Genomic DNA, 144,179 nt, shown 5'->3' on the forward strand with positions numbered 1-144,179 from the left:
AATTCTGACATTTTATTATTTGTTTTCTTTTTGTTTCTTCTGATTCTTTTCCCTTCCTTTCTTTTTTCTTGCCTTCCTTCAATTCCTTTTTCTTGCATTCAAGTCAATTGAGCATTTTTTAGGATTCCACCTTCATTCATTCAGAGACTGTTTGAGTGTATCTCTATAATAGTGAGGGTTCTCCAGAGAAACAGAATCAATGGGAGGTGCATACATATAGAAAGAGGTTTATTTTTAAGGACTTGGCTAATATGGTTATGGAGGCGGGCATGTCCAAAATCTTCAGGATGGGTGGTCAGGCTAGAGACTTAGGCAGTTCAAGTCTGAAGGTCATCTGCCAGCATAATCTCCTTTCACTTGGGGAAGGTTAGTTTCTTGTTCTATTTTGGCCATCAACTGATTGGATGTGGCTCATCCACATTATAGAGGACAGTCTGGGTTAGTCAAAGTCCACTGCCTTAAATGTTAATCTCATCCATAACTCATAAAACTCACTCATAAAAACATCCAGAAACACTCAGAATATAGCAGTCTACTGGTATCAGCACTTCAGTATTTCAAATGCAATGTGGAAACCTGAATTCCACTTGGATCCCTTACCTTTCCCACTTTTAAACATCATTGTCTTGAATATATAATGGTATTCTAATTCTTGTTTTAATCATCAAATATTATTTTAAAAACTCGCAAGCAAAAGGTTAGGTCCTATAAGTACCCATATTTCTACTCTTTCTATCGTCTTTTCTTCTTTCTGGATACTCTGAGATTCTTTCTTATATCATTTCTTTTCTGTTAGAAGAAATTCCTTTGGTCAAATTTTAAAGAGTATGTGTTCTAGCAACGTAGTCTTTTAGTTTTCCATTTACTGAAAAGGTATTTATTCCCTTTAGTTCCTGAAGGATTATATCCTGAAGGATAATATCACCAGATGTAGAGTCTGAAATTCACAGTATTTGTTATTGTTGTTGTTGTTGTTGTTTACTTGCAGCACCTAAAGAATATTATGCTACTTCCTCTGGCATCTTTGGTTTCAGATGAGGAATTCACTATCATTTAAATTGGTGTTCCTTCATGTGTGATTTGTCATTTGTCTCTCGCTGCTGTTAAGATTTTCCCTATGCCTTTAGTTTTCAAATTATAACTTGGTGTCATAATTGGCATTAAGTTAACCCCTGGTGAGGGAAATAAGCATGTATAAGATATGGGCCCTACCATTTAGGAGCTCATAATCTGATAGAAATGGAGGGAGGTAGACAGAGAACGAATAATGTATACACCAGGTGATCTAGCAGATATGAGCCAAGAGCTGTGGGATCATCAGGAAAGAAGCAAGGATCTGTTTCTTAAAAGAGAATTTGAGGTCTTTGAAAAAAATGAAGGCTGGATTTTGGATGAAAGGCAGAAAAAGGGAATCCAGACAGAGAAACCATCCATCCACCCATCCAACTACCCATCCATTCATCCATCCATCCACCCATCCAACTGAACTTTGAGGAATTCTGTGCAGGCAGTGTGTTAGGTACTGCAGATCCAGTGGTAAATAAAATATAGTCTCACCACAATCTCAAAGTTTTTGCTTGGAATATGGCGAGGGATGATGGCCAAGGATAGCCAAATTTGGAAAGTTGGCAGAATGTACCCATTATTTACCTATCCTTGTGAGAAAGAATAAAAAGTCCCAATCTTTCTGTAGGGACAGTGTTACATGGTTTCAAGAACCATCAACTTTTAAATAAAATTTGAATTTTTTCTGAAATTTTGGCCATGATAATAATATCCTTCCAGGAATATGGGTGAATTGCCTTTAAATGGGGTAGGTGGGTCCCTACTTTCCAATGTCAGTTGGCTGCCTGAATGTTTCCAGTGATGTGCTGCTCACCTATCACAACCTGACGTTGAAGTCTTCTGATGCTTGACTGGGTATTTGATCTAAGCACATCCTCATTTTACACACATACACCATCTTTGATCTCTTTTTGATTTTTGCCTTAATTTTCTCTCATTTCCTGCAGGATTCAGTTCCAAGACTTGCCCCACCTAGCTGCATTTCTATCTAGCCTCCAGATCCTGGCTTATGTTGTTTTGTTTTATCCAATAGAGACTTAGAGTTATTAGCCTTATTCTGACCAAAAGGGCCATAGTCCCATTGACCTTGAGCAGCATTTTGACCTAACGGGACATAATCACACCAATTGGTCTTGAGCATTATTCTGATCTAAACAGCATAGTCTTCTGTCCTAGCTAACTTTTATTAAGTTCCTACTTCAGTCTCCTAACTATATTCTGTTTAATTCTCATCACCTCTGTATCAGGTATATGTTATTTTCTGTTACAGATTTAAAAGCTGATGTTCAGAGACCTAGATCACTTGTCAGTGCTGAATAGCTACTAACAAGCAAAGGAGTGATTTGAACCCAGTCTTTTCCTCTCCAGAGTCAGTGTTCTTCCCTCTACCTTACTCTTTAATGGGTGTGACACTTCCCCCAGCTGCATTGGTGGTCTTTCCATGCTTCATGCTCTTCTATTCTCCTGCATCAATGAAACAGATAAATTTGCCCCATCACTTGTTCCCTCCTGAAAATCAAGCTGATTTTATTCTTTTTGAGTAACATGCTCTCAAAGCTGGACATCTGGCTACTGTATAAAATGGTGATCACCACTCAGCAGAACAGCAAGGGAACCATGTGGCTTTTATTCGGTCACTAACCCAAAGCTTCGCTTGAATATTAATTCTATCATGGCTTCTCTGATGCTCAATTAAGTAAGTGTACTCAAGATGAAAAACATGCTGAAAATATGCTGACTAATGCAGCTCTAAGTCATTAAGGGAACCCGAGTCCTCTCTGGTCACTGGTTACCTCTCATAGCACGTGAGAATGAACAGCCCTGCAGAGAACGAATTCATCCGCATTTCTATGCTTGCTTCCTTCAAGCTAAGCTATTATGAGTTCCCCAAATCTGAGACTTGCCCGAATTCTGAGAAACCTCCACCAGAGAGGCAGCACAATAAAGGAACTGAGCCTAATCCCCACGGCGTCCCCAAAGCCTGTCAAATGTTACTACAAGTGTTCATATAAGACTGCCCTGTTGGAGGAAACCAGCGAGGGAATTGATGTCAGCTACCAGATGGTAATAGTGGCAGACACGACACATTGTTTATGGGGGATTCTAAACACAGAGGGAGCAAGCACATATATTTTCCCAAAGGGCACATAGAATTTTAAGGTATGTGCAATGTAGTTTAAAGCTTCTGCGGCTCAGGGAGAAGTAGTTAAATGTAGGGTTATCATGTTTGAATTGTGCTACAAAAATATTAATAAGTAAGTTCATTAACTCTAGGAGCATGAGGAAAAGTGTTGAGTGAGGCTTTTACGATGTAGGAAAACAATTTTTTTTTTAAGTTTTAGGACTTTGCCTCTTTAGTTTCAACTGCATGAAAAATGGCGCACAATTTAGGAAAATGTGAAAGCAAATTTTAAACCCAGCATGTATTTAAAATAACAGCTATAACTTCTGCACTTAATTTCAAGGAAATTACATGCCTCATATTACTATCCACATAAAACCCAGCAGGAAACTCTCCAGCCTTTTGCCAATGAGAAGGTCAGCGGCCTGGCTTCTGGCAAGGGCTCTGGCCCCTCCTCCTGTCTGTCCTATCTATCTGTCTTGGCAGCTAGAATGCGTATAAAGGGGCGGCTCCAGGGGTGCACTCTGGTGGGAGGGAAGGTTGGAGGCTTTGCTGCTTCTAAGCCGCGTTTGCAAACAAACATGTGGTTATTACTAGATTTTGTGTTCATTTGGGTTTGGATTGGTGGTGCGCACAAGATGGAGACTCAGTCAGCCAGCTCTTGTCTCTGCCCATCTTTCCAGAAAAAACTTTTCTGACATTCCCACCACAACCCAGGAGATTGAAATGATACCAATTGCCTTTGAGGTCAACTTCAAACATCTTCAACTAGGATCAAGGTTCACTGATCTGATTCTATCTTGCTTCTCCAACCTGGTTAACCCCTACTGCCAACGTGATTTCCTTGTCATTCCCCACCCTCCGCCCCCTACATTCTTGTCTCAAGCATATAATATACTGAGAAAAAAAGCACAAGCTGTGAAATCTAGAAAACTGGGCTTAGATTCTATGCTGTCTAGTCACACTTGGGTGAACACTGGTAGTTTAGTTTCTGAGATCTCAGTCTCCCACCTGTAAAATGGAGACAGTAACACCTGTCTGAAAGGGTTGTGATCAGTATTACGAAAAGAGAGCACCATAAACATATCTGATACAGTGCTTGGCTTACAGAAGACACCTAATAAATACTCATCCTCTTCTCTTTTCATTGCTTCAATTTTTATTCTCACATAGCCATTAATAATAAAATCCATTTCAACTTGTCAAATAGGAATCTCCTGGATCAATTTACCCAAAAGCTATATTTGGAGGTTTGGTAGAACTTTGAAAATCATATGTGAAAACAGCTTATAAGAGGTTATATCTCCATGACTATTCAAAGTCCATTCCTTAAAATGAAAGGTGGGGAGATACTTTTGCTGTCATTTAGGATATAGGAAATGGTAAGGTCTTAATAATGAGAACAAACAAGATAAACCACAAATATTATAGTTTTTTAAAAAACCCATCAGATTGTCAAGAATGCAAAGAAAGCTAAATGAGCTAAAAATTAGAGAAAGTGATGATCTTTCCTAGGAGAAAATGGAGGAATGGTTGCCTTTATCACTGGGGAAGGAAGAGGCGAAAGAATTCATTGTGGATGAAAAGAAATCTTAATGGCTGAGTATGAGCTGGAGGGCTAATTAGAATCTTGAAAAGCCCTCGCCAGAGAGAACTATATTTACTTGCTATCACTGTCTTGAGTTCAAGGGAGTAGGTAGTGTGCTTAGGGCTGGGGCAAGGCAGGAGGGCCAGAGGAAAGAAAAGATATTCTCTTTGAGACTCACAGCACCTTCTACGAGTTAAATGTAGTGGTCCACTCCACTGAAAGCTGCGTGCAGGGCAGGAGAGAAAGAAATTTTCCTTGAGGCACACAGGCCATCACCTAGTGCAAGGCAGGAACCCATAGAATGCAGGAAGCAGAGCAGGAAAACCAAGGGAAATCACTCCAGTGCACTTCAGGCCGTCATCAAGTACACTTCAGAGACTGTGAACGGGTTGAATCGGGGCAGCAGGATGGAGAGAGATCTTACAGAAATCCACAAAACAAGAAGGACTGAAGGGCAAAGAGAAGCCCCCAGGGACTCAAAAAGCTGAGAGCTGACTGTAGAACAGAGAGAGCTATCCTATGGCGCTGAAGGGAACCAGCTGGAAAGTGAATCTTAAAGAAATCTTGAAATCATTAGTGCATTGAGCCCAAGTCCCGATGAAGAGAAGGTTCTTATACCATCCTGAAAATACCTGGAGTCAGTGGTGAACTGAAGCTTATGAAAGCTATAACAAAGCTCCAACCCAGCTTAATCTCAGATTAGATTTATTCAGGCCCCCATGCTAGTGTATGACAGAAGAATGAGTGTGCCCTTTCCTCAGGGCAAATATTATTTATCTCAGTCTCTACTGTTCTTTTGCCCATGATATCTGGCATACAATCAAAAGTTTGAGACATGCAGAGAAGCAAGAAAATACAACCTATGGAAATAGTAAACATGTGAATAAACATAAAATACCTTTATTTTTTTCATTTCTTAATTTTTAAAGTGATAATTGGATCCTGAAAGCATGAAGAATAGCAATTTCTTGTTGAAATTATATCATGTAGAAGTAAAATGTATAATTATATGACAACAAAGGTTGGAAAGGAGGTAAAGGGAAGAATACTCTTGTAAGGTTTTTACATTATATGTAAAATGACATAATATCACTTGAAGGTAGATTGTAATACATTAAAATCATATATTATAAACCATGGAGCAACAGCTTAAAAAACAAATTGGTGTATCTAATAAATCAGGAGCACTGATAAAATGGAATCTCAAGAAATAATTAATTTAAAAGAAGGCAGGAAATGAGGGAAAGTGGGACAAAGAACAGAGTAGTTACTAGCAAATATAAAGATCGTAGACTTAAAATGGACAGTTTTTGTAATTCATTTTGTGAATGAAATGAAGACTCAATTTAAAAGGCAGGGATTGTCCAACTGCATAAAAAAGAAAGGCCAACCTACTTATGGTGTATAAGACTCAGACTTTAAATATAAAGACACAAATATAATAAAATAAAAAACATGGGGAAAATATGTCAAAGAGCAAGCTTAAGAAAGCACAAGGTAGAATATTAATATCAGACAAAGTGGACTTGAGGACAAGAAGCATTATCAGAGATAATGACAAAAGGTCAATTAATCAAGAATATATATAAATGATACATGTGTAAGTATCTAGTAACAGGGTTTAATGAAACAATAACTGTCAGAAGTAAAAGAAGAAATAGAGAAATCCACAATTATAGTTAGGGATTTTAACAATATAATTAGAGATTTAAATCTCTCTACATGTACTAGTTGATAGTACATGTAGAAAAAACAATCAATAGCAATATAAAAGATTTAAATAACAGTATCAACCAAATTAAGTTCTTTGACATTTTAAAACATTCGACTCAACAACACATTCTTTTTAAGGACATATGGAACATTACCAATATAGACTATATGCTGGGCCACAAACACACACAGACACACACACAGACACACACACACACACACACACACACACATCTTTGGTTTCTAAGGATTGAAATAATACAGAGCATATTTTCTGGCCACAGTGGAATGAAATTCGAAATAAAGAACCCAGTGTTCAGAAAATCCTCAAATATTTGATGATTAAGACACAAACTTCAAAACTATCCATTAGTCAAGAAATAAAAATGAAACACAACTATTTTAAATTGAATGATGAAAATATAACATATCAAAATTTGTAGAGTGTCATTAAAGCAATGCTGAGAGAACACAAATTACCAAAGTGGATGCAAGAAAAAAAAAAGAAAATGTGACTAGCCCTTTCATATATAAGGAAATTTATTTTAAAAACTTTTTTAATGTTTTTTTAAAATTTATTTCTGAGAGAGAGACACACAGTGTGAGCAGGGGAGTGTCAGAGAGAGAGGGAGATACAGAATCTGAAGCCGGCTCCAGGGTCTGAGTTAGCTGTCAGCACAGAGCCCGACGTGGGGCTCGAACCCACAAACTGTGAGATCAAGACCTGAGCCAAAGTCGGACACTTAACCAACTGAGCCACCCAGGTGCCCCAAGGAAATTTAATTCATAATTAAAATCTTGCACAAAGAAAACTTCCAGTCCAGATGGCTTCACTGCTAAATTTACCAACATTTAAGATGGAAATAATACTGAGTTTGCATAAAATCTTTCAGAAAATAGAAAGAAACATTCCATAGGGCCAGCATAATTTTCATACAAAAACCGGGCAAGCACATGATAAGGGGAAAAAAAAAAAAAAAGAACAAACCTATCAACCAATATTGCAGCCAAGAGCACGTTCATGGATTGGATGACTTAGTATCATTAAGAAGCCCGTTTTCCCTTGTTTATCTGAAGATTCAATGCATTTCCCATTCAAAATTCTAAAGTTTGAATAACCAAAACAATCTTGAAATAGGACAAAGTTAGAGGACTTACACTACTTGATTTTAAGACTTACTGTAAAGTTATGATAATCAAGACAGTATTATATTGGTATAGACTGGTGTTTCTCAACCTTGGCACTATCAACATTTTGGGTTAGATAACTTTTAGTTGTGGGTGTGTCCTATGCATTGTAGGCTGTTAAGCAGCATCTCCGGCCACTGTTCGCTAGATGCCAGTAGCAGCCCGCTCTCTGAATTATTACAACTAAATTTATCCACACATTGTCAAATGACTCCCTCCCTCTGTCCTTCCAGGAGTGGGGCAAAGTCACCCTGATTGAGAACCACTGGCATAGAGATAGTAGAATGAGATAAATTGATCAATGAAACCCACCAGAGAGACCTACATTTGTATCACCAGTTGATTTTTGACAAGGCTGCCAAAGCAGTTCAATAAGAAAAGTCTTTTCAACAAATTTGCAATGACATGATTCATAAAGAACCCAAAGTAGAAACAACCCAGAGGACGGGCACCTGGGAGTGTTCGTTGGTTAAGTGTCTGACTCTTCTATCAGCTCAGGTCTTGAGTTCTTAAGGTCATGATCTTAAGGTCATGAGTTCTTAAGGTCAGATCTTAAGGTCATGAGTTCAAGCCCCACAATGGGTTCTGCACTGGGCGTGAAGCCTACTTAAACAAATAAACAAAACCCAAATTCTACCAACAGAAAAATGGATACATAAATTATGGCATCTTTATACAGTAGAATGCTATGTTACAGTGAAAAGGAGTAAACAACTATACTAAAAATTATAAATGAATCTCAAAACATTTTGTTGAACAGAGAATCCAGATACATAGTGTATAATTATATTTTACATGAAATTCAAGAACAGGCAAATCTAATTTATGCTGAAAAAAATCAGGAAGTTGCTTATGGCAGGAAGGCTGGTAACTGAACACAAGAAACATTCTGGAAGTGATGTAAATATTCTATATCTTATTTTTAAAAAGATTCATAGAAGTGACATGATTGGATCAAAGGGAAATATATATGACACTGTGTTCTATATTACACTTTTCCCCCTATGTTTTTATTTAAATTTCTGTTAGTTAACATACAGTGTAATATTGGTTCTAGGTGGAGAATTTAAGGATTTATCACTTATATACAACGTCCAGTGCTCATTACAAAAAGTGCCCCCTCCTTAATACCCATCACCTATTTCACCCAACTCCCTGCCCACCTCTCCTCCAGTAACCATAAGTTTGTTCTCTATAGTTAAGAATCTGTTTCTTGGTTTGCTTCTTTTCCCCCACTCTGGTCATTTGTTTTGTTTTGTTTCAATTTTTTTTAAGTTTATTTATTTATGAGAGATAGAGATAGCATGAGTGGGGAAGGGACAGAGAGAGAGGGAGACACAGAATCTGAAGCAGGTTCCAGGCTCTGAGCTGTCAACGCAGCTGAAGTCTGAGCTGACATCTGAGCTGAAGTCTTAACCGACTAAGCCACCCAGGCGCCCCTTGTTTTGTTTCTTAAATTCCACATTATGAGAGAAATCATATGGTATTTGTCTTTCTTTGACTTATTTCACAAAATATTTTTTCTGAGTCTATGAAGATAAACAAAATTTTTCTCCTTAATTTTATTGGTATGCTGAATTATTTTAAAAGGCTTTCTAATATTTAACAAGCTTTACATTTGTGGGAGGGGAGACCCCTTACGATATATAGTTTCTTTTTATTGTGCCATCGTATTCTACTGGCTAATATGGTTAATAGTTTAAGATGTTTTCATTGATATTCATAAGTTGGTATTGATTATTGGCACAATTTTTTTCAACTTTTGGTGTCAATATGCTTTCTTCACAACTGAGTTTAGAAGTTTTTCTTCTTCTACTGTGTTCTGAAATAGTTTAAGTCACATTACTATTATTTGACCTTTAAAAAGTTTGGTAAAATTTCCTTGTGAAACTTTCTGGTCCTGGTGCTTATTTGGGGTGAATCCATATAACCATTTTCTCTTTGTCTTCCGTGGTAATTATCCTATTTATACTTTCTGTCTCTGCTGTTCACGTTGCTGCTACATCTTTTACAAAATTATTCATTTCCCTTTGGGTTCCCAAGTTTTTTGTTTTTTTTTTTAATATTTTTTTATTTATTTCTAGGGGAGAGATCGAGAGACAGCGTGAGCAGGGGAAGGTCAGAGAGAGAGGGAGTCACAGACTGAAACAGGCTCCAGGCTCTGAGCCTGGCACAGAGCTTGACGCGCGGCTTGAACCCACGAACCGCGAGATCATGACCTGAGCGAAAGTCGGACGCTTAACCGACTGAGCCACCCAGGCGGCCCTGGGTTCCCAAGTTTATAGAGAGAGTTATGCACAATGGAGGTGACCATAAAAATCCTTTTCCAACTGAGATCTAAAGTGTGTAATCCCTGGAAGCAATGCTAGGCCAGCAGACATGAGCTGCCCTAGGGAAGGTGGGACTGAGGGTCATCCTCTGCAGTCATTTCTTATAATTCATTAAAAAAATCCCTGATTGATGTTATGTCTTTGTCACTTCCCCACTTTGCCTTTTTTTCTTTAATTAGTTGACTAGTGGTTTGTCTATTTCATTTATTTTATTCAAGGAAAGCTTTGTGTTTATCAATAATTCTAGTAGTTTCCTGTTTTTTAACTCATGAAGTTCCATTTTTGTCTTATTTGTTCCTTCCTGTGGCTTTATTTTGGTTTACTATTTTTTTCTTCTAATTTTGGAATTGGTAGTTAATTCATATATCTTATACTTATGTATGTATTGTACATATATATGTATGTACTTACATAAGTAAGTGTATGTATGTATACTTGCATATGTATACTTATTTATTTATATACAATATGTGTATGTAATTTTCCCTCTCATTAGTGCTTTAACTATACATCATAACTTCTGATGTGTAATGTTTTCATTTTTGTTATTTTTTTGATAAATTTTTTAATTTATTTTTTTAATTTTAATTTTAATTTTTTTTTACAAATAGCTTATTGTCAAGTTAGTTTCCACATAACACCCAGTGCTGTCATTTTTGTTATTTTTAAAGAACTTCTGCAATTTTCTCTTGTATCTCCCCCTTGACTTAGAAGTCAATAGTGGTGTACACATCTGTGTGTTTTTATATCTCTTAAAATTATTATTATTTGTAGTTAATTCCTAGTTTTATTTCATTGGAGTCAAAGAATGTTCTTTGTACCATATCCATCCTTGGGAGTTTATTTAAGTTTTCTTTGTGACCTAAACTCTGATCAATGTTCCTGAGTGTTACATATGCGCTTGAAGAGCAAATGCATTCTTTTACCGTCAGGTTTCAGAGTTTGCATCGGATGTGTCTTTGACTCCAGCCCGCCCACCATTTTGCTCTGACCCTTGTTAACAGCCCCCTGCTCAGCTGCACTGGTGTGTCTCTTGCTTTTTGCCCTGGGCTTTTCTGCCACTGGCACGTGGAGGATCTGCAGGGGACTGCTCAGCCATTCTGGATCCTGTGCAAGCCTGAAAGCATTGTGGTTTTAACAATGCGTTAATATCTCCTGGGGCAACGCTGGAAGATGGGAGACAGTGGTGAAATATTCTCTTCCTTGTCTCAGGTGGTAGATTCTGAGATCCATTCATTATATGTGTGGTTCCTCAGATAGATACCTGGTCACTTGCTCTCTTGTAGATGTTGTCAGCGGATTTTGGCGTTGTTATTCTGCTGCCTTGTCTTGTATTTTTTTAAAGTTTATTTATTTGTCTTTGAGAGAGGGAGAGAGAGAGAGAGAGTGCACAAGCAGGGGAGGGGAGAGAGAGGGAGGCACAGAACCTGAAGCAGGCTCCAGGCTCTGAGCTGTCGGCACAGAGCCCAATGTGGGACTTCAACTCACAAACTGTGAGATCATGACCTGAGCCAAAGTCAGACGCTTAGCCGACTGAGCCACCCAGGTACCCCTTGTCCTATCTTATTTTAATGGGTAATTTACAAGATTCAGAAACAACACTTCCCCTCCTAAAATTTCCCCATAGTTTTTCTTTATAAATTTAGCATATGTTTATATCCCTAACCAATATATTACTTTTGTATACTTATGAAACCTACGTAATTATAATGATATTGTTGGTATTCTGCTGCAATTTGCTTTCCCCCGCCCTTTTTTTTAAAAAGCAAGCTTTTTCAGATCTACTTGTGATGTATATAATTGTGTGTATCAGTTAAGAATCAGAAAAACAAATGCCACTTTAGGTATGAAACAAAAGAAATGCGATAGGGGCATTGTTTCCATGCAGGTTCAAAGATCTGAGAAGTAGAGAATGGTGAAGCAAGCCAGCTGTTAGCATCAGCACAAAGACCCTGCTACCACTGGGGCTAGAAGAACTTAAGTGGTCCTGAGCTTAGCACCAGGCCATCTGATGAGACCTAGAACCATGGCAAGAGCTGGATTCATAGAGAAAAGAATTGTCTGGTGGGAAATGGCAGAGCTGTGGCCTATGATGGAGGAACTCCATTAAAACAGAGAAAAAAGAGGGAGAGATACCCTAGATTTCTGCTCCCTCCAACTCCCCAGCCTCCATCTTGTACATCTGATTGGACAGGATGCACACCTAACCAGAAGTCATTTGGCAAAGGACCCCAGACAATGTAGTTTGCAGTAGGATGAGGAATAGATCAAAAGTAAACAGGCAACAAGTAGCTATAATTTACTTGTTTTTCACTGTTGTATAGTATTCCACTGAATGAATATTCTATGGTTCATTCATCTATACTACTACTGATGAACGTTTGGTTTATTTCAGATTTTTTTCTATAGAAGCAAAGCTCCCATAAGCATTCTTACTCATACCTCTTGATTCATATGTGCAAGAGTTTCTCAAAAATATACTCCTGGCAATGAAATATCTGTGTGGGAGGACTCTTGTTGGACTCTTCCAGGTAATTATAGACTCTTTTTCAAAGTGGCTACAGCAGAACACATTCTTATTAGTGGTGTTTTAGAATTATGGTTTTTCCATATCCAAATATCACTGTATGATATTTGTTTACCAATGTGATGAGTTCAAATTTTGTCTTATGGATTTATTTTGCATTTTGTTGCTTCCCAGTACAACTAAGTATAATTTCACATGCTGATAAAATATTTGCACTTTCTCTTGTTGATGTATTTTGCCAATTTTTAAACTTTCTCTCTCTTTTTATTATTGATTCATATTAGTTTTTTTTTATAAATTTAGTTTGGATTCTAATCTATACCAAGGATATGTGTAGCAAATATCATCAACCATTTTGTGATGTTTTCTCTATTGATATTGTCTTTTTTTGAACAGAAGTCAAATGTGAACTACTTTGATTTGTAACTTGATTGATATGTGTCCTGTTTAAGAAATACTTTCCTAAAGGCTGTAAGGGTATTTTCGAATATTGTATGCTTTGCCAGTCAGGGTTGAATGCAGGAAGTATAATCAAGGTATTTTAACCCAAGTGGTTTAAAAGAGAGAATTAATGCTGATGAAATCTGGATTTCTCATCAAAATAAAATCTATGACCCAGAATCAAAAATCCATAATCACAAATCTGTCACAACCACTGAGTCAGCCACGTCTCCTGACAGCTCTGAAGCTGGTAACTGAAGCCTGGAACAGAATACAGCCACTGCTACCATCACAACGGTCCCTCCACAGGCGAGGCTGCCTGCTGGACTCTCCTTGGACTTGCCTGAAAGCCAAAAGCAACCTAACGCAGCAGGTAGGTGGCCTTGGCCTCATTGCCATTTCTAAATCTCATGGAAGTGCCTAATTGACTAGAACTAATTGTATCCTGTTCCTAAGTTACTGAGAGTTGGAGAGTCTTTTTAAAATAAGATTTCTGCAGTGCAAGGATACACATCAGAGGAAAGTGGAAATGTATTCTTGAGCATCAGTAAACCACATTTTCAAAAACATACACAATTTTGCCTTCCCATTTAACTCCATTTAATTCATCTGGTATTACGCTGTCAGGAATGAGCCTTATTTTGTTTTTCCATGTGGATAATCAATTGTGCAAGTACTATTTCTTGAAAAAGTTATTCTTCCTCTATAGATCTCCAGTGCTATTTCCATCATAAATGAAGTTTCCGCATACATGTGATATGGTTCTAATTTCTCTATTCTATTCCACTGGTCAGTTTTTCTATCTCTGTACCAACACCACACTGTATTGATTAATATCTTCATATATATTTTTGATAGGTGCAATATTTACCTAATTTTGGTCTTTTGCAGAAGTGTTTTAGGTTTTCTTTGGTCTTTTTTCTTTTCTTTCTTCTTTTCTGACATCTTATTATGTGCATTTCCAAACAAAACAAAGTTGGAAACATTTTATAGGGAATATACATATACTTACTTTCCAGATTTTATCATTAACATTTTATTATACTTGCTTTATCATATAGCTATCCATCGATTTATTCCTCTATCCTTTGATCAACACATGCTATTTTTTAAAATGTTTTATTTATTTTTTAGAGAGAGAGTGAGAGCAGGACAGTGTCTGAAGTGAATTCCACACTGACAGGAGTGAACTCACTGCAGGGCTCGAACTCATGAACCATGGATCATGACCTGAGCTGAAGTTATACACTCAATTGACTGAGCCACCCAGGTGCCCCAACACATATTATTTGTGGTGCATTTCAGAGTATATTGTAGTCAATAACAGGCAAAACTAAAGTATGATGGGGGAAAAGATAAGAAAAATGAGTGTCCCCATAGGAGGCGGAAGGGCTCACTGGGAAAGAATAGGAGGAAACTTCTCAGATTATTATGTATGATGTTCGTTATCTTGATGATAGTTTGAGTTTCACTTTTTGTCAAAAGTCATTGAAAGTTGTATGTAAGATTTGTGCATTTCAGATATGTTTAAGGGACACAAACTGTAAACACATGATAAACTCTTATTGATGGGATGCACACTCCTACCTCAGCAATTAGTTCTAGGTTTTCTTTTAAGTTTACTCCTTGCCCCACATTAGACTCTTAAAAGCTCTGTGAGATGCTTCATAAGCTTAGACTTTAGTTACAAATTCACATGCAGATATTATAATCTCGTCAAACCAAAACTATTGGGGGAATCCATCGATGGTCAATGGATGGATTTGTTAATAAATGTTGTTGAGGCAATTGCCTATCAGTTTGGATAAAAGGAAAACTAGTCTTTACCACCCATCTTACACTAACATGAATTCTAAATATATTTAAAAAATAGTATAAGTATTAAAGAAAATACAGGTAAATAGTTTATAGTATTTGAATGTGAAAATTTTTTCCAAGCTAACTAAAGCAGAGGCTAGGAAAATTAATTCTTTATATAATATTTTAAAACTGATATAAACACTCTCCAACAAATTCAGAATTCAGAATCAATTTGCAACACATATGTCAAGGAATGAGTCTCCTTATCTATAAAGAGTTCTTACATGTCAAAGAGAAAAAGAGTTATTACATGTTCCCCTCTTGAAATTCTGACCAAACAAATGGACAATGGCTAGACCACATATGAAAAAAGAACTCTGACCCATAATCTTTGTAGCAATCAGCCCCAAATGGCCGTGATTTGGTAACTACTGTCACTTGCCCTAATTTTTGTCCAGCTCCAACTTAAGGCCAACTAGAGAAGGTCAAGTATGTTCCTCAAACCAATCATATGAATGGCTCACTTGTACTTAATTCATTTCCAGCTTCACCATGCCAACAACTCCCACCCAAAGCATACTTGAAGACTTCCCTTTATTTCACAATAAAGCTTTCCCACTTCGCCCTGCTGCCCTTGAATCACTGCCAAACACAAGTGATGGTGGCTTACTCCCTTGTTATAGGAGGCTCTGAAATGAAGAGTCTTTGCTTGCTCTCATTTGAATGCTCTTCATTTATTTCCATACTCCCAAACATGTACAGGGAACATGAACAGGCTATTAAAAACAGAGAAAAAGAAGAAAAGAAAAAAAAGTCAAAAGTATATGTGAATCTGTTTGATTTCCATAATATTCAGATAAATGCAAATGGAACTCACATATCAGATTGACAGAGTTAAATAAATAATAGTGACTTATCATGGAAAGAGTATGGAGGAAGAGTAATTTTTTGTGAGTCTATGTGGAGAAGGGATACTTTGGCTATATGTATCTAAAGTTTTAAAAATGTTCATATTTTGGTCATGAAATTCCACTCTTATTAATTTAACCTACCCAAATTGTCTGTTCTATGTAAAAAGATATATATTTCATTGTTAATAAGAAGGATATATGAGAAGCTAACTATGTATCAATGGAAGGCATTAGCAGTGTCACAAGCACGTTAAAAAGGCACACGTGTGAGTTGTGTCTTTCTACAATGTCAGCTTTATTCAGCCATAAAGCAAGGTTAACATAATTATAAAGCAGGTTCAGGATCCCAAACTCAATGACATTTCACCATGTGATTAACTTGGCCTCTTACACAGCACACAAAGCAGAACACAAGACAAGTCACCTAACAAACAAGATTAACACAGAAGGTAGGAAGTTAAAAAACCAAACACAAAGTCAGCCTGTGGGGATGCAGTTGAGATAAAGCCTCAGTCTGGTCGAGGTCAGCTCTCGGCACATACTGTTTATTATGTACAAGCAGGGAAAGACCTCAGTTCATTCAGAGATCCATTGGTCAGAGCCTTCGGTGGTAGCTGCCTTTTTGAAGTGGTCAGACGTAGAGGGGACTATGTCTGAAGAGTCTGACAGCTTGCTGGAAAAACCCTCCCTTTTTAAAAAGGGATTTAGCTCTTTGGGCCTCTGCTTCTGCTTGTTATCAGTTCTGGGGTGTTGTCAACTAGTGCAGGTCTCGGTGATATCTGGTAGCCACAGTACCTTTAACTGCTTGCATCATTGCTTGACACTGGTCCCTGCTTGACATGAGTGACTCCATCTTGCTCTCTATAAGCAGTATTGGAAAATGATTTGTAATGCAATGTTCATGTTTGCAATTGTGTGATTTTTTGAAAGATCACACAATGTACTTTCTCATCTTGTTAAAGTATATCTCCCTCCTCCTTACCACCGAGGTTTTTGTTGTTGTTGTTGTTGTTGTTTGTTTTTTGTTTTTTGTTTTTATTTTTTTTTTTTACATTAATCCTTGGCCAATGGTCAGAATTTTTGCCCCAGGAAAGGAGACTGATACTGCCTAGAACAAAAAGTCACAGCTCAGCTGTTGTTGTTGTTGTTGTTGTTTGTTTTTTGTTTTTTGTTTTTATTTTTTTTTTTTACATTAATCCTTGGCCAATGGTCAGAATTTTTGCCCCAGGAAAGGAGACTGATACTGCCTAGAACAAAAAGTCACAGCTCAGCTGTGAACATTTTAAAGTCCCCATCAAGATAAAAATCATAAAAACAGGGCATTAGGAAAGAAGAGAAAAATATTAATTTTCTGGAAAATTCCCAAACTAGATATTCACAAATCGAGAATCAATCCTTGGAGCATGAAAGAGTGGGGTTTATGATACAAAGAACATTCCTATCACACCCGTGCAAAATCTCTTGTGGGGTTAGGGGTGGAAGAAGCTAGGAGAGAAATAAGAGGGAAAAATAATTTAGTTTTCATGTGGTTTTGTGCCGCACTTCTGATTGGATCCCTGTTAGATCTCTGAGATTCCCTGACAGAGTCTGGAAATCTCTGAGTTCAGGGGACTTATAGCTTGCTTCCCCTTTGAGCTTCTGGTTGACCCACAGCTATATGGAGTGGGAACCACAGAAATGCCAGCACGGTAGACTTAGATGGACAGAGGGTCTGAGACAGGGTCGTGTGATTTCCCTCAGCCCAGGCATGATGTTGAAGACAGCCAGACATCCCCATGTGCCCCAGTTTGGTGATGGGGTGGTGGTGGTGAAGAGTAGGGAAGTGGGATAGAGCAGGTTCAGAGCAGTGGACCTGGGAGGCTCTCATCATGGCACAAGGCAACGAGTGACCAGTGCAATACAACAGGGTGGGTGCTAGGAGAGTCTCCTAGCAGCTCATACACAGGGCCTGGGCCCGAAGTTCTACAGTTTCTCACGAGTCTACTTTAATTAAGCTCTGCTGGGCTGTCAGCACAGAGCCTGATGCAGGGCTCGAACTCACAAACTGTGAGGTCATGACCTGAGCCAAAGTCAGATGCTTAACTGACTGAACCACCCAGGCGCTCACGAGTCTACTTTATTTATTTATTTATTTTTTTTTTACAAGTAGTTTATTGTCAAATTAGTTTCTACATAACACTCAGTGCTCATCCCCAAAGTGCCCTCCTCCATGCCCATCCCCCCTCCCCCCCACATCCATCAGTCCTCAGTTTTTGTCAGCATTCAAGAGTCTCTCATGGTTTGCCTCTCTCCCTTTCCCCCACCATTTCCGCCCTTCTTCTCCCCCTTGTTCCTCCGTCAAGTTCCTCCTAATCCTCCTATACGTGCAAACATATGATATTTGTCCTTCTCTGCCTGACTTATTTCGCTCAGCATAACACCCTCAATGTCCATCCATGTTGCTACACATGGCCAGATTTCATTGTTTCTCATTGCCATGGAGTATTCCATGGTATAGATAAACCACATCTTCTTGATCCATTCATCTGTTGATGGACACTTAGGCTCTTTCCATGTTTTAGCTATTGTGGAGAGTGCTGCTATGAACATTGGGGTCCATGTGCTCCTATGCCTCAGCATTTCTGTATCCCTTGGGTAAATTCCTAGCAGTGCCATTGCTGGGTCATAAGGGAGTTCTATTGTTAGTTTCCTGAGGAACCTCCACACTGTTTTCCAGAGGGGCTGTACCAGTTTACATTCCCACCAACAGTGTAGGAGGGTGCCTCACGAGTCTACTTTAAAGCATTGCTTGATCTCTCTAGAATCCAAGTAGTAAGTAATAAGACAAAAGTTATCCAGAGATTAGGGTAAAACAAAGTTCACAGGGAGATGTGCAGGATGATAAGGGAGAGAAAACTGCAGGAAAATTGCCCTGGAACAGAGGCAGGTTTAGAACTCGTAAACAGGCTCTAAAATGGTTATAATCACCAGCGCGTGGGTGTAGCTTGATTTTATGGAGAAATGGACATGTGGCGTACGGATGTGCGGAGCTGCCTGAAACACAAGGTGTCAAATCACTCCTAATTTCAAGGTTGATTGGCTCTTGACATAGAAATATCTGGGTCAACTGGAGAGATACCTTGGGACCTGTCACGGGATGGGAGGAGGGCTGGAGGAGTCCCAGGTGAGAGACAGACATTCCAAGGTTGAGCATAGTATTCTGCCGAGCAAACCTCCTTTGTGAGATAAATGGAAGAACTCGAAAGGTGGGGGTGGGGCTGCAGAAAAGAAGGGGTATTTTGTGTTCTTTTATTTTTAAATTATATTTGATAATCAAAATGTCTGTAGGCAGCAATTTAGTGATGGGGAGAGTGCCCACTGAAAATTGTGGTGAATAGCAGATCTCAAACCTCATTACATGAGTAATGGTCTAACAAAGTCTGCCTATTCTTTGCCACCCACTTGAGCTTCTACACTGCAAATAACCCCTTAGGCAAGAAGAGGAATCTAATGCGAGTGTTGTTTTCTACAGATGCCTTATTGTTGCTTTTCCAAATATAACCCTGAAAACTGGAGTTTGTTTGTGATGTAGGGAAATCGTTTGGCTGCTGTAAGGTAGGAAATCAGTGTGGAAAGAGTTGTCATAGCCACACGAAGTGGCCTATGTTTTACTGTGACGGTGCTGTTTGGAGTGAAAAGCAGGTTTTGATACTAAATTGGAATACTAGTTTTTTTTTTAATAAGGACTAATTATATAAAAGTAGTCTAAATTTTTTCATTATTAATAGCTTTTCTCTTGTGACCAGTGACGTACAACTTGTTTGAGGAACTAAAGGTTAACAGAGGGTCAAATATTTTGGCTAGTGTCTTTTTCCGGGATCGCTCATGAGGACTGGCCTGTTAAATATAAAGTGACCTTGTTTTTTTGTTTATGATGAAAAGAAGAGAAGTGTCGGAAAGAAAAGACAAGGAAAAGAAAGGAAAAAGAAATCTATTACATTTCTGAGTGTTACCCAAACTACCATAACAGGTCTGGGCTGACCTTCCTGCTCTCCTTTATATTCCTTGAGTCAGTTACCCCCAAAGTAGCCAGACTAATAATATGCATCCCCTCCTGTCCCTATCCTACTTCAAACCCTCTGATGGCTTCTTATCACACTCAAAATAAAATCCAAGCCTCCCACTATGGCTTCATAGACTCTATCTGACCTGGTCTCTATTTGCTTCTCGTTCCCCAACTTGCTCCAGCCTCACTTTCTCTCCCTTCCTTAAATAGGCCAAATTTATCCCCAGCTCACCGTGGCCGTGTTTGCAGCTCCCTCCCCGGAAACGCTCTGCCTCAGGTGTTTGCATAATTGCCTTATTATTTATTTAGCACTTCGTTGAGATATAGTTCACGTGCAAGTGAACAGTATAATGGCTTTTATTACAGTTACAGAATTGTGCAGCCATCACCCATGATCTAACTTCAGAATACTCCCGTTGCGTCCAAAAGAAATCTTGTTCCCCTTGGCAGTCACTTCCATCACCTGCCTTGTCCTCCAGCCCTAGACAACCAATAATCTAAGTTGTGCCTCTGCAGGTTTGATTCTTCTGGACATTTTACATAAATGGATTCATAAAGTATATGGTCTCTTGTGGCTGGCTTCTCTCACTTAGTATGTTTCTGAGGCTTTTCCATGTTGCAGCATGCATTATTATTATTTTCTTAAGTGTTTTGATTTATTTGTGTGTGTGAGGGAGAGAAAGACAACGTGAGCAGGGGAGGGGCAGAGAGAGAGGGAGATACAGAATCTGAAGCTAGCTGTCAGCACAGAGCCCGACACAGGGCTCAAACCCACGAACCGTGAGATCATGACCTGAGCCAAAGTCGGACGCTTAACCAACCGAGCCACCCACGCGCCCTGCATTATTAATACTTCATTCTTTTTTGTTGCTGAGGAGCATCCCCTTGTATAGATATACCACATTTTGTCTATCTGTTCATCAGTTGATAGAAGTTTGTGCTGTTTTTACTTTTTGGCCCTTATGAGCAGGGCTTCTCTGAACATTTGTACACAAGCCTTTGGGTGGACAGGGTTTCATTTCCTTGTGTACACAGAAGTTGAATCGCTGGGTCATATGGTAATTTTATGTTTAGCATTTTGAACAATTGTTCTTCATGGTGGCTGCGCTATTTTACATTTTCACCAGCAATGTAAGAGGGTTCTAGTTTCTTTACAACCTTGCCAACATTTGTTATCTGATTTGTTTTATTCCATTATTCTGGTCTGCACCCCAATGACAGAGCCGGTCCCTCTTGGTGACCAGTACTATACAACCCCTATGGCCACCATCATGCTGTTGTATTTATTGATTACATAAAAGCACATTATTATGTGAAATTTTATTATTTTTGTTGACTTGTTTATTGTCTATTTATCCCTGCTCTTACCCATTAGAATGTAAACCACATAAAAGAAAAGATACTGTCTGTCTTGTTTGAGATGTTTGAGATTCTACAGTGGTGCCTGGTGTATAATATAAATTGAATAGCTATTTATTGAATAAACCAGCTGTCTAAATTAGTAAAGCAACCTATAATTATCAAAGCAAGTTTGGAAGAATTTCCTTGAAATATACATTGACACAGGACAGAGTCTGCCTTTTATATAATCTGTGGAATTTCACAAGTGTTGTTTCATAAATGTGTGTTTAATGTTATAAAAAACTACTACACTGTTTTCAAAGCAGATGGAGCAGTTTACATTCCCACCAGGAATGTAGGAGACTTCCAGTTGCTCCACATCCTTGCTGGGACTGGGTCTTGGCAATTATCAGTATCATTTTATGTATATTAGCAAGATTCTTTTTTTTTAAGCTTATTTATTTATTTTGAGACAGAGTGTGTGTGCCTGTAAGCCGGGGAGGGGCAGAGAGAGAGAGAGAGAAGGAAAGAGGGAATCCCAAGCAGGCTCCATGCTGTTCCCACAGAGCCCCACATGGTGTTCAATCCCATGAACTCTGAGGTCACGACTTGAGCCAGAATCAAGAGTTGGACACTGGGGCTTCTGGATGGTTCAGTCAGGTTAAGCTTCTGACCCTTGATTTTGGCTCAGGTCATGATGTTGCAGTTCATGGGATGAAGTCCTGCCTTGCTTGAGATTCTCTCTTTCCCTCTCTCTCTGCTCCTCCCCTGCTCACTCGATCTCTCCCTCTCACAAAGTAAATAAAATAAACTTCAAAAAAAAAAGAGTCAGTGACTTAACCGACTGAGCTACCCAGGCGCCCCTAATATCATTCTAATAAATGCGTTCTGATTTGTCATTGTGGGTTTTTTAAATTGTGGTTTTAATTTGCCTTTTAAAATGATGCTTATTTTTATGTGCTTATTTGCCGTCCATGTGCTATTTACTTGAAGTATTCATTTGAATCTTATGTGTTTTTCCTCCCCATTTGGGTTCTTTTCTTATTATTGAATCCTGACAGTGCTTTACATATTCTGAATGCCAGTTCTTTATTTGATATGTATTTTCTAAGTATTTTCTCCCCATCTACAGCTTGTCTTTTCATTTTCTTTCTTCTTTTTAAAAATTTATCTATATTTTTTTCAATTTCGTTTTAGTTGGACATTGGTATTATTCTCTCCCTTTTTAAAAATCAACTTTAATTTTTAGGAACATTTGAATTTACAGAAAAATTGTGAAGATGGTATAGAAAGTTCCTTCCTATATGTTTGAACCCAGTTTCCTCTATTATCAACAGCTTACATTAGCACAATACATTTCTTACAATGAAAAACCAATGTTGATACATTATTACTAACTGAAGTCTATATTTTATTCAGAGGTCTGTATTTTAGGGGACTCTGAGTGGCTCAGTCAGTTAAGCTTGTGACTTCGGCTCAGGTCATGATTTTGTAGTTTGTGAGCTCAAGCCCCATTTCGAGCTCTGTGATGACAGCTCAGATTCTGGGTCTCTCTCTCTCTGCCTCTCCCCTGCTTGTGCTCTCTCTCTCTGGATTAAATAAACATTAAACAAAAAAAGAAGTCTGTATTGTATTTGCTTAGTGTTTACCTGATGTTCTTTGTCCTTTCCAGCATCCCATTCAGTATGCCACATTATAGGTGATAGTCATCTTTCCATAGGCTCCTCTTGGCTCTGACAGTTGCTCAGACTTCCTTTGTTTTGATGTCCTTGACAGTTTTGGAAAACACTGATCAGATATTTTGTAGAATTTCTCTCAACGCATTTTTCCAATATCTTCCTCGTGATCGGGCTGGGGTTATGTGTTCTTAGAAGGAAGACCGTAGAAGTTAAGTGTCACTTTCGTGACATCATTTAAGGATAGATAATAAATACCAACATGCATTATCACCGTTGAGGTTGCCCTTGATCTCCTGGCGGAGGCAGTATGTGTCAGGTTTTCCGAGTAAATTTACTTTTTCCCCTCTTTTCTGTACTGTGCTATTTTGAAGGGTGTTACCGTACACAGCCCACATTTGCACGTGGGGAAGCAATAGTCTGCCTCAAGGATGAAGTGTCTACGTAAATTATTAAAATTCTTCAGCACTGGAGAATTGTCTCCTCTTCCCACTTACTTACTCATTCTATTCATTTACTTATACTGACGTGAAACTGTGGGTATTTTAATTTGAGTTATAATCCAAGATGACTTTTTTTTTTGGCTCAAATTATTTTACCTTTTGCCTCTGAGAGCTGTTTCAACTGGCCCTGTGTCCCTTTGACGTACTTCCATGCAATTGGATTGACACCTGCTTACATTCTGGTATAATAAGATGCTCCAGGCTAATCTTGTCCATTTCCTGCCCCAGTCCCAGAATCAGCCATTTCTCCAAGCAGTCCTATTTTCTTTCACTGGAGAATGATTTTAGGAGCTAATGTCTACAGACTTGTGTGATTGTTGCTATTTGGAGCTATTTAGAGGGCCTAGAGCTGAGGAGAAAGCTCTGAGATAGAGTCTATAAATGCAGTTAGGTTTGTTACATTGTGGCCAAGAGGAAAGTTCTCTAATTTAAAAGGAGATGTAGCCCTGAAGCAAAAGTGAGAACACTGTCACTTGGGTTGCATTCACTTATTAAAGACTTAACATGTGTCCTAATATATTTTTCTAAATGTCTCCACTGTCTGGTGAAAATCATGAGCCCAGGCTCAGAAACCTCGCTGTTGATGGGGAATTTTTGAAAGGTAGAAACAAAGAAGTAACATGGATGGATCATTAGCTGTTTGTGTTTTCTTCCCCAAACTAAAAATTCCTTGATGGATTAGACTGTGCCTTATTTATGTATATCCAATATTTATTAGTTAATTAATCTTCTGGTCCATTTACTCATCAAATTCTTTTCCAACTTATCATGTGTCAGGCAGTGTTTCAGACATGTGGATAAAATTTGGATAGGCTAAACAGACAAGTCTCTTCCCCAGGAAGCTTATATTCTAGTAAGGGAGACAACTACTGAGCAAATAAATGAAGCAACAAAAATCCAGATAGTAAATGTATGAAGAAAACAAAGTAGGCTAACTGTATAGAGAATATACAGAGATGTGTGCAGGAAGAAGCCTTACTTTGGATAGTGCTATTAAGGGAAGCCTTTGTGAAAAAGTGGTATTTGAACAGAGATCCGAATGAGAAAGTACCATCTATATGAATGTCTGGGGAAAGTGAAACAGCAAATGCAAAGAGGAAACAGCAAAGAAAATCCCTCTCAAGTGAGAATGGCTTCACTGACAAGAAGGCCCATGAAGTTGGATCATAGTGAGAAAGGGAGAGAATGGCATGGAATGAAGTCATAGAAGTATTCAGGACTGGGTCATGTAGAGCCTTGTAGATCTTGGTGAGGAGTTGGGATTTCATTATAAATGTACTGAAAAGCCACTGGGGAATCTTGTGTGGAGGAGCAATGTACCTGATTTGTTTTTAAAAGACTCTTCTGGCTGTTGGTTGGCAAGTGGGTCACTTAAAGAAAGAATTACATATTATGACACTCTACTGTGAGCATAAATGTCGTGCTTAGGTGAGGTAGATTGAGTGTTCCAAGAACACAGAATGGAAAAATATTCCATTCAGTCATATCTCTGGGTTACCATCATGATCTGAAAGGACTCAATTAATCTCTTTGCATGGAAAGGTCCCTTTGAGACGCAATTCCTGTTGGATAATGTCCCATGCTGTTGGCAAGAGTCTATAAAACACCTTTCCTTCAAACCATCTCAGACATGGTAATCCAGGAGGACTCAGGTACTGCATCTTAATTGCTGTCATCACAAACAGTTGCATCTGGTTGCTGGAGTGCCAGACACAAGAGTCCATGTTCCATACCTGTGGTAACTGGAACATCATTTTCTATTATGTTCTATTTTGTTCTGACAGACAAATGATTAATTAGCACAATCAGCATCTCTCCTTGAAAATGGCCATGGATCAGTGTGTTCCTCTCCATCATGTAATTGAATCAGAGCCCACACACCTGTTTCCACTTCTTTTAAACAAACACCTGCCCAATAACCAACACAAAGCAATATTAAATCTCAACCTGCCTTGTGCATAAGTACATCTTTCAGCTTGACCTAATCAATGCTGAAAGCTATGAAAACACGGGTCCCAGGGAAGACTGCTGCCTGATCCTCACATGTAATCACTGTGTCTGCAGCTCTGGCCCCATTCGGGCTGCGTGACCGGGCTGCCCATGGCTACACGGCAGAGTGATTCAGAGTTTGGCTCTGGGGTCAGACCAGCTTAGGATTGTACTTGGTTTTCCGGTTGTGTGACATTGAGCAATTCACTTAACCCCATAAGTCTCTGTTTTGTCATCTATAAACTTGGGATAATGATGCTTACAACAAATGTTTGTTGTTTCTCTACACGTAAGAGATTTAAGACAGTATTTAGCACATAGTAAGCAAGTGTTAGCATTATTTACTGTAACAAGAGAATATTAAAAACAATTAGATTGGCAAATTTCAGCTCTGGTTAAGATGAAGGAAGTGCATGCCATCCTCTCTTTTCCACTATTGCAACCAAAAGTCCTCAACAGAATACATGAAAGAAGTATTTGAAGACTCTGAAAAATATATAGTAGCAAGTCAACTGGGAGGGAGAATAAATAACTCAAATAACACACCTTTGGAGCAGAGTCTCTGCTTCTTCTTTCCTCCCATATTTCCTGGCGTAGATTCCATGGCAAGCCTGAATCTTGAAGCTGTGCAGTAGGTGCTAATAGAAAATGCTGCAAGAAAGTTCTCACTCTTGGGCCAGAAGACTGAGAAAGGAGTCCTTGGGAAAGAGAGATGTTTGCCTCTTCAAGCCCTACCTCCCGTGTGCCTGAGTAATGTAGTGGCATCCCCATGGCAGTGGCAGTAGCAGCAGCAGTGGAGATTGGCATAGGAATAGCGGCTACAGCAACAGGTGGTTTGAAGGTTCTTTACTCTTGCTACTTTGCTCTGAGGTAGACCTAGTTTCAGGAAGTTCATTATGGTGCGTGGATGCTAAAACCATGGTTTTACATGAAAAGGGGCTCCTAGGAGTCAGCAAATGTGAGGGATTCACAGAAAGGAAGTAGCTGGAGTAAAGGGTTATTTAAATCTGTGACGTATTGGGCTCATCATGAGCCATTCATGCATAGAACTTGACCATAAGCAACATAACAAACATGCTGAGAACTGAACTATGGTGTAGACCACCATCCAGGTTTCAGACTGAGCCCCAGATGATTCATGCACAGGGGAGGCGAGATAATACAGAAAATTTGTAAATACTAAATTGATACTGGGAGCACAGCATGCAGGTGAGTCAGGGCTGTGGTCTGAATTAACTAGGCTGATTGCCTATTAAGCAAACAAACAAACAAAAAGCCCACAACATTCCCCTGAAAATTTTTAACCCAAAGTTGAGCCAAGAGCCTCGAGTTTCATAGACATAATATGAAAATGCCTGGGTTACATTCCAGAATTACTCAACATACTAAGAATCAGGGAAATGTTAGCAACCTTCAAGAGAAAATGTGATCAACAAACACAAAGTCCAGGATGACCCTGATATAGTAATAATCGGACACAGATCTTAAGAGCCTCTTATGATGATGTGCATGAAGCAAGGGTGAACATTTTTGGAAAGACAGAAATTCTTAGCCCAAACACAGAAGGTGTATGAAGAACCAAATGGAAATTTTGAACTGATAGATACTGTAGCGGAAACAGAAAGTCCACTGGAGGACCACAAAAGCAAGATGGAGATGAGTAAGAAAAGAATCGATAATGGGACACCCAGGTGGCTCAGTTGGTTAAGAATCTGACTCTTGATTTCAGCTCAGGTCATGATCTCATGGTTCATAAGTTTGAGCCCTGCATTGGGCTCTGCTCTGACAGTGCAGAGCCTGCTTGCGATTCTCTCTCTCCTTCTCTTTCTGCTCCTTTCCTGCTCTCTCTGTTTCTCTCTCAAAATAAATAAATAAACTTAAAAAAACATACTCATAAACTTTATGGTAGATCGATAAAAAATAACTAATCTGGAAAACACAGAAGGAAAAAAAAGTTTGATAAAATATGCACAGAGCCTCAAAGAACTGTGGGACAGTATCAAGCTTTTTATTTTGGTGTGGTTGTAATCCTGGAAGGTGAGGAGAAGGAAATGGTGCAGAAATGTGTTTGATGACATAATGGCTGAAAAACTTCCAGATTTGATAAAGGACATGTATTTGCAGATGAAAGAAGTTCAGCAAACTTCAAATAGGATAAACCTGAAGAAAGCCATCATCTGACTCATCATAATCAAAGAACAGAAAAAAACAAAGCCAAAAATCTTGAAAAGGCCATATAAAGACAATGCATTACACATAAAGAATCAGAATTTCAAAGGCGGGGAACTTTCTCATCAGAAACCATGGGGCAAAAGCAAAAACAAAAAAGGAAAACTGTGGAATAACATTTTAAAGTGTCATAAGAAAAATACTGTGAAATGTGGATTTCTAAGACCTCTGGAAATATCACTCAGGAATTTTGTTCTGAAATCAGTCTGGTAGTTTAAAGTGTATATATATATATACACTTTATATATATATATATAAGAGTTTGCTATGTTTTTAACTTTTTATAAATATTTATTGCAATGATCTCTGGGTTTTTTTTGTTTTTTTGTTTTTTTTTTTAATATGTGGTCTGGGTTTTCCTGAATATAGTCAACTTGAATATAGTTAACATTCAAAGAAAAGAGAATATAGTATCTCGGGCCTTGATGATAGAACAAAAAGACTCCCCAGAAAATCATTCAGCGACTATAAAGGACCTCTTGCCCTTATTCCTGGCAAGGATACAGTGGCAGTAAGCTAAGGGTTTTTAGGATGGTAGCTTCTTGAGGGTTCCTGTGTGGTGGAAGTCATTTCTTTGTATGAAACCAACTCAGAACTCTATCTGACCGTATGAGTCATGTGTGATTAGTGTAGTATAGTGCTTTTCAAACTTTTCTATCATAATTCGATTTTTTAAAAAAGGAAAATCTCTGCTAAAGCTCAATATATTATGTAGTCAAAAGCTGGGCTGTTCTAGCTGATTTGAACTTTGCAGTGGGCTCCACTTAAGCCCCAAGGCTTGATAGCACCACAACCGGGAGCCACCCGCAAAGCAGGGAATCGGAGAGGCAACACAATCTCTTACCAGTTGTCGGAACTTAAACAATTTACAATGCTCTTGAGTATGTGTGTGTGTGTATATATGTGTGTGTGTGTGTGTGTGTGTGTGTGAACATGTGTTCATTCTTGTCTTTCAGGACTGTTGTAAAGATGAGTGATAATGCACTCATTATCTAGCCTAGTACCTTGCATGGAGTAGGTATTAAAAAGTTGCCACTATTCTTGTTACTCTCAACACCATCGTAATCAGACTGAGCCAGATTCAGTATGGAATCATACTGAACCACGTTCCAGGCTTGTTCTAAAGGGCTATGTATGCATTAATTCTGATAATTTACAGATGGTGACACTGAGGCTTAGAGGATTCAAGTAATTTACCTAACACAGAGGTAAGTAGTGGAGTCAGAGTTAAGCTTCAATCCCTGGATGTAATTCCAGAGCTTGAGTCCTTAACTCCAGCATGCAGCTGCCTGTTAATGATAATAAGCGCAGTGTGTACTTGTGGACGGTGATCTCTCCATATCTTAGCTCCCTCACTGTTCAAATGGGAAATACACCCCGCAGCCTCGTGAGAATCAAATGAGATAAAGTTTGTCACGTGCAAAAGACTCCTAGTTTTGCATAAACAAATGACGTCCTGTATGGTCAATCCATTTTATCCAGCTTGATCATATCAACTAATAACCACCAAATCTTAATTTCTGTCTGTTTTCTGTGGAAGCAACTTAAGCCAAAAGCATGTCTGGAATTTGTCAAAATACATCTGGACTCCAAAGGGGAGTCTTATTTAGCTTTGAGCTAGGTTCTGAGAAAAAAAATATTTTCTAAGTCCAATGAGCAGTTTCACTGTGAACCCGCTTTTGAGAACAAGAGATTGTAATGGAAGTGCTTGGCACGGGACATTGTGTCTCACACTGAAATAAAGAGAAAAGCCAGCAAAGTATGCCCGAAGATTCGAGGTAGAAGGCATTTTCTTTGCTAGGTAACTCCAGAAAACACTTTGACATCCTGTCCATTAATGTTTCACATATTTTAAGTTGAATAAAATGATACCAGAGTGAAACACTGTAGCTGCTATAAATACTATGATATACACATGAATTTTTGAGGTCTATTTATGGAAGAGGTAGAAGAATGGAAGACAGGTGGCATCATAACATCAGAGTATTTGAGTCACCTGAGCATTTGTTGTAGATTCTAACCTTGAGACACTTGCTTCATATCTTTGTGTGCTGTAAATAATATTCAAAACACCCAGTCTTACATTTAATTTTAATGTTTACACTGTAAAGGAAAATTGCCTAATTGTTCACCTTCCTAGAATGTTTGTGTTGTATCCTCTGGGAGAAACAACTATATACATTGAAAAAGAAATTTCCATAATTTTTGTAATTGGCTACTTTATACACACGTTTCTTACAAGAGAATTGAGGAAACAAATGATCCTTACCCTGACCTACCTAATCAGATATGTATATTTAATCTGTTTCATCACATTTGGAATAGGACTTTTGGGAAAGGAAGGAAAACAGAACAAAGTCATCAGTTTACTCAATCTATAAATAAAGATGAAATCTAGGAGCTGATGAGCAAGGTAGAGGGCAATGCTGTAAAGAATAGAAATAGAGCCCACAGGCCATTTTTTCTTTCTCTTCTCCAAATTTTGTTATTTAGCGACTGTCACTACCAAATGAATTGTGAAAGGCTTCTTTAGCTGAGAGGGGTGGTATAGAAAGGAAAAAGGGAAATAAAAGAGAGTCCTTAGAAAACAACAGGAAAGACTGAATTGCAAGGTAGCCTCTTCATCTGGAACAAGAATCCTCAGTTTTAACTGCATCTCAGAATCATCTGGGGACCTTTAAAAATTTGTAGATACCTGGATCTCACCCCTGGGGATTCTTATTTAATTGATCTGGAGTGGGGCTTCGATGTCAGTATTTTTTAAAGCTCCCCAGTGAGTTTAAAGGGTATTCCGGATAGAGAACCACTGTGGACACCGGCGGTAATCCACAGATCCACAGGTGGGCTGGGTTTCTACAGGTCTCATGTCTCTGAGAGGAAGAGCATGAACTACAGAAGATGGTATTTGGAAATAGTGTTGGCAATCAGATCATCACGGGCTGAAGACTGTCATGGTTCTGGGAGAGATGGACAGCCTCTCTACATCCTGGTTCCCCTTTTGTGCTCTTTGCTGGAAAGTGAGGAGAATAAATGAGGAAATGCATGAGATGTTGAGCAATCCTTGGGAACTCCATATTCTACCCTTCATCTGAAGGCAACAGGTCTCCACCTCCCCCATCACGTCTGAAGTCATCTGCCTGATTATCAAGGCAGAAACCACAGCAAACTTTTCGAAGTCTACACTGGAGAAATAAAGGTAAACCAGGGAGCCTGGCGTCTGACTCAGATAAAGAGGAAAAAGCTTAAACATTTTAGAAAAGGAAGCGATTTGGGGGGATATATATGCAATAGAACAGGAGCCAAGTTGGGGCTGGAAGCTGAACCATCATGTAGAAGCCAAACTACGGATGGAGTAAAGGGAAATGAGGCAAGAGGAGATAAGGAGAGGGACATAATAATTGCAGGGCACAGAGGTTGTTTGGTGTAAGACCGCTCTGGAAAGTATAATCTAATTCTCTAGGATACCCTAAAGGTTCTCCCTGGGCCAGAGTAATCTGATCCAAGTGATGCATGAGGGGGACCAATTTGGTAGAGACCAATATAGTTCGAGGGAAGGAAGCTAGAGGCAGTTAGGAGGCCCCTCTGTTGGGTCTTCACCAAGTAACAAGTTCTGATGGGGCTTCTAGGAATGACATCATGGCAGTAAACTCCGCAGTGATGTGATCATTGATTCTGAGGGAAGAGAGTGAAGAAGGATGAGGAGACAATGTGAATGTGTGGCTCTGAGTCTGCATGTCAAGGTGAACGGTAATGCCATCAACAGAGGGCATCAGGAAGATGAACCGGTCCAGAGAAATGGCAGAACAAGTGTTAGATGCTGAGTGAGACGTCCAGGTAGGTCTTCCGGGTGAAACTATCTTACAGAGAGTAGAAAATGCTGGATAGGAATTCTGGAGAGGCGGGAACTGGAGATAAAGATGCTGGTAGACTGAGTGCATATAGTGGGGAAGTTGGTGTGGAGACAGAAAACAAAGAGAATTAAGGTTAGAAGGGGATTGCTCTCTGAGAAAGTACAGTCAACAGAGGAGACTGTGGGATGGTTCAAAGGGTAGGAGAGGCCTGCTGAAGCCAAAGAATTTCTGAAAAGCAAAGAGGGTGAAGCATGAGAGGCGCCAGGAGATCCATTCCGGTAGTGGGTAGTCTCAAAAGAATGAGCCTCCTAGTCTCCTTACTAGGAAGTGACCTCCACTAGCCCATCATATACAAATTCTAACTTCACACAAGGGGTTACTTTTTCCATGAAGTTTTTATGAGTATTCCATTCCTCACTTATTCCCTATTCCTTAGAATTCCTCTGGTTCTTCACGCCTGCCATGCATCCTGCATTTCGCTGGGGTGGTGGCCTCACACACCTCTGCAGCTGCGTGAAAGCAACGTGACACTTTGCTTCTCACCTCAGGGATGACACCAGTGGTGTCATGACTAGAAGCGCTGCCTAGCTGCAAGTCACTGGCGGCGTGTTCTCCACAGCCAGGCAGCGTGATTGTTAAATGTGAACCAGACTATATGCCGATTCTGTTTAAAACCGGATGGAAGAAGGATCCCGGCTCTCAGGCTCCGGCGGACAATGAGACCTGTGGACTTCGTCTGCCTCTGCGCTCTCATCACTCATGTGCTCAGCAGCTCCGGCTGTTTCTGTCTCAGGGCCTTTAAACTTTCCATTCCTTAAGCTTTAAAGGTTCTTTCCCCAGAATTCCACATGGCTTCCTCTCCCTCATCGTTGAGTCTTAGCCTCCTGTTAGCAAGGTCTTCCCCCTCACCCTGAGGAATGTCATACGCTTTTCTTCCACACCACCCTCTGCAGTGTTCCCACACTGTCCTCTCCATGGCATTTGTCAATATTGAAATTATCTTACTTTGTTGTTGTTGTTTTCTCTGTCCAACTCTTTATGAGTAGGACATCTGGCTTGTTCACGGCTGTCTCCAGCACTAGAAGATTCCCTGGCCCATGGTAGGAGCTTCATCGGTGCCTCCAGGGCTCGACTGACTTGGGCCATTGGACAGTCTGTCCCTCTGAGGTCTGAATTTTCTTTCCTTCTTCTGTTGTCACATCCTCAACCAGGCCCTCCTGACACCTTGATCTCAGTCAGACTCCTTGCTACGTTCTCCCTCATAGGAAATGTTCTTTCCTTCAAAACATTTTCAGAGTTTTCAAACCCATATATCTTTATGTGTCCACATTCTATATCCCGTCTTAGACCCTAAGTTTCAGCAGGGCAAAGACTGCATACCATTTGTACCTAAAGGTTTATATACAGATAGATATAGATATAGATATATAGATATATCTTGGCTACTATGTATTCCCTGTTCCAGGAACTTGGTAGGTGCTCATTTATTCTGTATTGAATGAATATTGAAATATTGAGCTTCTCTTTGGTTTAACAACAGTATATATACATTTTTTAAAGTAGGCTTCACGCTCAGTGTGAAGCCCAACATAGGGCTTGAACTCATGACCCTGAGATCAAGATCTGAGCTGAGATCGAGAGTCAGATACTTAACTGACTGAGCTACCTAGTCACCCCAGAGTAGAACATGTAAACATTTTTTAATGTTTATTCATTTTTGAGAGAAAGAGAGAGAGACAGAATGTGAATGGGAGAGGGGCAGAGAGAGAAGGAGTCATAGAACTTGTAGCAGGGCCCACGCTCTGAACTGTTAGCACGGAGCTGGATGCGGGCCTCAAACTCAAGAACCGCGAGACCATAACCTGAGCCCAAGTCAGATTCTTAACCGACTGAGCCACCCAGGTGACTCCCTGAGTAGAATATTTTTTAAAATAGCTGAAGAAGAATTGATAGACACATTTTTGGGGAATTTTAGATTTCCTTGTCTGGCTAGAATGTGCTCTTATATTTTGCAGGAAGATCATCAAAACCACTCTGATCTAGAGGAAGTCATTTGTATCCTTTTCTCCAATAGGACAATTTGACAAAGGGACTGGACCCAACTCGGCCTGAGCTGGAGGAGACATCCTGGTGTTGCTGTCCCAGGTGGGTGGAGAACAGGCAGCCATGTGTGTCACACTTGAGCTGGGAACCTGCTGGTTACCGTCCAGAGGAAAGGCAATGCGGCAGTCCATGGCTGAGTGGAGTTTAGCACATGAAGTCTGGCCACTCTTTTCTTCTGTCCAGTTACAGTGATGCAGATTTGTGTAATGTTTATGTTGTTCCTCTGTGAGAAGCCCAAGCTGTTAAAAGGAAAATAAAAACAAAAAGAGTGGACGACTTACCATATTTGTCCCAGATAACTAAGTCAGACTTGTGGGAAAGGTACTCAAGGGTGAGGAATTCTGTAGAATAGGCCCTGTGAGCTAGCAGCAGCCTCTGGCAGTGACTAAGCCATACTAGCTCAAAAGTTGTGTTTTTTACTCTCTTTGGGAAAATGACTAATAATATTTACCTCTTATTTACAGCGCAGGAGGAAAGATTGGCATAGGAATGAGATGACCTGATTTCTAATCCTACATTGCCATCAGCTAGCCACATGTCTTTGAACCAAGCAACGTACTTCTCTGGGCTTCCGTTTCTTTATTTTTAAAATGGAGGCATTGGCATAAGACTTAGCATCTGAAATGAATGTGCAATCTGGTTTCTGATTTAATGCATCCCCTCTACGGTGGGCAGGATGTGGTCAGACTTCACACCCTACTGCCCCATACCAATAGAATCTCGTCTTTGATTTGCTGAGCCCGGTCTCCTAACTGAAACTCCAGCTCTTCCACCTGCTGCCGCAGGGCCTGGCGTAGAGTCTGCAGTTGCTCCGCCTCTTCCCTGCACGTAAAGAATAGAATAGAAAATGACCAAATTTCATTTCACGTCCAAGCACAGTCTTCCATGGTCCCTCTCAAAATGGATGTCACTCTTCTGAGACTTCTTTTTTTTTTTTTTAAGTTTATTTATTTGAGAGAGAGTGCAAATTGGGGAGGGGCAGAGAGAGAAGGAGAGGAAGATGGAGAGGGAGGGAGAGAGAGAGAGAGAGAGAGAGAGAGAGAGAGAGAGAGAATCCCAAGCAGGCTCCGCAAGGCCAGTGTGGAGCCCAATGCAGGGCTCGAACCCATGAACCATGAGATCATGACCTGAGCTGAAACCAAGAATTAGATGCTTAACCAATTAGCCACCCAGGTGCCTCACTCCTCTGACATTTCTTAAGAGGAGATGTCACCTTCTTTATTTGTATCAGTTGCAGACTTAGGTATATTACTAGGGCAGATTTTCTTACTTTAAAAAAAATTTTTTTAATATCTTATTTATTTCTGAGAGAGAGAGAGAGAGAGACAGCGTGAGCAGGGCAGGGTCAGAGAGAGAAGGAGGCACAGAATCTGAAGCAGGCTCTAGGCTCTGAACTAGCTGTCAGCACAGAGCCCGACGCGGGGCTTGAACCCATGAACCGTGAGATCATGACCTGAGCTGAAGTCAGACACTTAACCGACTGAGCCACCCAGGCACCCTTACTTTTTTTTTTTTAAACAACTCTCTTGCAGAATAATTTGCAACCCACAAAGTTTACCTATTTTAACAGTACAATGCAATGATTTTTAGCAAATTTGCCAAGTTGTGTCTCTCACCACCAGGCAGTTTAGGAACACTTCCATTTGTTGGGGCACCTGGGTGGCTTAGTTGGTTAAGCGTCCGACTTTCGCTTAGGTGATGATCTCGAGTTCGTGGGTTCGAGCCCCGCGTTGGGCTCTGTGCTGACTGCCAGCTCAGAGCCTGGAGCCTATTTCAGAGTCTGTATCTCCCTCTCTCTCTGACCCTCCCCTGCTCACGCTGTCTCTCTCTCTCTCTCTCCTAGAAATAAAAAAAAAATTAAAAAAAAGGAACACTTCCATTTGCCACATAAAAACTCCTGTGCCCCTTAATAGTTGATCCCTACGCTCACCCTTCAGGACCAGGCAATGACTAATCTACGTTTGGGACATATGTTTTAATCTACGTGAAAATAATGCAGATTTTCAAAACTCTAATAATGCAGATTTTCAACATTTACATTTTGCGTAAACCCCATTGACATCAGTTGAAGGTATCCTGCTGGTCACTCCCCCCACTCTTCCCAGCTGACTGTCCCTCTTCTGACCTCAAATAGCCTTGGCCTTAAAGAGTACGTGGGGCTATCTAGCAAATAGCTCTCACTGACTCCCACTGAGGAAGCAAGAACAAGAAGAGGAAAGCAAAGGAACAGGACTCTTTTCTCATTAATCCTGCTCCCGGGCGCTCATCTGTCCTGCCCTGATTACCTTTTCTTGCTCCAGGTGTGTGGGCTGCTGCTTACTTTTATGACTCTCTTCAATAATTACCTTTCCTCCTCTGTCATGTCCCTGTAAAACAGTGCCTGCTGTCCTGTAAGGTGCCGTTCAATTTCCTCCAAATGCTCCCGGAAACGCTGGCACACCATCTTCATGGCTTCCATCCCCTGGACTGTGCACTGAGAACAATCAGAAAGAGCTGAGAAGGGGGTCCTTCCTGATTCACTGCAAGAGCTCGCCGTGGCGGAGCCTGCCTTCCCCCTTGGGCTCCCTTCTCTGCAACAAACCCTAATTCTAATGTGTGGGGAAGAAAAGAGGGAAAGGCCAGCTTCTGGCTTCTCCAGGCTAGTGGAGGCAGTACTGGTCTGAGACAGGAGAGCCGATATTAGAGGACGGCCCTTGGACACATCATGTCCCAGAGACAGAAAGGCTGTCTGGAGGACTAGGTGATGCGAGGGTGTGATGATGCAGATGAAGGAGAGCAGTAAGGAAAGGGCCAGAGTGAGGGCTTGTGCTCAGAAAAGTTGAGTCTTGTTAAATCTTGTTTAATTTGGGTGCTGAATACTGCCTCATTTTGAATCTCAATAACATTGAACACATCTGTCCGGATGGTATGTGTTTGATGAGAGAAAGTCTGCTTAGAATATTTTTTTATTAGTCTTAGCCTTGCTTAACCACAATCCCTGGTGGCGAAATCTGCAGGATCAGCTCCATGTAGCTAACAAGCTCATCCAGAGTAAGGCAGACACAGATGAGGCATCCCACTCTCTTCATGAATTGGATCTAGAATTGAACTCTGTATATTCTCCCTATCCTGCTCCTCACTGCTCCTGATGTGAACCATTCTTTAAATCACACTTTCTCTGCATGACTGTGCTTCTGCCTTGGTTTCCTAATTTTTGTATCTTCCTGCAGCTCCTAAACCCAGTCCATTTGTCAGGAACCTCGTGATTCCCTGAGTGCTTACTAGTAACTCACCTTGTTTTCCAGCCCAGGTTGGATCCTGCTTTGAATAGATGCATGACCCAGAACCCCAGCGTCTCCATCCATCTGACTTTAAGTGACATTAATGCTTTTTAGACCCCAATGCTCTCTCTCCCAGACCTGGTAGAGCTTCTGGAAAGCTATGAGCTGTGAGCACAGAGCCTGATGCGAGGCTTGAACTCACGAATTGTGAGTTCATGACCTGAGCCAAAGTCAGATGCTTAACCGACTGAGCCACCCAGGTTCCCTGGAAAGCTCTATAAAGGAAACTGATTTTCACGGTAGCCCTGTTTCAACCTCCTCGTCTTCTTCCTTCCACGGAGACTGGTCTTACAGCTGTGTTAATTCCTCCTAGCCCTGTTTTAGGAAGTCCTAGATTTCTTACTCTTCTTCTTAAAACCCCATGGTCAAGATCCTGGCAGCCTCATGGCTATTTTTACTGAAATGGTCATCATGAAAATACTTTCCTTCAAGTGATGTTTTTCTACTGAAATCTCCTCAGCATTTTTATTTGAGAATTTGGTTTTGATTCTGTCCCCTAATTTTTATATATGAAAAGCATATTTTATATGGCAAAACACTCAAATTACTTTTGCTTCAGTGTGAGTACATTTGAACCAGGTAGAGGAGTATTTGAAGTGTTATTGACATTGGCAAAGACGCTTGAAAGGCGACTACCAATATGGCTCTTGAAATCAGAGAAGATCTTAGAGACCATGAAGGGCTCTTTTTACAGAGAAGTGTTCTGACACGGAAGGGCAAACCGACTTGTCCAAGGTCAAAAAGGGTAGATTTCAAGCCCAAGTGTCCTGATTCATCTCTTCTCTTCTCTTCTCAAGATCTGAGTTACAGCAGGGGCTATTAATTCCAGTGGAGCTGGACACAGGGAGAAGTCATTTGTTTCTTACGAATGAGCTGGTTGAATGGTCCTAGTTGACAAATTCTAAGATGGTGAGGCCAGGGGCATGGAAATATGGTGGTCAAGTAGGCTGAGCATTAGAAACATTAAATATTATGCTTCATCTAGTTATTTTCGGGTAACACTTTATGATTGGAAAGCATGTGGGGATGGCCATTTGGTCCCTGAGAAGGGAGTGATGTGGAAGATTCTGAAATACTGCCATCTTCTGGTCATTTGAAAATACTAAAGCTACATTTCAGCTCTAGACCAGGTATAGAAGTCATTTCAGAATAAAGGAAAAACTTAGGCAAGGAAAACAAAAAAGAAGTTGTCTTGAGCTCTTCCTTCCAATATAAGTGCACGGTTATAACCCAAAGTCCATTCCAGGTCTACTCGACTGACCCAAGCCCATCAAAACAAACTTTAACTTCAACAGTAAGAGCAACACCACCAGAAAACATTAAACTTCTTTTGAATTGACTCATATTATTTTTTTAGCTCTGTGTATGTTTTCTTTTTATTTAAATCTAGATGATAAACATTATAGAAGTATTTTCTAATATCTAAGAATCTTATTTCAGATAGTATCATTTTCTTTTCTGGAGAGTTTTTTTTTAAATCAATAAATTATTATGAAGAATTCACACACACACACACACACACACAAGAATTAATCATACCAATAAACCATTATTTTAGATGACCCACATGACCACAAAAATGGTATTTGCCAATTAGTCAAGTGAGTCTCTGCACAGTTACATATTTCTCTGTAAGGGGATGAGACAGGGATGTTTTTCTGAGTCTTTTATCTAAAGTTGCTCTTACTTTCAATGCTCACTTGGAACTTCCATTGACAGGTAACAGATAGTACCTATCCCTGCCTATAATCTTCACTTGGCTCAAGATCCATTTTCCAGACAAATTTATTTTATAAATAATTTTTGTAGTCCTAGCTAGCACTTAGCATCAGAATTAGAGATATTTTTCTCCAGAATATTTTTCAGGCCTTACAAACCCAGACTCACTCACTATAGATGCTTTTTCTCTTCATTCTTGAGTTTGTTCTTCAGTTTAAGTAGCTCCTCTCATGGGTGAATCCAATCCCCCATTTTTACTTGCTTTTCTGCAAGTGTGTGTGCGTGTTGTGCGCATGTGCGTATATCTGGACACAAGTATAATAATGCACATGTATGTGTGTGTATGTTATTTTCTTTGAATGTATGTTTGCAGTTCCTTGAATCTAAATGAGGAGAAATGCATTGTCATCTAATAAAACCTGACATGGTATGCATTTCAGAATGTATACTGTTAGATCAAATTGATGTAAAAATATCATTAAAAATTTTTTTAATGTTTACTTTTGAAGGAGAGAGAGACAGAGTGTGAATGGGAGAGGGTTAGAGAGAGAGGGAGACACAGAATCCGAAGCAGGCTCTGAGCTGTCAGCACAAAACCTGCTGTGGAGCTCCAACCCATGAACTGTGATTTCATGACCTGAGCTGAAGTTGGACTCTTAATTGACTGAGGCACCCAGGCGCCCCTCATTTTTTTAAATATAATTGTGAATTCTAGGAGGAGAGCAGGTTAAAGTAATGTGAGACAAGGTTTTAGAAGACACAAGAGGGTTGCAAGGATGCTCTCATTTAAATGCCTACTCATTTAAAAGCCACACACAAGTCTGAAGATGGCCATTGTGCATAATGGGATGCAAAACCCCTGTATTTTCTGCAGAAGTGCTCATGTTTCATAGTGTCAAGTGAAGAAAGGTCTATTTCCGGTTGCCAGATCCCTCCACACAGCCAAGGCTACGTGGGCCCAAGGTCATCTGTTAACACCAGCTAGAGAAATCAGAAGGGCGCTGTCTGCATGGAAGGTCACTCACCCCTGGAGCTGGCGCAGGCTTAACCTTTGGTCTTTGTTCTAATCAGTGTCCTTCTGCCTGACCCCCAGAACCAATCCTTATCCTGTACCTGGCTCTGAGCTTCCCCAGTGCTGTGTCTCAGAAGTGCCCACAGAATTAGCATTCTCTAGGGCTTTCTGTATGCTGGGCACTGTGCTGAGCATCTGAACATGCTGAGTGCTTTACAAGCATTCTCTCACTTAACCTAAAACAATCCTGTGTCAGGGGCATGAATAGTCTCCCTATTTTACAAAACAGGCTCAGAGAGAGTTCATAGCTTGTGCAAGATTATTCAGCTAGGTGAGTTTAGGACAGAGAATTGTTCAGTTAGACTGAATTGGAGATGAGGTCCAGATGTGTTCCTGTTTATAACCTTATACATGACTTTATTGTTCTAGATCCCTCTGTAAAATGGGGGTCCCTCTGTAAAATGAAATTTGCCTTCTTACTTCAGAAGGTGATTGGAAGCATCAGATAAGAAGAAATTTGAGAGAATATATGGCAAGCTTTAAAGCACTTTACAAATACTACTCATGATCTGAGATGGAAAGGTGTGCCCTGAGCACCCGCATTCAGGAGGCCTGATCATTATTCCCGAGGTGGTATCCCTCCATCTGCTCTCCCATCTTTGCAGTGAATACTTACTGAGCACAACTCCCTCACTGTAGTGTCCTGAAGGACATTCAAAGTCTTCATGAACTGGGCTTCCAGGTGATTATGCGAGCATGGGCAGTGTCTACAGGCTGAGTGGCAGTGGGGACAATGATGACAGCAGACACAGCAGTGGGCAGGTACAGAGTGGCAGGTGCCTGCTGGGTAGATATGACGGAAGCCTGTGTCTAGAGAGACGGATTTGGTGAGGCGCTGGGCCTCGTTACGTGGGGCTGTACAGCAATGTCGGGGCCGAGGCTCACATATGTAGGTCTGAATGGAAACATCACTGCACTGTCTTGATTCTGTCCCCAGTCCTGGTTCTGTTGTGGGCACAGGGTCACACATAGTGCATTCTAAAGTTGTTCCTTTAGAATCAGTCCCCAAAGGCACAGCGTTCTGAGCAGCCGATGCCAGATTGGAGGACATCTGGATTGTCACAGCCTTGGAGCTAATGGTGTTTGAGTCAGCATTTGGAGGAAGGTTTTCCACCTCAGATTCTGTCATAAATGGTATTTGACCCAAAGCACTAAATGTTGGCTTTGCTTGGGGAGTATCTCCAGCCAGTTTGTCTTGGTGGGAAATGGACTTTTCGGATATTTGACTGAGGTCAACTGTGTAGGGCGTGATGTTACTGGGCTTGGGGACATGCTGTGGTGGACTTTCTCCTACCAGTGAGACATTGTTGGTGTCAGAATAAGTTTTACTGCTTTCTGCTCCTGTTGGGGCCTCGGAGGCAACATGAAGGAACTTGTCGGCAGCAGGTGATCTTTGGGACTCGCGGTGGTGGCTTTGCACATATGGTTCCCCAGCCCCCTCAGGCTTCAGCAACCCATCCTTCATTTTTGTGATATGGGTCACCACAAACCCCAGAGGACAGTCACATCTGGAGGTAACTGTGCCCACCACAGTCTCACGTTCAGTTTGGGGCATGGGCGGGGGCTGCCTCACATGGCTCTTTTCCCCTGGGCGTTCTCCTCCTCTAGGGCTCTTGTAAAGGGCCATATCTGGGGTCAATGGCTCTGGTGGCTCCTCCGTACCCTCAAACTGAGACTCCTTCTCCACCACATATGCTGAGGCCTTTTCTTCCAAGATACTCCAGCCTTGGTATGGAAAGGATGTGCTCAACACGCCGCTGTAATCAGACTCCTCTGACTCTTGTTGGCAGCCCTGGGCCGAGACTGCATGCTGGCTCTGATCCCTTGGCTGTCCACATCCATCCTCAGCAGGACTCTGGCTGCTTGGCAAGGAAGGCAGCTGTGTGAGAAACCAGGATAAAGGCAAATGGGTCAGGAGGGTGGTGGAGGCACTAAGGTTTAAGAAATGGGTGTGTCGGGGACACCTGGGTGGCTCAGTTCGTCAAGTATCTGACTCTTCATTTCGGCTCAGGTCATGATCTCACGGTTCTTGGGTTTGAGCCTTGAATTGGGCTCTGCGCTGTGGAGCCTGCTTTGGATTTTCTCTCACTCTTTCTCTCTGTCTTTCCTCAGCTCACACATGCTTTCTCTCTCTCTCTCTCTCTCTCTCAAAAAAGAGCTGTGTATCGTTTCCTTATCATTACCATTGACTTAGGAGTCAGGAGATCAGGGTTACAGACTCAGGTTTACATTTAACTGGGGCCTTCTGTCTAGAAGGCTCAGCTTCCTTATTTATCAAAGTCAAAAGAAAGTAAAAAGAAAAGGAATACTAAGCTTTATGGCACCTTGTTTTTTTTAATTTTTAATGATTTTTATTTTTGAGAGACAGAGAGTAAGTGGGGGAGGGGCAGAGAGAGGGAAACACAGAATCTGAAGCAGGCTCCAAGCTCTGAGCTGTCAGCACAGAACCCAGAGTGGGGCTTGAACTCACAGACTGCGAGATCATGACCTGAGCCGAAGTCAGATGCTCAACCGACTGAGCCAGCCAGGCGCCCTTATGGCACCTTGTTTATCCTAACCCCATCATCCCCTGTCCCCTGGGTGCCTGGGGTGCGTGTCTTCTAAGGGCTGGTTGTCCTTTTCCAAATGTGGCAGCGCACTTTCTACTTATCCTTCCTTTTATTATTCCTCTTCCAACCCTCCAGGGCCCATCTACCTGCAGGGGTGGTGCTTCTGCTGGTTCATCCAGGAACCCGCTGCTGTCAGACTGGCAGCTGTTTTCTCTGTTCACGGTGGCACCTGTGGAAAGAAAGAAAGAAGCGTGGAGTAAGTGAAGGGAAATAGACTGTCAGCAGGACTGAGATCAAGCCCTCTCTGCGCCTGGCATGCCGTAGATCCTCAACAAATGCCCACTGCGTGGAAACATAGATGAAGGAGGGAATTCCAAGGGTCTATTTGCTCGGTTGTCAGAGGGTCCATGTAAAACTGTGTCACTGGCTTCCTGATACAAAGACAAAAAATGTGAAATAAGTTAGAATGAACTATCATCTCTTCAAACTAAATAACAAATGATTGTGATGCATCTTTACTAAGGGGAAGAAAATCTAGCAGGAAATGCATGTATCTTAAGTGCCACGCAGACAACACAATAACAAACAATATGTGTATATATCTTGTGATGAACTGAATATCATGTCCCCCCCAAATCCTATTGTTGGAATTGTAACCCCCACAGTGATGGTATTAGGAGGTGAGCCCTTCTGGACGTGAAGTAATGAGAGCTCTGCTCTCATTAATGGGGTTAGTACCTTTTAAAAAAGACCCCAGAGAGGAGGGACCCCTTGTCCCTTCTACTATGCAGGAACGCAATGAGAAGGTGACCATCTGTGGACCAGGAAGTAGCTCCCCACCAGACACTGAAACAGCCAGCACCTTGATTTGAACTTCTAGCCTCCAGAACTGGGAGAAATACGTTTCTGTAGTTTATAAGCCACTCAATGTGTGGTATTCTGTTATAGCAGCCCAAACTGACTAAGACATATGTATCTTTTTTTAAAAACTAAATTTGGATAAGAACCTAGCTAGCTTCATCTGGACTTTATATGACTACAAGTCCATGCTTATGTTTTAGACTGCCTCTCTTGTCATTGCAGTAGGCTGAAAGGGGCAGAGAGAGAACAGTGTTAAGTGAAGGCAGATAACAACTTTGTAAACGTGAACATCTGGAAATTCTAAATCTATCTGAACTTTTTACATAGAAAGGTTACATTAGCGGGCATGGGGGCTATTGGTGGCTACTAAAGGATCAACTTGCTAAAGATTAAATTGTAGGATTTTTTGCAGCTCTTTAATGAGAAATGCTTTAATGGGGCTAGAAGAGGAAGTCACCTGGGCAGAGGGCATTTGGAGTGTAGCCCTTCTTCTACAAGAAGCAGAAAGAGGAGTCTCATTTGTCCTAGGAGGAAGGTTGGGTGTGGGTCTGGAGTGGGTCTGAAAGGGAAAAATGATTGTTGATGGATGTCATGCTTGGCTATTTGGTATCTAAGTGAGAAATAGGGAATTTGCCCTTGCTTGAAGAACTAGCTGCTGCAGAGGAATTCAAAGGGAAAAGCAAACAAGCAGTCCAACCTCTGCTTCAGTGTTCTGGATCCAGGCTTTAAGGGCAGCCCCACTGATAAGGGTAGCAGCACGTCATCTCCTTGAAGAGGTAGCAGATGTAAGTGCCCATGTGTCTGAGCAAAGATGGCTAGTGGAGACGTAGCTCCAGAGGTGCCCCCCCCCCCACCAGCCCAAATTCCAACTACCTCACCCTGGGGTCAGAGCAAAGAGAAAGAAGCTTAGCTTTGTAGAATCCAAATTTATAAACTCCATATTCATTAATTCAGCCTCAATGAAAACAGAAGTCTAAAAATCAGAGACTCTTAAGTTTTTATTAGCTGAATCCTAGAGAGATGGGAGGAAATTTGAGAAAACAATGTCTTTGACCTTGCTGTCACCTCTTATTCTATAGTTAAGGGTAAAATATGGAAAATGGTGACTGGTCATAGACCTAAAGAAGACTTCTGCTTCTGGGAAGCTGGAGTAATAAGAATTAGATTTTCCTTTCACCTGAAACAACTAAATACCGGACAAGGTATGTGAAAAAATGGTTTCAAGAATAGGAGCATCATTAAAAATGTCTGTTGCTGTCCCTGAGAAGCAGGAACAAATAATGTGGGCCCTACGATCACCCAGCTTCCTGCCTTGAGATGGTTTACAGGCTGCGGTGTAGGGAAGGAGGGCAGACCCAGGCAGAACCTGGCAGACTCCCTAAGTTGAAGAGACAAAACTAAGAGTCTGGAATGACTGAGCTAGCTAGAGTTTGCAGGGAAGAATGGAAGCGAGGAGCGATCTTCACAACGAGAGAACTCACAGTAAACCCCCCTGAGTATTTAGCTGAGAGCTGATCAGTTCATGAAGAAACACTGGAGACTGGGGAAAGTATCACTGGAAAGGATTAGAAGACACAGTGCCTAGCACTCACCCAGGCCTGATGCATGTTTCCATCAGCCAGATTCCCAAACCTCACAATCTGCAGAGCACTGGTGGGGTAGAAGGTCTTGCATCAGGAGTGAAGACTAATTAGGCCTAGCTGAACATTTTTCTTACATCACAAATCTTAAAAGTGAGAGTTGAAAGGATCAAACTGTTTCCAAGTAACTCAACTATGTTCCAGACCTAAGGTCAAGCATATTTATGGGAATAGAGTAACATCTAGCACCCACAGGGTATAATCTACAATATCTGACATCTAACAAAAAACATAAGGCATGTAAAAAAGCAGAAAAATATGACCCATAGTGAGGAAAACAACCCAATCAACTGAAACTGACCTAAAACTGACACAGATGTTAGAATTACCTACCAGGATGTTAAAACACATACTGTCACTATGGTCCATATATTTAAGCTGGAAGAAAGATGATATATGATAAGGAGGAGACTGCTAGATATTAAAAAAAACACCCAAATAGAAATTCCAAAAAATGAAAACTACAATGTCTCAGCAAAATATATACTGGATGGGATTTAAAGCATTTTAGAAATTGCGGAAGGAAATATTCATGAAATCAAAGACATACCAGTAGAAAGTATCCCTAATACAAAACAGAGATTATTGCCTCTCGGCCTTTTGGCTAAGATCGGGTGTAAAAAACAGAGATTAAAGAAAAAAGTTTTTAAGTCAAAAGAGCATCTGTGAGTTGTGGGATATGCCACGTAACTGAACATATATGTCATTGGAATATCCCAAAGAGGAGGAGGAGAACTGGAAAAAATGTTTCCAAAAAAAGTTTATTTCAAGATGTCCAACAAACCCCAAGCACAAGAAATGAGAAAAAAAACTATACCAAGATACATCAGAATAAATCTTCTGACCCCAATGATGAAGAGAAGAATCTTAAAATCTGCCAGAGACAAAAAGACACATTTACAGAAAGGAAACAAAGTTAAGGCAGGCAGAGAGTTTCTCACTGGAAATGATTCAAGTGAGAACACAGTGGAGTGACATCATTAAAGTACTGCAAGAAAAAAAGGTGCAGGTAAATTTTAAGGATTTTTTTAAAATTCTCTAATTCTATTAAAATAACAACTGACTCTTTAAACAAAAAATAGTAACAATGTGGTGTGAAGTTTAGAATAAAGACCCAGAAGAGTAAAACAAACCAACAAAAAATCACCTGTTATTAAATTGAGTAGTTTGTATGGAAGGAACTCCCTGTGAGGTTTCCCTTTAACTATGATGTTCAATCTTTACAGAGACCTTAGCCTGGTTAACGGAATACTTGTTTACTTATTGGCAAAGGAAATAGTGTATACCCGTTGTATATTTACTATAGGAAATTTACTTGTGCAATATTTACAGAATATGGTATCATATTTAAGACTTCACTGCTCTTGTTATAATGAACTCAACCAATATTAAAACTCTTCTAGAGTTTTAGGGTTTTTTTTAGTTTTTTAGTCTTCTAGACTCTTAGTTTTGTCTTTCAAATCACCTATTTTTCTTCTTATATCAACTATGGGTATGAAATAAATGATGTTTAGGGCAGAAACCTTTCAAATGCTCAATGCAGAATGTCAGATACTTTGTTGGTACCATACGAGGGCCCTGATCACTTTGGCTGGAGCCCCTCCACTGACTAGCCCTCCAGAGTGGGCATCAATCCTCAAGAGTTTTCTACATAAGCCTCCTGTTCCAAGTTTACATGCTTTGGGACCCACGTTCTACTAAGCCCCCAGAGCCACTCTGCAGTAGATAGAGCATGGGACAGGAAAAAAGCAAGATGGGACTGCTCTTTACCACTCACTCTCCATCCCTGTAACATGTAAATGTTAAAGGACCTAGAGATATTCTACAGCAGGATTGAACCTTGCTGAAGGACAGACAAAAGAGCTCTGGAAACTGTTCCTCTTTCTATATGTTTTCGTGCAAGATTTGCACCACAAGCTGCGAAGGACTTCGGATACATCATTAGTCATTGAACTTGCTAGAAAATCCCTAATCAATTACTATTATTGAGTATAAGATTCATCTAAAAAGGTTGCTATTCCCCTGCTTACAAATGTAAGATGAAATTATACATTAGAGTATGAGAAAAAAATTCTATGTTGGAGTTCATTCCTCCATATGCCACTTGGCCCATATCAATCTGGTCCAAACGAAAATAAACAGTGCCTAACATAAAGGGTCTCTAAAAGGTAAAAAGAGTTATTTCCTCTAAGACGGATATATTAAAGTTATAACTGTTACCTTCAGTTAATTGCGCTAGTGTAAAGCACAACAAACAAAAACAACAAAACTAACCTCTGAAACTCATTTAAGTGTATTTGTGAAACAACCAGATTTTGAGAGTTTTTCTTTGATGGTGAGATCAAATGGTGGAATTGGGCATCGTTCTCTCAGGAATAGAGGCTTGTTTATCTTGTATTTTAGAAGTCAAATACATGCATCTGAATCATTTAGAACAAGTCGCCAAGCAAAATGTGGGCCAATTTACAGATGGTTTAGTTTCTTCAGAAAACTAAAAATCTTTCCTGCCTCTAAACCACTTTTTCAGCAACTAGATGATCAACACCTTGAAACCGGGTTTGCAAGTTCTAAATATTCCCTTAAAGTTGTAGCAATTACACGATACAAAGGATGAGAAACTTCATCACCCAGAGTGGTTAAAACAGATGATGAAACAAACAGACAAATACAAATGTCCATTGTTTGTTACCCCCGTGTCCCCACACCTAATATACAGAGAGATACAGAGAGCATGACTTACGGGAAGACAGTGTGGCCTCTGGTGGGAGTGATGAAGTGGTACCAGCACCCCCAGGCCAACCCAGCCCACTTCCTGAATCTATCAAGGCCAAACTTTAGGAGAGAGAACTTTAGAAGCCTCATCACCTGCAATGTGATTTTCCACAGGCCCTTAATATGCCCAAGGAACCACAGCTCTTCCTTAATTCACTAGGCTGGGGCCCTGACTTCCCATCTTACCTCTACCTACCAGTCCTTTCCTCCTAGCTAGATCTTATTATTCAAACCCTCCACTAGCCCCCTTACGGGTTTGTCATGCCCCATTAGACTGCTGGGTCCCCCACTCTGCCAATCCCATGGCTCAAGGGGATTAACTTCTCTGCAGCGTATGCTACTGAAATCCATGCAGGCCCCGTAACTGAGTCATTTAGAAAATCCGGAACCAGATCTACTAGATTCAGATTCTGAGTCTTCTGTTTATTAGCTGTGTGATCTAGGGCATGCCACTTATGTTCTCTGAGTGTCTCATCATGGGGAAAAGAATGTGGTAATGATAGGTTACCTGTGAGGTTGTGATGAGGGTAGTAGCTAATAATATATCTTGGATACATGAAGACTCTCTGCACATGTAAAAGGTTATATATATATGTAAGTTTTGTGATAGAGTAACATTACCAGTTAGAACTCTAGGGGCGCCTGGGTGGCTTAGTCGGTTAAACGTCCGACTTTCGCTTAGGTCATGATCTCGCGGTTCGTGGGTTCGAGCCCCGCGCCGGGCTCTGTGCTGACTGCCAGCTCAGAGCCTGGAGCCTGTTTCAGTCTGTGACTCCCTCTCTCTCTGACCCTCCCCTGCTCACGCTGTCTCTCTCTCTCTCCTAGAAATAAATAAAACATTAAAAAAAAAAAAGAACTCTATCATTATTAAATATCATTAATGTGTACCATTATTAATATTAATATTTGTTAGCAATTACTTTTTTCAGCACAGGACTGTCTTCACAGAGTTGGATTTGACCCTCCCAGGTCGGGGACTCTGCCTGGCTAAGACCGCTTCACTGCCTAGTAAGTTTGAAACATGTCTGCCTGCCAGGAGACAGATGCCTCAGGCACTTTGCCTGAATAATCAGCAGGTGGCAGCATTACACCAACCACAGAACAGAGGAGCCAGGGCCCTGCCCAGGGTCTGGAATGGCTAAACGCAGTCAGAAAAGTCAACCCAAAGGGCTGCTTTTGTGAGCTGAACTGACAATAAAGCCTTCTGAATCCTAAGTAGAGACTTTTACTCTTAATGTCACCTGAGGCTCAGGAAAAAGGAAGGCTGTGGGATTGAAACATAAATGAGGGAGGGAGGAAAAGAAAAGGAGTCTTTAGGGGGTGTACCAGCGCTGGCGTTGTACAGAGTGAAATAGCCTTAGACTGTCTACATCGATCTATTCTACTTCACCGATTTCTTTGCCACATTCCCCTCCCTTCTTCGGTCTCCTAGTGGGAGAAAATTCTGTGACAGCTCTGCAGTGAAGTTGAGTCACAGAGGCCAATTACCTTGGAACTGGTCTGGACATTATAAACTATGCAAACTTCAGTGCCTCAGGAGTTGGACATGGCATAAGCTTGTGAGGCAGCTAAGATGCAAAACAATAGGGATAGTGTGAAGTGTCCAGACTCCAGAGGCTGTGTTCTCTGAAAGGCATTTCAAAAACGAAGTTGAAATGTTTTATAGAACAAACAAAAGTCAGTTCTCTAGGTTGGAAGATAAAATGGTGCCACCTATCACGCAATGCAGGAATCCCTTCCAGAACATTCCTTACAGATGGCCATCTAGCTAATGCTTCCACATGTGCGGTGGCAGGGACCTACTTCTATTGAGTCAGAGTATATTTTAACTTTTGTAAAATGCTTCTTATATTGAGCTGAACCTACTTTAGCATTTTCCATTTCTTGGTAATAGTTTGTTCTAGAGAGTAACACCGAATATGTTTAACCCCTTTGCCTCAAGGCAGCTCTCTTGGTATTCTCCAGGCCTTTCCTCCTCAGCTTAAATATCCCCAGATCCTTTAAATCAGCCCTCACAAAGCAGAGTTTTCAAGCCATTGTGTCTTGTACTTTTGAATAAGTGCTTACCCAGTAATGTTTGCTATAAAATCCAGCCACTCAGAGCTAGATTCAGTAGGTGTGATGTGGTCTGACCAACATGGAGTAGAGGAGGATTCCCCTTTGCCTACAGTTCTGAATATTTCACTCCTTTCCATACAGCCCAAGGGTTAGTCTAGTCAGATGTTCCATTCCCAGTTGAGTGATACGGAGATCAGTCTCTATTTTGTTTTCTTGTGAAATTTGATCTGGCTAATTTGGGATATTTCTATCCTGTCAAGATGATTTTGATCTTCATTCTAAAATCTGTTGGTGTTATCTTTGGCTTTGACACCCATTCTTGCTGTGGGCCATGCCGCTACTAATGTTCTGAAGAGAATAGGCCACAACACAGAGCCGAGGGATGCCCTACGGCAAACTCCCATTCTTTCATTTCACAAGTGTTCCCTGAGCCCCTGCGGGGCCCTGCACTGTTGGGGTCTTGCACTGTTCTAGAAACTCTTGCACAGTGTCAACAAAGGTAGCCTCCTTCCTCACAGAGCTTATATTTATCTTGACTCTGATCCTAGAACTGAAGAATGGCTGAGAACATTCATGATCATGGCAAATATTCCTGAAGCAATTTGATTCTTCCTTCCATGCAGCAAGCTTGGGCGGAGGAGTTTCTATCCTATCAAGATTTCTACATAAGGCTTTTGTAACTTCCATGAGTGCCTTCTTGACATTTTTGTTTCAACCTCTTATTATCTGGGAATTCTTCCTTCCTTTCTTTTTCTTTTTCTTTTTTACTCTATTTTGCTTTCCCTTTCTTTCTTCTTTCTCTCTCTCTGTTTATTGCTCTAGGCTTAGCAGTCTCTCCTCTCTTTTTTAGTGAAAATGAACTTCCTTCATCATTAGCAAAGAGAGAGAGAGAGAATGAGAGAGAGAGAGAAGCTTCTTCTCTAAGCTGCTTCTTTTGACTTAATACTATTGGTTGTTTTTTTAGCATCATAGGAGTAGTACATGGTGGTGAAGAAAATTATGAAAATGGAAACATGTCAGTAAGAAAATAAAAATCACTTATAATCTATAACCATGCAGGAAAATTACTATAATATGTCTATAGGTCTTTCGATCCAGCACAGTTTCTTTGTGTACCTGTCTTTGTATGTATTTTGTGAAATAAAAATCATAACAGACACAATTTGTAATCTACTTCTTGCATAACATACATGCGTTTTTCTGTTTCAAAAATTCCTTTTAATGTGTGTGTGCACATGTGTGCTTGTGAGCATGTTTCTTTTTCAGACTGTGGTATCATGATTGTGCCCACTTGTGTCAAAAATAACTGGGTAGGTTTCTGTCTGTTTCTATGACTTCAAGCAGCTTGGAGAGCTGATGTAGTATTGTTTCCTTAAACTTTTAAAAGAGCTCAGCCATAAAACCAATGACTGTGGCACATTTTAAAAGATGACATTTTTTGACAATTTTTAATTTTGGCAATAGTTATTAATACTTCAGGATTTCTACTTCTTGGATTGATAGTAATTCTTACTTTTTCTTATTTAGTTTCTGTTGTCATCTGTCAGATGATGTATTTTCACTCTAGAGTCTCTAAAGAGAGAAAAGACTATGTCTAAGCCTCTTAAGATAGCTTTGGACCTATTTCATAAGTTTTTATATGCCCCCCCTCTTTTTTTAATTCCATAGCATCTAATAGTAATGCTGTCATTCCTGTTTTCTCTTTTTTGCACTGGCATACTTTGTGGTATATTTTTGCCCATTCATTTTTCCTTTAGCTTTTCTGTGATTCCCTATTTTAAATGTGGATAACATTTTTAAAATGACTTTTGAATCTTTTCCTTTGTTAGGTGCATTTATTCCATCTATAACTACTTTCATAAGATAGGCATTTGGTCTTAGTGGTTGCAGTTTTATGTTTTCTATTTTTATCACTGGGATCAGTGCAGCAAATATGTGGTATACTTGATGCAAATCTGAAAATAGGAGTCACTCATCATCCATGAGAGCCTCTTCTGCTGAGCTGGAATTCAGCCTCAGAATATTTAACAGTTCGGCGTTACCAATGGCTAATACAAATCAGTGAAAATTGGGATACAAGTTATAATTGGATTGTATATAATGGATTTGCTACCCTACTGTTACATTAATAACCCCCAAACATCACATTTAAGTAGACCTGATTTTGAACTGCACCATAAATAGCTATCTCAGAGACTTCAGTGAGGATTAAAGGCGATAATATAAAACATTTAGCCTGATTCCTGGTCTTACTATTTGGTAGTATTATTAATACAATTAAATATTAATGTTTATTCTTTTGCCAAGTATACTATCTTTTCATGATTGCTTTTTTCCCTCTGGTAATTCACAAAGCATGTAGAGTGTTTTTAAATTAAATTGGTGATAACCTAAAATATGCAAACATTTCAAACTACAATTATCAACATCAAGAATTAAGTGGCATCTATGGACTCCCCAATTAATGAGTATTCGCTGACAGTTTTATTTTCTTCTACGATATGATTTGGGTTTTAGATGCAGGATATTGTTGTTGAATTATTTTTTCATGTTCCTTCTAAGAATTTTCATGGCATTTGCGTTACACCTATATAATTTATAATACCTGAGGCTTTGTTTTTCTAAAATGATGCTTTACTAAATATATGACAGTTTGAAAGGGTATAGAATTCTTCAGCTACAGGTTCCAATTTAAAATGTGCCCCCACTATCTTCTGGCATCTATTAAGAAGATGTTTGTTGAGAGGTGAAGTGAACATGAAAACCCCTCTCTATTGGCCCCATGGTCTGACCGTTCATTGTATTTTTAAATGCATAATTCACACTGCTTCCTCTGGGGTCTTTTCAATACCATTTTCTTACAAATCATATCAACAAATTACCTTAACGATTGTTGAAAAGGACACTTTGGAGGAATACATTCACAGGGAGTGACTTGTGATGTTTCTCTCTGCTCCCTCCCCCCTCACAAGCTATGTTTCTACCCACAGGAGGAAAGAAGCCAGTGTGCCTGGAGCGAAGTGGCATAAAGTAATTAGGGGTTTGGTCATGCAGAATTTTGGAATGAAACAAGTTAGAATTCAAATTCAATTACATATTTCTAAAACAGAACATTTATAAGAATCTATAAAGATTGTATTGTTTCAATCTACATATCCTCTTTGTCTACATAGATCCTTATTTATTAGATATTCCTGAGACACAAAAGAAGGGGCATAGATCCAATTTTAATCACAAATCTGCATTCATTGTCCTGGAGGAATGTAATGACACATTTAAATTTAGATCCGGTGCTTATCCTATATTTGAAAATAGAAAAGTTAGAAGTTCCCAGGGTAAAATGAGCAATGTCTCCATCACCATCTTAGGCAACGGGTGGATTGCAAATTTTCTAATGCTGCTTTTTTGGTAGCTTTTAATTTCTATACTGATTCGACTGCCACGGTTCTGGAGACAACAAGTCCAAATGTTTTTTTGTTTTTTGTTTGCTCCAGTCTGGGACTAAACATTATTCCTTGAGTTAACCAGCTGATTGATAGATGAGGATGCCAAATCCTCAGACAGGAGGAAGTAGCCCTTTCATGTGGCAGTGTACTTCATCAAAAGTAATAACCCAGGGAAAAAAAAGGAAAAAAAAAGTATTTAAATTCAGCAAGCTGGAGAACTAAGATATTCTTCAAGAAGCGGGCCTATGAGTTTCATCTAGCCACATTCTAGGGGACAGATGTGAGACTCATGGCTGCATCAGAGACAAAGTGAACTCTCAGGGAAGCCAGCTGTGTGCTGGTTGCCCTCCAGTCACCCTTCTTTGCCTTCACTGCCTTGCTCTGGGCATTCTATGCCCTGTCTGTGCTCCAAGCTTGCGCTTGTGTTCCACTGATGGAAGGTGCCAGTAGAAGTAGGAGGTTGAAGGGCAGGAGAAAGCACATGGTGTATTTATTCACGTCCTTCAGGGTGCTTTTTGAAAATAGCTGCATTCCTTTTTCAGGAAGAGTGTTGGTGAGGTTTTCTCTTCCTAAGTCTTCCACTTTGACCTGGCTCCGGTCGCATGATTCTGTTCCTCTGTCTTTTCAGACATGGTCTTGTACTGTTGCTAGCCTTGGGGATACTTCCCGATCTCTTATTTGTTCCTTCAATCCAGGACACTCTAGTAAATAATTTTTTTTTCAAACTCTTTTCAGTCAAACCCTTTGAATATACTTTCTCTTTCCTGTTTGAGTAATATGCCCAGTACAATCAACCAGACAACTAAAAATGCCTTGCCATGATTAATTTTCTCATAGCATTGTATCCTTTCATGTTAATTCTGATTAATCTGCTTTTTAACAAAAAAAAAGAGCTTTGGGTTTTTAGGGACCTCAACTCACTCAAGCTTGGAGAAAAGATGAACAGAGGATTGAGCATTGTTCTCCATATCTGTCATATTTACTCACTTTCTTCTCTTTGTTCTGTTTATGCTGATGATTCTATAAAGAATATCTTCCATGTCAGCTTTTTCTTTTCTTTTCCTTTTTGCACTACCAATGTTCTTTTTTACTGCTACCAAGTCATTTTAAATTCTGATAAAATTATTTTATATATATTCCCATTCATTTAACAACAACCATTTACTGATTGGCTACTCTGTGCCAGGCACTGGATGGACAATGAAGAGAATGGAAAGATGCAGGCCAGCCTTTGACGAGCTTGTCTACTAGACAAGCCACAGATTAAGGATAGAATAGATGCTATAGAAAAATACTAAGAATGCTCTTCTATTTAATTTGATAGCAATGAAAAATATCTCGGGACATCTTTCCGAGACGTGTTTTCTTTGAAACACACAATTCACAAGGTATGCCTCCTAAGCAATAAAATAATCTTAAAACTAATGATTAGCTACCTTCTAGAAGAAGTTTGCTATATGTATTCATTCATTCCACAAATATTTATCTATTGAGTGCTTACTGTGTGTTAAACAATGTGCTAAGATTCGGCAGGTACATGGTGAATAGGATCATCCCTCTCCTCTCCAGAAGTTCACAATCTAGTGTTCTGAGAATGAACTTTGGGGATGTTGGTGGCCCTTACAAAGAATAAGCAGACTTATAACAAGAGTTTTGAGACACACTGGGGCCTTTACCTAAGGTCCCAACAGCACTGGCTTCTCCAGTAGAGCATGGTTTCATGAACATGTGAAAACTGTTGGATTTAAATGCTAGAAACTATTCAGAAGAGAAATCCTGAATAATGACAACAAGGGGGAACTCAAATTAAGCTGTCATATCCACCTTTGGGATATTCATGATAGCAAAAGGAAACATGATAACAAAGGAAAAGGACAACCACAGATCTATAAGTAGTAAAATACAAACAAAAACATATTAGAAAAGCTTATTTCTACCTACTAGCATCAGATTAGGTGCCATTTGAGCAATTAGGCTAATTAGGGCAACTTAAAATGTTATTCGTGGCAGGGATGCCTGAGTGGTTCAGTTGAGTAAGCATCCAACTCTTGGTTTTGGCTCAGGTCATGATCTCACGGTTCATGGGTTCGAGCCCTACATGGGGCTCTGTGCTGACAGTGGGGAACCTTCTTGGGATTCTCTCTTTCCCTCTGGGCCCCTCCCTGGCTCATGCTATCTCTGTCTCTCTCAAAATAAATAAATAAACATGAAATAAAATAACAAAATAAATACTATTCATGGAAGTTCTGGGAACATAAGGTTATACACCCAAACTTAAAGTGATAAGGTGGCCATTTGCAAACTGACTTTTTGAAAGGAGTTATATAGTTGGTCTAATTTGAAACAAGTGATTTTTATATCTTTAGTCACACAAAATATACTCCATTGCTTTATGTGAAGCTATGACTCTCTTTCCTGGACTTTGCTCATAGAAAAGGAAAAGCAGAAGATGCATGCACAGTAACAGATTTGGAGACTGAATTCTTTTTTTTTTTTTTCTTGGTAGAACATGTTTTGCCAAGATTACAACCCACTTGAACTTCTGTCTGTTCTTTGATTTTAGAATCAACTTGAGTTCCTTTTAACACTGGAAAAATCACAGATTGAGCCATGCATAGATAAAGAAGTCTTAGCAAAGTTTGCTGAAGGTTTTTTTTTTATCATCATTAAATACCTGTAAATAAAGAACCTCTTATTAACATTTAACATGGCTGAATCTGAAGTAGTGTTTTAATTTGGGATGAGATCATTTTATTTTGATGAAGCGTTTATAATATAATTTTATAAAGAAAAAGATTTAAAAAAGATATCATATGATTTCACTTTTATGGGGAATTTGAGAAACTCAGCCCACGAACATAGGGGCAGGGAAGGAAAAATAAGATTAAAACAGAGAGGGAGGCAAACCATAAGGGACTCTTAAATACCAAGAACAAACTGAGGGTTGCTGAAGGGGGGTGGGTGGGTGGGGGATGGGTTAAATGGGCAATGGGCATGAAGGAGGGCACTTTTCAGGAGGAGCACCAGGGGTCATATGTAACATATGAATCATTGTTCTACTCCTGAAGCCAAGACCATATTGTATGTTAACTAGCTTGAATTTCAATGAAAAATAATAATAAATAAAAAAATAAAAATTAATAAACGATGCTGGTTTTTCCTAAAGAAAAAAAAAGCATCTTAAGAAAAGCTTACCCTGATTTTTAAAATGTTTTTAAGAACATGCTTTATTTAAAAACTTATTTGGTCATCTGTTTCTTCAACATACATATTTTTGAGTGTTTGCCAGTCACTAAAGGACATTTTAGGGACTGAAGAGAAATCAGACATTATTCCTGACATCAGAATGCTGTGGTATAGTGGATTTACCTGCTTAAACTTAGCTTTACACATATGGTGTAAACAAAGAATAAATTAGGAACATGTTACACAGAGAATTCGTTAATCAAAAAATAATCAGAATTGAAGATTCAAAACTGAATCTTAGGTCTGGATTTGGCACTAATGATCACTGGCTCTTGGAGCAAATTACTAACCTCAGGGGCCTTTCTTTCCTCATATATAAAGTATGAGGGTTGGCCTAGAGATGTAGTCATTAAGCCTTTATTTTATAATGACAAAAATGTGATTGCCTGAAAATAACCATAACCCCAATCCCACCCCTAAATATCTAACATGAGTATACATATTGACTCAACATGGTTCACTAAAGCCTCTGGAGATGGAGAAAGAATACCTGGCATGTATTTACAGACAAAGAAAAGGAGAGGGGACTAGATCTATTTTTAAAAATGAATAGAATATTATGGTTACTATATATAAATTAAAGACAGCATGAGTATACTTTAGAAATTGGAAGAAGACAAAGGTAAAGACGGAGACAAGGAGGGGGAGGGATTTCCTCTCTCAGACATACTATATATAAGGCGATGGGCCGGCAGGTTGTACCGAGTGAATCCTGAAATGCTTCGTGTCGCCCACCCCCTGTGATATGTGGGACAAACCATCTTATCCATCTGGCTTCTGATAGAAAGACGTCTGCATCAGCAAAGCACATTTTATAATAAAGTTATTTAGAGCACGGAATCTGGGCAGAGCATGCCATTTGGAGTCAGAGAGTTCTGGGCTTTGTCCTGGTGCCAAAACTTGCCAGCTGGGTGAACTTGAGCAAGTTGCTTAACTTTTACGAGTAGTGATTTCCTCATTCACAAAATAAAAATAATTGTAGGTGAGTCCTAATCCTCACCTGTACTTATGGTGTTCTACATTGTAACCCAACGAAGGAAGGCAAGTTTCCAAAAACCTACTTCTGGCCTTCTTTGGCTCCCTTTGGCTATCTTTTTTTTTTTTTTTTTTAATGTTTATGTATTTTGAGAGAGAGAGAGAGATAGAGCATGAGTGGGAGAGGGGCAGAGGGAGAAAGACACACAGAATCCGGCTCCAGACTATGAGCTGTCAGCACAGAACCCGACACAGGGCTCAAACCCATGAACCTCGAGATCATGACCTGAGCTGAAGTCAGACACTCAACCAACTGAGCCACCCAGGCATCCCTTGGTTGTTATTTTAATGCCCCTCTTGCTTAACTTAGAAATGCCTAATACCGCAAGGAGGTAAACCTGAGGGTAACCTAAACATAAGGCTACTTTTATTCTAGGTTATCGATGAATACTTCATATTGAGAAACCCCTTTACATGAATTACCCTCTCAGTAAAGGTCTATCACTTTTTAATTGTTGGTGTTCTCTCCATCCTAAGGAAAGCAATGCTTCAAATCTGGGGAGGGTTTAGAAATAATCATAAGATCTTCTCTTCTTTAGGCTTTTCTTCCTGAAAAATGCCAGAAGCTTTGAAGATTGAACAAGTGGCGGGATGAATTGTACCAGGACGGCACACCTACCACTGATGTGCAACCGTCTCTGCGGCAATCACCTCCAGCTGTTTAGCACCTCACAGTGGTGCCCAGAGCAGTGGGTTAAAAAGGAAAGAAGAATGCCACTCAGAATATCAGCAACAGGAGGCTTGAGGAGGAGAAGATATAATTATCTAGATTGGAATATGACCAGGACAGCCACACCATATATGCAAACCACCATGATTAAAATCACTCCATTTATTAATGGAGTGCTCAGGTTTGGAAAGGCCAAAGGAAGGCAGGAGAGGTTTGGGAGTCTGATAATTGATCGAAAGCCCAGTTAACAGTTTCATGCTGCCAGCATATGCATTTCAGAAACCGTTTTGGTCTTGTGTGTTTTGTATCATTTACTTGCGCATAATCCCCATGCTGTTTCTTGCTTTGGGCACAGAGGAAATCAGAAAAAAGCCATTGAAAACTATTCTTCCAGTTATCTGGGGAATGTACTTTGTGATTTAAGGTACTAGCTCTTTTCAAAGCTAAAATAACAGATAGTGCCCGTGGAATCAATGAGATGAAAAAATTAGAACTTTGTTGCCATGTGGAAGGGTGTGTTAAAAAGTATATTACCTTCTTCTCCTCATAGTCCTGCTCCTCAGTCCACCTGTGTTTGTTTGTTTGTTTGTTTGTCTTTCTGGGAATACTTCCTAATTAATCACTCTAACACAAACCTTTCCCCAAGGCCAGTGTCTAAGACAATTGTAGTGATGATTCATAACTGAACTCTAGAACCTACATGTTAAAAAAATCTAACTATTGAAAGCAAAAAGCCCAGATATGTAAATAATCATCTCTAGGCCCTGAAGGGCTAACCATAAATATGATAAATAAACAAATATAAATGAACAATGATTTACATTTTAAAAAAATCAAGAAAAGCCACAATAGAAAGCCATGATCAATGAAAGACGATGTCATTAATGTATTGATAACAAACCACAATTCTTGAAAATGGCAAGAATTCCAACAATTTACATGTTTGTATGGATAGTAGGTATCTTGTCATGCTTTCAAAGCATTGTCTAGCAGCCAGGCACCTTAACAGAAGAATCAGAATTATCAGTAACCTCTAGCACACTACTTGTGTTAGTCCTTCGTTCGATACCTAGTATGTTACTAGTAATGGTCTTGATCATACGTGAAAATTAAAGTGTATGTAATTACACATACTTTACTCCTATGAATCAGAGAAGGATTTCCATTTTTTAAAAGTTAAGGCTTCGTTTTGCTTAAAAGAGTACTAAGGACAGTACTTTGATAATCACTGATCATGTTTTTATATCTTTGTCCATAGAAATGAAATTAGAGGATTTGCAAACAATCTGTGAGGTGAATCCTTCGTGATAACAATAGTACTGATGGTTATTACTGCTTGCCATTATTGCTTGTGAAGTTCTGTACATGTTGTCCCTCATCCTTACAACCCCAAGTTGGGTAAATTTTATCATGCCTATCATGAAAATGGAAACATTGAGGTTTATGGGCATCAACTAACTTAACTATAGTTCACACAAATAATACATGTGATCAGACCTTTTCCCATTAACCTACACATATCAAATCTTTGGCTTTTTTCCGGTTCATCCTGTATCCATGCCTGAAGAAGAAATGAGAATATATTGGCAGTATGTGTATAATGAGCCTTTATCATTTTGTTTTCTAAGGATGAATTCTGGATTATGGTAACTTCTACCATTTGGCTAATCAATATATATGTCCCAGAAGCCATCTTTTCCTCCTTTAAAAAATTAGTGTAAAGTTAATCTGAACTAAGTTACATTCTCACGCCTACAGCTGGTAGCTAAAAGGAAATATCCACTGAGTCCCTTGGCTGATGGAAAATATTAGCAATGGACCCCAGCGTGGTCTGGCATCCACCCTTCCCATTCTGCTCCAGGGAACAAGAAAGGCCGTTTCAGGAGTCCTTGTGATCTGAAAGCATACACATAGCTGCTAAGTCAGGAGTTTTCTCAGTGGTTCCTTCTGAAGTAGGTTTCAGAATATAAGCCATGGCTTGCTCTCAAGTCAGATGACAAGAATGTCTGATACTCTCTCCTCAGAAAACCTTCCTTAATTATCCAGTATTATAGCTCCCTGTGGCCAGACACTCTATACTATGTTATCCCATTTTATCTTTTATAACCTTTAAAATATCTGAACTTATTTTGTGAGTTAATTAATTCGATAAATATTTATTGAACACCAATTATGTACCAGGGTCTGCATATGTTCTAAGGATCTGGGCATACAGTATTGAACAAAACAGAGAAAATCACTATAGTCATGAGGTACATATACCTATTACTTTGTATGTCACCTCTTATTTTTGTAGAGGCGTTGTCAGTATTATTTATACCTCTGGACACAAAATGGATGCTTAGTAAATATTTGTTAAGTTACTAGAAAAAGCACAAATCTGCAGACCTGAATGCAGAATTATTTTTCAGATAAGCTGAGGAGCTCAAGTTAAGTCTCATAGTCTCGTCTACACCCTCCTCCCCTCCAAAAGCAAAGGTATTTAGTTCCAGTCTTCCCTTGTAAAGCATAATTTATTGGAAACATTCATGGACTCACCTCCTCAGCCCCCTTATTTTAGATGCTTAAGAAAATCTTGGACGTTGTAAAGGTACTTTAAGCATCAGATGGTTTGTACTAAACAACAATCAAAAACCTCATGGAACCTGGGATCCAGGACACTGGATGGTATAGTGAAGAGACCTCTAAACTTTAATATTGGTGACCTGGATTCAACTCCTAACCTTGGTACATATTAACTGGTTGTTCGCTGGCAAGGTAACTCCTCTAAGCCAATGTCCAGGATCTAAAAAAGTTAATAAGCCTGATGGCTTGAGCTATTGCACAGGTGACTGCGAGGAAAAAGAAACATACGAGCTAGAAAATGTTGAAATTCTTATTAATGACAAGAACGACACAAACGTAACTTAATGTCCTTATGCTGTACAAAGAACAATAAAGAGTTCAAGATGATATGTGCATTTCTGAGGAGGCTTTTCTCAGATTCAGGAATGTTCAGAGTGTTACTGGGTATACAACATAAATATAAACATAACCACTGGATCTGGCTTCAGACCGAAACAAAACAGACTGTTGATCATATGGGAATTTAAAAGAAAGGTGGCCTTAACCAAGAATATCTTTCCTTCTGGTGTCTTACTACCTGATAATTCGACTAGCAGAAATTTTAAAATCCATTGTTCCTGAATAATAACACAACTGTAGGGTCTGGACCAAAATGTTAGAATGAACACATAACTTTTTCTTGCAGATATCCTACTAAAGCTATAGTAAAGAAATGTGTTTTATTACAAAGGCATAAAAGGAGAGAGGTACTTCTATAATAGTGGAAAAACACCCTACTACTCCATAAAAACAACAAGAACACTGGCAAGTGTTGTCAAAATGATCTCTTTCAGAACTCCAGAACTAACCAAAGTTCTACAACCATCTAAGGAACATATATTTAAGAGAAAAGTAGCTGGGGCACCCGGGTGGCTCAGTAGGTTGAGTGTCCAACTTCAGCTCAGGTCATGATCTTGCAGTTTGTGGGTTCAAGCTCCACGTCGGACTCTGTGCTGACAGCTCAGAGCTGGAGCCTAGATTTAGATTCTGTGTCTCCCTCTCTCTCTGCCCTCCCCTGCTCACACTCTGTCTCTCTGTCTCTCAAAAATAAATTAACATTAAAAAATTAAAAGGAAAACAGTAGCTGGATATAAATAAGAACAGTGAACTTTGTGGCATTTTACCTTTCTTGAATCTCATACCCTCAGCCCAGCACCTTGGAACAATGATAGCTGTGAAAGCCAACAGTTCTAGCAGTTATTGGAGGAAGCAGAAAGATGTGAAAGTCCCAGAAAAGTCCCATTCCTGGAGAATTGTCACTATGTGACCTGTGTGGCAGCTCTCTGGTAGGAATGTAAAATGGCATAGCTGCTTTGGAAAACAAGTCAACAATTGTTTAAAATTTTAAACAGAGAGCTACCATATGACCCGGCCATCTCATTCCTAAATATACACCCAAGAAGAATAAAACATGTATGTCTACACAAAAATGTATACGTAAATATTCAAGGAAGCATTATTTGTAATGGTCAAAATGTGGAAATTACCCATACGTCTATCAACTGATGAATGGATAAATGAAATGTGGCATATCCATAAAATAGAATATTTTCCATCAATAGAAAAAGGAATAAAGAATGGATACATGCTACAATATAGGTGACTCTCAAAAATATCATGCTAAGTGAAAGAAACAGTCACAAGAGGCCACAAATTGTACAATTTCATTGACATGAAATAGACAGAATAGACACTGAAACAAAAAGTAGATTAGCAATTGTCATGGGGAGACAGAAAGTACTGGAAATGTAAAAGTGAGTGATCATGGACATGGGGCTTATTTTTAGGGTGATGAAAGTCTTCTAAAATTAGCGATGATAGTTACACAAGTGTGAATACACTAAAAATCTCTAAACTGGCACACATTATAAGAGTGAATTTTATGGTATATAAATTGTACATATAAATTTATATACCAATTTGTATAAATTGTATCTCAATATAGTTATTATAAAAAAGGAAACGGAAGAGTAGATAAAAATGCATGAGAGCAGAACCAGAAGGAGATGAAAACACCTAGTTTTAAGAACATTGTACTTCTTGGGAAGCTACTAGAGATATTCCTCCATCAAAGTGAAGGCATCCATCAAGACAGAGAAGTACCAAACAAAAACAAAAACCTGGACATCCAATAAAGATAAAATCTGAAGGAATTTTCAAGCTGGTGTTACCAAAATATCCTAGAATGACAGCTGTACATCGGGCATTAAAAGACTGCCATCTAACTAATAAGGCATGCTGAGGGCAGAGCTTTGTTCTCTAATTCTGCATACTTTTAAAAAAATTTTTTACATTTATTTACTTTTGAGAGACAAAGAGAGACAGAGCACAAATGCGGGAAGGGCAGAGAGAGAAGGAGACACAGACTCCGAAGCAGGCTCCAGGCTCTGAGCTGTCAGCACAGAGTTATGCTATGGGGTTGAACCCACAAACTGTGAGATCATGACCTGAGCTGAAGCCCGACGCTTAACTGACTGAGCCACACAGGAGACCTAATACTGCGTACTTTTTATCTAATGAAATCACTGAAAGATGTTTTATGATCAAAACAAAACAAAAAAAAAAAAAAGGAGAATTCAAAGAGCGAAGACATGAGCTCTTCTAACCCAAGAAAAAGGCAAAGGGAAAAAATCCCAAGGTTGACTCTTTCATAGTAGGCCTAGGAATCATACTATCCAGAGAAAGAAAAGAATGAAAATTACCATAAGGGTAGATCCAAGAGTAAACTGAAATTGTTAGATTTGCTAGCTTATGTGATATAAAACTGTACTTTATTTAAAAAATGTATATATGTATACGTATACTAAAAAAGTTTTGGAAAACGTGAAAAGAGCTGGCAATATGCACAAAGGAAAATAAACAAAAAGAAAAAAATTGCTTTTCCAGAAATACCTTGGTCCATATCTTTTATTCAGTATCTCCAGGTAGACCTTCAGCTTCTTCAATTTCTCTGACAAATGCCTCAGTCAATACAATATTTGATATAAATATTTGAAAATGCTTGTCTCATGGACACACAAAAAAATCTCTTTTTCCCCTCTGAATTCAAAGCTCTGTCTCCAAATCAAGTTGGTTCAATAGAAATCTAAGATACTGGATTACATTACCTTTGCAAAGTTTTATCTGTGTGACCTTGATTTCACTTAAAGCCTCAGGGGATTGGCCATCATGACTTTCTGTCTGTCTTGTAGACATTTAGGGAGGAGCTTGATCCTCTGTTTGTCATAGGCAGAAGCGCAGCTCCTGAGAAATCTTTGCTGATCTCATTCACCTATTGAACAGTTTTGAGTTTCGAATAGATGTCAGGTCTGACACTAGGTTACCAGGGTTTGTATGCCAGGGGCTTTAGACTGCAAGGGAGTAATAATTTGTTCACTTTCCAGTTAACAAAGAGCAAATACTGGTTTCTGAAATAGTCTTATTTCTCAGAATTTATACTATCAATATTATTAATATAAAGGGAATAATAATGATGAAAAACGGACTTTGAAAGTCTCCATGGACCAACTCCACCCATTTTTTTTTTAATTTTTTTTTTAATGTTTTATTTATTTCTAGGAGAGAGAGAGAGAGAGAGACAGCATGAGCAGGGGAGGGTCAGAGAGAGAGGGAGTCACAGACTGAAGCAGGCTCCAGGCTCTGAGCTGGCAGTCAGCACAGAGCCCGACGCGGGGCTCGAACCCACGAACTGCGAGATCATGACCTAAGCGAAAGTCGGACGCTTAACCGACTAAGCCACCCAGGCGCCCCCAACTCCACCCATTTTTAAAAGAAAGTCATTTAATGAAAATAGAGTATCTACAAGTTTGTACCATGTTGTGTCTTATAAAATACATTTTGGGGCGCCTGGGTGGCTTAGTCGGTTAAGCGTCCGACTTTCGCTTAGGTCTTGATCTCGCGGTTCGTGGGTTCGAGCCCCGTGTCGGGCTCTGTGCTGACTGCCAGCTCAGAGCCTGGAGCCTGTTTCAGTCTGTGACTCCCTCTCTCTCTGACCCTCCCCTGCTCAAGCTGTCTCTCTCTCTCTCCTAGAAATAAATAAAACGTTAAAAAAAATTTTTTTAAAAATACATTTTAAAGCCTATTGGTTGATGCGTCAGACCCTGATCAAGGTTAAACCTGTGTGATTGCCATGCAGGTGGGCAAATTGCACATGCTGCAGGAAATAGACCATGTCAGATATGATCGTTGACGTCTGTGTGGGCACCAGGAGCCGATGAGAGCTGGCAGTGGGAGAAACCAATCAAAATCTCAGCTGCTCTGGCTCTGCGCCTCTCTCTACCCTCTCTTCCCAGGAAGAAGAATGAACCTTACCTCTGGCTTCAACTTGCACAGGGAAGGCTGAGGCTGGGAGGGGGAAATGCCAACTCTCTTCCCAAGGTGACGAGAACATCCAGAATAAGATCCAGTTGTGGAAGGAAAATCCCTAATACTCAAAGCCTCTTCTAGCGCCCGTTTTCCCTCCATTGGGATACTTGACTAGAGCCTCGTCCTTCTCATACAGGATGATGTTTGCTCCATCAGACAAGAACTGGGAACTTCCTTCTGACAGATACTGGAAAAGGAGCTGGGAAGCACAGATTTCCCCCTTTGTGCTTTCCCAAGCCACTGATCTTCATTCTACTTCACATTACCTGGGACTTTTGGCAAAAAACCTTTTTAATTAATGGCCTAGTTTCTTGATTAATGGCCTTGTTAATTAATGGCCTCGTTTCACCTTGAAAGGTTTTATACCAGCATTTGGCCAGTTATCAAAGGGATATAGAAACAAGTGGGGTGCGGGGAGTGAGAGGGCTGAGCGGGGCCAAGAATAGGGGATAAAACACAAGATAAAGAGCATCTGAACTGTGTTGACTTCACTGCCCTTCCTTCATCTTTGGTGGCTTCCATCAATGACCTTGGCACATCCTCCCTTCCTTTCATACTCTCCAATCCAGGATTGGAAAGATCAGTGAGAGATTGACTTTCTAGTTTCCTACCCAAACAATCTCTCAGGCTAAAATGAATAAAGGATTCTTTGTTTCATATCTGACATAAACTATCTTCTGAAAAAACTCTGCAACATATCTCTTATTAAACAAAAAAACTTTTATAAGGGCATGGCACAGCATAAATTTTATGAAATTTGCTTTCATATCTAGCATAGTTCTGTGGAGATTTGAATAATAATATTATAATATTAATATAATAATTATTATTATGTATTAAATCTGAATTTAAATAAATTCAACCCCTGGTTAAGTCATAAACTTCAGACTGCTCCCTTATTTTGGTGTGGATGAGTTCAACTATATTAATATACTTTGATTTTATATTTCCTTAGAAATACAGCAGCGTTTTCTCTGTTGAATAATGAATCTAGTTTTACTTACATTTTTATATTATGGTGGTATCTTGGCTATTCTAAGATAGCCATAACAACATTCAAACTTTACTAGGAAAATGGAGGGGGTGTTTCAGCAAGAATAAAAGCTTAGGGTCAGACAGCTGCGAATTCTATCTCAGCCACTCACTAGCTGAGTTAGTCTGATCCAAATTATTTATCCTCTCTGAGCCTCAGTTTTCTCAGTTATAAAATGGGAGTAAAATCCACTGCTGGATTGTTTGGATAGTTGTTTTGAGAAGAAATGAAGAATGTAAAGTGCTTTGTATAGTCCCTGGCACACAGAACGCTCAATGGAAGATTTATTCTCATTCCTGAAACCCAGTCCCGACGTTAACCTCTCTGTAGATGTGATGCCAACCCTTAGCTATGATGATGCATGGAACAAATCCTTAAAAGAAGTAACAATCTAGTTAGGGACATATGTCTTACACCAGCTGATTATAATTCAAGGCAAACTGTGTTCAGGCCTGTAGTAAAGGCATATGTCAAAATTTATGGGAGCGCTGAAGGTGTATCCCCAGGGAACAGGGTTCGTGGAGAAGTGATAGAAGAGTAATAACTGAACCAAAGCACTGAAGGGTGGGTGACATTTGGCGTGTGGAAAAGGAGATTGGAAGCAGATTCCATGAAAAAGCAGCAATGTATTACAGAGACATAAAAGAGGGAATGATGGAGGACACTGAGCACCCCAATGTATGCGGGGCAGGCTATGGGAGAGGAAGCAAGACTGCCAGCATAAACTGGGGCCAGCATCGGACAGTCCTTGAATTCAGTCCAAGGGAGATTCGCATTCACATGTATAGACGGTGAAGAGAAATAATTTTTAAAAATTATGAGTAAACACTACAGCATCCTTAAGGAGGTAAAAGCTACCAGACACGTGTAGGGAGTTGTATCCATAGAACTTAGCATCAAGCAACTGCCCCTTTCATTCCATAGTGGATAATACCAGGCTTCACGCGACTGGAACATACTCAGTCAATTAAGAAAAGTACTGATTGCCGGCTGCAAAATATCCCCATGGTGCCAAAATGTCTGTGGAGTGGGTGGGGAGGGGGAGGGAAGGTGTGATAATTAAAAGAATTGTTACTTGCGATGTCACAGGAGCCAATGTGTTAACTCCGCGTGCTGGGAAGCTAGAGTGCTCCCAGCTGCCATGGGGAGGGAGGCTGTGGTTTGATCCCTGGCACCGCTCCTTGGGACAAGATGAATCACAAATGTGTTAATAGTGAGGTTCCATGTCATAATGTGCCAGATGGAGGTGGTTACATCTCTGATTGATTGCCTCCTGGCCAAGACAGGGGTTTTCCAGAAGGCAAAATTGGCATTGGAGCTCTAGGGATCAGCAGGTCTTTATTTTGGTCAACGTGGACCTGACATTCTCGGCTTTATGAAGTGTGGCTACCCCCAAGACACGGGCAGCCAGAACAGTACGTGGATGAGAAAAGATGTGACGAGGGGCTGATATATGGAAGAAACAGTTTTGCACCGGACAGAGCTCCTCGGGCTAAATGTAGCTGTTAAGGAATCCATGGATGCCCTGGAAATAAGGGGGGTGGCGTGGGGGGCGGGGAGTGGCAGTAGACACCCTGCCTGTGAACGAATTAAATAACTGGAAAGAGAAAAAGAGCGTAAAGGAAGAGAATGAGCAAGAAGGAAATGCTTCCCAGCCTCAGACACCGAATCCCCACAGCAGCAGAGTCCGGATGCCAGGCTGAGGCCACCGGGCAGAAACGCAGAGCAGAGCACTGCGGGGTGACCTTCCTGCCCGGTCCCTCCCACTCACCCCCACCGTAACCACCCAGCTCTTTGTTGTGGTGGTTTTCTCCCCCAGCGCAAGCTTCCAACTATAAACAGCCAACTACAAGGGCAATAACTGTGGCGTCCTACTGGGAACTAACGCAGTCTCTCTTGCAGGCGCCGGGTCCTAATACAGGACAGTGAATAAAGCTTCATTACAGAACAATGGAGTTAGCTGCCAGAGCCTACAGATTTGAATAAACAACAAATAAGCAACATCTGCTCCAGCATATGTGTATGGTAAAAAAAAAAAGTCACAAAATAAAAGAATTTGTAAATGCCAAAAGCAACACTAAACTGCCAGAGCTACTGTAGAGTGAATTTTTAATTGCACATGCAAAGAGGCAGGCTGTGGGTATTAGTCTCACATATGTCTTCTTGCTGCCAACCTGGGAGTATAGATGAATTTAATTAAATAAGGATTATCCCTTCTCCCCAGTACAATTACTTATTTATAACAATGATAAAATTGCCTAATAAAAAAATTGTAATATTTCAAAAACAAGCCTAGAAAACACCCTGCTTTCTGTGTAAGTCGTTCAGGGCTGTTTGAGTTTGAGTGTGTCTTTTAAAATTAAGTCTTTGCCTACTGCCAAGGAAGAAAAAACAAACAACAACTCTTATCATAAAGCCGGCTGCCGTTAAACAGCCAGAGACGGCATTACAGAGAAGTATAAAGAAGACACAGAGCAGCATGGGAATTGCCTTTCGTGGGGTGTGTAGAAAATTAAGCAATTGGACTCAAATTGAGGCCAGGTGACTGAGCCAAGGGACAGGGCCATTGAGGCTTGGGCTCCGCCAGTGTCCTGCTCCTAGTCTGTTTTGCGAACAGGCCGTTGTCACCGGTGATCAGTTCCCTTCATTTTGGCTATCTCTCTTCTCTGTGTGCTAATTCCCTGCAAACAAATAACACTACCCAAACCAAACCAATGGCAAAAGAGATGCGCGCTCTAGCCCCTCTTCTCAGTGCCAGCGGGATTCGTTTTTTACCTCCGAGTTAGCAAGCCTCATCATCAGGGAGGCCAGTGGTGATAATCCAAGTATGAAACTCTAGATGGCAAAGTAGATTTATGTGTAAATAACCACAGAAATCAGTATCTTCTGGGTCTCGTGATCTAAGTTTATCTTTGAGCAATTTTGTTGTTTTAATAGCTGTTCCACACAAGAAGTTAAGACAAGTGTTAAGAGCTTGTGACCAGGCGCATGCTCTCAACAAATCAGTTCAGAAGCCCAGGAGAAACAAAAGGCAGTCAGGGGCTCCGAGGTGTGTGGCTGTAGGCAGTTACACAATTTCTCTACCTCAGTTTCCTCATCTGTGCAATGGGAATAGTAATGGTAGAATCCACCTCTGAGGAAGGATTCAATGAATTAATACATGTAAAGTGCCTGGAACTGCACCTGGCATGGAGTTAGCACTTAATAAATGTTGCCAAGAATTTCAAGGGATGCTTTAGAAAGGTACTCAAGTATGTACTTGGCTCATTCCTAAATGTTGGTACCTTTCAATTTATCTTTTGCTTTTCCTTCACGACACTAATCACAAGAGCAATTCAATAATTAAGTGGTTTCTCTGGTTATTCATGAGCTCTACGAGACTAAGTTCTGTTTTGCTTTCATTTGTATCCCCAGCACCTAGACCAGGTTCTTATTTGTATAAGCACTCATTAAATATTCACCGAGTGAATGAATTCAGTATGGGAGGAGGACTAGATTTAAATTCAAAAGATGCTGACTTGAATTTTGGTCCTTCCTTTGCCAGCTAGGTAAACTCAGGCAAGTTGCTTAATTTGTTGATGTATTATCTCTAAAGAGGAAAGAGTGGTATGAGGATTACATTAAATAATGTAATTGAAACTGCTCAGGACACTGCAAGTCTGGGTACCAAATGTTACCTCTTAATTTAACAATGAATTGGGTCCTGTGGCACCTGGGTGGCTCAGGTGGTTAAGCATCTGACTCTTGATTTCAGCTCAGGTCATGATCTCATAGTTCCTGAGTTGGAGCTCTTCATTGGGCTCTGTGCTGACAGCATGGAGACTGCTTGGGATTCTCTCTCCTCTCTCTCTCTCTCTCTCTCTCTCTCTCTCTCTATTTCCCTCTCTCTCTGCCCTCCCCTGCTCTCTCTCTCTCTTTCTCTTTCTCTCTCTCAAAATAAGTAAATAAACTTTAAAGACAGCCAATAACCCCCCCAACCCAATGAATTGCTTCCTAATAATAATTATAATTGACTGGAATATATAGTGAAGCAACAGATTCCATGTATATTCAGGTAAAACAACTATCTGAGAGATGTTGCTGGAGTGTGTGCAAAACCAAAGTAAATTAAATCTACTTTAGGACTAAATGCAACATGTAAAAAGAAAGCACCAATTCATTGATCTGAAAGGAATACACATATTGGATACAGTCCTAATTTACAAATACTGAAATCCATGCCAAGAAAATCATTAAAAATACCATGTGTTATAGTTTGAGATAGTCATTACACTCTGCCCACGGAACACTGTTGCAACATTAAATCACCACTGGCGAATGAGAATGGAAACTCTTCTGGTTAAGGTAAGAGAACCTTCGATGGTGCCATGTATGGGGTTCCTTGATGGGTCAGTCACTGTGGTAGGCCTGGGGTAAATTAGACAAGATTCCTAGTCTCAAGCAGAACATAATTTAGTGTAAGGGAGAGAGATATAAGCAAATGGTTAGTGTTTTTCCAGATGAGTCCAGTAGAGGTGTCATTGATCAAGATTAGCAATAGCAGAAAGGGAGACTTTACAGAAGAGAACAGAAAGGAGGAAGAGTAGCAGGGACTGTGGAATTTATCTGCTTAAGAAAAGAGAATGGGGTGGGGGGATGGGCTAAATGGGTGATGGACACTTGTTGGGATGAGCACTGGGTGTTCTATGTAAGTGATGAATCACTGGGTTCTACTCCTGAAAACAATACTACACTGTATGTTAACTAACTTGAATTTAAATAGATAAAATTTTAAGAGACAGAATGGGCTGTTTTTGGTATTGTCAATCAGTACACCAGCCCCTGTGAAATAAGAGAGAGATGAGAAGAGACAGAGATTGAGAAACTGAAAGAGACTAAACAGAATCTAGTTTCATGGTAACTGATAAGGAGGAAGTCCAAAAGGCCAACCAGGAGACAGGATATAAAAGGTGTCTCTTCAGAGTTACCTTTTCCAAATCTGTTTTGGAGCAAAAATCCTATTAGTAAAACCTTAATAATTTAGTTCTCACTAAATCCCCAAATGTACTCACTTTGTAAGAATGAACATTTAGCATTATCTTGGATGAATGATTATCTATTCTGTTGTGGACAAATGAGCAAATAGAGAGAAGCACAAGAAGGAAAACCCATTGTTTACACCATATATACTTGCCCTCTCTCTGCTTTTTTTTTTTTGCAAGAGGGTGAGGGTTAGAAACTTGTATTAAAAATTTTAATTTGTACCATATAAAATATAAAGAAATAAAAAACATTACCTGAAGCCCATCACCATGAGATGGTCACCAAACTATTCACTGTAGTGTAACTCAATTCTTAAGTGTATTATTTGGATTATATATGTAATTTTATATAAGTGAATTGAGAAACACATTTTATTTTATGACTTGCTTTTACCTCTTAATTATAAGACTTTAACCACTGTGGCACGAAATACCAGTTGTCATTTTTGATGACCAAATGATATTCCATTTAAGATATCATTATTTATTTAAACAATTCTCTCTATTGGACATTTAAGCTAGTTTTTCACATCTCTTTTATAATTGCCTCAGGATAACTTCCTAGGAGTTATATCCACGTAGGAAGGTTGCAAAGTTGCAAAGTTTCTGATACATATTGTTATATACTGCCTTCCAGAAAACAATGTGTATCCTTGCCAACGTTAGATTATATGATTTCTTAAACCTCCATCAATTTAATAACTCACTTGCCTGTTTTAGTATAATTTAATTTATATTTCCTAGATTATGACTGAGGTTGAAAATCGCTTCGTTTGCATTAACTTTCCATAGTTACTTCAGATTTTTTTTTATAAAAGGAAACTTTACAGACACAGTAGTCTTACTCACCTGGGTTTATCCCTTCCTGAACCCATTTGCTCCCTCTTTACCTCCCCAGAGTTAACCAGAATCCTGAATTTGGTGTTTATATTTCCCTTGTATATTGTTTTGTGCTTTTACTTTGTATATGCATTATTAGTACACACCAAGTGTTGCTAAGGTAAATACATTTTATATATTGTATGCACCTAACTGATTTACTTACTCCCACCTTATACTCATGGTATTTTTCCATGTGGATTAATTAGCTTGTTTGTTTATTATCCTAGTGGTATATTATTCTACTCTGTGACTCTGTAATGATATCATTAACCTTATTCTTATTGATTTGATTGCCCTTAGGTTGTTTTAAGTTTTTCACTATTTCAGTGTTGCAAAAAAATGTTTTTATATGTTCATTCATCTGCATATATGTAAAGGATTTCTCTAGGCCATATACTATGAATGAAATGGCTGAGTCAAAGGGTCTGTGCATCTTAAACTTTACAGGATTTTGCCAAACTGCTTTGCAAAATGGTTGTACCAATTTATAATCTCACCATCTGTGTTAGATTTCTCCTCGCTCATCAGTACTTGGTAGAATTAAATGTAAACATTTTTTTCAGTTTAAAATGGTATCTAATAATTTAAATTTATCTGTTCCTGATTAAAATAGGGTAAAGAATATTTTCTTCTTTTTTAGAAAAATTTTTAATGTTTATTTATTTTTGAGAGAGAGAGAGTGTGTGGGGAAGGGGCGGAGAGAGAGGGAGACACAGAATTGGAAGCAGGCTCCAGACTCTGTTAACCGACTGAGCCACCCAGGCGTCCCTCTTCTTTACTGGTTAATTTTTCTGTGAATTATATACTTATTTACTGTGCATTTTTGGTTTAGTCATTTGCCCTTTTTTAACTCACTTTTAGAAATTATCTATTAATTCTGGAAACAAATATTTTGCTGTATATATGTTGTAGATAGCTTCTACTTTGTGATTTTGTCTGCTTTTTCCTTTTATGTTTTTTTAATGTTTATTTATTTTTGAGAGACAGAGAGACAGAACGTGAGCAGGGGAGGGGCAGAGAGAGAGGGAGACACAGAATCTGAAGCAGGCTCCAGGCTCTGAGCTGTCAGCACAGAGCCTGAAGCGAGGCTCCAACATCATGGACCACGAGATCATGACCTGAGCCGAAGTTGGACGCTTAACCAACTGAGCCACCAAGGCGCCCGTGTTTGTCTGTTTTTCAATTGTAGTATAGTTGACCTGTGACTGTTCTTTGAACTTTGTTTATGCTGTCTTTGTTGAGCCAATATTAACAATTATGATGAAGTCATATTATCAATATTTCTCTTTACAGTGTGTGCTTTTGGGTGTCCCGTTTAAGAAATTGTGTCTTACTCTCAGGTCATAAGTATACCCTTCTTTATTTTTTTTTTTCTTTAAGTAGCAATGGTTTGCTTTTCACATTTAGACCTTTGCTATACTTGGATTTATCTTTGTTAATGGGTTAAGCTGAGGGTGTAATATTCTATCTTTTTCATATGGATAACCAATTCATTGTATCTATCATGTTAATCCTTTCTCCACTGGTTTTGAAATACTTTCTCTGACTTACTATTCCATACATGTCGGGGTCTGTTTCTGAACTCTATTTCACTGGTCCATCATCTTTTTAAAGAAAAAAACATTTTAACAGTGGTATAACACCTTCATTACAATTGTGATAGAAGTGTTGATTTCTAGGAGCATAAATTTCTCCTCCTTGATCTTCATTATTATCTTAGTTTTTCTTGGTCCTTTACAAGGACATGGGAGTTTCAGGACCATCTTGCAAGTTCCACACAAAAACAGAACAAAACAAAGCAAAAACCAACCCTGTCATGATTTTATTGAAATTGTTCTGTCCATTTTATTATTGGTGGAGGTTTGGTGTCTTTATAATATTGAGCTTTCCCATTCTTACCATGACATAGCTCTGCCTTTATTTAGGTCTCATTATGAGACATGGTAATATTTTATAGTCTTCCCAATAAATATCCTGAGTCTTCATCTAGGTATATTCAAAGGTACTCTTATAGGTTTATTGTTGTTGGAATTGTGAAAGAAATCTTTTTTTTTTTTTTTTGTAATGTCTTCTAATTGGTTGTTGCTGATGCCTGGAGATAATACTGATTTTTGCATTTTGCTATTACATTCAACAGACTTGCTAAACCTTATTATTCTATTAATATGCCTATTGGTTCTCTTGGGATTTCTATGCAGATAGTTATTTGCCTGTGAATGTGAATAGTGCTTAAGTTTATATACATCTTACTTCATGGTGTGGTCATTCTGCTTTGACCTTGAATTCAATGCTGAATAAAAGGAGTGCAGCAAGTTTTGTTCCTGGTTGACTGGGATTTCCTTGAAGGTTTCATTGTTAGGATTGATATTGGCTATTAACATTTGATAGATGCCTCTCAGATTCAGAAAATTTCCTTCTATTTCTACCAGCAAAGAATTTTTCTGTCTGTTTTGATTTTTAATCATGAATCATGTTTACATTTTGCTGTCTTTTTTCTGAATCTTTTGAGATTCCTAAATTTTTTTAAACTGTTGATAGAATATGGTTGAAGTGATTCTACCAATGTTGATTCATCCTCAAATTTATGGAAAACCACCACTGTTATTGTTGTGTCAGAATAAACTAATAAACCATTTTAATCAAGCTTTAAAAATAGTTTTCTATTCCAAAATTATAAAATATCAATTTACATTTATACTTTTAGCCCTTTTATAATTTGGGTGCCATTTTTTTTAGATTTAATTATCCTTCTGAAATTTCAATTCACCTGAAAGTTCTGTTGGTGAAGAGTGAAATATTTTATAAGCATACACATCTTTTTCATAATCCATCAAGTTGATCATATCATTTATTTCCTTTCATAATTTATCAGAGTAGTTGATAAATTATTTTAGTTTTTCAATTGTTGAAACATTGAAATTTTGGGATGAAAGTTGGTTTTCAAGGATTAGAATAGTTCTGATGCTTTACTGCATTTACATCATTACTTTATTGAAAATGTTTAGGGGTGCCTGGGTGGCCCAGTGGGTTAAGTATTCGACTTCAGCTCAGGTCGTGATCTCACAGTTCATGAGCTCGAGCCTCGTGTCAGGCTCTGTGTTGACAGCTCAGAACCTGGACTCTGCTTTGGATTCTTTGTCTCCCTCTTTCTCTGCCCCTCTCCCACTTTCACAATCTCTCTGTCACTCTCAAAAATAAACAAAACATTTAAAAAAAGAAAATGTTTACATTTGTATTCGTAAGTAAAATTTATCAGTTTTGTGAGCCAATTTAGTCAATTTTGAAATCAAGTGTTGCTGTATTTTTTTAACCTAAAAGGAATTGGAAAGATTTACAAATGTTTACATTATCTGAAAGATTTATACAGAAGAGCAACTATCTCCTGAAAAACTGGAAGAGTATACTCATGTAACAATTTTGGATTTTTTTTGCTGTTGGACATTGATGTTCTCAGAGGTAGTTTTTGATAAACTTAAGTTTTGTTTGTTTATCCCTCTCTGGGATTAGTTTACTTACAGTTCTATTATGCTATTTTGTTAATCTTTTTGGTTTAAAGTCAATATGTATATATAAATATTGGTAACATAAATATAAAATTATATAAAATGTGGTATAGAAAATACTGTAAAACCTTGGAATGCAAGAAACATGTTCTGCAAATGTTCCTCAAGACAAGCAAACACTTCAAATAAATTTTACCTTGATAAACAAGTGATGTCTTGCAGTATGAGTAGTATGTGATGCCAATGTCACATGATCACAACTGAGCCAATGGTTCTTGTCATTTGCTTTGAGATATAAGTGCTTTGGATTATAAGCATGTTTCCAGAACAAATTATGCTGGCAAACCAAGGCTTTACTATACATACATTTTCTAAAATATCATCCATATGAATTATCCTTGGTTTTAATCATACCACTTGTATTTGTGTTCCTTTAGAATTTAAGCATCAGTTTTGCCTATGGTATAACTTCCATGTCAGTGGTTCTGTCTTTTCTCTAATTTTATTTTGATTATTTAGTTTTGTTTGTATGGATTTCTCTCTTTCCTTGCTTGACAGCTTTGCCTTTATTCCCCACAAAAAAAGCTAGTACTTTGATTTTTACTTATTGAATTACTATTTTTCTGCTCTCTACATTATTAATTTTTAGTTCAATAATCTCTAACTTCCAAATATGTTTATTTTACTGTGTTTATGATGACTTTTTGAGGCAAATAATTCATTTTAGTTTTTACTTATTTGATAATGAAAGCAATTAATGCTATGAATTTGCCTCAGATTACTGCTTCTGTTCCAATTCTTCAATTTTATATGAAACATCATTATTATTCAAATGATCTGAACTTATAGTTTTACATAAGCATTTTCTGCACTTTTTTAAAGATGGAGAACTCAGTCCCCAAGTCCTGGATTTAGTATTTTGTTTTGTTTGTTGGGAGGAGGAAGTGTTGCTTATATTTTTACTATTGAATTCACATATTACTGCATTTGTCCATGGCAAGGTAGTTCCTATGTAATGTGTGCGTGTGTAAGAAGTCAATGAGATAATCTTTGTATTGACAAATTATTAGCTCCTTTAATAAAATATACCAAGAACACTGACAAAGAATATTTATTTCAGTATTTTTCTATTAGGCTCATGTTATCAATTATGATATTAATGTATTTTCCACCATATTTTATTTTATTTTATTTTTTAATTTTTTAATGTTTTATTTATTTCTAGGAGAGAGAGAGAGAGACAGCGTGAGCAGGGGAGGGTCAGAGAGAGAGGGAGTCACAGACTCTGAAATAGGCTCCAGGCTCTGAGCTGGCAGTCAGCACAGAGCCCGACGCGGGGCTCGAACCCACGAACCGCGAGATCGTGACCTGAGCTTTCGAAAGTCGGACGCTTAACCGACTAAGCCACCCAGGCGCCCCTTTTCCACCATATTTTATTATGTCCTGCTTGATCGGTAAAAGACTGAGAGGAATATTAAAATCTCCCAATTTTGGAGAGATGCTGGTCAAAGGATACAAAGTTATGGTTATGTAAGGAGAAGTCTAGAGATCTAAGGTACATGGTGAATATAGTCAATAATACTACTGAATATTGAAAATTCGCAAAGAGTAGATTTCAGGAGTACTTATCACACAAAACGGAAGCTGTGAAGAGATGATACGCTAAGTAGTTTGACTATTGTAATCATTTCAGTATGTATATGCATGTACATCATGTTTCATACTTCAAATACATAAAATTTTAATTTAAATATAAAAAATACAAATTACAAAGTGTATAAAAGTTTTGGACTAGTTGTCATGTCCAAAATTAACAACAAAATTAATTAACAACAAAATCTCCTGTTTTATTGTGTCAATTTCCTGTAGTATCACCAGAATTTTGTGCTAAGTAGTGTTATGAAAATAACATATGCACATGGTAACAAAAGAAAATTAGAAGATGCCAATTAATTTAAAACATGTTAGTTTCCCTTCTGTTAAGGTACATCCATTAGCAGTTCCTTAAATATTCTTCCAGAAGCATTCTGTGCATACTTTTTCACCTTGGTAGAAATAGATAACTCTTAATAAAAAGAGGTGTCTATATAAAATCTTTTGTACATATTTTTTCTCATTTACCAACTGTATATCTAAGAGACCTTTCCATTTCAACACATAAATATCTGTCTGAATAGATTTTAATGTAAAAATGTACCATAATTATTTAAAGCTAATTTATACTTTGGAGTACTTAGGCTGCCTCCAGCTGTTTATTATTATAAATATATTTTTGCAATCAAAAACCTTGTGTGTACACTGGAGTCTACTGATGGGTCAAAACCTAGAACTGGAATATTTGCATACATTTAAAATTGTGTGACATTGATGGATTATACTTCAAGTAATTATTATGATTTTAACTTACAACCAACAGTGGGTAAGTGTTGGTTTCACATTTTTACTGTCACTTGGTATTACTAAACTTTTACGTATTTGTGACTTAGAACCACAGTTGATTATTATCTATCATGGTTCTGAGGGTTGACTCAGCTCAGCTATGTCATTGTCACTTAGATTCTGTCATATGGTGGCAGTCAGTTGACATCTGGACTGGAGTCATCTGAAAGTTTGAGTGGATTGGACATCTAGGATGCCTTATTCACATGGAGGCTCCTGTCCACCAGAGTGGACAATCCCATGTGGCTTGGGATTTTCACAACACAAGGGCTGTGTTCTCAGGGAATGTTCCAAGAACCAGTATGTCAAGAGCCAGAAAGCAGCCAGGTGAGTTAAGGGCCACACTCTGGAAGAAGCACAGTATAATTTCCGCCATATCTTATTGGTCAAAATGGTCCCTACACCTTCATTTTTTAATGAAGTCATCTTTGTAACTTTGGGTCAAAATTCATTCACTTATATTCATATGTATAGAAATAGAAATTCATTCATATATATAATTCATACATAAATGAATTCAGTCATTCAGTCATTCATGTATAAATAAAAGTAATGCTTTTCCCCTTTCCCTATTAATAGAAATAGAACCAGTTTTGCTTATTTTTTTCTCAGTTCTATTTTTTCTTGGGTTAACAACACTGCTTTTGAAAGTAATAAATCACATTTGCTTTACTTTAATTCAGATTTTCCCCATTAGGCTAACCTTCACCCATCTTACTGTGCTTTCTGAATTTGAAATGAAATGTAGATTAGTGCTTTTGCTTAACTTCCCAAATCATTTTTTGGAACGATTGGGGTGACTTATGTAATATCAGTAGACCTCTTAATTGAATGTCAAGGAAGGCAGTTCCTACTGGCACGGAGACCTCCAGCTTCATTGAGAAGCATTCAATTAGATGAAAAACAGATGCTTATTTTTGTCTTATAAACCTCAATGCAGGTTATGTGGTAATTACTTCGAAGAGCAGGATAACAATTTATGTAATCAGCAGGACCCTATAATTACTAATGCATAATTTCTAAACAGCATTTAGCAAAATGAGGCCCATACATACACTTTGTAATGAAAAAGACGTGTTTGACACCACACTAAATTAAATTAAAAATTTGCATATTTTCTTCCAGGAAATGCACTAGCTTCATCTGCTTTATTTTGCTTCACTAATCCCTGTCTACTTTTAGCTCTGTTATAGGATCATGGAAATGCTGAATCACAATGATGGCTGAATGAGAGCATAAGGATGAGGCATAGAGAGAGCCCTCCTCTGCTGTCTAGGATTATATAACATGATTCTGAGAGATTATTTGGAACACTACATCTAGGCAACTTGTTTCCATGGAGAGTTTAATATGAAGGTCCTACAATCACTTAATTTAGAATGTAAGTGCTGGCAGAAAACTTAAAAATTACCTCTGCTTCTCGGAGGCCCAGTAAAATGATGCAACTTTTGTAACATCAAGCAGTTGTCAGTAGGAGTAAGAAATTATTCATTCAGTTAGTCTCAGTTCTATGTGGAATCCAGTCCACTCTCCTGATTAAATCATATAGAGTTGATGTTGCACAAACCACATGTTGCATTAGCCCCCGGGATGTCAAACAGTTCTGCAATAAGTCTTTTGAAATGTACATGTACATTGACATTGCTAGTAGGCTTTTAATAGTAGTCGATATAAATAGTAGTGGTAGTAAATGGCAGTAGTAGTAGCTATGACATCGGAAGGTAATTTAAGTTCTACATATTAAGAAAGTTGAGCACTTGTTATTTACCATTTCCTTCTGAAAGACCATCAATGAAATTTGCACAGCTTGATAAATTCTTACCTGCAAATCCTGAAGTCATGTCAAGAGGATTACCAGTCTCTTCCTCAAAGCTCTGGACCTGAGACACCAAAATATATCAATCTCATTAGAAATGTTTTCATAATAAATTCACTTCATTTATTTAATCAACATATAATGAGTGCCTACTGGCTACTGCTAAGAGGATTAACTATGATTTCTAAACTCAAAGAGCTTACACTCTCCTCCAAGCAGGATAAAGATTCAAAGAACTAAAGCTGATCAGGAGAGGGAAATGGGGGAATCACTTCTGGGTGGGAAGAATAGAAACCCTGTCTGTAAGACGTGGCATTCGAGAGAAACAGAAATAATAATAATACTATTATACTAGATATTTTTTGTTTGCTCCTAAAGAGCTTTAAATATATTCGGATAATGAAAGTTATTTCCCATGTTTAATTTTATTTCTCTGAGGGATTTATTTATGACTTGGTAAATTTATGGAAAGTGATTCAGAAAATTCACAACTCAGTTGCTATACAGGGCTTACATAGCTCAAAGAAAATTTGTTTTCCAAATTGATAGAGCAGAATTTATTTTTAAAGTTATTTTCAGGAATTGATAAATACACTCTAGTGGGAATAAAATTATGGGTAAAACAAAATAATAGATATTTCTTTTCAGGGCACCTGGGTGGCTCAGTCCATTGAACATCTGACTCTTGGTTTCAGCTCAGGTCATGATCTCAGGGTTTATGAGATCATGCCCTGAATGCCCAGCATGGAGCCTGCTTGAGTTTCTCTCTCTCCCTCTGCCTCTGTTCCTCCCTTGCTCATGTGTGCTTTCTCTCTCTCTCAAAAAAAAATATTTCTTTAAAAGTAATAATATAGAGTACTATAGAAACTTGATTTAAAAAGTTAAAGAAGGTAAGAAAACAGTTACTGTTAATATTTTGGAGTTCGTTTTTGCAGGTTTCGTTTTTAATATGATGTTTTTGGATATCCTTATGTAATCAAAAATTTTCACTCAAAATTTAGAAGGGGAGCTTATTTCCCCACATTGGAAATTCCTTTGAAAACACCAGTTTTGAAGACTTTACAATAGGCCATATTTTGAAGGTACATTAATTTACTTAATGGTTCTCCTAATGTTTGAATGTTTTTTAAATTTTGCAAATAGAAGTAATGGTGAGATGAGTATCCTTGTACATAAATCTTCTTCATGTCATATTATTCAATTGGACTCATATCTGAATAGTGAAAACTGAATCAAAGGACATTTAAACATTATAGTACATGTGCCGAAAGGACCTTTAACTCAGGAATAAACAGAAAACCATGAGGCTACAACTCAGCAAAGTAAGAAGAACTATTTATTCCCTGCTTTTAATCCTTTATCTGTTTTTTTTAAGTTGTTTTATACTTAAGATTAATTAGACATATTTCTTAACATTACTCTAATTGGTTTTGTCACTCAAACCAGCGTGCACCATATACAGGTACCATGGACATTTTCAAGTACAATAAGAAAATTCTTCTGCTGCGATCATCATCAGGGAGAAAAGTTCACTTCGTGCAATGTAAAGCACATGTTCATCTAGCGAAAAACAACCCCCAGACAACAAAATCTCAACAATGTAAAATGCAAACCAGGTGTATTCCTGGGTTAGTCACCCTGAGCCAAACTTATTAATAAATTTTTAAAAATTAAAAATAAAGAACTAGTTATAAACTTTGGAAACATTTTCCACCTAATCAGGATGCCAATTGGCATTGTTTCATAATAGGGACATTGTTGCTCACATTTAGTTCTAGAGAGCAGGATCTCTGAATGGAAGCGAGAGGAAAATTAAATATGTTTTATAGTGGATGTAAAGAAGCATCCTACCTTGACTTTACAATTGCAGATGCTTCATTAGTATTAAATTCTCTTAATATGTTTGGGAATTTAAAAAGAAAGGAACAGACTCAGTTTTACTAAGTAAAATTAAACAAAAAATATGTTGATTTTTGCACTAAAAAATCTATGCGCAATTTTGTTGGAATCATAGTTTTGAAAAGTGAGCCAAATATTGTCAAATTCAGCCTGTAAGTAGGACTTCAGGGAGAGCATCATAGATAGATCTGAAGGCAATTTTGGCCAATCACAGTTGAAATTATGATAGCTAGATATTTAAGTACATTGGCTCATGTTTTAAATGCCATGAAAATCTGCCAATTTCACACATATTTTTCATTTCTTGTAATTGGATTTTTAAATTTGCCATTAAAAAATGACTATTAAATCTGGCCTTAGTTCCTGTTTAAGATGCAAAGTACCAAGCTTCATTTACTCATCCATTGGTGTTGAATGAAACAAATATTTTTTTTCCAGTCTGTGATGAGGACATAATATTTTAGGTATACTTTTTAGAAAAACAAAATTCAAGTAGTAAGTTTCCTTTATATCACTTTTGGGGGCTCTCTGCCTTGGATACATATATAGCCTGTCATACACATGAATCTGGGCAAATGTTATAGAAAGACCATGGACAAAGTTGGTTATGAAGTTCAAATGCATATTCTGTTTTTCTATGGATGCCAGCCAGACTAAATTAAAATCATCAAATATTTTTAATGCTAATTTAATCACTCACAAATGTTTACTGAGTACTTACTCTGTGCCTAAAATTATATGAGCTTGGGGTACCTGGGTAGCTCAGTTGGTTGAATCTTGCTTTCAGCTCAGGTTATGATCTCATGGTTCATGGGATTGGCCTCTCACTCATAGCAATGAGCCTGCTTGGGATTCTCTTACCTCTCTCTCTGCCCATCTCCCACTTAAGCTTGTTCTCTGTCTCTCTCAAAATGAATAAACTTAAAAAATAAAATAAAAATAAATTTCTTTAAAAAAACAAAGAAACAGGGGCACCTGGATGGCTCGGTTGGTTGAGGGAACGACTCCAGCTCAGTCATGATCTCGTGGTTCATGAGTTTGAGCCACACCTCTGGCTCTGTGCTGAAAGCTCAGAGCCGGGAGCCTGCTTTGGATCTTTTGTCTCTGTATCTCTCTGTCCCTCCCCTATTCATGCCTGTCTCTTTCTCTCACAAAAATAAATGAACATTAAAAAAAAAAACAAAGAAAGAAACAAACAAAAAGCATATGGACTTATATTCTTTTATTTTGGTGTCTGAGTGTCTTCTCACCTCCATACATACTACCAGAGAGCTTTTCCTTAAATAATTGTTATTTAAGAATATTTGAAAGTATACCATGCAAGATCTGACATTCTTTTCTAGATCCTTTTTTTTTAATTTTTAAAAAAATGGTTTATTTATTTCTGAGAGAGAGAGAGAGAGAGAGAGAGAGAGAGGCAGCGTGAGCAGAGGAGGGTCAGAGAGAGAGAGAGGGAGATACAGAATCCGAAGCAGGCTCCAGGCTCTAAGCTGGCTGTCAGCACAGAGCCCAACGCGGGACTTGAACCCATGAACCGTGAGATCATGACCTGAGCCGAAGTCGGACGCTTAACCGACCGAGCCACCCAGGCGTCCCTCTAGATCCTTTTTATTCTGAATGTAATGTTTATCTCTCCCTGTCCTCTCACATATAGACGGCATCCAATGGACGTTATTTTCCACTGGATGAAATTTCTTGTTTGGATCCTAAGTAATATAGCAGACTGACAAATGGATTGCAGATTTTCTTAATATTTATGTCACTGTAAGTAGTAGCTTGATAATTAAATAATCTTTGCAAGATTGAATTAAAAGAAAATTTTTCGTAGCGCTACCTCAGTTTATCTTCAAATCAGGGTACTAGATTAAAGATCTGCTTTTTTATCCATTTACAGTTTTTATTTATTTGCAGGCTATTGGTTTACATTCAGATAAATATTTTAAGGCTCATATTTTTTAATATTTTAAGGTTCTCAAAATAATTTTTTGACATAAGACATGTATACACATAAACATATATACATAGATATTAGGATCATTAACAGCTACATATTTTGGAGCAATTTTTATATACTTTTGGCATAGGTAAGTCTTCCAATAGGCATATGCACCTAATTCCTCTTCTTCTTTTAAGGTCATGGGTAAGCCTTACTTCCTGCAAGTTCGTTGATCCTCTCAGCCCCTTGGCTGGTTAACAACCTATCTTCCTGGCGTGACTGGGTGGCTCAGTCAATTAAGCATCTGACTTCAGCTCAGATCATGGATTCATAGTTCATGAATTTGGGCCCCGCATTGGGCTCTGTGTTGACAGCTCAGAGCCTGGAGCCTGCTTGGGATTTCCTGTCTCCCTCTCTCTCTGCCCCTCCCCTGCTCATGTTCTCTCCCTCCTTCTCTCTCTCTCTCTCTCTCTCTCTCAAAACTAAATTAACATTAAAAAAAAAAGAACCTATCTTTTTGCTCCACCAATGTCCTAAACATGTCTAGAGTGATATGAAAGTTTACCAGTAGAGCTGTCACTCTCCGTGCATATCACTGGTCCCTGTGCCTGTCCCTGCCACCACACCGACATTCCCTTGCTGGCAGGCTTGCACCCCAGAGACTATCAGAGTGTCAGGCTTACAGAGGGCTCATAGGAAAGGTGGCTCCACCTTGGGGTTCGCATATAAATATCCTGCCCCACTTCTGGATAATTACATCAGGGAAAAAATTTTTGCTCTTTTGTATTTCCTCTGTCATAATATTAAAGAATAGAGAAATGTGTGAAAAGATGTATATATTTTTTTAAAAGACTGAGAAGTGCAAGTGGGGGTGTCATCTAAGTGAGGGTGAAAATTAGCATGAGTGAGTGAAGGGGAAGATGAAGGGGCAGATTGTGAAATATGTGAATATAGATATACATAATGTGTGTGCACATAGACACACACACATGTATGTATATAGGACAAAATATCTTTTATTTACTGACATTCCTTAGCCCTTCTCCCAGTCAAGAAAGAGAAGTCTGAGGGGTTACTGGGCTCTGACCCTGGGTAGATGGGAAATAAACAGTGTGGAGAGGAAACAAAGCAGGCAGTGTGAAGAGGCACATGTGAGGAAAGAGTCTGTAAAAAGTTTAATGTTTTCCACATCACATATTTCATGCCTGTGTGTTACGGACAAAATATATCGTGATCAGTCTGCATAAGACATGGTGAAAAGGATGAAAGTAAGCAGGCACTGATGCGTGAACTTCAGTCAAGCCACAGGACCCACACTAAGAGGCTCTGTGCTGCGGTGCAATCCAGGGAGAACCCAACAGTGAGACTACTACCGCTACATCTCAAATGCATTCATACTTTTCCTGAGTTGCCTCTTGGTGGCATAGAATGAGACTGATGACGCCAACAGCGTGGGCATCAGAAAAAGGTGGGGCCAGCCCCAGAAATGTGTAGTGGCATAGGAATGAGGTTGGTGCTAAGAGTTCTTGGTGCAGAGTTGTGAGTTTATATGTGTGAAATGGATGGAGGTCAATTAATGTGAATTTGATAAACTCCAAAGCAAACAAACAAATAAAATATTAGTCCTGTAAAATCAAAACCAAACCCAGGTCCCCCCTTCTTTGTCTAAGGCCCTGCATTGGGCGTCATGGGGGAAATACTTCCACGGCACGTCTCCTTGAGGACGTGGTGGTCAAGGAGCTGACAGACTAGCAAGGGAGATGCCATTGAAACACATGTACAGTCTCTTCCTTACAAGCTCTCCCTGCCAAAGCTGTTGGTATACAGAGTGGATGGGTGGACAGGTTTCACTGAGTGGGAAGTACCTCTACTGTCCCTCAAAGACCACTGGTGAAACAAGGAAAGTTAGAGAGAGGATGGAAGCATGCTAGAATGACCTTAAATGTTTTAGACTAAAAACAGGAATTTGGAACAATAAGATATGAAGCTGAGGGGCTGAAAGGTAAAGGCGTTAACTGAGGGTAGAAGGCAGAAGATGCCTTGGGAATGGTCATTTCTCTTAGAAGTTGAGTGTGGAGGTACAACACTGACCTCTTCCATTTCAAAGGAGTCTGGTACTCGGCCTGCAAGACGAGAGAAGCTCTTGAGCTTGTTAGCTTGAATCAAGTTCACCTTTTGAGTTCTGTCCTTGACTGACCCCTCATACAGATAGGAAGGAGGAGCCCTCTTGGCCAGTGTGGATGAGCGAGGCCATTGCTTGCTCAGAAGAGCTTGGGGAGAGTGACAAGGTACCAAGTCACCGAATGCTTGGAGAGACAAGTGTTCTGATGAAGGACACAAATAACTTTGGTCTTGGTGGTTTGTCACAGTTGGTAATTCTGCTCCACATTTTCCCGATTTTGCAGAGGTGATGGAAAATTTGCCACTCTTCTTCAAGAACTCTGACAGTTCTGAGCTACCATCCTTCCCAATAGTCTGCTTTGAAGCTCTCCTGGAAAGTCCACCCATTCTTCTTCCATGTTCTTTGGCCTCACTCACTGAGGTCCCTTGCACATTTCCCCCTCCATCTTTCTCTTCTGCATTGTTCTGCAGGATGTTAACATCATTCAGCAAAGATGAGAAGGCATTGGCTACATGGTCCAGGATCTCTAGTTGTCGGAAGCGACCTGAACGAAGGAACACACAATTTTTAGACTGGGTCTTTTCAGTGAAACTGCATGAATGTAGTCAAAACTGAAGAGGTTGGTAACACGTGTGATTTTCAAGATGGGAAGGACTTAACCTCTTGAAACTCAAATTTTTCTCAGTACACGCCACTGGTTATTATAGCAGTGATTCCTCAACGTAAGAAGATGCCATTGTGTCTTGGGGATAGCTAATACCTTTTATATTTAGTTAAATATGCCTAGGTATATACATTCATATATGCCTGTAGTTTCTGTGTGTAAATCCATAAAAACTACAGGCAAGGATCAACCTTAATCTAATGTTGTGTATTAAACTAAAGGTTAAAGAGTGAAACTAGCTTTTTCATGTGAGGTGAACTTGAGAATTCTTCCACAGCTTTAGGTGGCAGTTACCATAATCATCACCTCCATTATCTCCACCTATCCTGTCACCTACAGTGTGCAAAGATCATGGAATAAAGAGTCAGAAGGCCTGGATCCATATCCCAGTTCAACCAATCACTGGGAGTGTGATGTCAGAGTAAATTAATTAATAGAAATGTAGTGCTTCATCCTGTGACAAGCACATAGTAAACAGTTTCTTCATCAGGATAATGAGTGTAATAATACCCATCTTATGTACCTCTCACATCTGTTGTGAAAAGCACAATGCTATACAGTAATTAGAGCTATAAATATGCAAGACTCCGGAAGACAATATATTGTTCTCAGTTGTCCAAGAGAAGATAGCCATTAATGTGAAAATCCATTTGTCTTTTCAAATGAACCAGCTCCTCAACTTGTAAGTCTTCCTGGATGGTGCATGTAGGCAATATGTAATTATTGACTTAATTATCATATGGAAGAGACCTAGTGTGGCCAGGGCAATTTGAGGACACATTGCCACTTTAAAAGAAAATGGTGAAGAATAGTCTTGGTTGTCTCTAGATAATAAAACCAAAAAGATGGAAAAGGAAGATTTTGTTTATATTACACAACCTTTTCTCAACCTCAGGGTTGATAGTATGCAGGGTTGCACAGCTCAGCAATGCTCAAAGGCCTTGTTGGTGAGTAACAATCCTTTGTTCAGTTGCTTACACCCTCAGGGCTACTGACTCTCCCGGGAGCACATCCTTGCATCTACCTGCTCCCCTAACCTGAAAGGGAAAGATATTGACTATTGATCCTTCCACTTTAAAAAATGTGATGGGCTTTTCACAGAGGATTATGATATTCTTTCAAGACCTAAAGGAACTCTTGGGTTCTGGATATTTTCAGAAGCATTCCAATTATATTTTTCCTCTAAATTCAGCTTTAATTGAAACTAAATCTTTCTTTGTGAGCCCAAGGGTATGACTGAATCATAATTCTATTTTTATGATTGTCATCCATCCATCCTACAGCAGATTTTTATACTTGGACTAGGAATCTATCCATTTAACTGGGTAAGTCAATTCAGAGAACAGAGTCTTGTAGTGCTGGATGAATGGGTGTTTTGTGTTTTGTTTGTTTGCTTTGCCTTTGGTAGATTGAACAATGAATCAGTTGATTCTCATCCCTTCAAGTTTGAGCCTTTTTTTAATTGACGTTGAATAAGATACTTTTCCCTTCTGTTTTTAGAGCAACCAACTAATTTTATTTTTGTTTCTTTTACATTCATCCTTCTCTGCTTTCTTGAATCAAAAGTGTACTGGTAAGTGTTGAGTGAAAATGGTTAGGGTGTGTAACTAGCACAGTGTTGAGTGGTGGAAATTAGAGTGGACATAATCACAGAAGACCAGCTCCCGGGTCTTCCATAATCTATGTGTCAATTTCATCTATAAAATGTTTACCGCTCAAGTCAAACACCCCTCAAATATTGATAAGAGTTATTGTCTCCAAATTGATCAAAGAACTTGCATCTCCCTATGGCTTGGAGGAGGAGACAACAAAGAACGATACTAATTTCTTCCAAAAGGTAAAGAAACATCGCATAGCAACATCTTTAGGGACACCTCCTCTTTTTAAAAAAATTGCATTGCTGAAATTTTGAGACGCATTTCACCCACATGAAATTGGGTGAAACAGACACTAAAATGAAAAATCTAAGATATTTGTTTGAGAAAAACACTTTATCTCACTTGACTTTCATGGATTTATTTAAAGAACTTATTTCAGAAATGGCATTTTGGCATTTTCTCCAGTCCAGGATTCTACAAACTCTATCCCATGGAGGAGATGTTCTTTAACACTCCTCCAAGAGGGGTTTTATATTTAAATGATTTTGAAAAGTCTGCACTGCATCCTCACTGGGAGACTGAGAGTGTACTTGAGCTTATTAAACAAATTCTGGAGTAAATAAACCTGTTTAACTGCAAGGCATCTTTCCCCAAAATTATTTGAGCACAGAACACACACTCCAACAGCATCCTAGTAATATCCCAGAGAAAATTCCATTGACCACCAGTTGGGGAAAAATAGCAGCATGCATGATAACAAAGCGGTTTAGGTATAGTTAATCCACAGATCTGGAGGTCTGATAGCTTATAGCCTATCACTAATGGCTCATGGTAGAAGAAGCACCATTCTAAACCTCATAGATGAGGAAATTAAGGTTTTACCTTAAGCTTCATCAGATCCTGGTTTCTCTGCCTCCCGAGTATGTGGCTATGGTATATATTAGTGCTTTTCACTGCTAGTGCATTTTCTTTCTTCTGGACGTATGTTAGGATTGCACACTCTCAGCCCTTTGGAGTAAAGTGTGGCCATGTGACTGATTTTGGACAATGAAATCAATGGGCAAATTCTGAGCGGAAAGAGGTAAGAGTCAAGTGTGATTCTGCATTTCCACCTTTTCTCTGTCATTGTGACAAGAGACTTTCAGGCGGTGGGGTCAAGTCCACCAATGAAGGCAACATGGAACAGATCTTTCCCCCAAGCATGCACATGAAGCCAATGCAGACACGTAGAGTGATCAACATGTACACATTTCTGCTCTAAGCCACTGCAGTATTGGGGTTATTGTCACTACACATATATTCCAAATCGTCCCTCCTAATACTGTGGCTCACCTGGCCACCACCCCCATTGCCAAGATTCACAAGCCACGCAGTCCCCACTTACCATACAGGTCCGGGTTCTCAAGGTCCATTCGCTGCTTTTGAGCTTCAAGAAAAACCTGGTTGTTGATTCCTCTGGCTGCTGAACCAGAACCCAAGAATCTGGCTGGGATTTGGGTGCAGATGTCTGGCTCCTCTGCACCAAACCCCAGATCCAAGAGAATCTCCACTGGATCTTTTTCCCAAAATTCCAGCCATTCAGGAATGCTGTGGTAAAAAGATGAATATCTTTATCCAGTAACAGTTCATTTAACAAGACCCATTTTTTTTCTAGTCACCTCACCCACCCAATCTTCTAGAAATTGAGTGGAAGAGGAATCTAAATAGGCAAATAGATGGCGCATTTATGAGAGCTCACATGTACTCACTTAAAAGACAGCCCATCAAACCCATTCAGGGACTGCTTGACTGTACTTTCTATGCAAGACCAAGGAGTTTAATTATCTGGCTTTCTATTTCATAGTAAGTGAATGTTAAGTTAGATAGAACAGAAATATGGTGGGACAGAAACCAGAAGTGATGCACTGATAACCACAAAGAAATGGTAGTTCATGGCAATATGAAACAAAAAACAAAAAAAAAAAACAAAACAAAGCTGTGAACAGTAGAACTCAAAAAAGGATGTTTTTAACGAGAATCAGTCTGAGGGTGCCCTCAGGTACACATATCTTTTGAGGATATCATTAAACGTAGTCTCCAAGGACCGATCTTTACAAGTAATGATTTTTAGTCCCTAAGCAGGATTAAAATATGTTCTGTATTTTTTTTTTTTTTTTTTTTGGACTTGGGTGAGAACTAAGAAGTGCTTTCTTCAAATCGTTTTACTCAGCTTTGGCACTTAAAATTATAAACTTCAGTTTTCTGGAAATTATATTTATGTATACCAACTAGTTTCCAATCACTGACCTTCTTCTGGGTAACCGTGCTGTTGACCTTTTGAAAACTCAAGGGTTATATAGGAAGCAGAACTTCTGAGGAGGTTTTCCTAGGTTTGCCTGGTTCTTTTGTTGCAGGTTTCTGTTTGTCTCTACACGCAACACCGAGGAGCTTATTTGAGATAGTTTGGATGATTTACTTTCATGACTTCATCATTTAAATTGGATTAATTACAATTCATGTATTTAGCCATTCACACATTTAACAACAGCCACCTGTAGTCTCACTGGGCAGGCCCACTTACCACACATTACCCAACATCACGTTCACACTTTCTTATGTGACAGAGAGCTGGTGCTTTGCCTCATGATTCGATCAAGGGAAAAAAGATAAGCCAAAACTCTTACTGTGGGGCTTAAATGGCTCAGCTGGGATATCTTAATCACTGGAAAGAACTGAAGAACTGGGGATACCAATCACTTGATACGCCCAAATAGAAAAGATTCAAGGGAGAAAAAAATTCTTGGGAGAAATCTAAATCCAAACCTTATGAAAGATTTAGTCTGTTATCCTACGGTCCCATTGTACAAATTTTTATCCCATTTATACAAATATTAATTGAACATCTGTCATGTTCCAGGCTCTCTGCTAGGCACCCAATGTGCAAAAAGGATCAAAGACATAGTTCTGCCTTCTAAAGGCTCACAATCTCATGTGCAAGAATGCATTTATTGATTTGTCACTAAACATTTTTAATATCATTAAGTCTTCTTATTTACATTTAATTATGTAAGATAATTGTCAAAAAGTATATTACACATAAAGCTTTCTTTCCCCTTGACCATTACCCCCGCCAATCCTGACTCCCTTGCTACTGAATTTATATGTGTCCTTCCAGATATTTTTCTATATTTCATAGATGCCTTATAGTTTCACTTGTTTGATTTATAAATAGCAGCATACTCTATGTATCTTTCTGCATCTTGCTTTTTCCCCCTCAAAAATATGACTTGAAGTTCATTCTAAGTTAGTATATATAGTTCTTTCTGCCTATTCCTTTTATAACTGTATAGAATTCTATAAAATGGGTGGACCATTTATAAAATGTTGGACCATTTCCCCATTGACAGACACTTAGCTCAATCTCCCTGACTCTCCTTGACATCCTTCTTACGAATTGGAGTTTTGACATCCTTCATTCTTTCTCTCATCCATTCATTCAACGAGTTATTTCCCAAATGCCTGTTTGTAATTTCATGAAATCCACTGCAGCACAGAATGATTTCTCTGGATAAAAAGTGCCTGGAAATCACATACCTTTGTGGTATACTTGCTGTAGAATGGCAAGAGTTGAAACTGGTCCCTCTGGAAAGGGTGGGAGTTTCTGAAAACGGATGCAGAGATCTACAGTCGGGAAAATACCAATGATGAGACGTGTTGATTTAGATAGTCCCCTGGGAGATCATTGTGAATCTTTCCCTTCCAGAGCAAACATTTGCATTTCCTCTTCATTTCTAATAATCCCTAATGGCCGCACCTTTGAAGAAGAGAGAGCATGCAGTGGAGAAGATGCTCCTGCTTTCAAGAGGGTTGTGTTACAGAAGGTGTGAGAATTTAAGTGTTAGGTGCCCGCTAGTGCTCATTATAAAGGTGACAGAATGTCTCACTTTTGACAGATGGCGAATCATTGGGGAACCTTTCAGGAACACAGCTAGGCTAGGCACCAACTTTCTAAAGAAGTTAAAATTATGTGATGAAAGAAGTACGGTGAGTGGTTGATGAAGTGACTCCATATTAATTCCCACAATGGTGACAGATTCCATACTGCATGGTTAACGATCTCTAAATGCTGTCTCCTGTGGCCACCCACATGCAACAGAAGTCGGCTCCTCTACTACCACAAAACCCAGTGACACTCTACCCAAATGGGCCTGCACTGCAAGTCATTTGAAAGCACTTCCAAACAGAATGAGACCCTGTTATAATATAGTTCAGTTTTATATTGTTCAGATGTACCATAAGTACATCGAGCCTCAGTCATAACAGCTAATTGGCACAAAATGGGAATTTATCAAAGAATACAATGTAGATGTCAACTTTCCCAAGGAGACCAAGTGATCTTGAATTTTCATTAGTCCTTGCCCAGATTTTTTCCTTTGCCTCTTTGTTCAATTACTTCTCTGTATTACGGCTTAGAATGTGTATGTTTCTGAAAATAAAGACCCTGGCTTTAACAGATGGTTGAACTTGCTGGAAGCCCTGGAGAGAGGCAAAAGATATCCTTTCATGTATTGCCTCGCCTCGGTTTGTATTAAGTCTGCCATATTTCTTTTCCATTTGGGGTTGTAAGCATTACCTTTCTTTGTAATGCTCAGCAGAGCCACCCAGAAACTGCAGTGGCCTTGGATCCAGGAGAATCCATGTATAGTCACAGTTATGACCAAGCCATGAGAGCAGGAGTCACTGACCTTGGCTTTCATTTTCCTCTTCAACAAAATGAGAAAGTTGCCTGAGAGATTTCTGGGGTCCTTTGTGGCTCTAAGATTCTATGAGCAGCAAAAATAATCTGCTAAGAGGAAAAAACTATGACCAAATAGAAAAATTGTGAATTGGTAGGAGTCAAAGGGATACAGTATTGAGTATTTGGTTTTCAACAGTTGGAATCATCTTGAAACATGCAAAGGTGGTTGAGGCATGGAGCAGAGTTCTCAACCTCAAAAAGCTCACTTTCTATGCCAGCGGTTCTACGTGAGGGTACTTCTCAGAATCCTCTGAAGGGCTGGCAAAAACAGATTTCTGTGCTGATGCATAGGAGCACATGTACCCCAATGTTCATAGCAGCACTCTCAGCAATAGCTAAAACATGGAAAGAGCCTAAGTTTCCATCAACAGATGAATGGATCAAGAAGATGTGGTTTATCTATACCATGGAATACTACATGGCAATGAGAAACAATGAAATCTGGCCATGTGTAGCAACATGGATGGACCTTGAGGGTGTTATGCTGAGCGAAATAAGTCAGGCAGAGAAGGACAAATATCATATGTTTGCACATATAGGAGGATTAGGAGGAACTTAACAGAGGAACAAGGGAGAGAAGAAGGAGGGAAATGGTGGGGGAAAGGGAGAGAGGCAAACCGTGAGAGACTCTTGAATGCTGACAAAAACTGAGGACTGATGGATGTGGGGGGGAGGAGGGATGGGCATGGAGGAGGGCACTTGTGGGGATGAGCACTGGGTGTTATGTGGAAACTAATTTGACAATAAACTATTTGTAAAAAAATTTTTTTCTCTAAAAAAAAAAAAAAAAACAGATTTCTGAACCCTACCTCCAGATTTTCTGATTCAGAGTGTCTGGGACAGAGCTTGAAAATGTGCAATTCTATTAAGTTCTGAGGTCATGCTGTTGCCACTGTTGAGCATTCCTTTGAGCCTAGTCTCTATTCTCATATTAAGAGACCCTCACTGCTTTCTACCTAACATTGGAAATTTTATGTGCAGTTAACCCCTGAACAACATGAGGGTTACAGGTGATGTCCTCCACACAGTCAAAAATCCACATATAACTTCTGGTGTTTTTCAATGTTGATTTCTTTTTGTTTTTGTTTGTTGTTTTTTGTTCTGAGAGAGAAAGAGAACAAGCATGGAGAAGGGGCAGAGGGAGAGGGACAAAAAGAATCCAAAACAGGCAACATGCTCAGGACACCCAGGCTCTATCTCATGATGGTGAGGTCACGACCTGAGCCGATATCAAGAGTCGGATGCTTAACTGACCCAGCCACTCAGGCGCCTCTCCACATATAACTTTGGACTCCCCTAAAACAGAACTACTAACAGCCTACTGTTCACTGAAAGCCTTACTGATAAGAGTCAATTAGCTCATATTTCATGTTATACATAATATATTGTGTTCTTATAATAAAATAGCCTTGAGAAAAGAAAATGTTATTAAGAAAATCAAAAGGAAGACAAAACACATTTACAGTAATGGATTGTACTTATTAAAAAAAAAAACCTGCATGGTGAAGTAAGCCAGTCAGAGAAAGACAAATACCACATGATTTCATTCATATGTGGAATTTAAGAAACAAAACAAATGAACATACAAAGGAAAACTAGACAGATTGAACAAAACCAGACTCTTAAATGCAGAGAACAAATTGGTGGTTGCTAAAGTGGAGGTGGGTGGGGGGATGGGTGAAATAGAATTAAGAGTACACTTATCGTGACAAGCACTGAGAAATGTATAGAATTGTTGAATCCTGTGTTGAAATGAGCCACTGTATGACAATTATACTTGAATTAAAAAAAAATCCTGCATATAGGTGGACCCACACAGTTCAAAGCCATGTTGTTCAAAGGTCAACTGTATTATTGCCCAGCAAATAGCATGGTGATCACTAACATTGTCGGTGTGAGAATATGGATGCAACTATTTCATGAACAGGTCCTTCTGAAGACTTGTATTACAGTCAAATGCATTCTGTGCATATATTTTAATTAAATCCTCCCCCCAAGCCAACATTTGTTCATTTATTGTGCTCACTGCTTTAGGACATTTAAAGAACCTCTATTTTTCTCAAGACTAGTGAAGGCTTTCCAGGTGCTGTGGCCAAACCAGTGACAAAACTCCAAGATCCATGGCATTGTTAAGAAGACTCCTCACTTCCATTTCTTTTATGAGAGATTCCACTGTCAGATACCAGAGTGGAGCGACACGGATGCTGCCACTTACCTCATGTACTCCGTCACGGTCATGCACACCATCCCCTGTTCACGCACAGAAACTGCAACAAACAAAAGGGGACATGAGCTTAATTTCCTTTTATCCCACAGAAGATTTTCTAGTTCTCAGATGAATTACCATGGGATTGATTTCCATATCTGAGATTGTATGTGCATGGGGTACAAGGCATCTCGGTAGTGAACAAGACAGAATGTAATGAACAGCTAAATTGTGTGACGGCCACTTGAAGAAATTGTACTTGCCTGGTCGAGAGGGAAGTCAGTGGTAAATTGAGTAGTCGACCAAGGTTTCATGGAGAGACTGTCTTGGATTTTTAAGAATGGGTAAAATTTGATGGATGGGAAGACGTGTTGCCATGCACAAAGAGTATCTGTAGCAAGTGCAAAGCACAGTGCTAGGGCTAGTCCGAAGGGATCACAGGGCATTTTGGAACACTCTCTCATGGCCCGCAAGGTTGAGGAGCAAGGGTGGGGATAGGCAAAAGAATACACGAAGGACCCAGCATTTGTTGAGCATCTTCTATGTATTTGTATCTCTTAATCTTCACAACACTCTTAACATTTAGGATCTATCTTTATATTTCAGTTAAAGAAACAGACTCACAAGAGTTGAGTAATGAGCCCATGATCACACATTCAAAAGTAGCAGATCCAGGAATTCATCATCACCTATATTATTGATTATAGCAATAACAGTTACTGTTTATTTAGCATTAAATAATAAATGAATGAAGCTGCGTGCTAGGCATGTTGCATTCTCCACCTCTTTTAATTCTTACAATTCAATGAAATAGATAGTATGAATCCCTCCTTAACAGAGAGGCAAGTTGAGGCTCAGAGAGATTAAATAAATTTTCCACGGCCAGCAGGATGTCACAGCTTATTTTCGTTTGTTGCTGTTGTTTCTTTTCAAAACACCACACTGCCAACAGAATGTCCCGTAACTTATTTGGAAGCCAGAAAGAGGAGTTTACAATGGAAAGCAAGGAAAGGTTTTTGAACAAACAAATTAATGTGAGAGAGAGGATGTGGAAGGTCCATTTGCCTGGTTAGTGGTGCTGAGGGCAGGATAGAAGAGCTGAATATTGGGAGGAGGAGGCCCATTCAGAAGGCCTTGTGGTTACGGTACGCAGGATTGGTGATGTAATACTGAGGCTGCTGGCTCCCTGGGAAATATTCAGAACGTGGCTGGTGCCTACGGAAATTTACCAGCCTTCTCACTTCCTCTCACGGTGGTTTTCCCTAGAGTGAAAGTGTGACATGTATCACACTGGAAATGTTGCCAACCATCACTTCCATGAGAAAGTGAAGTTTTTCACCATAAGAAATATAATGCATGTGGGAGAAATTAAAAAAAAGACAACAACAACCTAAACAACCTATATTATTGAAACATATGAAAAAAGAGCCTGAAAATGATAAAAGGCTCTTCAGTCTGGAGCCAGAGTTCTTGTCTGGGGAGGAGACTAGGAACAGTTCTCAAGTTATCTGTGAACTTGCCTCTGAATGCCAAGATAATCAAGGTGGAGATAACATCTGTAGTTTTCATCTGTTGTTACAAAGGCTCAGTGACCTCGCTGGATGGAAAAGGAACATATAGTCTAGGAAGATAAGAACTCAAGACATATCGCTGAGGTGTGAGTACACACTGAGTTTTTAACTAAGCCCCGAATACACAATTTTAAAAGTTCGTGACATCACAGCTGCAATGAATGTCTGCCCTGCAAAACAAATACAATTCAGCCACACAAGTCATATGGGGTGAACAATATAAATCTACACCGTACCGCTCCAGCATTTGGACCCAGGCAGTTGAGAGACTCATAAGGCAGTATGAAACTATTATTCCTTGCCTGTTGGAGGGTCTTTTTGGTTTTAGTTCAAGTTTAGTTGTTGCTGTTGTTTTCCGCTTTGCTCATTTGCAAGGTAAACCTCCTGGGCTTGTCAGGGTTCTTGTTCCCTTTGTCTATTTTCAATAAGGAACCTGAACCGAGAGGCACAGGTTGGTAGCTCAGTTCTCATCAGCACTGAGATTCCCAATCACTTCTCAGCCTTTTGGCTAAGATCAAGTGTAGCACTGGGATTCCTAGAACTTTCTTAAAACTCAGAAGATACGGCAGCATCAAGCCAAGATCTCTTCAGGGAGTGATCTGTTGGAGCCCACGTATTTTGCGATTCTCTGCAGTCTCTGTCCCGCTTGCTTGGTTCATTAGCAGTTACCTGCCCGGCTCCCGGAAGCATTAGAGTTGGCTGCCTCGGACAACAGCAAGACTTTGACACATAAGGAATGCCATAATGGGACAAACAAACTGCTCCTGTTACCCTCCGTTTCCTCAAGCTCCTGTAAGCACCACACTGGAGGCCACCCCAGCAGAAGGTGGAACACTTATAGATGTGTCTGTATTCACCACATAAATTCCTACTGACTACGGTCTCCTTTAGTCCTTCTCTCTTCTCCAGTTGCTTGGTCTTGATATTTTCTCCATTTTTTTTCCTTCTAGGGTACCCTTATTAGGTTTTTTAAAATGAGACTCTACTCTTTCAAAGCAATGGTGGATGAAGAAAGCATGAAAAAATAAGGTCCTACTCTCCCTTTTGTAAGGGTTGATTTGGAAAAGAATTAAAGCAAGAAAAAAAGTTCTCTGCTCTACTCAATACATCCCATTGCATGGGTTAAATGCCAGTTCTGATTCCCTTTTAGATACTTGAGTCTCCAGCCACCCTCCCTACTGTTAGGTGGACTTCTGCCATCTGAAGCAGCAGACACGCACTTAACCCTGCAAAATGTATTACTGGAGAAGATGTAGTGAGATATGCAGAAGGCACTAATTAGCACCTTTATTGGCTTAGAAAGCATTTTTTATTTTGGTTTTCCTAAGCATTTCTGACTGATTCATGGAAGACATTTGGTTCTTTGGAATATCGTCCAATAGACTAATCAAATTACATTTTCACAAGGCTCTAAAATAATAGCATTCTGCGGCTTTCTGTATATTTAACTCCTGCATGACCAAGGCACTCGGTAGAGGCAGTCAGTGGGGTTAATTTCTCAGTTTGCAAATAATCACAATCTATACGCTTACAAAATAAAATGTTCTTCTTTCGCCCAGACACTCATGCTCAAAACCTTAAAGCCAGTTGTAATGCTTTGCTCTTCCTCACCCACATATCTGCTTCTTCTCCAGATGCAGTTGACTCCACCTCTCCACTCTGCTGCTGACACATAGCCCACACCCTCGTGACCCCACCTGGAGTTCATGAGTTCACAACAGTGTCTTCCCAAGACAGGTACCATCTTCCCATGGCCAGGATGAACACTGGAATTTGTCTTTTCTCTTCTCAGAAATCATGCATAACTCACCAGAGTAGAGATAGCACGAGTGTAACGCACAGGCTTCAATTCCCAGCACTGCACCTATGGTAGCCATCACTAATTATTCACGACCTTCTGTTCAGGTGAACAAAGATAGGTCCCCAAATCCTACTCAATATAGACCCCAGTTACAATGATCTCTCCTTTGACTGGACCCTGAGATGATCTTAACACATCAAGTGTGATTCTCTCTTTCTGCATTTTAAGGAATTTATAGACTGATAATACCCCTTTTGCTAGAAAAAAGTTCCACCCTTGTTCCCCAGCATGGAACCATTTCTCTAGTTTGACCGCCTTCCATATGCTTTCCTGCACACATTTGGTGTTCTTTTCATTCTGTGCCTTTGTTCAAGCTCCTTGAAACAAGTGGCATTGTTTCACTTTGCCTCCTTGTTTTTTCCCAAAACCATATCCCTCTTTGACTAGCTAAGGTCTCTTTTCTTTGAAGATTTCCCAATCTGACTTATAGCAGCTTCATTATGGACCAGTTTTACTAAGATATTTTGTTGACTAGCTTTGAGGAAATCAGATGTGTTAGCGATAATTCCTACCTTGGTGGGATTTACAATTTTTCCAGTAAGGCTGATCCTATCCCTAATAATTTGAGGCAGCACGGACCAATTGCTCTATGAGCAGAACCCTTAATAGATGTGACTGGTGTTCAGAAAAAAAATAGAAACTTTTAGTGCCTTATAGAGAATATGGGACCTGAATTGGACCTCAAACAAAGGGCAAGAGGAGAACAAAACAGAAAAGGCTTTAAGACAGGAGGAATTAGATGAAGAAAGATCAAGAATTAGGATGGCAACAAGAGGGTGTAAGAGAAGAAGATCTTGTGAAAAGCTGACACAGGTTGTATTCAGATGGCAACGGTCCTGGGAAGTCCGAGTGATATAAATAAGATCAGGGGCCATGCATTCTACATCTTTGTATTCTCTGCTAGCTCAGTTCTTTGCTCTAAGTGCTTTTGCTCGATAAGCATTAAGGGAGAGTCTATTATGTTTAATGGGATTTACATCAACTTCGTCTTATAGACCACAGGTTTTAGAATTTGATTTTGTAAGTTCTTATTTAATGATTTCCTTCTGGAAAGGCATAAGTTTATGCTTCAAAGACTTCTCTGAGGAGAAGAATTATCTAAATATTAAAAGAACAAATGAAATAGCCACCCATTAGGTAATGGATGGCTCCAAGCAGATCTTTGACAAAAACTGTTTCTTTGCTGTAAGGAATGGTTCTGGTTTGTTCCCTCGCAGTTATGCTTGGCTGCATTAGTAAACAAGTGTACTTTATATAAAGCTACACAGTGGCACATGCATTGGTGTGGGTGTCTGTCCCCGCAGGATAATTCCAACGCACTCTCACAGGGCAACGGTGCTGTGTCTAATTTGTTCTTCAGTGGTGGGAATGGGTTTGCTGAAAACCAGTTCCTCTCCCCAGGCTTTCTTATACACAGTTTCAATATGGAACCTGAGATTAAGAATGAGTGAGAAGCCTGAGAAGAGAGACCTTAACAATCATAACCATGTTCCCTTTAGCACCCCAACTGACCCCAGAGAGGTTCTGAATGTCCTATTGTGTTTGTGATTATAAGAAGGAAGGTCCATGGATCCTCACTGGGCAAATTGAGAATCAGACTTGTGTTTGCATGTGCAGTTAGTGGCCACTAAGGGGGGGAGTTGATCTGCACCGGTGGTGATGGTTCTCAGAAAGAGAAAAGACAAAAAAAATTTAAGGATGCCCACAAGGGTCTTCCCTGTAAGTCATCCATGTGCCTTGAGCAGACAATGCTCTGGAGATACTTAAAAAGACTTCCAGACCACTTAGCTAAAATGTCTAAATATTTGTCAGAAGACAGGACAGACAGTGAGAGATCATCCTTTGTGAAGTACTTCAGTTAGACTTAGGATGCAAACAGCCAGCTGATCTTCATGTGGCTTTCCAGAGGAATTATTTGATGTACCTTTTTTTCGTTTAAGGTCCAGATATGGTTATTTTACATTTCTGTAGATACCCGGTTGGCTTAAAAAATTAGTTCTACTCTAAGAATTTTAAATTCTGGAGGACTGTGTTGTGGCTCTGAGGGCTGGTGCACAAGAGCCAGAAGACCCGGAGAAAGAAATAAATGCCAGGGAAGTCAGCCATGGGCTCACATTTCGAGTTTTCTGGCAAGGACATTGATGCAGGGCTTTCATCCCAGGGGTTTCCATGCATAGCGCATATAGTGATAGTAAATTAAACCTGTCCTCTGGAGGGGCAACATGGCTGCAGATCCAACAAATCCAAATTCCAGTCTTGACCCCCTTACCTACTGACTGGGCTACTTTGGAGGAAATTATTTAGCCTTTCTGAGTTTCATTTTCTTCCTTGCAAAAGTTAGTAGTGGTAATATTTCCCTCAGAAGATGGTTGGGGTAAATGAGATAACTTATGTAAAGTACCTAGCTCATTTCTTTCCCCCTCCCAGTTTTACTGATAAAGAAGCTGAAGTGCCAATAGCTAATGGCTTTGCATGGCATAATGGTGCTCAACATGGTGGGAAATGGGCCAGTCAGATTCTAGTTTAATAAAAATGAGACTTTGGATAGACACAGAGTAGCACGAAAGCCAAAGAGTCACCATAAGAGGGCAACCCCCCACGTTGGTCATCTCAAAATTCAGAAGGACTTCAGTAATAGGACCACTGAAGCTTTATGCCACCCCCTCATCCCATTTTATGTGGGGCCCAGTCTGAGACCTGGAGGCCCACCTGACTTTTATGGGAGTCACTGGGTCACCTATAAGCTGAGCAGACACTTGAATCTTATTCCTGCTTCAAAGTATAAAGGCCACATGGGTGACCAGTGAAGGAAACAGCCTTAGATTAAATTCTACTTACAGTGAGTTGAATTTTATTTCTGCACCTGAAATCTCATTTTAGAATGCATTCTTTATTTGGAAATATGGTTTTTGTAGATACCTTTACAATTAGTAGAGATGAGGTCATACTGGATTAGGGTAGCTCCTAAGTGCAATGACTAATTTCCTTAAAAAAGGAGAAAAGAAGACCCACGGGGAAAAGTGGCCGTGTGCATATGGAGGCAGAGAATGGAATGGATGTCACCATAAGCCAACAAATGTCAAGGATTTCTGGGAGCCACATGAAGCTAGGAAGGGGAAAGGGAGGATTCCTCTCTAGAACTTTTAGAGAGAGAATGACCTTGGCTGACACACCTTGATTTCAGACTTCCAGCCTTTAGAATTCTGAGACAATAAATTTCTGTTTGAGGCAATCAGGTTTGTGGTAATTTGTATAGCTGCCCTAGGAACTAATGCACCACTCTGCATCATACTAGGATTGCATGGAGGCTTTTTATCTATCTATCTATCTACCTATCTATACATTTATCATTTATTTATTTATTTTTAATGGTTTATTTATTTTTGATAGAGCACAGGAGAAGAGTAGAGAGAAAGGGAGACATAAGATCCAAAGCAGGCTATGCAGTGACAGCAGAGAGCCCAATGCAGGGCTTGTACTCACAAACGATGAGATCGTGACCTGAGCAGAAGTCGGATGCTTAACCCACCGAGTCACCCAGGTGTTGTAGGATTGCATGAGTTTTTATGGGATTTTCCCTCCAGTAGTGATTACTCTTCTCCTCTTTCAGTTTCTTTTCATCTTGCCACAGATTTTCTCCCTGCCACCCTCACCACGACCATCACGTTACCAGATTCTGGTACTGTTCAAGCTTCCACACTTCTCAGTATGACTCTTGGCTTCCCCAAGCTCCCATGTTTATTGCTCTCATCATGGCTAGGACTAGCCCATGGAGGGCTGACCGGATCTTGGGCCTCAAGCTCCTCTGCCCTCTTCTAACCAGCTGTGACCAAAAATCGTGCCCCTTGATCATCACCTTGTGGCTCACACTCTTCACCCGCAAAGCTCAGATGAACACCAGCCTTGTTTCTGCACAAGCGACTGAGTTTAAAATAAGGTAGATCATTAAGGGCTTTGTAAAAATGAAGGCTCAATTAAACTTGTAAGAAGCTATTCCATTATTATTAAAAACCTCACTGAAGATAAAGGACCTGGCAAACGGGAACCGTGTGTTTCTGACCGCTATGCTTCCTTTTCTCCAGCTCCTTTTCTGCACCTCCCGTCTGTGCCTTTACAGCTCATTGACCTGACTCAGAGGTGGGGAAGGGCCATGGTTGTCTTTCATTTCTGGGAAGTGAAGCTTTTAATAATACTCCAGAATGGATTCTGGGCTTCCCATCATGACTCAGGCAAGATGAAACACCAGAGTAGCTGACATCTCATGTTGGCTATGGTTCTTAAGTTCTTGTCTTTTCTTGATTCTGCACCATTATAAACAGAGATACTGAAATTCAGTTTATTGGTAAATATCCTCAAAGATTTGGGGATCATGGAATTTTATATTAAAAAAAAACTAAGGAAGCTTGGTAAAGAAGGGAATTTCAATGATATACCTAGCTGTTGTTACTGTATTGTTTTGTTTTTTAAGTAAAAAAGTCCCAAATTTAAACTGGTTTGTAATGGTCAATCTTAATTTAGGATGTCAGTCGAGGAAGTGAAATAATGAAAACCAGCCGAGTAAGTAACCATTAGACTAATAGTATTCCCCTCTAATCATTAAAGTCCTAATTTATGTCATTTTTTACATACATTATGGCATTTTGCCAATCTTAAAACATGCTTTTTTTTTTTTTTTCCACATTTTAACATCTATGAAGTCAGAAAGTATCTTGTAGTCAGTGTTGCCTTTCATTTATAATCGCCAGGGCTTGTTTTATATTTCTGTCTGAGCAGTACTTAAAATATGAGTGCATTTTTTAAAAAAGATTTTAAGTAATCTCTACACTCAACAGGGGGCTCGAACTCACAACTCTGAGATCAAGAGTCACACACTCCACAGACTAAGCCAGTCAAACAGTGAGTGCATTTTATGATTGTGTTTCTGTGAAATACATTATTTCATTTAGAGAAGATGGAAACTGTGAGATCTGCAATTGATTTCTTTTTCTCTTTATAACGTTCTTATCACATTTCAACTCAACGTAACAAGTGTGATATATGTTCTGCGTCAGAAATACGTACTTGCACTGTTTGCTGTAGAATTCATTTGTTATTTTTGAGAACAAATGCATCATTAGAAAGAGAAGATATTACTTTCAGACTGAAGAAGAGGAAGAAACTAGACTTAAGCATAAAAGTACAATACAACATGAGAAAAATATTAAGCAATTGCATTTCCATAATTATATGCTTACAAAATATCTTCATAGGACCCAGTGAATATTCTGGTAGAGTCTGAGCTAACGATGTGGCAGAAGTCCTGGTTTGCAGCCCCCAACCTCTGCTGGGCAACCCCCTATCTTTTCTGAGCCTCAGATTTATACATCAAACAAAGCAATGGAGCTGGACAGTTTTTGAGATCTGTTCCGTTTCTAGTAAGCTCCGATAATCTCATTTTAAGAAGATTTATTCACACAGACATTTTAATACATCTACTCAGGTCCACAAAGCTTAACTGCTTCTGGTTCTCTTGTCTTACCAGTATGGTCGATGGCTTGCTGAAAGTTTTCATTTATGGAGCCCCTATAAGGAAACAAAAATATAGCGAGTCAAACAATGTGTACAACTCAATTATGCTAAATTGCAATTTAATTAAACCGATGAGAGTAAATGTGAAGCCAGGCTTTATTATGGGAGAGCTTTTTAAAAGCAATCAACAGCCAGGGACTGGAACAGTATTCTACTGTGTACTTTAAAATTGATATATAACTTTGGTAATAATGGAGTGATCCTTCAGGCACCCAGTTAAAATGAAAATCTCTACCTGTCACACCTTCCCCCAGCAGAGTTACCCACATGGTTTTCAAGGATCTTTGCAAGAGAAATGTGTAGGGCACGAAGAAACACTTACAAGAATCCAGAGTCCAGCCACTGCTGAATACTTGCTTGTTTGGAATCTTCTACAAGAGAGAAAGAAACAGAGCAGTCAGTCAAAGCACCCCAACGAAAATAATGCTACCCTGATATCCAGCCACTACCCATAGCTCTATTTCTTACATATTCAGTCACATGTCTCTATAAACATATTCATTTATTTTCCCAAGACAAAACTCTCTGTTTTCCATAATCAGCCTTTCCTGAGAACAAAGTATAAACTTGCCAATGACTGATTGAAAGAAAGAAAGAAAGAAAGAAAGAAAGAAAGAAAGAAAGAAAGAGGGAGGAAGGAAGGAAGGAAGGAAGGAAGAAGGGAGGGAGGAAGGAAGGAAGGAAGAAAGGGAAGGGAAGGAAAGGAAAGGAAAGGGAAGGAAGGAAAGAAAATGTGAAAAGGAAAATAAAGAAAAACCAAATCACCAAAGTGCAAGAGATGTTAGAATAATTTTTAAATTACCTGGTGTGAACACAAAAGGTGATTAAGCATACCAGACTTTTGTCTTTCTTCTGTCGGATATAGATCACCATGGACCCTCTCCTTATTGAATCATGACATTTACCTAAGGCGGCTAGCCAGTGATGTTTATTTGCAAGGAGTTCTCTGCCAGTTTCTAAACCAAATTTGCATTCATTCCAGGGATAAATTGCACTAGAGTCCCAGGATTGCCAAAGGCACCCATGTTAAAAAGGCACCAGCCTTTTAAGGTGGATCTTTGTCACTGGCTTAACAGTCAATAGGCAAAAAGGAGAGGGTGGAAAAGCAGCATTTCCTGGTAAATATTTTTTTCCTTCTTGGTTGGCTATAGGCTGCTCTGGGCTGATTTTCTTTGACTTTTAACGTTTTTTTAATGTTTTATTTATTAGTGAGAGAGAGAGACAGTGTGAGCAGGGGAGGGTCAGAGAGAGAAGGGGACACAGAATCTGAAACAGGCTCCAGGCTCTGAGCTAGCTGTGAGCACAGAGCCTGAGGCTGGGCTTGAACCCACGAACCGTGAGATCATGACCTGAGCTGAAGTCAGACGCTTAACTGACTGAGCCACCCAGATGCCCCAGATCTTCTTTGACTTTGTCCCTCCAAACTGTGAAGTACCTGACTTACCCACTCACAAGGTGTCTGGTGATCCAAAATGGCCAGGTGGGCATGGAAGATGTTTATTTTTAAATTTAGGGATTCTAAACAGGTAGAATGAATGGGAAGGTGGGCAAGGAAGAAAAACCATCAAACCACGACATCACGGTGGACAGAGAAGTAGTTTTCTACTTATTACTTTTTAAACTACTAAAATTATTATGGATGCTTCATGCAAGACCCGGCATATAAGAGCCTTTCAATAAAATGTTCGGTGTTCTGAAGGAAGCCTCATGTCTCTGGCATGGACTCCAAGTCCATGGGGGACTTGAAATGAGGAGGCCTCAGAGTAGAAAGGGAATAGTCGGTCTATTTCCATCAAGAAGGTGTGTGTTTTGAATGTCTGTGGGAAAGTCAGAAGTGCCCGTTTCATAGATGTTTCTGGCATCCCACCAGGAACACTGGTATCTTCAAAGCCAAGGGTTTGTTCCGAATCATTGCCCCCAGCCAAGTCCCCACGTCCCTTACCACCCACAGCAGGATGTTTTCAGATAGCCCTGAGGGCCTGTTCTCACCCAGCATGGGGATGGGGAGACTCTGGCTTTCCTCCTCAGAGCCGGGCAGCAGTTGCTCATCTAGGCGAGCCCATGCCGTCTTGGTGGACCTCAGGATCTCTCTCCTGCTTTTCTCTTGGCCTCCTTGGGAGTTGCTGGATCCATGTGACCTCTCCGCCATTGTAAGAGAACAATTCGGCAAACTAAAACATGCAGACAAACAAATCACACACAGTGAGTCAGCTCTCGGACTTGGTTCAGTGAGAAGGAGAAGCCAGAGGGGTCACAGGCCACCAAGTGGATCCACATTTACAATCTTCTGGAGCCTGACTTACCCACCGGAGCTGAGTTCCCAGTCTCCATGCAGAGAAGCGGCTGCCTCTCAAGAGGAGAGGCCACTGGAGGCCAGGACTAATGCGGCCTTGCCTGTCACCAGGCCACCTCCATCCCTGGTGGATTCAATCAGATGGACAGCCATGTGGGTGCAAAGAAAACTGTGGACTGGAGGGCACACCAACCAGGAAGGAAGTTTAAAAGTATCGATTACATAATAAGTATCCTTCCAATTTATCCAACAGTTACATCTATAAAAATATTTTTGGAGACCCAAAGTGTAAAAAATAAGGGCTCTGGCAACAGATCCACCTGGAGGAGTCTCATCTCTGCAACTTACTGGGTGGCCTTGGGTAAATTAGGTAATCTTTCTACCTTCTCATATTTTTTAATTAGGTGTAAATTGTACTGAGTTTTAGTAACTGTTGAGGTCAGTGGAATACTTATTATGTGCTAGATTCTATGCTGAATTCTATACATCTATTATTTAATTTAATTGCCAATGAGGGAGGCAATCTAATTGTCACAATTTTATAGTAGATTGAAGAGCAGAGGGGTTGTGTATCTAAAGTCGCATGCCTAAAGCCACTCAATAACCAGCACTCAAGCCCAGGCACCAGACTTCAAGCATATCCCCATGATTATTAAGCCATCCCATCTACCCTCTAGGATGATTCAGACAATTAGAATATTAACAGATATATTATGCATATGGCGCAAGAAATACTGATCATCTTTGTTATCTCACTTAACCTTTATTAATATCGTTATGAGGGTTGCAGAGTAAAAGGTGGAGACAGAGGCTTAGAGCAGCTGAGAAAATCGTTGAAATTCCCCAGATTACCAGCACATTAATAGCAAGGGAGTGCCTGGGTGGCTCAGTCGATTGAGCATCTGACTTTGGCTCAGGTCATGATCTCACGGTCTTTGAGTATGAGCCCCGCATTGGGCTCTGTGCTGACAGCTCAGAGCCTGGAGGCTGCTTTGGATTCTGTGTCTTCTCCCTGACCCTCCCTTGCTCCTTCTCTGTCTCTCAAAAATAAGATAAATGTTTAAAAAAAAAAAAGAACGAGGGTCTCCCTCTTACACATTGATGTTGTCTATAGTATTTGACTGTATTCTCAGCACATAGTAGGTGCTAAATAAATATGTATAAAACTAAAGCAAAGCTAGAATTCCAAAGCACTTTCTGACTAACTTCTTTCCATGACACCTACTTGAATTTGCATAGTTTATTGACCAAGTTTAGAGAAATGACCAAATAGTCAAATTCCTATTTCAACAGCATCCCTTGCATCCTTAAACTCATGCATAATCACCAATCATATGCTATAAACCATTGTTTCTAATCAGTGTTTCATCAAGGCAAAGTCATTCAGATATACTATAAACATTTGAATATTTACATTTAAGCATAGGTGAGCATTCTTGGTGCAGTTGGCAGTGAGAGTTTCCTTGCATGCTTTGCATATTAAAATTCTAGAATCCAATTGAAGTATAAATATCCATTTATTGTTACAATAGTAAATTTCTGCAAAAATCAATGACAATTGTGATGACTGTTAATTTTACGTATAAAAAAGCAATTACTAAGAAATTTCAATTATTTAAAAACTATGACAAGGGGTGGACAGTTAAAATCTATATTTACAGGGAGCTTTTTAGTCAGCCAACCTCAAAAAGTTAACTTTCAGAATATCCTCTGGGAGCAAATAAATGTTAATAAGAATTTTAATGCTAACACAAGTCAAAAATAATACAGATAAGATTATATTTCCTTAAAATTTTTTTAATGTTTTATTTTATTTTTTGAGAGACAGAGAGAGACGGAACAGGGGAAGGGCAGAGAGAGAGAGAGAGAGAGAGAGGGAAACACAGAATCCAAAGCAGGATCCAAGCTCTGAGCTGTCAGTGCAGAGCCTGATGCGGGGCTCGAATCCACAAACCAGGAGATCATGACCTGAACTGAAGTCAGACACTCAACTGACTGAGCCATCAAGGTGCCCCGATTTCTAAACTTTATAGGATTATTTGGTATTCTAGAATTTATAACACGAGACAAAACAAACTGTAGAAATTGAATTTAATTTTTAGTTATTAATTTTACATAAGCTTTGGGATTTTGAGTAAAGAAAGTTCTCTTTGACAATGCTGTGAATCTTGTGCGCGTGAATTATTATCAGAGCATCAACTCCGACAATGCAGAATTTCACAAGAGAATATCTCCCAAATCATGTCCAACGAGATTCGTGAAATGTCAGATTCAGCACATGCTCAGGGTTTGAAGAAAAGAATACTGTATAATGGAAAAATAAGACACCCCAAAATAGTCTTGTCCCTCCACCGACCTCAGCTGAGAGTGAGGCCCTATATAACACAAAGGATTTTGCTCTGTAGTAGGAGCAAGACCTTTCAAGCAGCTCACAGTTCTCAAGTTGCAGCTCGTGTTCTCCAGTGTCAAATTTTAACCTAGCAACCACTTTCCCAAATACAACACTGTAAAAATCATCAACGTTTTCAATAAAAGTGCTGCTTTGTTGGTATGTCCCAGACTTCCGTTCTAAAATGGCACGTCTGACCTCAGCTACCGGGCTTGCACCACCAGTGAGGGTGTGCTGCCTGCCAGCTCAGCTGTAGCTGGCTTGAGAGCAGTAAAAAGCTTGCCAAGGAAAGTGGGAACGCTTGCTAAAGGCTGAGGTCAGGGATCGGTTTGTAAAGAAAAACTCTTGTTCGGTCGGTTTTCCGTGGATGCTTTTCTGATCAGTAAACAAATCTGCTTTGCCTTCTCCGATGTTTGAATGACCCTCCTTTGGCATCCACGGGCTTGACCCCGAGAGCAGTCCTTTGCAAAGGGGACACAGATTAGGTGGCAGCCCTGAATTGCACAGGGGACTGACAGAGCACAGGTTATGGGATGTGGTTTCTGTTGATTCCTCTGGTTATCCGCTTTATCCCAAGGACCATTGGAACCAAATTCTTGCGGATGCTGACTTGGTCCAAAGTGAATCTTCATCCTAGATTATGTTGTTTCCTGTGCCTGAGGGTCCCTTCCCTGTCCTCAGATCCTTTCCATTCTCATTCCTATGCCATGAATCCTTATGTGTATAAAGAACTTCCATCGATGTGGGAAATTTCTTATATTACGTTTAATTTTAAAAAGATGATGCAAAACAATATATACACCGGAAACTCAAGTTTGTAAAAACAACAACAAGGTATATTGAAAAGACAACAAAGATTAATGTACTGAAGTATTATCAAGTTTTCAAAAATTTTAAAGAGACCCAAAAGAAAAAAATTGGTGTTGTTACACTAATTGTACATGACATTTTCTTCCTTGAGCAAATGCAATCATACCTGCTTCTTTTCCCTGGGAGGCCTTCAGCCCACAGTGAAATCATAGAATTTGATACTCTGATACTTAAAGCAGTGACAATGGTCACCTTCTTGCCCTCTGGGGTTATTTAACTTTTTGCATCTCTGTGCAAACAGGTTATCTTGCCAAACAGGTTAGGGACTGTGCTTTATTTGTCTCTGGGTTTCCCCTCAGTCCCAGCACAGAACTCTGCCCAGGGTAAATAATCTGTTAACTGTGAGTTGATTGCTTGGTTATTTGGGAAAGGAGCACCAGCTGGTTTAGCCAGTATTCTTGGTCCTCATGTGGTTAAAAGAGTAAGTGCTTTCAGGTCAGATAGCTCCAGATTTTAATCTCAGCTCTGTTGCTTTTCTGACATCTCCTTGGGGAAATTTTCAAACATCTCTGATAATCTATTTCTTCATCTTTGTAATGAGTATGAAATAACCACTTCATCTGGCTGTTGGAAAAAATTAATAAAAAATGTATATGGAACGATCAATACCCATATTGGTCAGGGTTTTTTTTTTTTTTCTTTTTCCTTCTCTATGTTGCCTCTCTAGGTCATTTTCATGTCAAGAACCGCCCAGTAAAGAAGAATCACCAATCAATGTAACAGTTTGCTTCTTTTTCTGTAGGAGATAAATCTGACACTCATAGTTTGCCTATAACCGGTGTCTTTTTGAGATAACTTAGTTTGAATAATTGAGAAGATATATTTAGAGAGTGGGAGAATAAAATATTTCTGTGACCATGAGCATGCAGATTTATCTGAGACTAGAGACTCATATCAGAGCTTGGAAATTTCTTTTACTCCGGTCTTAATTTCAAGGTTATAATTGTAGACTATAGGTCTAGCCTTAGTTCCACTTCTGAAGGAGCTCGGTGGTCAAGTAGAGAACATCACAACAGGATAAACTTCCGCAGGCATTCTGAGTCTGCAGGAATCTTACCATCTCTATGACTCTGCTATGAGTCCTCGCCATCACAGCCTCTCTGTTCAAGCCTTTTGTGAGATCTCTGTGGTATGCAGGCTTCCCTGGCACCTCCACCTTCCATATACAATGACTTCCCCAGTAGAAAAAATTTAGGAGAAGTCTACATAGAGCCATAATCTCCAGGAAGACCTGCCCCTTTCTCAGCTCTGACTTCATTCACAGAAGTTTAAAACAGAAGTCTTGACAGCCCCTCATGCTCTCAAAAAGATAATTATCATGTGCCTTGATACCACTCACTTCCCTCTACAGACTAAGGGGCCAGTCCTGGAAGGCTGCCACTTTTTTTTTAAATTTTTTTTTAATGTTTTATTTATTTCTGAGAGAGACAGACAGCGGGGGAGGGTCAGAGAGAGAGGGAGATACAGAATCCGAAACAGGCTCCAGACTCTGAGCTAGCTGTCAGCACAGAGCCTGACGTGGGGCTCGAACCCACGAACTGTGAGATCATGACCTGAGCCGAAGTCAGACGCTTAACTGACTGAGCCACCCAGGTGCCCCGGAAGGCTGCCACTTTAAGAGAACTGATTCAGACTTACTCTAGGAGAACCTAGGATTAATTGCCTCATGCCTTAGAGCTACGCTCCTGCAACAGGGGACATTGCCTCATCCGGCCCAATCTCTCACACTTCTCAGGTGCTCCCAACCCCTGTGCCCTCTGGAATTCCCACGCTGTCAGCTACCAGATTCCTTTTATCCTGAGTTCTTCACTGAATGTCCCTTCATCTCCTTTTTCTAACTGAAACCTGAATGCAGCTTCCATTGCCACTCTCTCAAGCTGAGCTTTTCTTCTGCACCCATTGAATCAGGACCACAATCTTGGAGGTGGTATAAATCTCCTCCACATTCCTCATTGCTGCTTTCAGATCTTATTTCTTCTGTCCTTTCAAGCATAAGCTACCAGACTATGTTGTCATCAACATCTGGGACATTTGGCCTCATTTACTGAAAATGGGATGGTATTTTTGTCATCCTCCTGGAAGATTTCATTGTCAGTCTAGATGACCCACCAACATCTGGCCATTCAGTTCTATAATCTGCCAACTTTCAGCACTCTTTCCCTCCACTTAACTCCCAAGGTCATACTGTAAGAGAACATCCTCCAAACTCCCAACTTCAAGCATCCCTTGTCACCTCTATTCTACTTATGGACACCATTTTTCCTCCATACTCAATTGTCCCCTTTAGTTTACAAAATGCTATCATGTCTCTCATCTTAAAATGATCCTCCAGTGACCCTTCAATCTCTCTCCAACTCCTACTCTAGTTTTCTATTCAACTCATGATGATTCCTGAATTTGCATTTCCAAATCTAGTCCAGATCCTTAGAATAGGGCCCCTGAGCTTGAGAATCGGGTATTTCCAGTTACGTCACATCTTCACTTGGAAACTTACATTTTTAAGTTACTATGTGCCACACTGAATTCTTTATCCTTTCCTTGACTTCTACTTGACCCCCTATATACCTGCCTTTATTCAGTGTTCCCAATCTCAATAAATGGTGCCACTACTTAGGCAGTTGCTCAGGCCAAGAACTTATGAGTCTTCCTTAATTCTTCCATTCTTTTTACACCTCACAACAAATTACTTAAAAGAGAGTGCGAGAGGGGCCCTCAAAATATATCTCACACTGACCTCCTCTGCTTCTGTTAACTTTATGTGAATCAGAACTTGTAGTCTCATTTGGATCATAGCAAAAAGCTCCCATGCACAGCACCATCCACACCTCTCACCCTCTCTATAATCCACCCAAATCAGTAGGCTAATGCTCAACTAATGATCAGTTCTTATCATTTTAGACTTTTCAGTAGTTGGCCACTTCCTCTTAATTGGAAGATTAAAGATTGGAAACAATCTTTTGGAAACAAAGCTTTTTAATACATGCTCTCCCAGATTTCTTCCTATCTCACTCAAGGCTTTTTTCTCAACATCTCTTGCTGTTTTTTTCAAATTTTTAGTGTTCTATACCTCAGCCCAATCTTATCTTTTTTTAGCTATATGCTCTTCCTATATGAGTATGGCTTTAATTGCTCTCTGTAATCCAATAGTTGAATGTAAATCACTACAAAAGTATTTTCGCTTTTTATAAGTGTGTGTTTACTGAAAATGAGATAGTATTTTTTGTTATCCTCCCAGAAGATTTCATTGTCAACCTAGATGACCCATCAACACCTGATCATTCAGTTCAATAATCTGTAACTTTCAACACTCCTTCCCTCCATTCCTTCTGTTTAACCACTGTGGGATTTTCTTCAGGAGAGAGCTCTTAGCTCTCATGTTGTAATTGTACAAAAAAGGTACTCAGTACATGTTTGCTGAATAAATTACTGTTTAAATGAATGCCGCAAAAGAATTGAGAAATATCAGTGCAAATTTGGTTATGAAATCGTTAAGAAAAGTTTGGTATTCAGCAATTAAACAATTTATGAGAAGGAGCAATTTGCCATGAACAGGTATACGATATCAGGGAACAATATAATTTGAATCAGAAAAATGATCAGATTATATACACATATATAGTTACACACATACATGGACATATATATTAATATATTTAACTGTATAAATATATATACTACCTCCATCTCGAAACAAAATTTTCTGGTTAGTCACATGATGTCAACTTCCACTATTTAAACCAAAGCTATCTGAGTAAATACCTTCTTTTACCTTCACTTATGTGCCTTCCAACAGCTAACAGCGGAGGAAAGATCTTAACTCATCACCAGGGAAACAAAAGTAATTTATTTTAGTTAATCAACACATAGTTCATTGGTTGTATGACATTGGGCATTCCAAGTTGTCTTGAAATGTAAATTCCCCCTGCATAATATGAGAGAATTGGATGTGATGAGATGATTCCATAAGATGATTATTCTATTTCTGGTCTCCACATAGCTTAAGGGTTGATGAGTGGAGCTCACATTTTTAAAATATTTTAAAGTTATGTCCATCAAGACTATAAAAAGGCTGAGAATAAAACACTGTTCCTATTACTTGGAAGACCACTCAAAAACTCAAACAACAAAGCCAAGCCAGGAATGCCCTTCTGCTCTTGCTCAGTGTCCAAGTATCAAAGTCCCAAAAATATATAAAAAGATTTCCAAGTGATTCAGTGAAGTAAAGGCAGATCCTAGAGAATAGAGTGTTCTGTCAACACTCAGCTAGGAGGAACAAGCAGTCTGTGATGACTTGCTCTGTGGGTGGCCTCCTCCCACCATGAAATATGTGAAGGGTGCTCTCTCCTGCCATTTAGGAGCAAGCTGGATTTAAAGATGAGGCAGTAGTACCCAAGTTGGAATTCAAAGTCAGTTCTCTTAGGCTTGGGGTTTTCATTCCTTGCTGGTGAAATAAGCAACAGAGTACTAAGATTACGGTCAATAATCATACATACAGCTTCTTAGAAACTTGAAATGCCTCAGAGGCTGGTAAAATTGAATCAACTGACTCACCTACTCCTAGCCCTGTTCCAATCCTTTTCCAACTTTAAAGAGATTTTTCTTCCTCAGTGATTCTCTCTTGTCTCATTATTTCTACTCTCGTCTACTCAACACTTGCCTTACCTCATCCTGGGCAGAGAGAATGAGAGGATGTGGGAGTCTCTCCCATTCCCACGCATCCCAGTCCAGGTGCCTGCATGTACACTGTATTCTGGATACACAGAACTATTTGTGTTCAACATGCCCTCTTTGATGCTACTGGCTGCAAATCCCTCTGCTAGTGCCGCCTTTCTCTTTGCTGGATACCATTTTACTGAGCTCAAACAGAACTTGCCTTATAGCCCCTTCTCCCACTTATTGCTCTCAGCTCCCACCCTAGCCCACTCTCAGCACTCACAGAAACCTTTGCAACTCCTTTGTGGCACTTTTCATGCTCAAGTAGTTTAATTACACGTCTGCCTTTCCCACTCAACTAAGTGGACTCCTTGGCAAGTCCTTGGCAAGGACCATGACTTACTTATTTTTATATCCGTGGCCATGGGTAATAATAGGTGACCAGTCGTAACTGTTAACTGAATGAGTGATTGCTCTCATGCTGGACTCTGCCTTTGCTCTCAGGAGGTAGAAATTGTGACTTACTCACCTTTGTAGTCTCTATCACCTCAGGGACAGTACTGTACACTAGTCATTCTTCATAAAAGCATGTTGTATGCATGAACTATTAAGTAAATAAATGCAAGAGTAATATCTACTAATTCAACTCAATGAAATCTTTTACTGTCTCTTATGTACGAAGAAACTTTGAGAAGCTTACGATTGATTACAAAACATAGTACTTATTTACTATATACTGTGAAGTAGAATATAATACACATTTTAAGAGAATAAAACAACTGTTCTCAAATATTAAAGGAGGTAAATGTTCATTTTGGGGGCATAACAAAGGTTTCTTGGAAGGGGAGGTATTGGCTCTGGCTCTCGAAGATGGTTAACGGATAGGCAAACATTCCCGACAGGGGGATTAAAATACATGTGAGCAATTATAGTATAAATTTCACCAAAGGGCTATTCAGCAGTGGATTTGCAACAATTAAACAGATGTTCTTCAACGTTAGCTTACTAAAATCACAAGTCATCTTATCTGATGGTGTGATGATTAATTTTATGTGTCTACTTGACTTAGCCATGGGGTGCCCACATATCTGGTTAATCATAATTTCTGGGTATATCTATGAGAGTGTTTCCAGAACAGATTAGCATTTGATTTGGTAGCCTGAGTAAAGGCAATTGTTCTTCCCAGTGTGGATGGGAATTATTTAATCTATTGAGGGCCTAAATAGAACAAAAGTGTGGAAAGAAAATTCCCCTTTTCTCTGCCTGATTGTTGAGCTGGAACATCAGTCTCCTTGTGCTCTAGAACTGCGATTTACACAAGAGATGCTCCCAGCTCTGAAGCTTCAGACTCAGACTGTATCTACACCATCAGCTTTCCTGGGTCACCAGCTTATAGACGGCAGGTCATGGAACTTCTAAGATTCCATAATTGTGTGAGAGATAGATGGGTAGATAGATATAGATTTCTCTATCTATAATTAAGTATATGTATTATATAATTATATATAGGTATATGTGTATATATACATATAATATGTATATGTATATATGTGTGTATATATGTGTATATATGTATATATGTGTGTATATATATGTATATATATATGTCTCTGGAGAATCCTGACCGATGCAGATGACTATTTCTCTTAGGAATACTTTTAGTTGGGCTCTATCACACCTTCTTTCTGTATACCTTTCCCAATACCTTTAAAAAGTCACTGGTCAAGCAATTTTCTTTAAGATTTTCAGATGCACACATCTCACATTTAAAAACTACTGTTATACAATAAAAATTGCATCCCCTTTCAGTCCATTAGGAAACCATCATAATGGTTAATTCTTAACTACAGCGAGAAGGCATTCCATCTAAGAACACACAGAAATAGCTGGTAGTGAGGAGAAGAGATCAAATTTTAAGCCAGCTCCTGGGTCTAAATTTCTTTTTCTACCTGGATTTATTCAGAAAGGCAAATTCTAGCATGTACTTTACTCCTCTGACATCAAATATATCATCATGCTTTCTTTTTCACTATGATCATAACAATGAAATCTCAGGGAATGTGGAGAAGGAAACAGATAGTATTCCTTATAAGTGATTCTAAGAAACTATCCTGATATCACAACTTTTTACCTGTTGATTATGTTGAGAAGACAAAGACTGTCCCAGATAAAAAATCTACATAGACAGAAATAGGTTATCTATGCATTATTGGAAAGATTTTTGCATTAAGGCAGGTAGACTTTGTATTATTTCTTAGAACTGTATGTGCGATTATAGTTATTTCTAAGTTTAAAATTTAACGAAAAAATCAAAGCAAAACAAAAAAGAGAGTCCTAAATGATTCATCAAAATTTCAATAATGTTAAGGATTTAATATGAAAAAATGAAATAAAAATAGTCCTAAGGGTGCCTGGGTGGCTTAGTTGGTTAAGCAACTGATTCTCGATTTCACCTCAGGTTCATGAGATCAAGTTCTGTATTGGACTCTGCGCTGATGGCAGAGACCCTGCTTGGGATTCTCTCTCTCTCTCTTTCTCTCTCTCTGTCTCTCTCAAAATAAATAAATAAACTTAAAAAAAACAGTCCTAGAATAAAACATTCTCCTAATCCTGAGGTGATGAAAGCCTGCGGTGAAATGACACCAGAGGCAATGAAGGGAAATCATGATGGATTTAACCACTGAAGAATTTCAAATTTCCTATAACAAAAATAATAAAAATGTCAGAATGTTGGGAAAAAATCTGTAAAAATTTTGATGGAATATTTGACAGTAAAGGTTTTTGTATACTTAATATAGGACATGCAATTATAAATCAATAAAGAAAGATACATAGAAGTGGAAGCAATGTAATCAGGCAATTCAAAAATAGGAAATCTAGGAATGGCTAAAAAATGTAAATGTAAGTTTCCTTATTATTATTCAAGGAAGTGAAACCTAAAAAGACAATAGGTTACCATATTAGATTTGCAGAAATTCATTAATGTGAGAACATCTAGAAGGTGGGAAATTGACACTCATCACTGTGGAAATATTAAATAGTCAAACTCCTGGAGAGTCGTCAGGTAACATGTACCAATGTCTAAAAGCTGCAGACCTGTGGAAGATGGAAAAGCTATTCTTTAGAGTAGAACATCGACCAATAATGATAGAAGGAATGACACAGTTAGAAAATCATCCGCGGAGCCACATCGCAGCAATAAACAATCAGTGAAAATGACACACAAGTCCCAATAGCTACAAAAGGAAGGAAAATATAATCTCTGCATCTTATCTCAGGACCATTGCTTGAAATGTTATTCACAACTTGGGGGAAATAAACCAAGAATTTTGAGTCTAGAGCATTCCCATCGCCTGTGTTTTTTACCTTTCCATGTTAATGGAGGCCACCCAGGCAGTCCTGATGGGAGTGCCAAAATCATCCAGGCCAGGGGCCATGACGATTAGATTGCTTACCTTACTGCTAATAGTCTTTCTTCCTGGGAAGCACCCGGTCACATAGCTGCAGGTAAAGAAGTTTCAGAACACGCCACGGCTGCCCTTCCATTCCAATGGAGAGAAAATGAGAACAGACTACTACCCTTCCCCCACAGACTAGAAACAAACAAACAAATTATAGGAACTACTATACCAGACAAAAGGAATTTCAGCAGAGAAGTGGCCCTTGTAGCTTGCTGTCGTTGTTCTCAGAAGGTGTTTTTATTCGGACGCCTTCCTGTCTCCTTGAGCATCACAGCTGCTAACACTAAAAAGGTCCTTGTGGCCACAGAACCATGACCAGGTTTCTATCTGCTCATATTTAGAAGTTAGACACAGAAAGCCAGGGCGGTCTGCTTGCCAAAACCTATAGTCAAATTGGGGATAAAGATACGTGGTGATTCTTTCTACACTCATCTCCAAGAAAGCAGTTAGAAATGGCAGAAGTTTTTGTAACAAGTCCTGGACTAAGGGGAGGAGTGTGAGAAATGAATACAATGGCTCCAGTTGTGTTTTTATTTCTATGAACCCTCTGGCTGTTCCTTTAATGCCCTTGACTGTTGGCAGTAGCATTGGGTCTGAATGCAGGGCTGGAAAGTACTTTGCTGAGGAAGCAAAGCAAACTTGTCTTCATTTGGTTACCATGGTTATGGTGCTATGTGTTACCAACCCGACAATTTGCATTGCAAACCATCACTGGAAATGAGGACAGTAGAACTTGATATTCCAGGTGGAGAGATTCAATTCCCAGGAAGTTCTATTAGAAAGTTCAGATGAAGCAAAACATAAACACACATACATATTCCCAAACCCATAAAGAAGGGGCCCAAACTGTCAGGGCTAACAGTCCACTCTACTTTCCAAGCGATTTCAGTATCTATGAAGTATTTGCATTGAAAGATCAGACAATTCCACTTTAGAAAGGTAAACAAGCACATTATCATTCCTCATTTAAAAAAAATTAAATTTCACGGTCACATTTACCATGCATTCTTACAAAGGATAATGCTAAATCACAGCCTCAAAATTATTCTGTTCTTGAGTCGTGCATGCTAACAATCGTCTTTATTCTGAAGCTGTATTATCAGAGTTTGGAATGATACAAAAGACTATGTGCATTTCAAATGATGTCTAACTTCAAAAAAACAGGGACCCCAATGTATAAAAGGGAAGTGCTAAGATTGTCTTAGCTTTAGTCTTTCCCTCCCTCCCTCCCTCTCTCTCTGACACCTAGTGAGTTCTCCTGTAGAGTTCTAGTGTCTGTGAGCAAGATTTTAATAGCCCTATATAAACTGGCCCTGAACCTACCCTGGGAGATGTCCCTTGTTTCTTAGGATTTCTCACTTCTTCACCACCGATGTCTGAAACCTTTACTCTCAGGAGCCCACACGTGTCTCAAGGCTGGAGGTAACACCACATCTTTCTCCTCCTGTGGCATCCACTGCCCACTTGCCCTTGAGAAGACCAGAATCTCAGGACCACCCATTAGGATATGATGGTCTAGGACAAAGGCTAATTGAAAAAATACACTTTACTCAAAATATTATGTCCAGAACTACACTTAGAAAATGTCTTTATTTTATGTTTTTAATCTCAGATGATTTTTAAAAGTGATTTTTAAAATAAAAATGAGCATGCAATTACACCTACAAAGAGACTCTCAATTACCCATATTCTGACTATTAATTACATATCTGTTTAGTAATGTAGCTCATTTAGTGAGAGGTTGCAGTTCACATGCATTGAAATATACTTTAGGAATTAGGAGAACAGGAACCCATCTAAACATAGCTCCTACTAGAATGGTTTTGGGAAAATCATTCCTCTTCAGAGGCATAGTTAATTCAGAAAAAGTAGTGTGTACATCACCAAATTAAAAAAAAAAAAAAAAGCTTTCTGCATGAAAAGTAAAGAAGATATCATATATATTAAAGTCTGTGAAACAATGTGCAGTTGCTAGCCAGTGCATTGATATTCCAAAAACAGTCTCCCAAACAGAACATTTTCTTCTAGGTCTGTCCCTCAGCATACAGAAGATTATACCTTAGCCGCAAGTAGGTACTTAGCATAAGGTGAACTAGTTCACCATGCAATGGAGGAGGTAATATGTAGATCAAAATGACAGTAGAGTTGCTAAGTTTTTCTGGGGAAAAAGAGAGAGTTTTATGGGATCTTTTCGGTCAAGCTCTCAGCCCAGCTTTGAGGGTTTGGAAAAAAATATCCTGGACAGTATTAAGTTTAAACTTGATATTTTAGTTAGTGGAGGAGGTGAAGGAGAAGAGAAATAAAGTAAAAGATAGAGGTTCTCCAACTAGAAGGAAGGTGAAGGTAGAACAAAAGTGAGATAAGATTTCCCATATTTTCAATAAGTATGTCATTCTCATAGCCTTGATCTCTTTGGGTTAACACAGTAATCTTGTAATACAATGTTAAGGATAAGAAAAATGAGACACAGAAAAGCTAAGTGATTTGACAGGATCACAAAATGGAATTTTGGTATATTTGGCACTAGAACTAAGGTGTCAGGAATTCCCTACATAATGCTTCTACCATTAATGGGCCATCCTGGGAAACAGGCTAAAAGAAACACAGTTTTAATGTCTTCCTGATCAAGTGATTTCACTTGTAATCCCCTTTGTCTGGGATAGCCTTCTTAAGGTGCCAGTAAATAAAGGTAACCCCCTATGCTCTACGGGGGGTGGGAGGAAGGAGGGTGATCCAGTCAGAGGAAACAGCATGTGCAAAGGTCTTCAAGCAAAAGAAAAGTGGTCCACTTGAAGAATTGCAAGCATCTAGGTATGGCTACTGCATAACTTATTAAAAGTCAGTGTCAAGTGATGTAGCTGTAGGGAGAAGGAGTAACCAGATCATGAAAGATATCAAATGCTATTAAGAGGTTTAAACTTCATTCTGAGGGTAGCGGGAAGTGACATGATCAAATTTATATTCTAAAAAGTTCTTTTGCTTCAATATGGAGAGTGGAGTGAGTGAAAAGAACAAAAACTGAAGACAGGAGATATACGGCTGAAGATATAATGGTGGCTATGACCATGGCCCCAAGATTAGAGAGAAAAATGTGAGTAATTTAGGACTATGTGGGAGAAAAAAAATCAGCAGGTATTACTGACTGTACTCTATGTGGAGGGAGACAGTAGTCAAAGATTTTTCTCAGCTTACCAACTTGGGCAAGTGGCAATACCATTGCCTTTGTTGGGCAGGGATGATAGAAGGAGGAGTACGTTTATGGAGGGATCCAGTGTTTTGTTTTGCAAATGTAGTTTGAGGTTTCCCTGGAAACACTGAGAGGAAGTATCACAATGCAATTTGGATAGTGAGTCTAGAGTTCAGTACTGAAGTCTGGGCTAACAGACCTGTGCAGCCACAAAATAGTTCCTAATTGAAGCCAGGGTGACAGACGAATTCACTCCAGGAGGAAGTCTGGGGTGAGAGGAGAATCTATATCCAGAAGGAGAGCAAGATGAGGAAAAGGGTTAAGAATGCCAAAAGCTGAAGCCAACTTGTGAGCTCTAAAGACTGAAACCTTTGACCTACATGAAAAGCCAAATTCTAATCATCAGGCTGCTTGGAGTCTGGAATAGAGTTCGATGTATTGTTGAAATATATACTGGGAGTAAACTATCATAGGGAGAGATAACAGAAAGTTGAGACTTTTGGTTAAAGCATTCTCAAACCCAAATGAGCATGGTTTTAGTCAGTCAGTAGGTTTGGGGTGGAAGAAGAAAAATCCACATTTTTTCCCTCAAGTTTTCCAAGACAACTCTGATGGAGTAAATCCTAACACATCTCAGCATTTCAGAATCATTGGTTCTGGTTAGTGCCTATCCTCTCTTCTGATTGAATTCCGGCCAGTTTTGCTTTTTGTCATTGTTCTTCTACCACACACACACACACACACACACACTCACCTCCTATTATTAAATATTTTAAAAGACATATTGATTAGGCTGGAAGAGTGCTACAATTCTCACTCTGACCCTCAGAAAACCTATCTTGCAGAGAAGGTGTGAATGATGATGGTAGTGATGGATTAATGATCAGAGACAGAGCCTGCGGTAGGGAGAGGAAGCTTCAGCCTCCCTAGAATCTTTATCAGACCCTCATTGTTTACTAAGGCCCATTGAAATGTTTCCTATTTTAGGAAAATGATTATGTCAACATACCTTTAAAGGTAAACCCACTCTTGTTTCAAAGGAGTCCTTCCCATATAAGAATTCTGTATTTTGTAGTTGTGACAAAAATTAGATGATAAGATGATGGTAATGATGGCCACTATTTATTACTGGCTTGTGCCAAATCCTACATGAAAAGTTTGATGACATTTTCTTAATTGATTCCCCCCCAAGATACTTAGGTGGAAGTCATTCTTATATATCCTGTAGATGAGGAAATGGAGATTCATAGATATTAAAACAACTTGTCCGCAGTCATACAGATCATATGGATAGAGGCAGGAGAGAGGCAAATCTAGGTCTATCTGACCCCAGGTTTAATAATTATGTATATTTCTAGAGATCAGAACAAGGAGTATGCAAACAGCTCCTCAGACATTCCGAATGATTAGTTCAGGGAAGGAGAGCATATATTGTCGGAGATGTCATAGTCTTTTCAGCTTTCCAGTGGTTCTGAATAGATGGGAAGTAGATTTAGCCCCAGGCTCATAAAGCTGAGTCAGACAAATGATTTTCATGTTTGATGAAAGAGTTTCTATGCAGTTCCAAGAACCCCGTCTGAACAGGAACAAGAGCTAAAGGTAGGCTTTCTTTCCTTCCGCATTTATGCAAAGACACTTTAACCCAATAATTTTGAACCTTCCCAATGAGCCAGAAACTTACTAGAAAAGACAATCTCCATGTACAGTGCGATTAAATGATGATTGGGACTGATTTATAAGTTAGTAAGCTACAAAAATAAATTGGAGGCAATTCTTTCCTAAGTAATCTTTAGCAGATAATATGATAAATCTAGATGTTAAATGCATACCATGAGATTAAGTGACCCCAAATAGCTCTGCATTCCACTAGATGGATGTTAAGATGGTGTTTCATTTTAGGAAGACATTTAACAATGCTTATTCTATTTTAGCCCTTAGAGTTAAATTTGGCACATCATGAATGCTCAACAAATATTTGATATTCATTCTCATCACAATAAATCCTGCTAGGTCAATTCAATCTTTCTACAATAAAGATAAAAGTTTCAAATTAAATGCTGTTTCCACTGTGAAGGAGACCACCGCCCCCCTCCCCACCGCTGAATATCATTTTACCCTCATTTTACTTATGCCGGTCTCAGAGTACTTTGTGCCACATTGTGCCTGCTATCAGACCACTGAGTCTCAGCTGGAACTGACTTTGCCAACGGGACCTTTGGTCGTATCTGGAGACATTTTTGTTGTCACAGTGGGGTGGAGGACACTACTAGAATCTAATGAATAGGGGCCAAGGATAATCTTAAACATAATATAATGCACAGAGAACCACCCGCCCCCAACAGCAAGGAACTTTTCAGTTCCAAATATCAAAGGAGTGTTGAGATAGAAAAAAACCCATATTACACAAAAGAAAAGCATACATTGCTTACAACTTGGGACCCAGAGCTGACTCCGGTGTGTACTACATAGGAGACATTGGGCAGGCCTCAATTCCTGATACTCATTATTCTCACTAGTAAAATGCAAACATTTATTTTACAGATGCTCCCTTCACAGAATTATTGTAGGGGTCTCTGCAATGATGTGTGAAAAATGGTCTTTAAACTTGCTACTATCATCCTAGATACACTGTGATTGGTATGTATGATGACAGTAATCATAATTGTGCAGGCAGTTTGGATACGTAGGTCAGGTTTAGAGCTCAGTAATGAAAGAGGTGAGGTTCAAATCTCAATAGAATCTTATTAATTTCATCTCAACAAGTATTTATTGAGAGTATCTCTGGGCTAGCTTTCTTCTAGGTACTCCAGATATAAAACTGAGATGGTCTTGCTGAATTAAGGAGCTCCCTTTTCAGGATGGAAATAGAGTAATAAACAAAAAGAAATATCTTAGAAATAATCTACAATAACAGAGGATATAGGTGAATGAAGATTTTTTAGAAGCAGAGCAATTCAAGATATATTGTAAAAGTCTATGGGCTGCATTATTACTGGCAACAACAACAAAAAAGCCCTTTCTTTACTATCTCACTTTTACTGGTCCCCCTGGGGGGAGATGCACATCCTTATAACTTAGATTACCCACTCTACAGAATAATGAAAGTTGGTAAGAAAACTGAAATTGCTTCTTAACAATGAATATGTTAAATCTGCCCATAAATCTGACCATATAGAAAAGTAACACAATGGATGCATCTCTCTAATCTTTGCTCCTGAAATGGAACCACTAGCCATGACTCAAGACAGCTGGTTATGCTGTAAATTGCTTGTCACTGGAATGGAGGTAAAGAATGCTTTAAGACACAAATGGATGGCATTTGGGGAAAGTTTCTAGGACACTCCAGGCAGCTGGATCATTCCCTGTTTACTATACTCATAGGAAATAAATAACTGCTCAGTAAATGTCTGCTAAACTGAACCAATGGCACTGATTTTGTTCCTTTCTCTGAGAAGCCCCTGCGTGTTTTGTTGGAAGGGAGTGTGCCAAATATTCAGGGATATTTCATAAAAAATAGTACATGGGCTCATCTTGCCTGCACATTGTCTTGAGTACTGAAAAATACCAGGATCATTGAAAAGTTGTTGTATTAGTGATATATGCTTCCTACATCGTGCCTTGCCCTTTCCATGGATGTATTCAGTATTGTTCAATCTAGTGGTTCTAAACCATTTTAGTCTAAAGAGTTTTTCAGTGGTTCAAAGAGAATCATCACCCTTACAACTATCATTTCTGTCAACAAACTTCACATGGTAAGAAAAAAGTCCAGGTTTCTCTCTTTCTTTTCATTTAAGGATTTTATTTTATGACACAATGTGAACATATTAAGTTTCAAAGGAAACACGTTAAAAATTCACACATTATTTTCTTTGAGATATTGAAAACATGAATATAAACACACACAGACATTCACAAATAAGATGTACAGAAAAATTTTCACGGCCCTGAAGGATTCACAAATTGGCTTTTGTTAGAAATAACATGGAAACCAACTTCCTTAAAGTTTAGGTTCTTTTCCTTATGAAAATGTAACTCATTGTTCTCCAATAACTTAGAAGCTAGACAAAATCCTTCAAGACTTAAAGGACACAGGTAAGGCAATAACATCAACTACAACTGAAAAATGAAAGTGTCAGTTTGAGAACAGACTATAATAAAAGTGTAGCATTTTTTGTAATGTAAAACAGCATTTTTAAATCTAGTTAGAAACCTGATGCAATGCAAATGAGGGGTGGTTTGTGTGTTACTATTTCACAACCTGAACACATTGAATTTGACCCAGTTTGAGAGCATTTACGATCCCTCATGGATGCAGTCCAGGACAATGTCTTACATTTTTGCAGGTTTTACCTCTAGGAAACCCACCAGGTCCTCACAGTGAAGATGAGAGAAAGATCCCTTCATGACTGGGAAAGGGAGAGGAAGAGTATTGAAAGTATTATTAAATATACTCAGATCCTTCCCCATAGCCTTGGGAGCTTTCCAGAGGAAAAAGACTTTGCCAGACCCTTACTCCAATTGTGGAAGAGCATTTCTCCTATCCTAGACCATTTTAGCCTGTGTCACCTATGGAAAAACAAAACAAAACATAGTCAACAGAGGTCAGGGCTTCAAGGATATAGATGGGAATGGTGCTATTAGGTAGGGCAATGTGGATGGGAAGGTGAAGGCTATCCCACAAAAGAAACAGCCTTTTCACATCAGGCTTGTGAAAGTCACAGCTCTAACACATAGGCCATTAAAGACTGAGATCTAATAAGATTATAGAATGCTTCCTCTCCCCAACATTTAACCAACACGCCAACAGGGTTTCAGTATAATAAAAGGGGATTACAGCTGAAAGAGCTGTAAGTCTCTGTCTGTCTCACTTTTTCTCTGAGGAGTCACTTAGAAAAAACCAAAGTCAAGATAGGAGCTATAAACAGGGACACTAGAGGAATTTGTAACCACTGGTACCTAGAGCTATAGCAAGCATTAAACATAGCCCAATGCCTAGTCAGATTAACATACATTCTCACACTAAAGGCTGTTTACCTCAGTTCCTATGACCTGATATAGCATGTATGGCTTTCAACAAAACTTTACAAAACATATCAAAGGCAAGAAAAACACATTCTTAGAACCAAACGATATGACAGAGATATTAGAATGATCAGATAAGGGATGTTAAATAACTAAGATTAATGTGTTAAGGGTATAATGGAAAAAGTAGACAGCATGTAAGAAAAAAAGAAGGGTAATGTAAGCAGAGAGATGGAAACTTTAAGAAAAAAAATTGAAAGGAAAGTCTAGAATTAAAAAATATACTGCCACAAAAATGAAGAAGGCTTTTGATGAAATCATTAGTAAACTCACAGCCATGGAAAGAATCAATGAGCTTAAAGATAGGCCAGTAGAGAGGCGCCTGGGTGGCTCAGGTGGTTAAGCATCCAACTTCAGCTCAGGTCATGATCTCACAGTTTGTGGGTTCAAGCTCCACGTCAGGCTCTGTGTTGACAGCCAGCTCAAAGCCTGGAGCCTGTTTCAGATTCTGTGTCTCCCCCTCTCTCTGATCCTACCGTGCTCACACTGTCTCTTTCTCTCTCTCTCTATCTCCCTCTCTCTCTCTCTTTTTCAGAAATAGGTAAAGCATTAAAAAAAAAAAAAAAAGGCCAGTAGAAACTTCCCAAACTGAAAGTCAATGAGGAAAAAGAATGACGTCTAAAACAGAACATCCAAGAACTATAGGATAGTTCTAAAATGTGGCATGTATAATTTTAATATCAGAAACAGAAGAACAGAGCAGAAAAACATATTTAAATAATAGCCGGGAACTTTTCAAATTAATAACAGACTCCAGGCCACAGAGTTAGGAAACTTGAAAGCACCAGGTAAGATACATATGAGAAAAACATATCTAGTTATAACATTTTCAAGCCATAGAAAACTAAAAACAAAGAGAAAATTTTGAAAGGAACCAAACGAGGGGAAATGTGCCACTGAAGAAACAAGGGTAAGAATTATAGCTGACTTTTCACCAGAAGCCATGCAAGCAAAATGAGAGTGAAGTGAAATATTTCAAATATTGATTGAAAAAACTCCACCAAATTAGAACGTTCAATCTGGTGAAATTATTTTTCAAATGTGAAGGAAAAATTAAGACATTTCAGAAACACAAAAATTGAGAAAATTCATCATCGGAGGAATTGTTTGGCAACGAATGTTAAGAGAATTTCTTGATGTAGAAGGAAAATGATATAGGTCAAAAATTTGGATCAACAAAAGCAAAGAGTATCGTGGAAGAATAAATAAATAAAGGTAAAATAAAAACCTTTTGTTTTTCTTATTCTTAGTTGATCTCAAATATAACTGCCTGAAGTATCAATAATAACAATAATAATATAATATATAATAATTATATTATGTATTTTATTATAATATTATATATATTCTATATTATAATAAAAATTGGGTGATTATAGCATAGGGATAAGTGAAATGAATAACAGTAATATCACAAGGGATGGAAGGAGAAAATGAGAATATTCCATTTTAAGGTATCTGTACTATACCTGAAGTGGTATAGCGTTATTTAAAAGCGAATTTAGATTAATTTAAAAGGTGCATTGTAAGCTCTAGGGAAATCACCAAAAATGTTTTTAAATGAATATAATTGACAAACTAAGGAAATACAGAATCAGCTAAAATGTTATTAAAAGCAGAAAGGGAGAAGAAAACGTCAACAAAGAACAAGTGCAACAAAGAGAAAACAGCTACAAACACAGTAGATACTAATCTAATCACATCAATAATCACTTAAAATCTGAATGGTCTAAATACAAAAGTTAAAAAACAATGTCAGAATGGATAAAAAAAATAACACCCGAGTTATATGCTGTCTATAAGAAACGCACTTAAATATAAGAACTCAGATAAATTGAAAGTAAAAGGGATGGACAAAGACATACCACACTGATCAAAAATGAAAGCTCAATTAGCTATATTCACTTTAAACAAAGCTTATTTCAGAGCAAGGGAGATTATCAGGGATAAAGATGGGCATAATATAATTATAAGAAGACATAACCATCTTGTATATGCACCCAACAAAAAAGCATCCAAAAAACATGGCATCAAAACTGGTAGAGCTTAAAAGAGAAATAGAAAAATTTATTACTATAGTTGGAGACTTCAACACCCCTCTTTCAGTAACTGATACACAAAGTAGGCAGAAAATCAGTAAGGGTATTGACAGCCTGAAAAATACTATTAACTGACTTGAGCCAAATTACATGTATAGAAAACTGCATCCAACTGCTAAAGAATATGCATTCTCCTCAAGCTAACATGGGGCATTCAACAAGATTGACCACATTCTGGGCTATAAAATACATTTACAAGACATTTACAACAACATATTAAATAGGAAGATTTAATATGTTCTTATGCACAATGGAATCAAACTAGAAATCGGGAACAGAAAAAAGCAGGAAATTTCCAAATGACCTTAAGCAACACAATTCTAAGCAACACAACAGGAGTTAAAGAAGAAATCTCAAGAAAATTTTTAAATATTTTGAACTAAATGAAAATGAAAACACAAAATTACAAAAATGGTGCTCAGAAGGAAATTTATAGCACATGTTTTAGAAAGAAAATAATAAAGATCTATAATTGATAAACTAAGCTTCTACCTTAGGAAACTAGAGAAAAAGGGGCAACATAAGCTAAAGCAAGCAGAAGAAAAGAAAAGAAATAATAAAAACGAGAGCAGAAATCAATGGAGTTGAAAACAGAGAAGTGCTAGAGAAAAATGAATGTAACCAAAGCCAGTTCTTTGAAAGGATTCATAAAAGAGATAAATCTCTGGCCAGGCTAACTAAGACTAAAAGGGAAAAGACACAAATGTAATGCAGGAGCCAGATTTCTCACAGTTGGGATTGGAAATGTATAAATAAGCAAGGGGAAGAGGCTGCAGTGATCCAGGTGGTAATGGATTAGACTTGGGGACATCAGTACTAATTCATGATTAGCGCTTACTGTAGGTACAGATGGTTACATATGGACATATTTATACGTATGTCTGTATACATGGGTCAGCATTATATATATATATGAGTGATGCCTTTCTGGGCTGTGTGCCCCTCCTCCAAGCTCAACCAGCACCCTGTGCTTACCTCTGTCATTGTGTTTACAAGAAACCATTAAAATAATAATTTTAATGTTTATTAATGTAGAAAGAGGGAGAGATGATATGAGTGGGGGAGGGGCAGAGAGAGAGGAGAGAGAGAATCCCAGTCAGGCTCCACACTCAGCATGGAGCCCGAAGTGGGGCTCAAACTCACAGAAACATGAGATAATGATCTGAGCCAAGATCAAGAGTCAGACGCTTAACTGACTGAGCCACCCAGGCACCCCATACAAGAAACCATTTTATTCATTTACGCTATTTGTTTTGTCTGTCTTCTTCCCAACTGGCAAAGTCAAGGAAAAAAAAATATTCTGCACTCCTACTACCTCGTACAGAACCTGGAATGTTGTGTCTTTGGGGACACAGGCAGAGAGCAATGCAGTGTGAAATCTTAGATGAGTAACTGCTCTAGTTTCCTCACATGTAAAAGGAAAAATTCGGGCTACTGCCATTTCTGGGGCTCCTTCCAGATCTAAGATTCAAGATTCTTTTCCCATCTCAATGAATTGGGCTTAATTTCACAAAATACAAACTCTATGGAGATTACATGACTTGCCCAAATTCTTCTTTTCCATCTTCTGGAAGGTGATGGAAGATTGAGATTCAGGAAATGTCTACTCTGTGGGGATTGGTTCAGAAAGCCTTTTTCTGTAAATTTTAAATCATTTATTGCCATTAAATTTGTATTTGAAAATTTACAAATGCTTGAACAAACCAAACGGTTAAAATCTGAAAGGATTGAATACAAGGATAATTATGTTTAAGATCTTAGTGAAATTGTTTTTTTTAATTTTATACAATCTGCAGAAAATATCTTGTGTGATAAAGTGGATGTATTGCTATATGTACATCACTCTAATTATACTGCTTTTTCCTCGGGCCTGAGATCAAGGAAGAATGATGGAGAAGCACTTTCCTTGTCTATAAGTGTACAGGTCACACTCTGAGGCTCTTCCAACATCAACGATTCTGCTCTGTCTTAATCCACAATATTCTCCAGCAATCCACTCCTGTCCCTCAGTGACACTGACTGCTTGAAACAACAAGATCACGTAGAAAAGCCCATTACAGTGGTATTCCTTTCCGATTGAACTGTAACAAATTACAACAAACGTAGCTTCAAGATAACACGTGATTATTATCCTATAGTTCTGCAGGTCTGAGGTCTAAAATGGGTGTCACTGGGCTCAAATCAAGGTGGTAGCAAAGCTACATTCCTTTCTGGGGGCTCAGGGGGAGAATCCATTTCCTCGCCTTTCCCAGTTTCTAGAGGCTGCCCACATTGTTTGGCTCATGGCTGCTTCCTCCAGCTTCAAAGCCAGAAGGGTGACATCTTCAGATCTCTCTGATGGACCCTGTGTTAACACATCTGCTCTCAGTCACTCTCCTACCTCTCTCTATAAGGACCCTGTGTTCACTCTGGGCACCCCCAGATAATTCAGGATATTCTTCCTATCACAAGATTTTTAACTTGATCATCTCTATGAAGTCCTTTAAAAAAATGTTTATTGATTTTTGAGAGACAATGAGAGTGCGAGCAGGGCGGGGGCAGAGAGACAGACAGTCTGAAGCAGGCTGTGTGCTGATAGCAGATTGGCTGATGGGGACTCGAACTCACAACCGTGATATCTTGAACTGAGCTTAAGTCGGAAGCTTAACTGACTGAACCACCCAGGTGCCCCAAAGTCCTTTTTGATTTGCAAGGCAATATATTGACATCTTTGCTACGGGAGCCATTACTCTGTCTAGCATATATCCACCTTTCTTTCACTATCCAATGGTGCGGATACCTCTTGTGTGGAGCACTATTTTCACAGCAACATCTGAGTCAGGGTCACATATTTTCCCAGAGAAGTCACTGCTTTATCAGTTCTATGAAGATTGCCCTTTTAGAAAGCGTAAAAGGATATGCAAGGCTCTAATTATAGCTCTGTGAGCATGTAATACTTTTGTATCAGGCAAAATTTATCTTTTTCTTAAGAGTATAGCTTTGGACTTAGATTTAAATCTGGCCTCGATCCTCCACTGACTCTGTCACTTAGAGGGTGGCTTGCTTTTTTTCTGAGTTTTGCTATCTCTGACTCAACCACAATTGCTGCCATCCTTTTTTTTTTTATTTTTTTAAATTTTTATTTATTTCTAGTAGAGAGAGAGAGAGAGAGAGACAGCTTGAGCAGGGGAGGGTCAGAGAGAGAGGGAGTGATAGACTCTGAAATAGGCTCCAGGCTCCAAGCTGGCAGTCAGCACAGAGCCCGATGTGGGCTCAAACCCACGAAACGTGAGATCATGATCTAAGCGAAAGTCAGATGCTTAACCTACTAAGCCACCCAGGCACCCCTTGCTGCCATCCTTATACTCTACGTCTACCATCCCTGAGATTTCTCTACTGAGATTTGAAGGATAGCCAAGGTGTCTTAAATTATAGGGTAAAAGACATAATTGGACTTCATAGACTCAATAGAAATAAATAAGAAAACAAAAAGAGTATATAATTTGGGTGGGTTTTTTCCATGAAGTCTAAACTTTGATTTAGTAAATAAATCTCTTGTCTGAAAATATTTTTAATACTTATTTTCTACAGCCAGTAAAATATGTACCAAAAAACCTTTGAAAAACCACCTAAAGTTCCAATAAGACATCAAGGTAATGAAACATTGTGCATATTATAAAATATGATGTTTATAAAATCGGGTTCACTATTAATCTTCTGGCCCCTCTCTCTCCTTTTTAAAAAAAAATGTTTTTATTTGTTTCTGAGAGAGAGAGGGAGAGAGAGAGAGAGAGCGAGCGAGCAGGGGAGGGTCAGAGAGAGAGGGAGACACAGAATCTGAAACAGGCTCCAGGCTCTGAGCTGGCAGTTGGCACAGAACCCGATGCAGGGCTCGAACCCACGAACCATGAGATCATGACCTGAGCTGAAATCGGACGCTCAACCAACTGAGCCATCCAGGTGCCCCTCTTTCTCCTTGTCCAATTCTGTGACTCTGGGATTCTCTATAACTTGCTGAAGTTGTTCTGTGCACCCGGTGGTTGAAAAGACAATTAAACTAAGCTTCCAAAGTATTCCTCTTTCTTCCCGATGCCCCCACTTATCAACATTATATTAAATTGGTTAAAAGTTCAATGTATAGCTAGGAGCCCAGTATAGTATTAGCAACATAACTTATTAAGGATGATTTAATGCATATTTAGACTATGTCTTTTCCTAACACAATGTCTTTGGCACCTTAAAACATGAAATAGAACATCATTAGTCCCTCCTGCAAAAGAGTACACCTTGATCACATTTATTCTCCTTTCTCATTCTTGCCTTCACATTCCCCTCCTTCAATTACTTTTTCTTTACATAAGAAATGTATCGCATTGGCTCATTGCCAACATTTTAAACAAGACAATGTATGCAAAATAAAGTGAGAAAATGTTCCCACCTTTTCAATCTTGTGAAGTAATCATCATAAAAAGTGTTGCCAATTATTGTCTTTCAGCATTTTTCACCCACAAACACTTGCTGGACATCATGCCTTGACCAAGCATGTAGATCTGACTTAGTTTTTAGTGGCCACATTGCTGTCCATTGTCTGAATATATCAAAATTTGTTTTTCTCTAGTTCTCTCTTCACTGTTGTTGCAGAAAGCAGATTGTCACACTGCATTTATCCTTCTACGTATTTTTCAGTGGAGAAGTACCAAAAAGGATAGAAAAAGCAGCCCTACAGCTATTTTCTTAAAAAAAAAAAAAATCCTTTCCCCCAAACTCCCTCACTTCTTGATCTCTTATCTTGGAAGAGTTGAAGGAGTGGCCAAGGAAAGGTATTATTTAGCAACATATTATCAAGCATGAACAAACAATTACTAGATACCTTCCCACTCTCCTGACAGTACCCCAGTGATGGTGATTTTGGAACCAAGAGGAGTGAGAGGGACCCCTGTAGCGACTTTAGAAAAGTATCTGCTGAGAATACATTACTTTTATTATATGATGAGACAGGCAGACATGTATATAAAATAAAACCAATTATATTTCTATATGTTGATACAGAAATACATATGTATATGTCTGCTCTACTGTCCTATTGGAATGTTCAATTTCATTAGATTTGGCATGTTTCATTAATTAACAACTTTTATCTGTTAAAGATGAAGTACCAAAATATCATTCTGATTAGGGCATTCTCAACATTGTTCTGAATGACATCCTCATGCAAAAATATCACCATCTGGAAACCAGAAATGGAGCATCATGCCCACAAGCAGTTCTTCCTCTCCTCTCTCTCTCCCCCTTTTCGCCCCTTCCCCCACCCCTGCAACCAGCTAGCTCTCATGACCACACCACGTATTTGTTCATCCTTAACTACAGCTCTAGATTATTATTATCTGAGATCTGCCCCCACCCACAGAGAGACTCAGACTTAATTCCCCTTCCTCTGTCTCCTCCTCAGGGAACTTCTCAGTGGCTGCATGACCGACAGCATTTCACATCATTCTACCCGTTTCTAACAACTACAGTCTCATCAATGTTCCCTGCATTCATCCCAAGCCTGTTAGATTGGTTACAGTCAAAAGACTCTTACAAATAAAAAGTACTTATAAATAGGAAGAAGAAAAGAGGACACAGACTTTCTATGCCCCTTCTTTTAATGACCAGGTAGAACATTCAGTTTGCTCAGGCACAAAGAAAAGGTCTTGACCAACAGTCTTACCTCTGACCGTTGGAGGAGAAGTCAGGGTACAAGCAAAGCCCACCCCACAGGGAGCTGATCATCACAACAGCCTCCACGGACACCCCATCCACCTGTAACTAAAGCTCCACTCATGAACGCACTGGCAGTTGTGTAACTGGACAGTTCCTGAAGGAAACAGTGTGGCATTTGACTAATCTTGCATAACATTTTCATAATCCCCGCCAGTTTGTCCCAAGGAAAAACCTGTTTTTGTATCAGGAAACATTCAAAACAGGGGACTGAGATAGTGGGGCTCCTTCAGACAAATGAGCCAAACTAGAGGAGACTTCCTGTAAGCATGGACACCACAAGATTTTGGAGGTCTACCTGGTGCCAGACCCAGGGTTGGGGAAAGGAGATGTGAAGAACAAGTCACTCTCCTCTCCCCAAGGACCTCATAGCCTTTTGGGGGCCACAACCAGTAACTCCCATGGAGGAATGTTGAGGACACAGAGTGGTAGGGGACATATTATCAACCTTTGGGAAGGCTTCACCAAGGAGTAGTGTCTGAAAAGAGTTTCAAAGCATGAGTAGAAGTTTTCCTGATGGGTGAGGTTATTGAATGATGATACATCTGGGGACTCGCAAAGTCATCTGTATAGCTACAAAGTCATCTCATGGGCTGATTTACGACTTAGAAAATAACAATTGTGAATTTGGTCCCATAATGATTCTACACTTTACTGCATGAACTTAGCATATTATTTGTAGTTGTAAGAAAACATTGAAGGGAGGAGTTAGTGTGTATTTAGTTACTCTGAGTGCTCAGAAAGTGGGTGGTCTGGTTGGTCCAATGACCCACCTTGAATTAGGTCATTGAATGCCAACTTCCAAATAATTAGAATAATTCAAGTACATTAAATATGAAAGTTGTCATTAGCACATGTGGATATTCCTTTGGCACATTAGAAGGATCTTCAAATCTTTAGAAAAGGTCAGGACTGTAGTCAGCATGAGTCCCACTGTGTGAGGTCCAAGGTGATTGCCAACAAGGTCTGCTAGGGAGGAGGTGAGCTTAGGCTTCTCCTATTTTAAAAATCACTTGCATTTAGAATATTTTTATACTTTGTGTGCTGTGAAGCCTCCTGACAGATTGAATTTGGGCCAACATAATAAATGAAGCACTACACTAATAATGTTAATACAAACAAATAATCAGAATAAACCACATTTTCCCACGTGATCTAGTAAACATATGGTCTTGTGGTTGAAACTTGGCAAGTTAATTGTCATAAGAACCCTGAAAGGAAGGTGGAATGAATTGGTAATTCTATCCCTAGGTCAGATCTCCGTCCTTGATATTTCCCTGTTCCCACAGACTGGCAAACCCTTGAAACAGCAAGTACATTCTATTGTTAGCATTTCTTTCCCCAGTGAAATCGCATTAATGATTATAATTTGCTCCATTAGTATTGCCTTTACAGCTTCATTAAATGCATCCATTATTTTACTTTGTTTCTAAAGACCTGTTGGATGCCCAGGACAGGAAAGATGTTTGTGTGTGTGTGTGTGTGTGTGTGTGTGTGTGTGTGTGTGTTTCCCTTCTATATTTAACATGTGAGAAGTTAAGAGTTGGAAAGATGACTTGCTTTGTCCAAGGTCACATGACCTAAACTACAATGTATGCTTCTACCTCCATGTTTGAATTCCTTTTTCACAATACCATACTGCCTCGGGGACATGCCTTACTCACAAGTTTAAGCACTATGTTTCCAACACTGTCCTCACGAAAACCTCACACCAGACCTGCAGAATAGATGCTACTGTCATTCTCATTTTGCAGATGAGGAACCTGAAGCATGGAAAGGTTAGGGATACTTCTCAGAGGAAGAATTAGGATTCAAACACCAGAATCTGGTTGGCTCCAGAGTCTGTACTCTTATCGACTGCTGATATGCCCCCCAAGGCAGCTAATCTACTTTCCCCAATGCCATTACTGTTCTTGCAGTGTTACTATACTATCATTTGTCTATGTGGCTTTCTTACCCACTGAACTTGAAGATTCTGGACAGCAGAGCGAACCACTTAATTGGTTTTGTTCACAGACTTATATGTGTTAAGCTCAGAAAATATTTCCCTCTATTTCTGTTCTCAGTTAATGACATAACCAATCACTCAAACTCCAAGCCAGAAATGTGGGGATTATTTTAGATTGATCCATTCTTCCTCATTCCCTTCACAATCAAGCCCCATCAATTCTTCCTTAACTCCTCCTCTCAAATTTATCCTTTCCTTTCTGCCTCCACCACTGCCATCTGTTTAAGCCAAGACAGTTCTGGATTATATCAGCCACCTTGCTGGTCTTCCAGCCTCCTGACTCCCTGTCATTCCAGTCTATCCTCACAGCTCGCAGTGATCTGACCATGTCACTCACTTGCTTACTCACCATTGTACTTGTTCGAAGAACCCAAAAGATAATTTTGCTTTGTTTTGTTGTTGGTTTTTGGGCACACATACAGATGTTGCTTCCTTCCTCTATTAGGAAGAACCTCCCTGTAATCATTTGCTTGTAGAGTTCCTAATCATCATATAAGACTCAACTCAGTCCATTTATTTTACTTATCCATTCCACTATCAATAGAATCTCAACTGGACTCCAGTGCTACCAACAATGACATTATGAGCATTCTTGTTCATGTCTCTCATGACTAGACTTTTCTGACCTTGTGTATGAGTTTGTCTGGGATATATACCTTGTAGTCAGATTTCAGGATCAAGGTCAGTTAGGCAAAGTCACAAAGGCTGGTTTAGAGTCAAGGATCAGGGAGAATGATAACTCAGATATGGCTAAGCTTACATTTTTACTTTGTTTTTGTGCAAATGATGTACTTAAGTTCAAGAATCAATGCTGTTGTGAATGATCACAGCTCCCTGGGGTCTCTTTTTAACTCGGGATGACCCCTTCAAAGTTTAGAGGTTTCAGCAAGCCTTGAAGAGTGAAGGTCATACCATAGCTGAGAGGCTTGGAGTCTTGGACTATCTTCTTTGTTGTTTTGAGTAGGAGTGTAGGGTGGGTGTGGGTTACATCAACATCCATGGTCCACCTTGTTACCACAAAGGGAATTTTATGCCATAGAAGAATGGAACGACGTGGTTGCTCTTCTGTCTGGGTTTTCCTTATGGACTCACTGCTCCTACTCATCTCTGTACGTCAGGACATTGACTATTCTAGAGGGATCATGCATTCCTTATTTCACCCAGTTTTGCCACACCGCTCTCCGAAAGGTGTTGGATTGTCCATACTCTCCTGTGGTTCAGGAGAGATCTCATTTCATAAGCATTTGGTAACTCTGGGTGGTATTTGATTTTCATTAAGATGGGCTTAAAGGGGTAAGTCTGTATGACTTTAATTTTCATCTCTCTCATTACACTTTCACTAACAAGGTTGAGAATCTTTTCATATGCTTTTACTCTTCCACGCTCATTTCTTTGAATTGTATCATTATGACCTTTGCCCATTTTTTTTTACTGTGCTCATTTTTGTTTCTGGTTGATTCATAAGAGTCCTTTGTATTTTCTAGATTAATCCCTCGTTGGTTTTTGAAGTTGCAAATATGTTCTCCTAATCTGGCACCCATATGTTAACATAATCTATACAGCGGTTCATTGAACAGAGGTCTTTAATTTTGATGTTGTCAAATCCAATTTTTGCCTTCTGGTTTGTGGTTTGGGGTTCTTATTTAAGAAGTACTTTCCCTCCTAATGATTAAATAAATTATCATGTCCCTCCCTCAATTCATTTTACAGCTTTACCTCTAATATATAGGTCTTTTATACCTCTGGGGTTCACTCAAATATACAGTACAAAGTTTTTTATTCTTTTTTTGTTTTTTTGCGTATGGTGAGCCAGTTTTCTGAATATCGTCTACTGAACAATCTTCAGTCAATCCACTTCCTCTTACTCCTGTTTGTGGAGACATTTCTTTAATATATCAAATCTCTTTGTTTCTTTCTTTCTCTTTGTCTCTCTCTGTCTCCATCTCTCTGTCCCTGTCTATATAGCTAGATACCATTTATCTCTCAGAGATCTATCTAGCTATAGATAGCTATCTAGATAGATCTATTTAGCTATATAGACAGAGACAGACATATATCTATATGTGTATATATATATATATAGAGAGAGAGAGAGAGAGAGAGAGAGAGGGAGAGAGAGAGATGCACATATCTCATATCTCTGTCTCTATAAATACCTACCCAGTATAACACACACACACACACATATATCTTATTGGTTCTGTTTCTCTAAAGAACCCTGACTAATACCCTAGTATAGAACAATGATATTGATACGTAGTACTGAAGTCTGTATCTGACAATCTTGTGGAACTCACTGTATTTTGAAAATTCTATTACCTTTTCTGTGCAGATGATCATGTAATTCACAGTAATATCTGTATTGTACTTTTCCTTTCTATCTTCATAACTTTTCTCTCTTCTTCTTCATCCTTAATTATCTCACTGCATTGGCCAAATTTAACACGATTCTAAACAACACAGTAGTAGTAACAGTGGGTATATGCTTGTGTTATTTCCTACAATAAAAGGATCAAGTCTATAGGTCTCTGTTGCACATATTTCCTGGATGTCTTTAATAGGTAGACTTTATCAAGTTAAGGAGACTACCTTCTAATTCTAGTTTTCTAATAATATTTCTGAATTAAATCTTCCTTTTAGGCACTACTTTCCTAAGATAAACCCTCACTGATTATGGTGTATGACCTTAAAATACATTATGTGGGGCACCTGGGTGGCTTAGTCGGTTAAGCGTCCGACTTTCGCTTAGGTCATGATCTCGCGGTTCGTGGGTTCGAGCCCCGCGTCGGGCTCTGTGCTGACTGCCAGCTCAGAGCCTGGAGCCTATTTCAGATTCTGTGTCTCCCTCTCTCTCTGACCCTCCCCTGCTCACGCTGTCTCTCTCTCTCCTAGAAATAAATAAAAAAATATTTAAAAAAAATAAATAAAATAAAATACATTATGTATTCCACTAGCGAATATCTAATTTGATTTTTTCATCTATGATTTTAGGTGAAATGTCCATATAATATAATTTAATTTATCAGGCTTGTTTTTATCAGGCTTTGAAATTACAAATATGCTAGCCTCATGAAACAGTTACTTTTCCTTCTTTAAAAAAATCTTTTCTAATTTAAAAAGGAACAGAACTCTTTAAAAGTTCATCTGGGCCTGGGATTTTCTGCTGGTAAAAGCAGGTGGAAATGGAACTCTTTAACTGTTTCTGTGATAATGGGATTTATTCATATTTTCTATTTATTCTTATGCCAATTTTGGTATTTAATGTTTCTTGAAATTTATGCCTCTGGCTCAAGCTTTCCAAATTGTTGCCTGTAGTTGTCTATGATATTCTTTTAAGCTGGAAAAGCTTTCCATTTTGCCCACAGTTATCCCTCAACTTTCTGAAATATTTTGCAGATAAATTTTTTAAATTAAATTACATTTTTAAAAATTCAGATATAATTAATGTGCTGATAAACATTTTTAATTGTCTTGATTAGTCTTGCCAAATGACTAACATTTATAAATTTTTGAAAGGACCAAAATTTTGGCTTTGTTCATCTTCTGTATTTCTTTTTTATTCTATACTGCTTTAATTTCTGCTCTAATCTTTATTATTTCCTCTTTCCTCATTGTAAAGTTTACTTTCTTGCTTTATATCTATCTTCTTAAATTATATATTAGATCACTTGCTTTGAGCCTATCTTATTTATTGAGCATATATTTAGAATTACAAACTTGCTTTTAAGTAGTTATAAACTTTTTAGTTTCTATGATGCTGACGATCTGAAATTAATCGATGGATAGTACTTTTTTGTGAATAGAATTCACAAAATCCTTTGTGATAGAATCTATATATTAGGACAGAATTTTTGTGAATTTTCCATGTATTATTATAAGTAATATGAATTTCTCTTTTGCAAACTCTTTGTATATCTATTAGTCCTGATATTCCTAACATTCCTGAGAATGTCTTTTTTAATGTCCTTGTTTAAGTGAGTATTTAGCTGGATATAAAATTCTAGATTCAATGTTCTTTTCCTTAAATCTTAAAATTTCATTTAATTGTATCCTTGCATCTATTGTTACTTTTGAGAAATCTGCTATCTCTCAGATTATTATTCCTCTGAAGGTGATCAATTTTTGCTCAGAAGCTTTCAGAACTTTCACTTTTCCTTCATGTTTTTAAATTTCACTACACTACAACTGTAATATATATTATACCCATGACCTCCTAAAATTCTTCTTTATGAATCCTTGTTCTAGCTTCCTTTTCCAATATCCTTCTATATCCTCTTTTGAGAATATTCATTGAATAGCTATTACACATTCATTTGTTATATTGGCACTTATTACGAACCAGGTACTATTTTCCAAGCTGGAAATATGGCTAGGACAAAACATGTCTCATTGAAATCATATTATACTGGAGGGGGACAGATAAACAAATAGTCAAATGAATTTATGTCAGGTGTTAAAAGCACAGAAAAGAAATATAAAGCAAAGAAAGGGATAGGAAATGTGTGTGGGAGTTCATACTTTTAAACTTTATATTTTAACGTAATTTCATTCTTAGAGAAAACTTATAAAAATAGTACAGAGAATATATACATGCCCTTCACCCCAATTTCATATTAACATTTTATTACATTTGCTGTCCTCTGTCTCTCTGTCTCTCTCTCTCATTCTCTCTCTCTTTCTTTGAGTTTATATAGAGTTATTTATTTACCTATCAATCTACAGATAGATAGATTTATAGATATATAGGTCTAAATCATTGGAGAGTAAATTATGGACATGATACCTCTTTATCCCTAGACTTCAGTGTTAAATGTCTAAAAACAAGAACAATCAGTTATGTACTACCATACGGTGATCAAAATCAGGTAATTAACCTTGAAAAAGTACAGTGAAATACTGTTATATAATCTACAGACTTTCTTTTAAGTCTTTTCTTTCTTTATAATCTACAGGTCTTATTCAGAGTTCACCAGATATCCCCAAAATGTCCTTTGTAACAAAAGAAAATATTAGATAATGAGTTGCATTCAGGTGTTATGTCTCTTTATCCTCCTTTAATCTGGAACATCCCTAAGTCTTTTAAATATAAAGGGAACAACATTTTGAAGCACTAGCTTGCAGAATATCCCTCAGTTTAGGTTATCCAATATTTCCCCATGATTAGATTTGGGTTATGCATTTTTGCAGAAATACCACTAAAGTGATTCTGTGTTCTGTGTTCTCAGTGCATATATCAAGAGTCACATGAAGTCAATTTGTCCCATTACTGGTGATGTTAACTTTGATGATTTTAAGGTAGTATCTTTCCAGATAGGGAGTCATTTAATTTTTTCTCTCTGGTCTATTAATATTCCTTATTCAGTATAAGCTATTCAAGTTGCCTTTTAATGTTGTTTGCTCTTTAGCCTTGTTATTTTTCCCTCTGAGTTCATATTCCTCTGATATAGTCGACATCTCAGCTGGTGATGTGGACCTATGGGAAAGAATAAAAACCTGGATTCTTCGTTATGTCCATAGGAGTTTAAATGGTAGGGATGAATGCCCCTTGGTCAGGGGAGTCACCTGAGCCACCTTTATACCTGTGCGTTGGCTCTGCTCCTTTATAGTAGCTCTCTCATTTGCTTATTGTCATCTAACCAACAGTTTGGGCTCACAGAGGGTGGTGATTAGGGAGGAAAAACTCAATTGTTGATTGGTCCAGTTGTCATATGCCTGTTGCTATTGACCCTGTGGCCTACCTCTAGCCCTACCCTGACCAGGTGTCCCCTAGCTTCACTGGGCTGCCTGCTGCTTTTGTCTTTCAGAGTGGGTGGAGTGGGCAGTAGTCTGGAAAAAAAAGAACATGTGCAAAACCCCCTTCCTACCAAGTCACTCATCTGTGATACTTGTCCTTCTGTTGTCTAGGAATGATTTGTGTTTCATGTAAGTTGCTTGGGGCTGTCTTTGTCTTTCTTTATCATCCGGGGTAGGTCCAGGGCTCAGTCTCAGAAAGGAGGCCACAGGCCATGTTAGTTTTCCATCTTGTGTAGTGATTTTATGAGGATTAAGTGAACTCATTAGATAAAAGCATCTGGAGAACAGCGTGACACCGGTAAATGGTATCCACTACTAGTACTATTATTAGATGATAATGATTATAATTATCATTATTAATAATAGCCTTTTAATTTTACATAATAGTAAATACTCTCATCAACTCCTATTAAGTCTCTTATACACTTGAGACTCCATTCTGGATGAACAAATACAAGATGTGTTCCACATAGGCCTTGCTCTTTGGCCCATGACACAAATTACTGAATATTCCAATGTGCGCAGATGAGGGGACACTTACCCATTTGGAACAGAGACAGTCCATGAAGCCTCAGAAAGGAAAGGGTTTCTAAAGTCTTTGTGAGTTTGCCAACATCTCTTACTAGATTTGGCAAAGATGCAACTGACAAGTCATGAGCGTTTGTCTTGAGGAAATGCAGGGCCAAGATTGTGACCAGGGAGCCCAATGGGCACCCAAAGTGTTGTTGGGGCAGAGGATATGCCTTTGTGGTTTGGTAGGAAGAGCAAGAAGACAGAGACAAGAAGAGGTAAGAAGTCAGAACATAGTAGGGACCCCATAGATTTGATTTGTATCCAATTGTTCTAGATTTAAGAACTGAACCAGCCACCTACTAGGTCTGTGACATTGGCAGGTGGTCTAACTTTTTTGATCCTCAATTTCTTTATCTGCCAAATGGGGATAATAATGTCATGTCTGTCTGACTCAGAAGGTGGTTTTGAGGGACAAAAGAATCAACAGATAATTCACTTGCTTTGAAAACTGTCCAAATGCATTGTATTGATAGCTTGGCACCTGCATTAGAGGATTTTACTGTGGAACAGAGACCCGTGGTGCACTATGGACCAGCAGAGGTTATCTCTAAATCCTGAACATGGTCAGAGTGCATAGTTGAATCTGGTACTTTTTAATTACTGATGAATCCCTGATCACTGGTCTCAAGTTCATTTGCTAATTTCTTCTTCAGGGCTGAAAACACATGCTATAACTATTACAACCCCTTCTCCTTCCCCCCTGCCAAAGGGAGTTTCATTTACCCTGAGTTTAGAGGTGAGTTAATCACACCAGTTACTCACAGTCTAATTTCCCTCATCTGCAGCCAACTATTTTAGGCCACTGGCCAAACATTGTGGTGAGAAAATGGCACAGGTGGAATTCAGCTATGACGCTGTTACTCCATCTTGGTGAGGCAGGGAGGAGTCCTGTCTGATGATAGAATGTGTTATATTTCAGAAAAAGAAAAAAAAAATTTGGCCCCTTTAAATACACGGGTTATCTCTGGGTTTTCATTATCATAGAATTTACCTATGAACATTTTTCCCATAGGCCACAACCTTTCCTTTTCTCCTTTCTGGCTCCCTTCAAACTGGAATGAACCTATGACCTTTACAGAGTTGTGATGCTGAGTGAAATGTTCCTTTACAACTTCAGAATCTTATACCACTCTGAAAATAGCCTCCTGGGTTTGTTGACAGAGCAGGGGTAGCAGTAAACATTTCCCAGAAAAAGACATTGAGACATTACCAATGTACATTCTTGCTTCCAGTTGTTCTAGGAAGTCCAGTGTAGGCATCCTGGCTCTTCTCATGGAGGTAGAGCTGGAGGCGCAGAGATGACTATGAAGACAATGTGTGCAGTATTAGGGAAACAAGAGCTTTTGGACTTTCAGTCCCAGGAAATATGACCCTACAATATCTCTCCCTTCCTGCTCCCCAGATGTCTTCCATGATCATGGCCATGGAACATCAGTTCTGCCCCCAACAATTATAATGATTTTGCCCATACTTCTTTACTTGATAATCAAGACAAAATTATACCTCTCTGCATAATGATACAGAATGTCTAAAATGAAGAAGGTCCTGGAAAAATTTAATAAGTATAGTCACCACACACCTTCCTCTTAGGCTCCAATATTTTCAGTAAATGTCCACTAAATGTCTACCAGATTCCTTAGTCTGTTAGGAGATCATTTCAAAATATGAGCAGTTAGAGCCAGTCATAGGCAAAAATCGTGGTTTTCACTTCCTGCTTCAGGAGTTCCGAAACCCAAATCCCAGCAAAGGGGACCAGCAAACAGGAACCGCGCTGCAATTCAAGCTCAAGTTAAAATATTCTTCTCCGCTATATAAATCACTAAACATTATGATTCAACAAAGCAATATCTCTAGAAGTTTCAGTGACCAGGATGTATCAACACTGTACTCAAGAGCTGCTTAACAATCAAACCATTTTTCCGTTTTGAAAAACTCTGTGAATCACTCCCTTGAAGCCTGCAAGCTACAGAGCAGCACATTGAGACAGCAAAGGGAAGCTGATGGACACCTGAACTGAAAGGAAGCAAAGTTACCCTCAAACCACCAGGCCTGAGCACAGCCAAGGGGCCCTCAGTTGTATATCAGGTCCCCAGGCCTGGGACCCACACTGCAGATACCACATAAGGCTTAGAAAAGAGCCACAAGTCATAGCATGACCTTCTGGGAAGATTTTACAGTCTTCACGGGACTGGGTTTTCAACTTAAACAAAGAACAATACATAGTTCAGATAAGTTTGTTAAAGGCAGGCCAAGGGGAGATGACACATATTTCCCTTATTACTCAAGGCTTACCCTTTGGGGGCAGGAAAGGAAAATTTATAAGATAGCTGGCAATTTGGCAACCGTTTCCTATTTCT

The 144,179-nt window shown here is 39.2% G+C and overlaps 1 protein-coding gene and 1 long non-coding RNA gene across 2 annotated transcripts; both read right to left on the reverse strand.

The window, feature by feature from the left end:
• Positions 1-15,959: 15,959 nt before the first annotated feature.
• Positions 15,960-26,477, reverse strand: LOC120244577. Its single transcript, XR_005531574.1, has 3 exons — positions 25,786-26,477; positions 22,721-22,937; positions 15,960-16,546 (listed from the first exon to the last, which is right to left on the reverse strand). It is a non-coding gene; the product is annotated as an uncharacterized LOC120244577 (long non-coding RNA).
• Positions 26,478-33,277: 6,800 nt separating this feature from the next.
• On the reverse strand, positions 33,278-105,824 carry ITPRID1 (ITPR interacting domain containing 1). The gene is made up of 13 exons (XM_039251159.1): positions 105,665-105,824; positions 103,998-104,046; positions 103,626-103,669; positions 94,685-94,736; positions 91,266-91,352; positions 89,077-89,279; positions 85,400-85,974; positions 79,480-79,537; positions 42,229-42,311; positions 40,150-41,412; positions 35,768-35,895; positions 34,133-34,244; positions 33,278-33,661 (listed from the first exon to the last, which is right to left on the reverse strand). Exons 1-13 carry the CDS (start codon positions 105,822-105,824, stop codon positions 33,359-33,361), a joined length of 3,117 nt encoding a protein of 1,038 aa, XP_039107090.1. The 3' UTR covers positions 33,278-33,358.
• Positions 105,825-144,179: the final 38,355 nt, after the last annotated feature.

The sequence above is a fragment of the Hyaena hyaena genome, unplaced genomic scaffold, assembly GCF_003009895.1.
Source record: "Hyaena hyaena isolate Hyena2069 unplaced genomic scaffold, ASM300989v1 scaffold_387, whole genome shotgun sequence".
Taxonomy (NCBI): domain Eukaryota; kingdom Metazoa; phylum Chordata; class Mammalia; order Carnivora; family Hyaenidae; genus Hyaena; species Hyaena hyaena.

What these genes read in the sequence shown, in the direction of transcription:
- ITPRID1 (XM_039251159.1), bottom strand. Translation starts at nt 105,824, where the DNA reads ATGGCGGAGAGGTCACATGGATCCAGCAACTCCCAAGGAGGCCAAGAG. An exon ending in ACAGCAAGTATACCACAAAG is followed by an intron (nt 89,280 to 91,265) that starts GTATGTGATTTC and finishes TTTTTACCACAG; the next exon opens with CATTCCTGAATGGCTGGAAT. An exon ending in TCAAAGACGAGATTCTATTG is followed by an intron (nt 33,662 to 34,132) that starts GTATGGGGCAGT and finishes TCCTTTTAACAG; the next exon opens with CTTGGGCTTCTCACAGAGGA.